We start from the raw sequence: 144,179 nt of genomic DNA, 5'->3' as shown, positions 1-144,179 counted from the left end.
GCCGCTCCGCTCAGAGCATTATTACACAGTGCGCGTGTGTACCACATAGAGTGTTTAACTTTTCCTAATATCCTTAAATATTAAAACAGTAGCAGCAAGTGTTTGTAAGCACGAGCTGAAAATCAAGCTCGGTGGCTCGGGGCTTTCGTGGAGAGGGGAGAGCGAGGAGGCTGTCACCCTCTCTTAACCCAGGCCCGCCAGCAGTGGAGGAAGTGAGGCGCTTTTCAGAACAGTGGTGCAAAGGACGTGAAGTCACACCACTAGACTCATTTTTCAGGTCGACTTGACTGAGCCGAGGTTTCCAGTCACCTGATTAAGCGTTATTTGCCTGTATCGTGGTTCCCAGGAGAGGGGGAGCTGTGGATTCGGGGTCTGCTGTCCACCCGGTCTCTGGCACAAATGAGGAAGAAGAGACGTCACCAGGTCTTTTCACCTCAAGAGGCACATGGCATTTTACTGCTCCTCTCGACCGACGTGGATTATTACCTGTGGAAGTTGTTGGTAACATGCCAGATTCCCAGGGTCTTCTTCTTTTACTTAAAAAAATCTGATTTTTGACATAGTCAGATTTATAGTATGTCCAGAATATGATTTTTTTTTAAAAATGAAGCATTGCTTCCGTCAGATAAAGAGAAGAAAGAAAAAAATGTATCATCTACAATTTATCTCCTTCCTTACATTTATGTAAGTTAATGCCCAGGAGAATAATTCAGTGTTTCTGGGTAAAGCCATTTATTATAAATGTATTTTTGGAGTCACTTATTCAACTTTCTGCACAATGACAGAGTCTAAACTGAAGCGTTGGGGCACATGATTCTGAGTGACGTGAGCTGCTGGAGCTTGGCTGTGGAGGGGTGTGTGAGGAGGGGCGCTGTGGAGGCAGGGGTGTGGCGCTGGACCTCAATCTCGAATTGTTAGCTGACGAAAGAGGCGCTGATGGAGAACGTTCTAGTTTTGCGCATGAGATGGGCACATGCGCCAGACGTGATTGTTATTCCAGGAGCTGCTCAAGTCACGCCATGGAAAACGTTCTTCTCTCCGAAATGATGTACAAAATACCTCGAGGTACACTCACTGACAGTGGCAATGAGTGCCTTCCTTTCTGGGCAATCTCATCCTCTTCCTCACCCTCTCCCAGTTTGCCCTCCCATCCCCACCCACATGTTGTACAGCTCATTTTCCTCGTAGAGTCTGGTGAGGACTCGTTCACCCTCTGCCCCTCCACCCCAGTGCCTCCCTTTCCCTCCCAAAGACATAAATGAACACACAAGATGAAAAGAAAAGAAAGGAGCAAGGAAGACGAGAAACCCTCGTGTTTGCCTTTCCTGGAGCTCGTTTTGATGTTTCCTTAATATTTTTGTGTCTTTCTCAACAAAGTATTTCTCCACATCAAATGGCATTAATTATAGTTCTTAAAATCCCATTATTTAGTTCTCCTTTTAAAAATCAATACCAACCAAAACTTCCTTTCTGAATATCGGCTCTTTTGCTGTCAGTTGTGGGGGTACTTTTTCTTAGCACTTAGTAGTGCTATTTTAGCACTAAGTAGTATGCCATTTTTATGTCATGCAGCTATGCTTTTGAAATGAGACTAAGAACACTTCAATTTTTTTCAATTTTTATTATTTTTAAATATTTTTTTAAAGAATCTCCATACTGCTTTCCAGGGTGGTTAGACAGTTTTGCATTCCCACCAACAGTGAAGCGGCGTTCCCATTTGGACACAGCCTTGTCAGCATGTATTATTGTTGGTTTTCTCGACCATGGCCATTCTAACCCGGATGAGGTGGAATCTCAGTGTTGTTCTGATTTACATTCCTTTTATGGCCAGAGATGGTGAACATCTCTTCTGTGTCTTTTGGCCATCCTTACTTCTTCTTAGAAGTCTCTCTTTAGGTTTTTAGCTCATTTATTAGTTGGATTGTTGGTTCTTTCACTCTTGAGTTGGCAGGTTCTGTACTTAAAGAACCATGTAAACTTCCTCCCGCCAACTAGTAGAGATAATCCAAAACTTTGGTAAAGCTGCAAGGTATAAAATTAACCCACAAAATTCAAATATGGAATTACTGTGCTTGAACACCATACCTTAGTATGCTAATGGATGCTAATAAAATCTTTACAAATACACGAACTCTTTTAGGATAACGTTTTGTCTTAATTTGGGATGTCGACTGACTGTTTGGAATTAATTTGTGATAATTTCTATGTAAACTGTGTGCCAATATAGATTCTTTAAATAAATCTTTAAAGAATTTGAAAATAATAATCAAAATAATTTAATGTGTTCATCTGCTTTAGATTTTCATCCACCCAAATAAGTAGGAAAAATACAGTAGAGCAATTGAGGTGGAAATGGTTTTCTGAAAATGGAACTGTGGCAAACTCTACAGTTTTATGAGATTATTTTACATAGTTTTATAAAATCTGACAAAGCACATACAATCTAAATGTAAGCATGTGTTTGCAAGGAAGTGGGTGAAATCGCGCATTGCCTTGCTTATGTGACATAAATCTCCAACACTACACATAGTAATGTCTCTGTTCAACATTTTTGAAAGCTCAAATGGTTGACCAGATAGTCTTCCTATGTGATAGAACAAAATATTTGACAAAACACTATTTGAACTCATCAAAGTAAGACTAATCTAGAAGCAATCATGAAGAAAATCTTCCTTCCTTTCATGTAAGACATATATAGAATATCAACTAGTTTACACATTTAGAGAAAACTATCAATATTTTATATAAAATACTTTACCTAATTTATTCAGATTATATCTGAGTACTTATTAGTAGCCCAGCACGCATGAGTGTTTTATTCTTAGCTCAACTCTTTTTATCCTGAAAGGAAATCACATGGCATAAGATGTTGCTAAGAAAAATTAAATTGACATGCCTCTAATACACAACCTACATTAAAAGGTTCAATAAAGAGGAGGATTCATTGTTATAATTATTGTATATGACTATAAGTTATATTAGGAAAAACCCTGTTGCTTATAAAATTATTTCTTCATATTAGCTGCTGTTATATTTGTTATATAGCTAAGAGGTGGTGAGAAATGTTTATAATAGCCATTCATGATGGTAAAATCGGGACAGTATGGTGTAATAACTTTATTTATTTTTTTTGAAATGTACTTAATGGAAAGGATGAGTAATTGTCTTGCTTTAAGATTAAATTCTATTGCCTTGAATGTGAGAGTTGAGCATTAGCATAGCGTTCTATGTATGTGAGTTATGCAGTAGTTGTGGCATTTTTTTATATCACAGAGCGAGGACTGGTACTGATTTATTGTTGCATTTTTAAAGGGCAAAGCAAGACTGAAACCAGAAACTGAAGGAAGTGAAAAATCATATTTGTCAAAATCACAGTCTTGACATAGTTTATGGTCACTGACTATTTGCTCTATTTATAGGGCTGTATTTAAAAGTAAGCTAATCTAGGAAGATCAAAGTGATGGATGTTTTCCTATTTATTATTTTCCAGTGTTCCATTTTTTGGTTTTAAGATGGTTGTAAGATAAAAGACATGTGTAGTTATGGGAAACTTGAAGAATGAATAAGCTTTCCTTTGTCATTATACTCTTAAAAGAGAATTATTTTCTGACTATTTAGCTTTTGCCTATCAGCCTCCACTCTGATGGGATTAATTTTAAAAATACCAGATGAATTATGAATTACCCTCTTCAGCTATGTGGGGGAGTTAGATGGATGGGTGAAGATCTGAATTCTGCCATCTTGTATATAAGGTAATTATCACCAAACTCGAAAGCATTCCTGCTTATAAATTATTGGGACTTAAGGATTTAAAACTTTTACAAATAAGATGGATTGTCGAGTTGAACTACAGGAACAAACCTAATCATAATATAACCAAATATCTGGGACCATGGTGAATACAGTTGTTTGCTGTTAGTCAAAAGGTTAGGATAATGAGAATATTTGCATTCTGGTTGGAAACCAATTCTTCAGTCCTGTCCCTTTGACTCTCTGAGGTTTGGTTGTAGAATGTCTCCAGAAGCTCCAGTGTGGAAGGCTCAGGCCCGTGGCTGTGAAGTGAGCAGATGTGTGGAACAGAAAGCCTGGTGGCAGGAAGTAGGTCGTTGTAAGGGAAGGGGAGCCTGGAGGAAGGGAGTTAGGAAGCCTGGAGGAAGGGAGTTAGGAAGCCTGGAGGAAGGGGGTTAGGAAGCCTGGAGGAAGGGAGTTAGGAAGCCTGGAGGAAGGGAGTTAGGTCCTCGGAAGGGAAGGGAAGCCTGGAGGAAGGGAGTTAGGGCGTCATAAGGGAAGGGAAGCCTGGAGGAAGGGAGTTAGGTCCTCGGAAGGGAAGGGAAGCCTGGAGGAAGAGGGTTAGGTCATAGATCTCAGTCTCCTGAATAGCGAGGATTACAGATGTGAACCACCAGGGCCCAGGGTAATAACAAACGCCTTACATACTTCAAAAATATGTCTTTGATATGCTGAAGCATGCACTGTAAGTATCCGAAGTACAGGCAGAGTGAGCGAGGAGACACAGTGTACAGCTCCCACGCTCAGCCGTGAGGCGACGACGACGAAGAGGGGCCAGCCACTGCAGGAAACACAGCCCCCACATTATAACACAGGATTGGCCTGGATTGAAGGCCTGATTCCCCACAGCCACCGAGGCTGAACTTGTAGTAATTTGTAGAGCTGGAGCGGTCTCTTCATGGAAGCATTCTGCTACCCTTCACACCGAGGATGATAATTTCTGATTTTGTAGGCACTCTCGAAGTATCAGGACCCCAGAATCAAATGATTCTGTGTTTACTGTGTGAAAATTCAAGAGGCTGTTGTTTCTAGGCTTCAAAAGACAACAGGGCTAAGAATGAAAAGCATGGAATTAGTAAAGCTCAGTCTGTAATTACTACTTATATCAAGCAAGGAAAATATTTTATTGTGACTGACCTGAATAATAGAGTATGCTGGAAGGAATGGAGCTGATTTATTTGAGACACCATGTAAAAACTATGAAGCCCAAAGGGGAAAGGCAGTTTCATTGAGGATAAAATATTCATGTTTATAACTTGCATAAAACAAAAGATGGAGTGTTTCTGCAGGGAAATTACTTTCTTTGATGAGCTCCATTTATGCATGATGGAGTTTTAAATTTTTGAAAACCCCCTTGGTTATTTTTTTTCTCCCTTTCAATTCGGGTGGTTTTAATTTCAGGCATAAACAGATGTAAAGTTTTCATGCTAAAAGCTCCTTGCTCTGCTTAAAGTTGAATTTATGACATAGGGGAGGAACAGAACCACTCCTTGCAGCAGCAAGTCAATAGTTAAGACCCTGGTCTCACGGATTTCACGGGGAGCGGTGGCTCCATTAGTTTTGAAACTGATCTATGATAAAATATATCTTCACTTAGTTTGCTGCTCTTAACTTTGTTTTGATTGAAGCATATTCTTGAGGGATGCCGGATGTTACACCTGCTACCAAGCAGCTTGGCTGTGGGAAGCAAGTTCATCAGCATGGAAGCTTCTGTGGAAGGACTCTTCTGAAATGATTGGCGAGCTGTGTGCTCCCATCTGAGCGTTCGGTTCCTGACGATAGAGAATGACTGTTTTCACCTGGTGGCTAAATGTGGGAGATATTTTAGTAGTTGGGTTTCCTGTCAATGGAATCTCAAAAAAAGGGAAGGGAAATGGAGAGGCCTCGTCTCCAGAGGCCTGGACTCCACGGGGGAACGTAAGAGAACATTCAGGCGTTGATTTCAGTCTGTGACCCTTTCTGGTAGAGGACCACAGAGTTGCTCTCTCCCTGGCACGGCTGTGACTGCCAGGCCAGCCACCAGGAGAGCCAGGGACGGGGGCAGGAAGTGTGTTCACATGTTGGCCCACAGTGCCAACGCTTTCTCAGCGCCTGCTGGCATAGCACTGCCACACACACCAGCAGTGAGCCTGCGGGAAAATCGATTTTGCAAAACATCCATTATGAGGACTGGGAGTCTGGCCTAGTGGTAGAGTGCTGGCCTAGCATGCATGAAGACCCGGGTTCAAGACCTCAGTACCACATACATAGAAAAAACCCGAAGTGGTGCTGAGGCTCAAGTGGTGGAGCTCTAGCCTTGAGAAAGTCCAAGGACAGTGCTCAGGCCCTGAGTTCAAGTCCAGGCAAAAAAAAACCCTCCAAAATACCAAAAGAAAACATCCAGTACAAGCTCTGAGGAAGCACTGTGGCGGGGGTTCACACCCCAGCGGGCACAGGCTGGCCTTGTGACACTGGACGGAGAGTCTAGAAGTGTGCCATCTTCAGGGGAGTCAACAGGGCTGCGGGTGGTGTCTCGGCTCGGGCGCCTGTGTCTGGGGAAGGCCTGGCACACCCCAGAATGGAACGGGGAAGAGTTATGACTGAATTCTGCGCTTGTTTGGCTAACAGATATGAGCCTCTGTTTTCTCCCCTTGTGATTCTGTAGTGGTTTGGGGGCGTAGACAACTCAAGCAAGCAGGTACACGGAAACTCCAAATCGTGCGCACGTTAGGACACACGCGTGGATATCCAGTGCTCAGAAGAATGATGGTTAAGAAATGAGTGTTGGGAGGTCTTCTTCTGCGTTTGAAACAGTGGTTCTCGCCGGGCTGGTGTGTCCTTGGCAGACATCGACCGGTTCTTCCTCTCTAGATCCCAAAGAAGCCCCTAGTGGGCCGTCATGAACAAAGCAGCATTGTCTTTCCTGGATTTGTGCAGTCTTGAGTGGACCACACCCGTCCGAGTGGGGGGAGGGCGGGAGGGGAAGCTGGGAGTGTGGATGGAGGGGAGGAGACAGGAAAAGAAGTAGGTCAGATGACGGCCGAGGGTTGTTAAATATTTTCTAGACAGAGTGATGAATGGCATTTAATCTTGAAACGATTGACTCTCCCCTCCCCCCTGCAATATCACATACAAGCCCTGGTGATTTTCCATCTTAATTCCCAGGAAAGAAATTGTATGGCAGAATGATGCTTGCTAATACTGAACATGCACGATGAAGAGAAGGGAGTTCCTTTAGATAAAGACTCCCAAGGTCTAGTCTTTTATTTTCTGGAAGATTGTGTGACCATACAAATAAAATATAAAACATTTTACTTTGGGAACTGATATCTGGAAACAACAGAAAAAAAGTTATTTCACACCAGCACTGCTTTTCCTGTGAAAACACTTTAAGCTAATTGGAAAATAATTAACTGCATTGATTTTCCCCCAATGACAGCTGTTCAGGACTGCAGGAATATTTCCCCAGGAAGTCTATAATTGTTGATTTTTTCCTACCTACAATCATTGGTCTTATTTCATGTTGCTGTGTGTTGGGGGGGCAATGCGTGACCTTGCGTGCTATTCAGTTAGGACTGCCAGTAAAGGCCCCCGCTCAGGTGTGCCTTCCCACGGGCACTGGTGGCTTGCATCTGGTTTTTGTTGCTCTTCCCGAGCTACCAAGACTTGCAAACTTGTGTGTGCGTGTTGCATGTGTGTCCACAGCTGGCCTCTGCGGCATGACATTTTCTCAGCTATTCACGTGGACGTGGCTTTCTTTGTTGGAGGTACCAACTATTTTCATGTAAACAAGCCCGCAGGTCACATTTCAGTCTGCTCCTTGTTTGGCTTCTCACCAACATTTGCTGCAGTCCACAGTTATTCTCTTCTGGGCCATTTACCAGGAGAGACAGCTGGGACCGCGTCTGTGGCTGAGCGCAGGGCAGTGGTTACATGGAAGCAGGCTGGTGTATGTGCCCGGCCGGCTGTGGGCAGCGGGCTGCAGGAGCCCGGGGTGAGGACACACCGCCTGGGGCTCTGTGCCTGGCACAGCGCTTGAAGGGGCCCAGCTTCAAGCGAGGGCCCCCTGGTGCTGCCTGTTCAACTGTGCTTAGCAGGTGGACAGAAGAGAGAGGCCAAGGCTGGAGCTGAGAACCAGCATTCACTGTGTGAGACGTCTGAGGTCCTCACAGCTTCACGCCGCTCCGGCTTAGTGTCTTCTGCTTCACTCCTTCCTGGTGGAGGGGTGATCTTGGTTCAAGCTGAGGCCTAGGAATGGCTCCCTGGGCCTGAGAGAAATGCCTGGCTTGCCCTGGCTCCAGCTGGCCCTGCTCTGGCAGCTCTGTTCTCTCTGCAGTGCCCTCCACTCCCTGGCCCTGCCCCTAGGAAGCCCTTTTCCTGCCTAGTATTTGACTCCATCTCTCAAGCTCATGTCCTACATTTTTTCTACTATCACTACCTATACAACTCTGTTCAATTTAATTACTTCAATCACTACTTGGTTTCTTTATACTGGAGCATTCTACATTCTTAACAACAGGACCAAACTCCACAAAGCACCGTGAGCAAAGACGAGGCCCCACGCACATCTGTGAGTGTCCCGCCATCTGGGGACTCTGGAGCAGTGTGCTGTGCCACGGCAGTGGACATTGTATGGCAGCGTGGGACGGGGCGAGAGCCCGGGAGAAGAGCCTGACTACGGGGACTACAGGTAAATTACATGGCAGGGAAGAGAGAGCAGCAAGGAAAGACAGATGTACAGCCAACGAAGAAGAGCGGAGAAGGGAGAGCAGGGGAGAAGGGAGAGGAGGGGAGAGGGAGGAGGGAGAGGAGGGAGAGGAGGGGAGGAGGGGAGGAGGGGAGAGAGGAGGGAGAGGAGGGGAGGAGAGGAGGAGGGAGAGGAGGGAGAGGAGGGGAGGAGGGGAGGAGGGAGGAGGGAGAGGAGGGAGAGGAGGGGAGGAGGGAGAGGAGGGGAGAGGGAGGAGGGAGAGGAGGGAGAGGAGGGAGAGGAGGAGAGGAGGGAGAGGAGGGAGAGGAGGGAGAGGAGAGAGAGGAGGGAGAGGAGGAGAGGAGGAGGGAGAGGAGGGAGAGGAGGGGAGGCGGAGAGGAGGGAGGAGGGAGAGGAGGGGAGAGGAGGGGAGGAGGGAGAGGAGGGGAGGAGGGGAGGAGGGAGAGGAGGGAGAGGAGGGAGAGGAGGGAGAGAGGGGAGGAGGGGAGGAGGGGGAGGAGGGGAGGAGGGGAGGAGGAGAGGAGGGAGAGGAGGGAGAGGAGGGGAGGAGGAGAGGAGGGAGGAGGGAGAGGAGGGGAGGAGGGAGAGGAGGGGAGGAGGAGAGGAGGGGAGGAGGGAGAGGAGGGGAGCTCTCCACTTCTCGTGTCTGCTCAAGTGGAGAACTTTAGTGTAGCCGACGCCGTGGGAAGTGTGAGCCCCACACCACGCGGGAAGGTGCTCCCAGTCTTGATGATGACAGTCTGGACTTTGGCTAACATGGTGCCAGTCCTGCAACCCCCATAAACAGCAGAGCTGGAGGGTGAGGCCAGCAGGATGGGGGGCCAAGGGGACAGAGACCGGCCAGCCGCTGTGGCTGGAGAGCGCTGGGCCATCTCAAAGTGGACAGGACAGGACTCCTTTTTTGCTGGTCAGACCACTCTGCGCTTCCCATGGTCGGGGCCAGGCTGTCCCGTGTCCACACCACAAGCTCGGGTGTGGGGTCTGCCTGCCTTCCCCAGCTCCAGGGCGTCCTGCGGCCTGGCTGAGGGGCTCTGCGGTGGCTGGGTCTGTGTCAGTCAGTGCAGGAGTCTGCTCACAACCTTGTATTCAATGTGCATTTTATTACAAAGATGGCTATTTTGAAGCACTGCTTTCTTGTGGATTCCCTGTGGTGAGGGTGCGAGTGGACCTACAAAACCATCAGCAGCGCTGGCCGTCGGCTCTTTTAACTCGAGCTGATTGAACACCGGCATAGCACAGTGGTGGCGTTCCTGGATGGGATTTCGCTGTGCATTCTGGCTTCTAATCTTTCGTCAGGAGTCGCCAGAACACGAGGAAAAGGTTTTCTTCTGCCTTAGAAAGTCATATCTTCAGGACTTGCATCAGGGCGCAGGTACAGGATTCATGTGCCTGGAGTCCTGACCTTCTTAGATTTCCACCATTTTTCAGTTTAGCCTGAGATGGAGAGCGGCGGGGCTGTCTGCAGAGCAGCAGGGATGCGTTAGCCCTCGTGCGGGCAGCACACCGACCCTTGGATTTTTTAAATATTAATTTACATGGCCACATGTGGCTAGTAGCAGCTGCACAGCCAGCCTGCAGGAGGATTCCCGCAGCACTCCTGAGATGCGCCTGACGGGAACCGGATTCTTCTTCCATCTTGCGGCCTGCGTGGAACCGGAAGTGATGTTTTCTTGGTACAGAGAAAATGGAGTTGTGAATAAAAGCTCATTTTTTCCAGCTCACTAGGGGAATGAAACCTGAACAGGTTTGTATATTTATATAAAGAAGTCTACCAAAATGTGCAAATAGAATTGCATAGAAAGTAATTTTTTTTTTCAGGAACTCAAAAGAAGCCAGCAACTTTGTTCAAACTTACCATCTGAAGAATAGCTACTCACAGGAAGACAGAAACAGTAAAAACACAGGGAATATAATTACTTTTACAGTAACTTTCAGGAAAATCTAGTAGTTGCTTACAAAAGCCAGGTGGGAAATTAGTTGGTGGTCAACCCACTAATGTCTCACCATTGTACCCAGTGTGGCGGCCCCTGCCAGACATTCTTTGTCTGTGAAACACTTAGCTTTGGCAAGAATGCGAAGAAGTGAATGCTCCCTCTCAAGGCATCTGGAGAGAGTGGCAGATGCCTGGGATCTCTGTTCGGCAGCAATTACCACTAGTGCTACTTGTTTATTTTTATAAAATCTCAGCATGTTTGTGAGTCTCTGTTCTATGCTAGGCAATATTCATAAAATGTGAATTTGGTGCCTAGGGATTAACAAAAGAAAACATAATTTTAAAAGAAATGTCAGTGCCAGGGAGGGAAAGAGACAGTAAATGTAGCGGCTGCAACCCACCTCATGTTAAGTAATGATAATGGGGGGTGGTTCATGTTAACGCGTGAGGGGAGCTTCAGGCCTGAGGAAGAGCAGGGGGCAGGCTGGCTTGCAGGCTGGCTTGCAGGCTGGCTTGCCTGTGGAAGGGGTTCTAAAGACCGATCCACAGACTGGGCCTTGAGTCTTGATCACTAATGCCTGCAGACAATCGCCATGCTGGCATTCCGTGCAGCGAGTTTTATTTTTTATTAGCTAGCTCGTTGGGTGTGAAGTGTCATTGCACAGCTGGAGACTGAAGTGTTCTCATTGCTCGTGGGTTTCAGGTCTGAACTGTCCAGGGGGCAACAGTGGCTATCCTAGCCGCAGAGCTTCTTTCCCGGCCGCGTGGATGGACGCCACGTGCACTTTCTCTAGGGTAGCTCTCCGGGAGGGCGGATCCTCCTCTGCATGCATGCCTGTGTGCGGCTGTCTTCAGGGAGCGGAAGGGCCCCGCTCCCTTTGAAACGTCCGCATCTTCCACAGACAGTGGCGTGGAGGTCCGGGAGCGCGCGGCTGGCCTGCACCACTGTGCCGCTGGGCACAGAGGCCGTAGCTCAGAGCCGTGTGCTGGGAGGACAGAGGCTCCTCCACACTCCGTTCCTCCCCCTGGGCTACGCCCTAGACACAATCAGCATTTGGAAGACATTGTCTCTCACGACGACGCGCTTTCCTTCTCAGTATGCTGTCTGTTCAGGGGTTTGTGTCAGGAGTGGGTCTGTGGGGAGTTGTGTTTTCTATTTCTTTGCTGGAGTAGGGATTGGAACTCAGAACTCTGCACTTGATAGACAGGCACTTTACTGCTTCAGCAATAAAACCACCCCATCTTTCCCTTTTGTCCTTTTCAGAGTCTTTTCTATTGGTATGTATTAGTTGCACAGAGGAACTCACTGTGACATTATGACAGGTGTATCCAGTGTATCTGATGACCCCTGGCCTGACCTCACCCTCCCTTATCACCACCTCACCCCTCCCCATGCCATCCACCACTGCCACGTCCTAAAACAGGGTCAAGAGGCTTCATGGTTCTACTTCTATTCATGTGTGAACTCCTTGTTCACGTCCACCTCGGTTATCCTCTCCCTTGGTTTCTGCTTTCCTGCCTGCCTTACTTTCTTATAATTCTTGCTTTTTTCTATCAGCACCCAATACACAAAGGCGTTTCACCACCTAAATTCCCATATGCCTCTGTCATCATTGACCTGGATTGTCATTCACACAGGGTCTTCTTCTTTCTCTGGATAGGCCTGGCCCTCGATCCTCTTATTTTGGCTGTGGGTATGAGCAGGGCTGAGGGGCACAAGCTGTCAGGCCTGGGTTTTATTGGTTGAGATGGCATCTCATGATTTTGTCTGCCTGCCATGGTTTGGTGTCCACACTCGTCCTGAGCCTCCACCCTGGGCTGGGGGTGGGTTTGTAGGTTAGAAATTCACGGGCTTTACTTTTGCATTTTAGTCATATCGGTTTGGCTTCGTAACCCCAACGAACATCTATTTCTGCCCAGAGGGCATGGGACCAGGGCAGTGGATGGCTGTTGCTTTCACCCCACTTCCGCATTAAACAACCAATGCTTTTCTAGAGCTGCCGAGAGCTCCTGCAGGAGAGAAGAAGGTAGGAGACGCCGCGGGTCCGCCTGTCTCCTAGGGATCCAGCTTGGCGCCCGCTGCTCTAGCCCAAGGCTGCTGCCTCCAGTGCAGTGGAAATGAACTCCCCCACTTGAGCGGTGCTACAGGCTTCACTCAGGCGGCAGCAGACTCCTTCTCATATGCAGGAAGGGCAGAGCCTGAGATCACTCAGTGTCTTTTAAATGCATCCACTTTTCATAAGGAAAATACTTATGAACGGATGGGATTTAGACCCTCCTTTAATTAGGCAGATAAATGACGAATCTCAGTCAACAGTGCTCTAAGAAGGGGAGGCCTCAACATCAGCCGACATCACTAATCTTTCCGAGTTCCGCGGTTGCTGTTAGAGACATGGGAGAATATTGCCTGCACTCTTTACGACTTGAAAGCTCTGCTGAGTCTCGAGGTGCTGGTGGGACTGCGACACCCAGGACACCACACGAAGCGCCGACCCGAGCGAGATGAAGCAATTATGTCCATGTGAGAGACAGTTGGTCAGCACCTGCCCGAAAGCTCTTTGCTGCCAATAATTAATGAGGAGGAGGAGGGGGAGCCAGAGGGAGAAGTTCTTCTTTAGCTGCTTCTGCAGAAGCTAAGATTGCATGGATATGTCAGGTCATACATTCCCGTATGCCAAAATGGCAGGGAAAGTAAACGAAACCCAACTTGCAATCAGAGAAGAGGCATGGAGAGACTTAAATAACCCACTGCAGCCACAAGGCACGGCATGGCAGGAGGCTGCATCTTTGCCTTATCCCTTCCTACCGCCCTTGCTGATGACGACGAGGAACCAGTTGGGCTGAGTGTCTGGCAGATGGGAAGCTCCTCACACTGGGAGTGTGGGCCTGCCGGCCCGTGGCTCCTCCTGTGGCCGGCAGAGCTGTGAGGCCAGGGGCTCAGGCCACCGGGACTCACAGGAGCAAACTGCCAGGCGGCTGCTCCCATCCCGACTCCTCCCGCCCGCAGCTCCTGCCCTCAGAGGGCCCTCACCCTCGCGTGCTGACCTCTGGGGAAATAACAGGTCCCCCCACACACGCCCCTGTGTCTGTCTCACTCGCTCCAGAGCTGGCCTGCGAATGGTCTGAAATAAAGTCAAAGATAAGACAAGTGGAGGATGATGGCATAAACTTTGCAGAGCCACCTCGCTTGACAGCAGACGCTGAGCTAAATGTCCGAATGGTATCTTAGCCCATCCGCAATACATTCCTGAAATACTGTCTATGCACGTTAGGTAGTAGATCACAGATATCCAGAAATGTTGGGCTCTTCATTTCCTATTACTTAACCACTCACTGACATCAACTGTGTTGTAATCAAGACAGGCCAAGCAGACATGGTCTACAGGCAACACTCGCCCAAACGTAATACATCTATTTGAATGGAGAAACTTCTCAGTAGACTTTTTCAGAGTTTAAACATTATGACTAAAAGTATTTTGCATATACAGATTTATATGAAAAAATAATGGAAACTCACTTTGATCTACATGGAAATATTTTAAATGTAGTTTGAATGTGGATTATTTCACCTTCTGCTCTGGTACTGATTTTTCTCATTCACTCCTAAATAATGTCGGAGTGCGTGCAATAATGAGGAAATGGTGTTAAAAACTACATAATTCTTGGCATCCATTTGCAAGAAAGCGCTGTTCCAATGCTATGCACTAGCCTCGCGGTGAAAGTAAATGAAGAATTATTTGACACACACCTTTACAATGCCACCACCAAGTAAATACGAAATAAGTACTTGCCAACAGCCAACTATTATATACAAGCAATTGAGATAAAGATTGTTTACTGAGTTCGTACCTACAGAACTCTAGAAATCAATGGATTTTCTTTACCTTTCACAACCATACTACATCTTATACCATTGTTAGGTTTTGAATTGTTGATTGCGGCCATGATTAGGGCTCAAAGCTATGGACTGGCAAAACATAACGCAGAGATGTGTGCAACCTAATGAAGCAGCTTGGAGCGTGTGTGTGTGTGTGTGTGTGTGTGTGTGTGTGTGTGTGTGTGTACTATACTACAGGGAGAAGCACGGAAATTTCATGAGAGACAGTGTTCTCCCAGTGTGTTTTTGAAGACTGTAGGAATCTGACAAAATGTCTCCTGTGGATGGGCTGTGGAAAGCTATGGAGACTGGCTTTCAGTGCTTGAGCTTCTGTGAACAAATACCAAGTCATCTGTCTCCATCCGACAGGACTAAGAAAGCTTAGAAGGTGTGGCGTGTGTGCTTGGTTCATCCCAGGGGCATAGATAGAAAAATAAATAGATATACACATATGCACGCATATATATATATATACACATATATGGAGAGAGAGAGAGAGAGGCGAGAGAGAGAGAAAGAGCGTGCTTGAAATAATGATAAATATTTGCATGAAACCAAAGAGAATCGTAAACTCATACATTGCTACTTCTTGTTTAATAGATAAAGACCTGTGCATTTTGGTTCTTTTAAATGCTACAGAAGCAAGTGTAGCATTCACATGTAACGTTACTTTCAGTGGATCCTGATCGTGAGCTAAGGATAGGCTTTGGTAGTGGCCATAAGTCATTGTAGCTGAGCTCTGATAAAATGTTAAATCAGTTTTAATTAACCTGCCCCAAGGGTGGAGAAGTGGGATCCGTGTCTGGCCCTGTGGATGGACTTGGGTCTTGCTTCTTCTGTTTTGGATGGAGGCGCTCTGGTCAGCGATGGCCGCCCAGCGTCCTCCCCCTCCTCCCTCGCCCTGGCCTGGGCGCATGGACTTTTTGCTGAGCTTCCCTGAGGGCTCGATCCACACTCAAATAGTTAACTGCATACTAAGCTATCCAAGTACATGATTTATTTGTTTAGAGTCGTTCATTGATGGAACCTCAAGAGTGGGTGATGAGCAGGCATCCATGAAAGTTAATTGGAAACATCCTTCCTTCCCAGCCGGGCCTGCGGAGCCAGCCCGCCTCTGTGGCCGCTCTTTGTTTCTGTGGTTCTGAGCGTCCATGAGGATCAGCGCCTCCAGGCTCCACACCAGCCAGGTTCCTTCCAGGCCCGGGTTGTCACCACCTAGGCCTGGAAGATCCCATGAACACCTTTAGGTGGGCACACAGGAGTTGACTGAGCGCACGGCAGAGGACAGAGCCCATGGGAAAGGACTGAGTGCACGGGAGATGACTGAGCACACAGGAAGGAGATGACTGAGCACACTGGAGATGACTGAGTACATGGGAAGGAGATGACTGAGCACACAGGAAGGAGATGACTGAGCACACAGGAAGGAGATGACTGAGCACATGAGAAAGAGATGACTGAGCACAGGGGAAGGAGATGACTGAGCACACAGGAAAGAGATGACTGAGCACAGAGGAAGGAGATGACTGAGCACACAGGAAGGAGATGACTGAGCACACGGGAAGGAGATGACTGAGCACACAGGAAGGAGATGACAGAGCACACAGGAAGGAGATGACTGAGCACACGTGAAGGAGATGACTGAGCACAGAGGAAGGAGATGACTGAGCACAGAGGAAGGAGATGACTGAGCACACGTGAAGGAGATGACTGAGCACAGAGGAAGGAGATGACTGAGCACACAGGAAAGAGATGACTGAGCACACAGGAAGGAGATGACTGAGCACACGTGAAGGAGATGACTGAGCACAGAGGAAGGAGATGACTGAGCACAGGGGAAGGAGATGACTGAGCACACAGGAAGGAGATGACTGAGCACACGGGAAGGAGATGACTGAGCACATGAGAAAGAGATGACTGAGCACAGGGGAAGGAGATGACTGAGCACACAGGAAAGAGATGACTGAGCACAGAGGAAGGAGATGACTGAGCACACAGGAAGGAGATGACTGAGCACACAGGAAGGAGATGACTGAGCACACGGGAAGGAGATGACTGAGCACAGGGGAAGGAGAGGACTGAGCACACGGGAAGGAGATGACTGAGCACAGAGGAAGGAGATGACTGAGCACACAGGAAGGAGATGACTGAGCACAGAGGAAGGAGATGACTGAGCACACAGGAAGATGACTGAGCACACAGGAAGGAGATGACTGAACACACGGGAAGGAGATGACTGAGCACACTGGAAGGAGATGACTGAGCACACAGGAAGGAGATGACTGAGCACAGAGGAAGGAGATGACTTAACACACTGGAGATGACTGAGCACATGAGAAGGAGATGACTGAGCACAGGGGAAGGAGATGACTGAGCACACGGGAAGGAGATGACTGAGCACACGGGAAGGAGATGACTGAGCACAGGGGAAGGAGATGACTGAGCACATGGGAAGGAGATGGCTGAGTACACAGGAAGGAGATGACTGAGCACACAGGAAGGAGATGACTGAGCACACAGGAAGGAGATGACTGAGTACACGTGAAGGAGATGACTGAGCACACAGGAAGGAGATGACTGAGCACACAGGAAGGAGATGACTGAGCACAGAGGAAGGAGATGACTTAACACACTGGAGATGACTGAGCACATGAGAAGGAGATGGCTGAGTACACAGGAAAGAGATGACTGAGCACACAGGAAGGAGATGACTGAGCACACAGGAAGGAGATGACTGAGCACAGGGGAAGGAGATGGCTGAGTACACAGGAAAGAGATGACTGAGCACACGTGAAGGAGATGGCTGAGTACACAGGAAGGAGATGACTGAGCACACAGGAAGGAGATGACTGAGCACTCAGGAAGGAGATGACTGAGCACACAGGAAGGAGATGACTGAGCACACAGGAAGGAGATGACTGAGCACATGGGAAGGAGTTGACTGACATCACACTCCCAATCTCTGGTTCCTGTGGCACAATTCTTTTGGGCATCTTGTCGGGCACTTCTCGTCTAACTTCAATCCTGCCCCACAAGGGGCTCCTTCCTTATGATGGTGGTGACACTGAACAATAGCAATAATGTCACCCAGAGAAAGAATTAGGAAAATACAGAAGGACATTAGCTTGGATGTAAAATTACAAGAATTCAGATTTAAAATCTTCACACATTCACCTTGCTGGGTGTTAGGTTTGTGACCCTTTGGTTTTAATTGTGAAACTGTTATGGATCCGATGAAGAGTTTCACTGAAAGCGCAGGTTCATTTACTTTTGGGCGAGACTTTCCTTTTCTCGAGCCTTCCCCTCGCCCACATGAAGCCCGTCCTTGATTTCTTATGACTCTTTACAAAAGTCCTACTCTTAGGCTGAATTTTATGTGGCTAAAGAAAAAAATCATAATGGAAAAGAAAAATCTTTATGTCTTGGCCTGAAACCACATAGCACTGTTTTTCAGATGGGAGAAGAGGGAGAGAGAAAAATGGGATGAACTCCTAATACCATAAGCTCTCTACTGAGATGTGGTGGTAATTGCTTTTTTTTTGTAGCATCTCCTGGAAATGGTAATGCTTTCAAGTGAGGATCAAAGAGAATGACCTACATAAGAAATAGATTGCAACATGTAGTTACATTTTTCATCCTTTGTAATATGCTTTTTGCATCTATACTTCTAATAAGAAACACTGCATAATGCTCCTCATCTTTTAAAATGAGCTGTCACTAAGGTTAGATGGGATACTTGGAAACTAGGGGAAAAACGATGCAGACTCGGGTGTTAATGCCAGCAGATGAGGGCATCTTCATAACGCCGCCCTTGCCCTGGAAGGGCTGGGACCAAAGATTTGGAGATTCGTGTATATCAGGAGAGAGATGCAGGGCTCTTTCTCATGCCCTCTGTCTGCTGTCTGTCTATCTGTCTGTCTGTCTGTATTTCTCTGTGTGTGCCTAGTCTGTCTGTCTATCTATCTATAAAACCATTTCCATTTTTATCCTAATTATTCAGGAAAACCAAGCAATTTATACAGAAGTGTGCCATTTAAAGGCTTATTGAAATCTTTTGTTCATATTTTTAAAAATTGTTTCCCCAGCACTATATCAAGAGGTGTGCCTCAACAAGTATCAAGCCAGCCTTTGTTGGGGGTTTTCACTGGAATTGCTTCTCTTATAAACATGTAATAAAACTAGAGATGTGTCTTTTTGTTCTGGTCTGAAATAGTGCACACACTCTCCTCATGAGCAGCGTATTTTTACTGTTAACTAACTTAATTTTTCTGGCACTTTCAGTGATTAAAAAGTGCCGGAGGCCAGGAGTTTGGCCTAGTGGTAGAGTGCTTGCCTAGCATGCACGAAGACCCGGGTTCAATTCCTCAGTACCACATACATAGAAAAAAGCCAGAAGTGGTGCTGAGGCTCAAGTGGTAGAGCTCTAACCTTGAGAAAAGTCCAAGGACAGTACTCAGGCCCTGAGCTCAAGCCCACGACTGGCAAAAAAACAAAAACAAAAACAAAACAAAACAAAAAAACGGCCTGAAAATACTAGTTATATGGAAAGTTTCAGAGATGAGGACTTGGCTAAGAAAGAATTCAGTGGCATCCAGGGAAAGCAATGATCACCAAGTCTTCAAGCACCGACCTCTTCTAACCCTCACTCCGACAGGGGTAAAATAATCTGACACGATGAGAATGCTACTTAATGGATGATATTTGTGAGGCTCTGATGTCATTTGCGAGTTTCCTTAGTAGCAGAAGAGGCAAGAAAGAAAATCTATTTAGAAAGGAGTTGTGCGGGGTTAAAATACAAGCTGCCACACTGGTTTTGCTGGACATTGATTTCTATCCCATAGAAATATCAAAATGGCATTGCATGGTCAGAGCTCACCCTTCTTTTTAAAGATAAAATTAGCTTCTGCATCCCATCAATGCAGAGCCTTCCAGAAGCCTGTCAGAGAGACCCAAGGGAGCCGATGGCTGCCCCATTGTAAACTCAGCCAGCTGGGGACATGGGGAAAGGCTTGCAAGGACCGCCAGCAACAGAAATGACACAGTCAATTCTTATTGCAATACGAGAGAGCACTTCTAACAGGAGGTCACTACTCTGTACACCAGATTCTTATGGTGCGTTATACGAATGCATTTCTTGTGTTTATTTTATTAAGTTCTATTTTCCTATAGCCTAATTAATATCTATTCTTAGCACATTGTCCCCAAGACAGAAACAGCACACCATTTAAACTGTAACAAAATGCTTAGCAGGTAAGAAAATCAACTTTGAATATAAGATAGAGAGACAAAAAGCACTTCCATCTGGAGCTAGGCTTACAATTTTTCATAAGCTTGCCAAATAGAGCATCCTGAATTAAGTTCCACCATCGTCAGTTAAAACCCAGTTCAAAAGAGGGACCTGCAGAGATGAGTGGATGGGTCCAGGCTCAACTCAGGAGATGTGAAGGCCCACCATTTTCCAAAACTGAAAAAGCCCAAACAAATGGACCTGAAACAAAAGGACCTGAAAATTTTGCCTTTAGATAACACTTAGAGCAAAAGTTCTGAGATTTCAATCTAAAGGAAGAAGAAGAAAAAGATAATGGGGGAAATGGCCTTAGAAACAGTGAAATAATGTTCAATAATCTTGAGTTTACTAAACTGGCTTGTAAGGACTTCCATGTTTGTGAATTTTATGCCATGACTGGTGTAAGATGGGTCAGATGGGATACTTGGAGACTAGAGAAACACTCACTCCGATTGTAACATAGTGAGCATGTTTCCTTTGTAAAAAGTTATTATTAAATATAAGTGAATGGCAGGATTTCCATACTTGACTTTGTGTTTGGGGTAGGACTTTTATTTTGGAGTTATTTTTCTTTCTTTCCTTTGTATCTAAAGCAAAGTGAATCTTTTGGTTTGAAGTTAATGTTCGCGTTTTCTGTTTGATACGTTTGTTTCTTGTTTTCACTTATCAGACGGTGAGGACTTCTTTCTTTCATTCTTTTTTTTCTTGCATGTACCATGTGTGCCAGGAAAAGCACAATATTCTTCAAACAGATACTAAAATATTGGCTTATGAGATAGAAATCTGTAGCTTCTGTGAGAAATTATGGAACAAGAAATACCCTTCCAGTCAAACAATCCTACTCAGCATGGAAAATAGTGATAAAATTACTTTTGAGAAATACCATATTTCTAGTGATTCTATTCTCTTTCATAAAGACTACCTTTTCTTTCCCCCTTAAAATCATAGGCAATTTCCAACCCTTACATTATTGAAGGTTACAATCTCTTATGAGGAGTGCAGAAAGCCCTTTTGCTCTCTGGATGGTATACGAATCCGAGTCCTGGGAGAGACGGTCAGAGCTAGACATGTGAAATTTAAGGCCCTCATGATACAGAGAGAGAGAGCTGAACTCCAGAGAGATAAACTGCATCCAAGACAAACCTGCCATCCATCCTGCAACCCACACGCAACGGGCACACCACACCTGGGTCTGTTCACGGCCGTTCTCCTCTGGGGCCTCCTACAGGAGCCATGCATGCAGAGCATGGGCTTGTTCAGAGGGTCTGTCCACCTCCTAAATAGTCAGGACAAGAGGTCACTGAATTGTAACAACTCATCCCAAATGGTGGGTGTCTAATTGTAGAAACTGCTAGTATAAAGGTTTCTGGACCCAACAGAGTTCTGGCATATATTACAGTGTCATAATTCCAAGTGCATCTTTGATTATTTGATGCAATGCAGGAGTTGAAGACGACCCCTGCTTGTCATTTATATACCATGGTGCCAGGCTGATAATTCCCTACCAGTAGAAATGTGCATGGCACAGAGCTGCCCAATCCCTGTGCTTTGCTAGACACTGGGAAGAGTCAAGTTCACGCTTTTAGCACATGCACTGGCTGTCTATCAAGTGCTGTGCCTAGACTTAAGTTTACTAGACGCAAATGTGAGAACTTTGTTCTGCGGCCAAACATGGGATCTGAGAGGAACGTTTAAGAGTCACATACTAGAGCTTTTGAAAGCTTTATTCCATTTCTATTTGGTCTTCCCTAACTCACATGTCACACTGTGTAAATTGCTGGTCACTCAGCATGAACATGTTTCTAATGAAATTGGTAAAGTAGTTCGTGTGCCACGTATTTAGCTTTGTGTCCTGTGATCATGCAGAAGGTCTTTAGTTCGTATTAATTTGACAGGGGCCTCGTCTCTATGAACTCTCACTCCTACTCCATTACACACATAGCAGAAGGCCAGAGTAAAAATACAGTGAGCACTTACTTTGCTTTTGTTCTCACTTTTGATTTCAAATCTAAAGAACTGTAATAAAGGAAATAAAGACACTTTATGCCATAGTCACTCATTTTTCTGGATTCTTTGTGCACACACGTACATGTATATCCAGATACATGTATGACATATGTATGTAAGTATGTATGAATAGATATTTGTGACACTCATTTATCATCTGCTTCTACTAAGTATCAGTGACATCGACAGGATATTTTGAGTGTCGGAGCCATTAACTTCCATGTAAAACAGCTAGCAAGTTTCCTTTATTTTAGCTTTGACCATTTGTTCAGATTATTTTTTGCACAGTCAATCCCAGTGTATCATTTGTTAACTTAAAAAATAGGCGTGAATGCAGCCCAAGCATTGCTGTTTGACTGTGCTGAATATCGTGCAGCCAGGTGTGTGGGGCCAGAGGTCCTCATCCTTAGAGGAAGAGAAGGCAGAGCTGGGGTCAGCGCTCCTTCTCACCCAGCGTCTGAGAACAGAGACCTCAGAGGACCGAGGGTGGGGCTCAGACCCTCTCCAGTCGGAGTGGAACCCCACTTCCAATGACGCCCTCCTAGAAAGAAACCACAGAGCTCCCACATGTTCCTAATGAAAATCCCGCCAGCAGAGCTAGAAAGTGATGGCACTTCTGTTTATTTTTATTTCCTGTATTTCTTGTTGGGATGATGTATAGTGGGGCTATGGTTACATTCACCAGGTAGTGGGCACATCACTTCCTGAACATTAATGCCACTTCCCATGTTTTTGTGCCACATTCTGGCACTTCTTATGCCCCATAGAAATACTCTGGTACATTTTTAGGTTGGGTATCATTAAATAATGACATGAAGACCTTTCAACAAAAACAAGGGGCTTCATCAATACGACAGAACACCGCAGCTTGTGACAGCACGCACCTCTGAGTTCCAGCACTCTGTATGGGGGGCTGTCGGCGTTTTCTCAGCACTGCTCAGGAGAGCCCCCGCCCAGAGGTGAGACCAGCCACAGGTGAGCTGAGGGAGGCTTCCTCCATCAGAATCTCTCGTGTGGATAACAGAAGGTCCTCGGGGAGGCTCCATGGACTAGCCACTGGCTGGCACTGACTGACATTTCATTCTGACCTGGAATGGACTCTACTTCTTCAGTCGAACCTCTGAATCACGTTTGCCCTGGCGATCTAGAAACAGTTACAACTGGATGAACAGCTGGCGTACGAGGGTGGTTTTGAGTGGCAGTGAGTGGACTTGGAGTAACATTCGTGGAAAGGCAGCTGGAGATGGAGGGGCTGGGAGACGTGCTCCGATTTTTCACTTTAACCACCTGTGTCAAGGGTATCTGTCACTCACAGTGATGAACTGCTTTCCAAACTGGAGACACGAGAGCTACTACTGACGTTGATCAGCTGAAAATATGGGCCTGGTCTCCTTCCAGGTAGAGGGTTTTCAGTGGACAGCACAGCAAGCCTTGCGACTGCAAAAATCAGCATATATGAAGAAAATTCCAAGATTTTTGACAAATTAAAAATATGGCCATGTCTCAGCTTATTATGAAATACATGCATGTACATTTTAGAGTGCAGAAAAGAAAAATATCAAAGTATTTTGCAATAACCGGCCTTATGTTAGCATATAGGTGATTTTTGTATGCATATTATATATAATGCTAATTGGTATGAATAAAATTGTTTTCAAAGGACCCAACGACAACACTTTTAGCAAGTTTTTCTTTTAGCCCAAAGTTGGTAAGAGCACATATATCCTGGGATAGGAAGAAAAAATATCGTTAGTAGAGTTAGAATATGCCTCAAGGCTTCGGCTGAAGAAGCCATGGTTTCTTTGTCCACGGAATACATGTATTGCTATTAGGTATAATTATTGTGTGTCAATGAAACTGTCCCTTGCAATGTACCAGTGATTGTTGGAAAAGTTTTCTGTAGGATGAATTAAAATGATACCTCATTTAAGAATAGAGCAAATTATTTTATTATATGGACCATTTTGGTAATTAATACATTTCTACTCTCATAGTTACTGATTTTTCAAGTAAAAGTAATGAGGGGGTCTGAACTTTGCAGACACTTGGAAAACAGTGTGTAACAGATCAGTGGGTAATTTGGAATGCTGCAGTTATAATCCTGTAGGAAGTCATAGGACCTTAATTTTTGAGTGGGAGACAATTACTGCATAAAATTGCCACACTATTACTATCTGACGGTATACTTTTACCTAATTTATTTAAAAGTCTCCCTTCTCATATCTGTAAAACAGAGTTTATCATTATTCCTTGCGGATATGTTAGGAAATCAAATGAAATACTGCAAATTTATACCAGAGAATTGTTGAAAACATAATGCAAGTGAACAGTGCTGGCTGGGAATGGAGCACAGGGACTTATGTAGTGCTTTCCAGGTATGTAAAATCCTGGCTGTGTATCCTTAGCCCTTGAAGATAAAAATAAATAAATTCAAGCAGCCAACTCAAAAAATTCTGCAAAAATATCCGTGGATATACTTATAGGTAAAATTCCATGAAAAATAACAAATTTATTGTCAGATAATTCTACTTTTCTTGAGATTAGATATCTTCTAATTAGACTCTTCATGAAGTACCTTGAAGTTGTTTCTATTGTGCCTGACAGGTAATACCTGATGGGTAAAATTTTCATTTGTTTAAAGGAAGCTGTTTATGTAAATAGCTCTGTTTTTAAAATGGCCCAGGACTGTGCCCTGTCACCCAGCAGATCAGGAGGCAAAGATCTGGAGGATCATGGCGTGAGTCCAGACCAGGTCTAAAAAGCTGCAAGACTCCATCTCCAGCCAACCAGGACAGTTACGGTTACACCTCAAAAGACATTTCCTTAGTCCATGTGAACCCAGGAACATTACTGAGAAAAATATGTTTTCATGAAACAGCTCCTTCATAATGACAGATTTCTGAGGCTATATGACCTAGAATCTAAAAGTGTGAGAACCTAGTTTTTACTCCCTTAAAAAAATAAAAGTGAGTGCATATAATGGCCAATATTAGACCTATGTCTCTCAAACATGAAAAAAATGAACTTTGATGTTAAAAGTATAGCTGTAGAATATAAGTATGAGGTTGTGTTTTTCTACACCTTCAATAATCCCACAAATAAACATAATTTCAGTTATTAGAAATAGGAGGTGGAGTTTGAGTAAGACGAGGCAAGGCAGGGTGATGCACTTACTTCCCCGGTGGGTGGAGGGGCCGGATGAGACTGGCTCAGGGTCCCCTGGGACTCCTGCTGTCCCTGCCGAGGGGGAGGGGCTCCCGTGAGTCTAGGGAGGGGAATCGGAGCTCTTCCATGCGATGATGGGTGTGGGGATTCTTGCCTCTTCTCATCTTTCTGGAGTTCCAGCATCTCCGATGTCCACATTCCCTCCTCTCCCCACGACTTAGAACATTCCCTCTATCAGTTCATCGCAAGGGTCTTCAATGAATCTTCCTCAGGCATTTGCTCTTTTAATGGAATAGTGGATTTATGCGAGTTTGGATTTACATTTCTTTGTACTATGTTTTTGCAAATATTTGAATGCAGGCACCCGTCAGGTCCTAATAGCCTGCACTAAAGTCGACCCAGTCTACTGAAGAGCCTTTTACGTAACTTTGCAGTTCACTCACTGATCTTTTAATTTCTGCAGTTTTAATTTGATATTTTTGTCTCTGTATTATTGTTATATCTTTTTTTTCTGACCGGTACCAAATTATTTTATTCAATTCTTTAAGTTTCCTTGGAATTCACTGATGCATTTGTTTCCTCATTAATTTTATTGTTGTTAATTTTGTTTTGGTTGCTTATTGTTCTAATTATTAGAGGTTTCACCCACTTGCTGTCATTGAGGGTTGTGTGTGTGTGTGTGTGTGTCTGTGTGTGTCAGCATGCAAGTGAGTGTGTGTGCGCATTTGGGTAAGACAAAGTAAGAAAAAGAAAAAGCAGTACAAATCGGAAGTCAGCTTATTGCTATTTGTACATGATATAATATTCTTACAAGGTCCTAATACTCCTGACCCATCTTAAATTCGATGAAGTCTTCAAGCAAAAGAAGATAAAATCATATACATCAAAAATGTGTGTCTGTACCCATTAAAAATAGGAAAAGGAAGAAACCAAGAAAAATGTCTGCTTCACAGTAATATCAAATGCAACTTAGGATTATTACTAACCACTGCTGTGAAAATCCCCTACAATGAAAACTACAAAAACTGCCGAAGAGCTTTACACAAGGTCACAGGTAGAAAGTCCGTGGTTGTGCAATTAATATGGAAATTGCTGGACTAGTGTATGCAGTGGAAAAGTCTGATGCCACGCCCCTCAAAACCCTACTGCTACAATTCATAAAATAGAAAAAACAATTGCAAAACTCATATGGAGAAATCAGAGTCCCTGGCTGGAGTGCCATGGCGCCGTCACACACAGACATACCCACCGAGGGAGGGAAAGACCGCGCCACAAACCCACACAGCCCGGCCTTCCGAGGTGTGCAAGCAAAGCAGCGTCTTCCACGAGTCGTGTTGGGAAAACTGAATGTCTGCATGGAAAAGATGGAAGTGAGATCTCCATCTCTCGCCCTCAGCAGAAGTCAGCTCAAAATTCAGCAGAGATCGCTGTGCAGTCCCTGAGGCGCTGCACCGCTAGGAAAGCGGGCCTGGCATGAAGGATCAACCAGGATGGCCCAGCAGGGAACCAAGGATGTGGATGGCTGGATTCCGCCCGGCCGGCCTTTCCACCGCCATCGGAATGGTGTCCACACTGAGATGGGACCCACAGGACGGGGCAGAGGGGCCTCACGCCGCCCGCCAAGGCACGGACAGCCAGAACACACCAAGCCCTCCAGCTCCACTCTCCACGAGCCGCTTCCTCCAGTCCACGCACCGTGGCTCCAGCACCATGACCAGGTGTGCGGCGCTGTGACTGTGTGCGAATCACAGGGCTCCATCTGTGACGCGAGCCCTGAAGGCTCTCAAATTAGACCGACGTCGGTGTTAAAAACGTGCGTCCTTCTGTCATGGATTCCTGGTTTTCACTCTTTTGATCTGTGGTGGATATGCTTTGGTACTTGCACAAACAACCTACCAAGATGCCATAAAGGTGACTTTAAGCAAAAACCTTTCAATGGCGGCAGATGCGGAGGGAAATCTACCCGAGCTTCCTCACCTGAGTGGAACAGAATCTCCTGAAAAGCCGGTCCTGAGCCTCTGTGGAGCGTTCTCGCCGCAGCCCGGCAGCTCTGGGAAGCCCAGGGCCAGGCCCTGCTCTCTCCTGAGGCCTCAGAGCCCATGGCCAGCTACAGAGGAAGTTTAAACTCTTCTCCTGGGATGCCATGGCCAGCCGCTCCGCACGCCCAGGGCCCAGTTCTGACTGATGTAGCAGATGTACTGTTTTCCTCCTAAGAGCTACTGCAGGTTTGGAATATTACTTGCTTGAATATTACTTCTGTTCTTTTTGAATATTCTTTAGATTTTCTCTAGTGACACCTCATAATGGTCACTTTCATTTCTAGGTTAAGAGCTATTTCTTTTTTATTTGCTTGATCATGTACCTGTCACATTGCCACGTGTCAAGCATAAAACCCTTTTTCTTCGCTTCCTGAAGAAATGTTTTAAGAAGTGTGCAGATGCCTGGTTATCATCTGGCTGCTGCTCTGAGCACCTCCTCTCTGTGTGTCCTGGGGAACACCAGCTAGCCCCACCTGCTTCCTGTCTGAACTTCCGCATGACCCCGGAGACACCGGGACGCTAAGGCACTGACGTCGGCACGTTGCTGACTGCACCCACTGAAACCACTGGAAGACAAGACTTACCACAGTGAGAAAGAGCAAGATAATAACCATAGATCTAATACAAATCTGTATAAATTGTGCAAATAAAAAAGCCATTTCTGGGGCTGGGAGTTTAGCCTAGTGGTAGAGTGCTTGCCTAGCATGCACGAAGACCCAGGTTTGATTCCTCGGTACCACATACATAGAAGAAGCCAGAAGTGGTGCTGAGGCTCAAGTGGTAGAGCTCTAGCCTTGAGAAAGTCCAAGGACAGTGCTCAGGCCCTGAGCTCAAGCCCAGGACTGGCAAAAAAAATCCATTTCTTTTAGAAAGTGACCATAGCCATCGTTATTTGGAAAGCACCGGCGATTGCACTTCAGCAGTGTATAATAACATCCCGGGATCCTGTTGGAGACTGGAGACAGTGATATAGAGTAGGCCGGCGTCTTTCACGGGAAGCCGCTGCAGTGGGGAGGCTCCCGAGCCTGGGTGCGGCCCTAAGCCTCCCAGCCTCCTCTTACCCCATCTCACCCCACCCCCGGGCCTTGCCGGCCTCCTCAGTGTGCAGCATCCTGGCAGGAGAGGCGGCTTCCAGGCTGCCTGGATGGCCAGTGTCCAGTCTGCACCGTGGAAATGCCAGGAAGGCCTGCGGGTAAATAGATTTCACATGAACAATATCTAGACACCTCGCTTGAGGTATCCACGGCACTTGCAGAACATGAGAACCCGTGGACAGTACCTTACGATCGACAGTGTGCGCACTGGAGTTTTACAAGTCTCATCTACTGCCTTTGCTATTCCAGACCTGCATTCTATCTTTGAGTACTGCAAGCACAAGCCAGACAGAAGTCTTCTTATAATAAAAACAGATTGTTTGACATGTGGGTTTTCTGAATTTCAATAAAAGTGGTACATAGAAAGAAAGTTTTGCTTTTGGAAAAAAAAATTGGCAAATGACTTCAGCCCTGAAGTTTATTTTCATTCGACACTTAGGCTAAGTGTCTGTACGAAACAAAAAAGCAGGTGTTGATAATGGAAGTGGCAAGAGGTTACTTTTTTCATTTCACCAGTACTCATAAAAGAGCGGCTTTCACACCAATTCCTGCTGGACAAAAATTAATACTTTCACAGCCTCTGTTTACCATAGGCAGAAGCCACGGGAGTCCAGTGTTGCTGAAAGCTGGATTCTAACAGCTCTGTGATATTTAATAATGAGATAGCAAATAGATTTTGGTGCAGGTTCAACTTTTGGGCACGCCAAAGACACTGGAGTTAAGAACTAAATAAATAAATCATGTTCAATACCTTGGGTGAGCATAACAAAATTTATTCAGCTGGTGGAGAAGATTGCCGGGAATGTTGTAGCTGAGGTTTCCAAAATGTAATTGCAAATGTCAAAACGAATCATAACAAAATGTACAACAGTGCAGATTTATGCTTCACACCAGATTCTCCTAATGCATGGAAGAGCTAGATGGAAAACGAGCTGAGAATTGGTTATGGAACCATAGTACAGACGAAAATTCAGTTTCTTTTGGCTCAGATGATAGGAAAACATGTTTAATGCACAACTGCCCATGAAGTTGGTATGAAGCTCACATCTGACACGATAAGATGAAAGCCGGTGCCCAGATGCCACCCCCAGCATGTCGTAGGGGACGAGGGAGTGCTCTGTGGCCTGACTCACTCACACTGATGATCCATAATTGTGGGTTTGCTAAAAGCAAACCAGTAAATGCACGCCCACGAAACTCCACAGGCTGAGCAGTCAGTCTCGATGCAAGGAAAAACCTTGTCACCTTGCTGAAACACGGCTCCCAAGTTAAACTTTCCCAAAAGTTATTCTGATTCGTAAGCAGTGATTAGGACTCAAAATCTTCCAAAGTTCCCGGTCAGTTCATATCTGCGTGTTCGTTTTGTCACCGCGGGGCAGACGTCTCCTTTCTTCACCACTCTGTGGAGAGGTACAAGTCTCAAGTATTGAAGTAATGAGCCTTAACTAAGAGAGAACGTAATCATTCCATTATCTCAGGTTCATGAATCACACACACTTGCAGTTAAGACTGCAACACACAGGTCAAGAACTCACGACCTCATTTTGAAAGTGATAATTACTCTTGTCTGTTATCTGTTGCCAAAGCAGAGGGGAGGACAGCTTGTTTCAGCCCTGAAAAAATAGGTCTGATGACTTGAGGCAGATAATGACGTGCCAAGAGGGAGACGGACGCATGCTGCACTGCCGTGAAATGTGCACGGAGGGAATATAAGCCATGCATTCTCTAGCACCGGTGACATGGAAAGATAAGAATGTGTGCCGAAGATCTTTTTATTATGGCCCAACACTACGTATTGGTCCCACAGATTTCATAGGACGTTACTTATGAACAGATCTCATACTGTGTAACTCCTGTGTAGAAAACAGCTCAGCTGCTGGTTCTCAGAAGGCGTTCATAAAATGCACACGGGTGAAAGGCCGACGAATGAATCCATCACCAACCTGAGAGACTCCGTGCTCAGCTCCCGAGCGTTAGGGAGGAGGTGTGGGGTGTATCCGGACGGGGACGCGTGGCCTTGTGGCTGGGTGCCAGGCCCCTTTTCACGGCTCCTCTTGCCATCTCTGGTCTCGGATCAGATGGGACTTGCAGCACGCCCCGGCACTGACAGAAAGCAAGGCCCCCAAGAGATACGGCCGCTGTCTGATGCAAACGCCATTCCTATGGATAGAGGACTTTATTTTCCCCAACAATGTGCTTGAGTTAACTTGCTTTTCCTTAGAGAAACCCACACCTTTCCGTTGAGAGATTTCCTCCAAGAAAAAATGTGACAACTCTCCAGCTCCAGAAAAGAAAGGCAGTGAACTGGCTTCACCCATCCTGTCACCCAGTGACTAAGCAGGCAGGGCGGGGGCGGGGGTGGTGGGAGCAATGGGTGGGACTGCTGTCCACACTGCCGAGGGAAAGGAAAGCCCACCCCGTGCCTGCGGCCGGGACAGGACGCAGCTGAGTGCCTGGGGTCCTAGACGCATTGCTGAGCCGCTTCCCGCTGTGTCCTGAGGCTCGAGCACGCTAGGAATAATTGTCAAAGTGGTGCCGATTCTGTCCTGGGTAGCCTGGAGTGTAGATTTTAGGGGTGCTAGAAGGATTGCTCATTTGAAAGCATTACCCGCATCTCTGTCCTGTGCACGTCCGCTTGCTCAAACATGCCTCCAATTTCCAGGGTAAATCACATAAATTAGCACCTCTGGTGACGTGGGACTTGAGCTGTGTGCTGTGAGTGCAGAGATGGTCGTCAGTGCATCCACGGTAGACACAAGTCCTGCGTGGTGGGCTGGGCTGGACTCTGGGAGCTCAGGCAGCTCACGCCTGTCATCCTAGCTACTCAGGACGCTGAGGTCTGAGGGCTGCAGTTCAAAGCCAGCTCGGGCAGGAAAGTCTGTGAGGCTCGAATGTCCAGTCAACTGCAAAACCCCAGAAGTGGAGCTGTGGCACAGGCAGGGAGGGCGCTAGCCTGGAGTGAAAAAGCAGAGGAGCTGCGCCGAACCCCGAGTTCAAGCCCAGGAATGGCCAAGAAACAAAGGAGTGCAGAGCTCTGCATTCCGAAGACGGAGCAGGACCTGGACGAGGGCGCACAAGCCCTGCTGGTTGTCAAGGCTCATGGTGGTCAAGACTGGAGCCCACGGCTGGGGCAGATGTGCAACTTTAGGCCTTGGTGGATACAAATAGCAATAAAAATGAACTACCCTCATCACGGTTCACGAAAAAGAAATGGAGGGAGGGAGGGAGGGAGGGAGGAGAGGAGGAGGAAGAAGAAGTAGAGGAGAAGGGGGAGGAGGAGGAGGAGAGTGTGGGGGGAGACAATAAAAAGGAAGACCCAGGCCCCACTCGTCCTCCAGGGTGGTCTCCAGGCATAGGTCTCAGCCCCAGTCTGAAGACCCCACCGGCTTGTCACACATCCCCTGGCGTTCAGGCTTACCCTGAGCTCGGAGGATGCTGACGTCTGCCCTGCGCGAGGGTGCAGAGTGTGGAAACTGTCAGCTCCCGCACCTGTCTGCAGTCCAAGAGAAGGGGGAAGTGGTCCTAGAGGGGTGTGTGTGTGTGTGTGTGTGTGTGTGCGCACTGAATGGACATGAGTGCATGTGTGGGCACCCTGTGCATGTGTTTTCACGTCTGTGCATGCCTGTGCATGTGCTCTGGCATTTGCATGCACGCCTGTGTGCCCCTTCCATTCCCTCCAGGTTCTGTCCCCAGGAGTGTGTGTCTGGAAGCGGCTCCACCCGTCATGCACACAGTGGGACGGGCTTTAAGTTGCCTTTTACAACTATCTTGCTGACGGTGCATTTCTGAAAGGTCGTCCGATGCTAACTGGCATGGTTCTATGTAAAACACTTGGGCTTTGGTGTTGCTGTGTTCTTTCCTCGGTGGCGGGAGCGCTGCGACTCTCCTGGAGGCCGGCGCCCTGAGGCCTGCTGCCCGCAGCAGGCGGGGCTGTGTGAAGCAGGTGGCCCCAGGTGCTGTCCTGCACACGGAGTCCCCGGGCGGTGGCACGCTGGCAGCTCTGGCAGAGAAAACATGAGGCCGGGCGGCCTACCGGGTCAGGCCTCCCTGCTGGGGAGCAGGTTTTCCAGGCCAGGCCTCCCTGCTGGGGAGCAGGTTTTCCAGGGATGTGACATAGGCATGGAAGCGCTGTCGGCAATTAAGGAGGAGAAACACTGGGTGCCCACTGTACTGAGAATAGTTGCGAGGTCCATCTTGCCACCCTCTCCCAGGGAAAGGAAAGCCTGAGACTCCATGGTAAAGAAGTCAAAGCCACCCGTGACTCTACCCAGGATGTTAGCAGGTTTGCTGTGTGGTAGGAAGAAATGGCCTCCTTGAGGCCTGCTGTTTCTGGACTTGTCAGGCTTTTCCTTGGCCTTCCCCACCCTGGGCTCCTTCCCCCACCCTGGGCTCCTTCCCCCTCGCTCAGTCTTCAGAGACTGGCCCCGAGCGTCCAGTCCTGCCGTCTCCTGACTGCAGACAGGTACCTTCCCAGGAATCCCCCCCGAAGGCCCTGGAGCCTGGAACTGAGGAGGGGGAAGGCAGAGGAGGTGTGGTCCACGGGGCTGGGCTGAAGGGTGTGCCTTGCTCACCGGAAGCACTCCGCCTCTATGCCACTCCACCTGCAGGCAGCGTCCCTGCTGAACACAGTCAGGGGTTTGGTTCGTTGGTTTAACTTCTAGGACAATCAAAGAAAACTGTTGTTTATACTAGCACGTCCTGTTGCTTCAATTGCGGCTAAGTAACCTGTATGCAGTCAAGTTTCCATTCAGTGGGAGCGACCAGTTCTGCTGCCATTCGTTGAAGCATTTTAGGGTGGTTTATATGGACGCTGTTTCCTCGGCTCTTTCCCTGCAGCCTGACTTGTGAAATGCTATTGTGCTAGGGCTATGGATCCTTATTTCCAGGAATTATTTAGATTTCTGAAGAATGACTGGGCTATTTCCTCACATATACAAGTGAATTTTTTGTGATTTAGGTAACAAATTGTAAGTACCATCACGGTTGCTTAAGTAATAAAGTAAAAAATAATGCCCATCAAATATGTCATATTTATCATGGAGTCTTCCATATATATGTGTATATGTGTTTATATAGTGTATATGTGTATATGTTTGTGTAGCTTACAATTTGAGACCTTAACATTTAAGTCTTTCTAGAATCTTTTCTTTTGTTTAATGTAGTAGCTTCTGATACACTGTAATCAGAGAGATTTCTAATAATTTACTGATACCAGATTCTTACCTCTTCCACCTCTGGGCCAGGCCAAGGCAGCTCCCCAGGCCTCCGGCCCGCCGGCTGGGAGGAGCCAGCAGAGCCACGTCACCTTGCAGTGGCTGTGTCCCCAAGACCCGCTCCAGAAAGCCTTCCAGTCCAGATCCAGATCCAGATCCCTATGTCCTGCCTTCCCCACTGTCCCCGCAGAGACTAACACTGGAGGGGACATTGTAAAAACATCCATGCAAGCTCTGCAGAAATGTGTGTGCTAATCAGTTATTCACTGTCATGGAGCGCAGGTCCAGCTGGCACAGAACCGGCCTGGCCGCCTGCGTCCTCTTACAAGGCAGCCCGCCCTCTCCCTCGTGGAGCCTTCCATCTTCCACGTGGAGCCAGCCCTGCATTCTCCACACCTTCCACGTGAGCCCGCCCTGCATTCTCCCACAACTTCCACACGAGCCCGCCCTGCATTCTCCCACAACTTCCACTCGAGCCCGTCCTGCATTCTCCACACCTGCTCACATGTCAGACTCCATTCTTGCCACAATCCTGTTTCTATTCAAGATGGAAATTAACAATGACGAGCCAACTGCCTTGAGTCCAAAAAGGTACTGAGCCAAACAGAGCGGGCCACCCTCCCAGCCCTCACCTGAGCCCAGGCCTCCCTCCCAGTCCTCACCTGAGCCCAGGCCTCCCTCCCAGTCCTCACCTGAGCCCAGGCCTCCCTCCCAGCCCTCACCTGAGCCACAACAGAGCGGGCCACCCTCCCAGCCCTCACCTGAGCCCAGGCCGCCCTCCCAGCCCTCACCTGATCCCAGGCCCCCTCCCAGCCCTCACCTGAGCCCTCGTGGCAAGCCTGCCCCGGGAGGCAGTGGGCATGGCCTGTGAGCTGCAGGAGGGCAGCAGGCTGAGGAGTAAAAGCTTGCTCCCGGGGTGCTTTCCACATATTGCGTGATCCTCGAAGGACAGGGAAAAGGGATGGTCACCTCCTGAAACAACCCACTCACACACGCTTTATTCTCAGGAGCAAATGTCGTCATCTCACCTCCTCTCCCAGTTCTAGTCTATCACACAGGGTGACGCAAAAAGATGCCCAGCTACAGCCTTGTCTCTGACACAGTCTCAGGAGATTGTTGGTCTTAAGCTTTTATGTTATAGTACACATAACTATTCCTAAAATAATATATAATAAAATGGTAGGTGATATGTAACTATAATACTATTTTAATTAACTTTTGGCAGCACTGTTTCTTTTTGGCTGTTTTTTGTGTGTGTGTGTGTGCCAGCCTCAGGGCTTCATTTGAAACGTGGGTACCATCTCTAAGCTTTCTGCTCTGTCACTTTAGCCACAGCTCTACTTCTGGTTGTTTTTTAGTTACTGACTCATTAGTGATGAGAGTGTCACAGACACAGTGCTGGTTTTGAACTAAAAACCTTGCATTGCTAGGAAGTTACTTTACCACGTGAGCCATGCCTCTGAGCCTTCACTATTGTAATTAATATACGAAGATGTCATTAATATACTAGCGTCTGGTCACGTGTCACTTAGCAGCCGTAGTGTGTTCTAAGAAAGGCGACCTTAGCCAATTTCTTCTTGGTAATCACATAACATAAAGTTTTACAGAAATCAAGAAGGTTACCTTGCCACTAGGAGAAATGAAATGTTCACCAGGACACTGGCATGTGACGAAGGCGACCACGTGGTCATGTGTATTTTACATACTGATCTACACGTATAGATGAATTAAATCGTGGGAACAAAGAGGGAAACAGAAGTTCAGGAGCCCAAGCAGCATTAGGAAAACATAATGGTCAAATGCTGACGCTTGCCAGTGACAGTAATTCTGCATTCGCTTTCTCAGGACCTGCCAATATTGATTACATTGCACAAACAATGCTCCTGATAAGCAGAACTTGCATGCTATCATATTAATTTTTAAACTTCCCGGAGTGCTTTGCGACGCATTGAAATCGAGCCCCCTCGGCCCTCGGACTTGGTCCTGTGATACCGTTCTGTGTGGAAACTGTACCCTAAGCGTCATGAGGAGGTTGCCAAGGCAATGCACAAAGAGGATTAGGGGAAAACATGCCCGAGTCGAAATGTATTCTGCAGAATAGTATTTCAGGGCAGAGGATTAAAATGGCAATAAGTGCATATAATTAACCGAGCTGGAATTTGCTCAGAAAAATCAAGGCCAAGCGCCCCTTTAATTATTTAGCTAATGGACCCGTCTGTGCACTGAGGCTGGCGGCCTCTTTTCAGAGGGACGCTCTCCTTTTTGTACTCTGAAACCACACAGAAGATAATTGCGTATCTAATGCCTCCATTTCAGTTACTCATGGAGTTAGTACTTGGGAGGTTATTCTGGGGGTTTGGGGAGTCAGCAGAACAGCAGACGAGCAAGTTCTGCTTAAATGAAGTGGGGCGTCGGTGCAGACCCAGGTGACAGACTCTTCCCTGGGAGTCGGAAGCATGGAACTGAAACGCTGAAACTGAAACACGGTTGGGGCCTGCCATGAGCAGCAACCAGGGTGGTATTGCCTGGCACGTCCTCTCCTGCTCAGCATGTTGAGCAGTTCTGCAGATTTTTATTAGCTATTTGTGTTTCTCCTTTTGGGAGCCATGTTTAGCCATTTGTTGATTTATTAATCGAATTACTTGTTCTCTCGGCATTTCATTTTGGGGATCTTTGTGCAGTGGCTACCTAACTCGGGAATATTTTCTGCCTGCCCTTGAGTTTCCTTGTGAGATTCTGATGGCAGTTTCCTGTGAGGTGCAGAAGCGTTCTGCTTTGCTGTAACACCATCTCTCAATTTTTGCTCTTGTTTCCTGGGCAGCTGGAGTTTTGTTTATAAGGTAGCCACACATAGTGTGTCTTCAAGTATTTTTCCCGTAGTAGCTTTAACTCTGTGGTCCATTCTGAGTTGAGTTTTGCACGGGGTGAGAGACAGGAGCCCTGTTTTGTTCTGGATATCCAGGTTTCTCACCATCATTTGTCCAGGAGGGTGTATTCTCCTCAGTGTAGGTTTCTGTCAAAAAATCAAGTAGCTGTAGCATTTATGTCTGCACCATCCATTCTGGCTCATGGTTCTCATCACCTCAGAAAGGCTAGCATCAAGAGGACAATAAATGGTGATGAAGACGACTGAGGAGAGTCCAGCCCCGTCAGTCTGGGGCCATGCGTGGAGGTAGAAGGGCTGTGACTCTTCCTGCCACCCCCGCCTCGGCCCTGAGTCCAAAGGAATCCTGCTCAGTGTCCATTGAGACCGAAGCACCCACCACCGTCTCAGCACCTGTCACAGTGGCCCTGCATCTGGGGACCATGTGGAGTGCGGGTGTATGTGTGTGCGTGTGTGCACGCGTGTGTGTGTGCACGCGTGTTCAGTAGGCCTGTGGGGTGGTGGCAGGCTCTAGCCAGGTGAGGTGGGGAGTGAATGGGATGCGATACGAGCAGAAAGAAAACAAGGGAACTAGTTTGCGCCCTGGTTTTGGACACTGCTTTCATTTCATTTTGCTTTCTTTGAATCATCTCCTACCCCTGGCAACCCTCTGACCCTGCTGCCGCTCACAAAGGGGATTTGAAAGGCGACCCTCTCCAGCGTCTGGGTGTCATTCCCCGAGGTGGATGAGGAGAGGCGGTGGGCTGTGGTGGAGAGCCAGGGCAGGAGCTCTGAGCTCAGCACTCTGCCTTGTCTGCTGGCCGCCGGGCTCGTGATTAATTCAGCCCCAGAGTGAGGACGGCGGAGGGCCTGTGAGGGTATTCCTTTATACTGTTTAAATTGCTGGTTAAGTTTGAATTAAACTCTACTCGTGACGGCTTGAAACCCACGAGATTGAATTCATCGAACGCCTTCCCACACCTGTCTATGTGAACAGGTTCTCGGAATGTCTGCACTAAGCCGTCTGCACGTCCACGCCCGTCTTCTGGGTTAATGAACAGCGATCCATGCCTTCTTCACGCTCCCCTCCCTTTCTCTTGTTCTGACTCTATGATGGTTCCCTGCACCGCTGAGATTGTGTGGATGAGAGCCGGGTGAGCAGTGGGCCTCGCTGGCCTGCCTGAGTCATCCCGCAGGACGGCCGCTAGCGAGGCCAGAGGCCTGCAGAGCCTCGCAAGAGGGAGTCCTGCCCCCGCTCCTCCCCACCACCAGAGGCTGGGAGACATCAGGAAAACGGAAGACAGTCTGACCTCCACTTACAGCAGAGCACGTCATCTATCAGGGCTAATGTGCGATGCTAAGGGAAGGCGACAGACCTCTCTCCCATGAATGTTAGTTGGCCAGCTATCCCTCATGTTGTGGTGGAGTGACAATGTCAGGAGCCTGTAAATGCTATCATATGTAAATCGTAACTTCATTGAGATACGTTGTCAGAGTTCCATGAGAGTCTATGATTAATCCTAATATATATATTTTTTGTCAGTCAGTTGTGGGACTTGAACTCTGGGGCCTGGGCGCTGTCCCTGAGCTCTTCAGCTCAAGGCTACAGCCCTACCCCTTGCGCCACAGTGCCACTTCCTGTTTTCTGGTAATTAATTAGAGATAAGAATCTCACGACTCATGACTGGCTTTGAACCTTGATCCTCCGATCTCAGCCTTCTGAGGAGGTAGGATTACAGGTGTGAGCCAACCGGGTTGGCTAATCTGAATACTTTCAAAGGCCATTTCTTACTTTTCTTAAAAAAAATCCAGTAACTAAGAATACTGAGAAGGATTTTTTTCTTTCCCTAAGTAAATGAAGGTTATGTTATTTGAATTCATTTACGTCGGTATTGAACACTCTGAAAGAGTGCTATGCCCTCAGCTACTTCCAAGATCAAATGAATATTTTCTTTAATGAAATAAATGATATGTCACATTATTATATCTAGGTTGTTGACTCAAGCAAAGATTAGCCTCATTGGTGTGATCGATTCAAGGAAATAAACTCTATATGCTATTTCAGTTAAAAAGGTTAAGTGAAATGTCAATCTGTTATTGGGAGATTTGGGTTTGTGTTTGACTTTAAATGCTCCAGTACTGGTATCACTGGTACGGTATCACTGGTGATACTGTTCCCAAGTCCATGAGAGTGGTGGGGGTTGTAGCCAGGAGATAATTTCAATTTTAGTTAATGTATGTTTTTCATACATCAGTGAAAGAGAATTTAAAATCAAATATTGAATAGGTCATTGTGGCTTAGATTGCATTTGAGATTCTGAGATTTAACACATACACATAATAATTCTTTGAAACATTTTTATGATACCTGTCTTAGAAGTAAATATCAATAAAGATACTTTATACCTAAGACTAGAGAAAATTAATTTGATTGATAAAAGGAAGATAATAATAAGTACAATATGCACTCACCTAAATCTCCAATTCTTATTTCCTTCCGCCATATGAATGAATGATTTTAGGGATCATGTTATACATTTCCAAAAATAAGTTGGGCTCTATTGATTTGAAGAAAATATATTCACTGTGAAAGCTTCCTTTACTCCGTAATATTTAGTTTTAGTATTTCTTTTGGTAGTATTATATCTGCAAGTAAATTCACACTCAACCAAGTTACACATAGGAAACATAGAAGCAGAGGCACTGCTGCGAGGTCATTCCGGGTTTCCATTTCTCCGGTGCTTGAGAACACTAATCTAGTATTTTCCTAGGATAATGCAAGTATAGTTTTTGGTCTGTTTTCTCCTTCCTTCCCTTTCTATTCACCCTTCCTTTTTCCTTTCCTTTCCTTCCTTCTCATAAATTTTTACCAAATAACTTACCTTGTCATCAAGGACAGCACTCTACCACTTTGAGCCACAGCGCCACTTCCCAAAGAAATCATTTTAGAACAAGTTTCTGCGCATCTGTGCAGTACTACGGGAGGAGTCACAGGTCAAAGATGCATGGAATGTGAACTTTGTCTCCACAGTGAGGAATATTACTTGCTGCTTTCTTAGTGTGAAGAGATATTCACACCTCTTTGAATATACGGTTTTATTGTTAGAAACTGAATTGTTGCTAGCGATGGAATTTGTAAGGCAGGAGGGGATAACTACTGGACGTGATATAAATATATTTTTATTGTGCTTTTAAAGCATATGAAGAGGAGAATTGCACTTTAGTTTGTATAAAACTGTTTTTCAGACTTTGTAATTAATTGGAGGAAAAGCAGGAGAGACTTTGTGATGGAGTATTTCCATAATGCTCAGCTTAGCCCGTTATTTCACCGATGCGCTCGCATTCTAAAGTGCTGTGTGTCATTTCAGAATGAGCTCTGGGTAACAGATTAATTGGGTGTGTTGTTAGAAGCGCGCCTGTGTCTCCACAAGGAGATGGAAGGCGCCACAGCAAGCAACCATTATGAACCTCTGATTTACACATCCTGCTTAGCTCAGGATCAGTGTGGACTGATGGCTGGCTTTCAAATGAAATGGAAGGCAGCCGATTTCCAGGTGGCATCAGATCTGTTTAGATATGCTTTTCTCCGCTCTGAGATATGCATTCAGGTTGGAAATCCAAGGTGGGTTTGTCGAGTTATAAATTCAAATGCGTGTGTGGCTCTAGTGTGAAAGGAGAAGCAGGATGGAGAGCTGCTTCGAACCTGCACACAGAATCACACATGCACACAACACGAGATGTCCCCTCCCCATAAGTTTGGTCATTAAGTCAGGTTCCCTGTTATGAAATCTATTTTGACAGCCAGTGAGAGGGATTAAAACTTATTATAAAGGAGTAGGAAGGTAGACTGGACAATCAAATTATCCCAAATTCAACAAACTATCAGGATACGGAAGCCGGCCCCAGATGCTCTTGGTTTCTACCTCTCCCTTATCCATCTCTGGTGTGGCACATGCTCATTCTGCTTGTACAGTATCATCATTATAATTCTGGGGATTAAGTAATTAGGGTTTACTTTGATTCTGAGAGACATGGTCTTTAATCTAGTTAGTTTAGTGGTTGCTTTGCTCAAATATCACACTTGTGTTTTTGGTAACTGAAAGTATAGTGCTGTTTTCTGTAACTGAAGGTATAGTGTTGTTTTTTGTAACTGAAGGTGTAGTGGTGTTTTCTGTAAATGAAGGTGTAGTGGTGTTTTCTGTAACTGAAGGTGTAGTGGTGATTTCTGATTAAGTGAAGGTGTCGTGGTGTTTTCTGGTAACTGAAGGTGTGGTGTTTTCTGGTAACTGAAGGTGTCGTGGTGTTTTCTGGTAACTGAAGGTGTTGTGGTGTTTTCTGTAACTGAAGGTGTCGTGGTGTTTTCTGGTAACTGAAGGTGTCGTGGTGTTTTCTGCAACTGAAGGGCCCTGCGTGGTCGCCTGGCTCTCCCGGGGATCCCCCCCCCCACCTCTTCCTTTGATTTCTCCTCCTGCTGCTGCTGCTGCTCCTGCTAGAGCACACTTTTGTTGTGGAGATACTTCTGGGAAACATTGCTGATGTCCTCCTCAGTCTCCCCACGAGGTGTGGATTCCCCAGGTCCTGCACCATCGTGACTGCTTAGGCCACAGGTAATGGAATATTTGCTGAGTAACTGACAGGAGAGGAATTTCTTGCTGTTTTGGAAACAGTGGAGCAAGCTCTGGACATTGATCTGCCCTCCTAGGAGACTGCCCCCAGGCCTCCGCTCTCAGCTCTGGCCTTCCTGAGCCTACAGAGCTCAGCCTGGACAGAGGGGATGACTGCAGGAAGAAGAGACAGACCATACTGCCCAGCAAGGCCGGCTCCTGCTGTGAGAACCTGAGTGGGGCTCGCTCCGCCCAAGCCAGCATGCTGGGCTCAGGTTGACTCCAGCTCTGGCTGACTGGCCGCGGGTGCCTTCCCCGTGTGTGCCAGAGGCAGACCTGCCTGCAACAGAGACACTGAGTGGGAAATTGCCTTACTCTTTCTTTTGGTATTGCTTTACCTTGGGCTTCAATATCTACCTTTAATTTGAAGAACAAGGACCAAGCCCCTCTCATTTCTGCCACTTTTCCTGTATTTAAATAATATTTATAAGGGAGGCCTTTTAAAGACATAGTGAAAGTATTATGTAGAATAATTCTCAGTGCTTCACATCACATTGCTTTGTTGAAAAATGGAAGCTTCTTGGATCTGGGGCAGGTGTCTTTTAGTTTCCGTTGGCTTGCAGCCTCCAGTCCGGCGATCTCAAGGAAGATGTATCCTTCATGTTAGCCCTGCGTGCACCAATGAGCGGCCCTGGGGTGTGCAAGCCAGGGCCCAGACCTGAGTGAGGGTCCCCGGCTCTCCTCTTGCTTCCCACATTCTCCAATCCTGAACAAAGTCTGTGCAAAATAGACATGTGACATTGGCTTTACCCCCTCTCCAAATCTAGTGCCTGAAATGTGTCCAGTATTCTAGTGAACTCTCTGTTGAATTGGAAATGTGATAGACCTTATTACACTAGTTCCAGGAGAAGCACCAGTACCGGGGCTAAAAAGTATACTTTGGCTGTCACAAAACGTGGAATGTATGTGGAGATGCAGAAAATGGAGCTCTCTTCCTCTGCTTTGTTTGTTTGCATTTCCCTTCAAGCTGGTGACTTTAGGAGCTTTACTTTTCCAGATGCACTCCTTAGGTATTAGTCTGCACTTTGAATTTTCAGGGTTGACACAAACCCATAAACAACTTCAGAGTTCTTCTGTCAAGTGTCTGAAATCAGTTTGAAAACTCAAGGATAGAATGAAGCAAGGACACAAAGGATTCCATGAAAGGAGAGAAGACAAAGTGTAAACAAAAAGCCAGTTAAGTGCTGTGAACAGGCTAGAGTCACTTCAGACAACTCAGAAAATCAGAAGTGTTGTTCAGTGAAGACCAGACAGAAAGGGTGCAGCTGAGACTAGCAGTGATTTCTTTTTTTTACAAGAATTGGCATGGGTTCATTTTGCACCAACATAATATCACATTCATAACATTAGTCACATGTTATTGAGCCATTTATGGATAAAAGATAGAGAAATTATTCTAATGTATGTAGACATTTATAGCTAAAGACAAAAAAGGGCTCAGTTACTAAAAAAGCACAATATGGAGCCGTGTAACTGAAATTTGCATTATGATTTTCGGTAAACATGGAGATTTGCAAGAGAATAGACATTGAGGCATTTGGGTTTTATGGTCTCTTATTTGCCTGAGAAATAGCATAATAAACTAAGATCTTAAAAGTTCTGTGAATAGTAACTCAGGTTTGTGTGCTAAGCAGAACAGTGGAAGTCATGTTGGTGGCTGAATCAGCAAAACACCTTTTGGATCTGGCAACGGGCTTTAGATGGTTGTCTACTGCCCTAGAAAATACCAACACTCAGGACTCAGCTGCTTTCCAACACTAAGTACTTAAGGGGGAAGAAAAGAAGTATACCATGCGCCTGACCTCACGCCAGCCTGCAGACCTCGTCAGCCTGCAGACTTGAAACCATGAGCATTTTTAACATATGGGTTCAAAGAGTGGATTTTTAGGTGAGGATACCTACTGTAGACTTTTGTCTCTGCATAGCTTTTCCTTTTGTTTTTCTATGACAATAGAAAGTTTGGCAGGCTTATTATTGACATTGCAGGCCCATTTGTATCTGATGGCTGTGAATGACAATTCACATATGCATACTACTTGTTTAAGATACAGAACAGACCCTAGAAATTCTTGAGGTATCCCCACACAGCCAGTGGAGCCCTTTTCAACCAGGTAGGAGTTTTCCCTTTGTGGATTAATGCTCTCCTCATTAGCTGGTTTCTCTCCTGGCACTCAGTTTCCTGTGGGTCGTATAGATCTCTCGTGTCTTTCTCTGAAGTGGGCTTTGGGATTTGGGTGTCATCATGATGTTTTTACTCGTCATTTAACACAATCTTTATTTTTGTAACTCCATCCACACAGGCTTTCATTTGATCTTGGTGGAAGCAGTGAAAACAGCGGCAAAAGTGTTGGCTTAAAAATAGTAAACTTTCACTAACCATGGACTTGTCACTCACATCCATAACCATAGCCAACCCCCTGCTCCTTCCTGTGTGACTGAACATCTTGACCAATGTGGGGAGCCGGAGCGGCCGCCACTAAACAACCTCTTAGTCCTCCTTATCTGGTATGTGTGTGCAGAGTGTTTGCTCTTTCCTCTGAGTCTGCGCGTATGACGTCAGAGGCCTGACCAATTCCGAGCTTTAAAACGGCCCTGGCAATGGAGCGACCAATGGCAAAAAACCCCGGGTTCCTTGATTGTATGTAAGCAGCTGCATTTCGCTGCCCAGGCCCTTTTCGCTTCCTTCTCCCGCTTCAATCAAAAGGCTCTCCAATAAAGTATGATTTGAGAAGAATCCTCGAGTGGTGGTCGTTCTTCCTCGCTGGTCGAGGAGCTCGCCGCAGACCAACCTCAGGATTGCAAGAAAAAGAGAATGTCAACTCAAGTGGAGACTCAGGCTTCTGTGAGGAAGTTACATGAGCATAGTTAGCAGCAGAGGGCACACCAGGCCCGGGACCAGGTGTATCTGCAGTTCAAGTGCCCCACAATACCCTACCCAAGGCATCGTGGTGAGGAGCAAGCAAGCATATCTCCAGCCATGGAGCCCGAGCGACGGGAACCCTGGGGTTACAGGAGCTGGCTGCCACCATGCCCTTTCGTGGGCTGGAGCTCTGAGCTCAAGGATGTCACTGATGGCTGAAGTCGGCATGGGGACTGCCTGCCGTGAGGGAGCAGGAAGACTCACAGCGGACAGAGGATGGTGAAGGAAGGAGGAGGAAGCCAGGCAGAGTGGAGAGCCAGGGGCAGCAGAGCGGGCGCTGTGATGGGGATGATGGCATGGAGGTTGATAGTCAACGAGAGCTGGGGCCGGCCTTCCCTGGGCTGTGGCCTGCAGCTGCTCCCCCAGCCAGCGCAGCCCAGGGGTGAATCTGCTCACAGGCGTAGCTCTTAGCTTGATCAGTGGAGGCAGAGCTGCGTGGCCACCGAGGCGCCAAGAGGAAGCATTCCTGAGGACGTGGAGATGCTCCCCTCCCCTCTGTGTCCTGGAGACTGCTCCCCAGGACAGCAGGGAACTTACACACAAGAAAGAAAGCAAAGACAAAGAAGTAGAGGAGCCTCCCCTGTGATAAGAAGACACACAAAACTCCCTTTTCTGATTTCACGGCGTAGACTTAGTTTCTGGCCTCGACCGTGGCGCTGGCCCCAGGCTTTCCTCACTCCAGCTTTCCACGACCCGGGGATCCCAGCCGCGACCCCGTCCCACTGCAGGACTCCTCAGAAAGCCTGGGTTCTCGCCGGTACAACTCTCTTTCAAGGCCATTGGTACCTGGTACCTTTCAAAGGCCATGAATGCTTTGCTTTCAGAAGGCCAGTGGTGTAACTGTTCAGTGGGACCAGCAGATGCTGGGTGGCTTTGACTGGGCGGCTGTGTGCTGAGTACTGAGTGCTGTGTGCTTCATGCTGGGTGCTCTCTCCCCACAGTGCTCTCTCCCAGGGTGCTCTCTCCCCAGGGTGCTCTCTCCCCAGAGTGCTGCCAGAACTCCAGGATCCACAGAGACAGGTCACTAGCAGTTTGTGTTCATGCTAACAAGGCTTTACTCTGGAAAAAAAATGTTTTAATGGAGTCCTGGCACTTGACTCTGAAAATAACACGACGTGATAAACCTTCCACGCTGAAGATACACTGGGAAAATTAAAAGCTCCCTGAGGCAGGTTGTACTCCTTTCTTTCTTTTCTAAAAGAAAAATGGATTTCGAAGCTATTCTCATTTCTGCACTGAAGCAGTGATTTCCTCCTCTTTTTTTTTCTACAATGGAGAGCACTGCCATCTGTTGTATGGGCCTGTCTGTTCCAATGTCAGAAATGAGTTCTGCACAAAATGGTGAACTGATATCAAACAGGTCACAGATGATAAAGGCCTGGGGAAAGAGTCTAAGTCCAGGGAAAGGGGATGTGAACAATTACAGAAGCCAGGATGCTGCGTTAGCATCACCCAGTCTAAATATTCCCTGAAAAATGTGAGTTTTCCAAGGACCGGGGGTGCATATGTGGTGAATGTGTGTGTGTGCGTGTGCGTGTGTGTGTGTGTGTGTGTGTGTTTTCTGAAGTCAGTGGGTCTACGTCTATGTCAATAGGATATTCACTTGTAAGAGTAGAGTTATTTAACTTGTCTGGATTTAGTATTTACTTGCCAGCAGAAAAGAGGCAGAAGCATATGCATAGACCATTTAATAATTTCCAGCATATGTTTGGATAAGAGAACAATCACAAGTGCCTGTATATGCCTTTATGGAGTCACAATAAGTTCTTCTCTGGAGACATCGATTCCCCCATTCCATGTGCTGGTTCTCAAAATGTGTGAAAAGGAATGATAATATTACTGGATCCTCCAGAGATGTCCGGGCCCCTGGAGCTGGAGATGGAAAACGGCTCTCTATAGGAACCGGGTATATTTCCCAGCTGGAGAAACACAACTCAGAGTTTCACATGATAGGTACCACACTGTTCCACTGAAGTCTTTCTGCCTATAATGTCCTTTTTTTTTAACCTTAGGCAAGTTATGTTTAAAATAAACATAAAATGCTGTTTTTCTTGTCTGTCAGTTGGATTTCTGAATTCACCATAAATAAGGAGCCAGAAATAAGTCTTAAGAGGACAATAAAAATCTTAGATAACCCATCAAGAGCCATCATGCTAAAGACTCCCTCGCTCACATTTGCCAAGAATACTAATGTAACTCTTTTGGTCTCATTTGCTCAAACAAGAAGAGATAGTTTACTTTTTAGCCAGATGTTGATAATGGAGCCACAATTCTTGCCACGTCAAAACCATGTCCAAGGTCCGCAAGACTCCAATTCTCTAAACCAATAATGTCTCAGCTCTCGTGGTGTTCTTCCAGCATTCATCTTGGCACAAGAGTCCCTCGGTGTTCAACATGTGGAAGGGATTAAGGCTGCGGCGGGCTGCTCATCTCGCCAATTATTCTCTGATTTTAATTTCGTCTCATTTGACACTAGTTTAGGCTGTGTCCTTGACCCTGTTTTCCACAAGGACTACCTGGGTTTTCTATATTTTTGGTTCAGTTTTCACAGCATGATGACATTATCAGGCCAGTGATGCACCGGGCACAGGGTAGTTTGAAATGGGTTCATTCATTTCACTTCTTCCCAATGTATTCTTGGAGTGACATGTCAGTTGGAGATGGTCACAGGGAAATAACAAAATACCAACAAATGACGGCCTGAAATGAATTTTATGATTAATCTCATTGTCATTATTGTTAAATAATACCAGCCATTGCAGCTCTGATGGGGAACTAGAATGTTTTCTGGAGCACTCAAACAAGCAAGAATGTCACTCATCTATAGAGTGTTAATTGTTTACTAATGACATACTTAGACAGTACGCATAATAAAACAATGGGAAGGCGTAGGAGGGGAGGGGAGGGTGAGGAAGGGAAGGGGTGGGCACAGGCAGGGAGGGGAGGGGAGGTAATAGGAGGGGAGAGGAAGGGATCGGAGGGGAGGGGAGGGCTGGGTCTCCCACAGCTCTCCTTTGCAAAGCATTTCTTCAGGGAGGTGAGTGGCTTCCCAGGGGATGTTTTTCAGTATCCGTCCTGTAAATGGCATCTCCATCACCACCGGGGGGTGGGGTGGGGAGGGGAGCACCTTCCCCTGCACTTGACCCTAGTGGCCCAGCCTGACCTCGGGGCTTACCCAGCATCTTACTTGGCTGGGTTTGATTAACATTCAGACAAGCCCCCAGGCCCTGCAGGTGAGATGTCATTTTTATTTCGTTTAATTTTACTCAAGCGTTCTTTGACTGTCAGTGACAGTTGAGTCGGAGATGCTTCTAGACTTTGCCATCTTGTAGGAACCAAACGCATTTGTTTCCGATTTTGGTGACAACATTGTTTAGTAATTATCTAAAAAGTTTAAGTCTGCAAAGAAATCCTTAAAATTCAAAGGCAAATCAATGTTGCTTATTGAAATAATGAGAAAGCTTTCATTAAGTTGCGACCTTGAGGTCTATTTTTTAGACAAATCGGTATCAGAAGATGGCATTAGACTTACTGGACTGCTTTCAAACAGTGGTGTAATGTTGACATCACCTTCACAGAAAATGATTTATCCTAGTGCCTGCAGCAATAATCTATAAATTATGTCCTTTATCTTTGAATGATAATGCAGACTTTTTAAATCTTGCCAGTTATAGATGAAATGTAAAATGTCCATATGACAAAGTCAAAAGCTCAACTTGATTTGGCAGAAAGAATAAATAGAAACCCATAATTCTCTTCACTGCAAAGATTAAATTCAAAGCACAAGTTACTCCAGTGGATTTCATATCTGGAGGCCTTCAGGAGTCAGGTACAGTATGGAGAGAATAAAGAGTTGACTTGAGATTTGAGGCTGTATTGACTTTGGAGGTGTGTGTGTGTGTGTGTGTGTGTGTGTGTGTGTGTGTGTGTGTGTGCGTGCGTGCACTTCAAACACCTTAGAAAAATTTAAATATTTGAGAAATATCATTTTATCCTAGAAATAATAGGTATTATTAGATACAATTCTGACAACCTGAACATTTCTTTGTCCTTAAGCATGCCACCTAAAGGGAAGACAGGAGATGGTCTCACTTCAAACAGCGGCCACACAGCCCGCGTCACGGCTGCAGGAAACCTTTCCTCCTACTCTCTACTCTTCTTTTGTTTAACCATTTTTATCATTATAGGAGTAATAAGGTACACATAGTTACAAAAAGTTAATGGTCCTTTCTGATTTACAGAAGAGACAAACCATAGAGTTAAATAAATGTAACACTCCAACTAGTCAAATCAACACAAAAACAGAGACAGCTATTTGAATACAGCCGTGGTGAATTTCTGTTTGTTCTTGCATGTCTAATATGTGTATTTATACAGAGACCTCTCTGTGTGCTCGCTGGTTCAGGAGGCACACGGATGCCTGGAGAATCTGCAAGCTTTGTCAATAAATTCTCTAATGCGCTCATAACATCAAAATACAGAGTGTTGCAAATTCAGACTTAGCCTTGGGGGAAGAGCTCCATGAATTATAAAACCTGGATGAACTAAGGCTTGGCAAAATGGACAGAAAAAAAAAAAACAAAAAGCACGTGAATGTGTGGCCTTGCCACACCTCCCAGCTACGTTCTGTCTAACGTGTCGTCTCCTGTGCTATCTAATGAATGATCTGATCTCTGCAGAGGGGAGACCTGAGCAAACCGACTCATTTCACTCACTAATTCCCCGGAGGGCAGAGCTCCGCATTTTCAGGCAACTCAGAAGTGGCCTGGCCAGGGATTCGTAATGGGCGTTGCACAGGAGGCCGGCCACGTGCTCTCTTTTCCCGATTCCGAGTGTGCGGCCATCTTGCTGCCACCTTGAGCTTCGAGTTCCGTCGCACCCGGCCACCGTCACTGGCAGAGTTTTAGCCAGTTTCGTTGCTTTCCATTCAGTGCTCGTTTGATGAGTGTTTGCGATGCTTATTAAAAATCCTGTGCACGAAAGCCATATTTATGGCACAGATATTTCAGGCGAAGCACTCAGTAGATTCTTGTGAATGCTCATATAGATAAGACAATAGACCTTGTATTTCAGAGGAGCTATCTGAAATTAAAGCAGAGAGTCACGGGGGATGAAACGCAGCATGCCGTGTATCACAATTTAAACGTTTGCTTTTCTACCTTCCTTGTGGCTTGGATGAACTTGAGGTTGAACTCCTAATGGATGATGGACGTTGAAAATGAGTTTGTGACATACTTTAAAAATTACATTTAAACTTTTGGCACAAAGTATCTGTATCTTGAGACCTATACTTAAAAATACATAATTCCGCAATCATCTTATTTATACTTCCAACATTTTAATTCCTAATCCTTTGATTATTCTTTCTTTGTTACTCTCGTGCCTCAGTCTTCCTCGCTTCTTTCTCCTGAGCAATGCTGTCAGGTGTGTTCTATCTTGGACACACAGTAGTGTTCGGGGCCCAAGGTCTCTGCCTCTTCTTGCACTTCAGTCACTCTGTATAGTTAGGTTGATTTGTATATGGGAAACTAACACACATGCACCTGCCTCCCAAATCCTACCTTCACTAGAGGACTGGCTTTCTGATGAAGTCCAAATCCCAGACAGGAACTTGCTATTCAAATACACCTCACATATCTTAAATTAGGATTTTGCACTCTCAGGGTCTGTGCCACCGAATTCCAGCTCTCTGTTAAAGTCCTGCAGCATCATCCGCAGCCGAGTCTGGAAAACACCATCACCTCCCACTGCCACCGCCGCGGCCGAACTGGAAGTCAGTTCTCTGTCCAGAGACGCATTGCTTAGGTCCTCTTGTCTCCGGATGGAAGGCTGGAGTGGTGTGGCCATCCGTGCTGCCCCTCTGTCTTCCTTCTACCAGTGATCTCCCCGTGGCTGTCCACCCTCAGCCTGAGTCTCTCATCAGGCCGTGCCTCCTCCTGGACTTGGGTGCAGGCGTGACCCCAGGCCTCGCTCTGACTTCCATCCTCTCATACCTGTGCAGAGAAGGCCTGGTGGAGTCCACGTGCTCTATTGCGATGGTGTGTGGGAGGACATCTCCTGCCGGACACAGGGACGGTGCAGGAAACTCAGGAGAGCCGGCCCCAGGGGCCGTCTGCTGCCACTCATGCCGTGGAGAGAGAGACCCACCCGGGCTGGTGTGCAGCACACAGTCATCCATTGTCAGCAGCAGAGTCATGAGCATTTCTTAGTTAAAGAAGCTAGCCTTTTGAGAGGCACTCATGGCTGCCTCTTTGGGAAGAAGCTAAAGAAAGGAAAGGATGCAGCCAAGGCAAGGGATTCAGCAAAACAGGGATAGTCGTTAGGCCGAGCTCAGGCAGCAGAGGAGATGAGGAGAAGCCTGGACACTGCATCTGCCACAGGAGCCTTGTCTGACAACTTCCAAACAACATCTTACATGACCTGTCTGTGACAAGGAAAGGAGGGGAAAGCGATCCTCGCAATTCACACGCGTGTAAATACGCGCTGCACACACGTGGACGCACAAGGGGACGGGCATATTGGTCTTTTCATACTTTACAATGCATTAAATTACATAAGAACTCTATGTCTACTCCAATTTATGTCCGCTGCTTCCAGCCACTAGAGACAATAGACCTCTAAACAAGGGCCTCTGGAGAGGGCGGAGCTGACAACCTCCCTGAGAGGTTCAGTGCAGAGCCATTATTCAGAGCAACTCTTGAAGAGACTTGCCAATTAGCCTGGCTGAAACACATGCAGGAGGGGGAGAGCAGGGACAAATTTAGCCAGGAGGCAGGAGAGGAGTGGGCACTGGTGGAGACTTAATGAAGCAGATGTCCCATTGTCCTACAGGAGAGTTACTACAATCAAGTCTGTTTTTAATCCATTTCCAAAAGACTTGTATGTATCGATGCCTGGAAACGTAGACTCTAAGTAGAATCTATCCAGCAAAATAGTATTTTTGTCGTGAACAGCTGAGCGATCATCTTGAACTGAATGTTGCTTAGGAGGCGGAAATTGTAAGGAGTTTTGCACTTTTTTTTTTTTAAAGATTTGGAATACTAATTTCCATCTTGGATAAATTTCCTGTGGAGAGAATGTAGGAGAAAGTAGAGTAAAAAAAGAGAGTGTTAATGACTGGTCAGCAACTTCCACATTGCTCAACTGAAATAACCGCCCACTGTGTCATTGTCGATCGCTGATTAGAAGAACATTTGACGACACATGGTCTGTAGCTCGTTCATCTCACGCAAGCTTGCCCCGGTTCTGTGGACAGGAAGGTCTGCCCATTGACCTCTTTACTGAGACCCTAGACGTGGCCCATATTATCTTCACTATACCCCTAAACATTGCCATTGTCTCTCTGTTTGATATCTGACTATTTGTGGCCATTTTGTTAAGGGGTGTGGGTCTGATGATTGAAGAGCTCAGTGAGCGACTGAGATGGGCCTCACCTAAAAGGGGAGAAAAACCAACCTTATCAGGTTCATCCTAATTCTGTTATTGCCTATTGCTCAGTTGGCATTAATTATGTCCTCCACTTACCCACTTTTTTCATTCAGGTGATTTTTTTCCACTGAAGTGTGCAGCAGAAAACCCAGGACCCTTCCGTTCCCATGAACAACCGTACCATTTTATTCCTTCCATCAACAGAATAACACAAAAGAGGTCAGGCCCAGCCAGGCCCGGTGTGGCTGCCACCTTGTCACCCTCGGCCCAGGCCCAGCATGGCTGCCTGCAATTTCCATTTCCATCCCCACCCCAGGCAGGTATGGTGACCCCTGTGATTTTTAAACCAAATAGCATATTCCCACAATAGGGAAATTAGGGAAATGGTTTTTTTCTCAACAGTATTATTTTCTTGCATTCACCCTGGGTGAATTTCCTCAACCTAACAACTCATGGTAGATAAAAAAAAAAAAAAAGAAACCTTAAAAGTTCTCCCTCCTTTTCCTCTTCCCTGAAGGTATTCCTCACTTCTAATTCAGAGTTAGGGAGAAATCCTGCCATGGTCGACACGTGTCTCCTCTACTGGAACACAACTGTCCTCTCATGTGAAATTAAGAAAAAATGCACACAGAAAACAAAGCACGCAAGTTCACCGCAAGGTGCTACATACAAAGATTATTTTTAAAGGGGAAAAAATCCCTCACATAAAAAGTAAACTAAACTCAATTTAAGAAAAGTTCTATTTGAAATTGCACATCATTATGCTGAAAACAATAGCAATTAGTATCTTTCTTCTGGAAACTTTCAGACCCCCTGGCTGCCACCCCGGGCCTTGCCTGGGGCTCTTTCTCTTTGCAGTTCTAAGTCAGCCTTGGTCAACCTTGGGTCAGGAGACAGACTGCAGCCGGACAGGGTGGCAGAAGCCAGCTGGGCATTGTGTTGTCCAGTGCAGTTCTGAGGGGCTGGGGTTCAGCCCCTTGAAGAGCAGGCTCTAGAGCCCACAAGTGAAGGGCCGGCCTGCCCCGCCTGCCCCGCCAGCGTCTGCCCTTGCCCAGTGGTCAGCCAGCTGAAGGCTGAGATAGTGTCGCAGGCAGGACAGGAGAAAGTTTAGGTCTGTGTATAAAGCTGCACATTCACTGTATTCCATCATCTAATAAGTTGTGAAAGCCAACGCTCCTGAGACACGTAGAAAAAGAGTTATGTTTAAATTAACTGGAAAATTCCACTGAAATTGCTAAAGAAATACGTTTGTTTCGGATGCATTGCTGTTTTCTTAAACCTAAGCTTTGGTGAAACCAAATAAATAAATTCATGAAAGAGAAATATCCATAGAAAGAAACATCTTCCTTGGGCAAGATACAATCTTCGTGAAAATGAAAAGAATCACATTAGAAATTATAATGTGTTACTTTCATTCTGATATTAAATATGTTTGAAACAACAACCAAATTTCCAATTTCTACAAAATGGTCTCCAGGCTATTATTTGCATACAATTGCAATGTATCTATGGTATGTATAGAAAATAAATGTTTCCTTGTCAGGATGGAAAATGGAAATTCTAAATATATCCTTGCTTCTACATCAGTCACATTACCAATTAGATGAATGAAATGTCATTATATATTTAAGGGTTTTAGATAAGCAGACTACAGGATCAAATTCTGTTAGCCTGGTGTGGCTGAGTCTGAAATTACTTCTCTTGCAGGAAGAAATGCTAGTCTTGTGGCAGGCTGGGAGAGTAGGAGTTTGCATGTTTACTTTGTTCAATTTAATATAAAACAACGTCTAAATGTATTTATCGAGTGTATTTTAATTTTGCTGCATGCATGTGTTTTAAGGGGAATGGGTGGCTATCACGTTAATTGCGAGATGCCTGGTTTCATTTATGTGGCGTGAAGTTGTGTTTCTGCGTTAAGTGCACAGTGCACTGTAGCCATCGGATGCCAGCCTCTGCCCAGTGTGCCCGCCTCTGCCCCTCCACGTCCTTGTCATCAAGGCAGGGGCCATCCTTGCCTCCGACCTTCCCTCTCCTCTCCATTGTTCTTTAACAAGAGAGTGAGGGACGGCCACTCTTCACTGCAGCCACCCACGCTCAGACCTTTCACTTGCCCAGGACTTCTGTGCTTCTCCATCGTGAGAGTGAGTCTAGCCTCCGTGCTGTGGGTCTGTCTGTGCCTTCCTTTCATCCGCCCTGCCTCCCTCTCGACTTCCTGTCACAGCCAGAGAGACTTCCCTAACACGGAAAGCTGCCTGCATCCGTGTCTTCCTCGCCTTCTCCTCCCCGAGAGGGTTTATGAGCCAACAGCTGGGAAAGGGTGGCTTTACTGAGAAAACCTGTCCCCACTGCCGCACCGGAGAAGAAGGACATCTGTATGCGCAAAGAGTCTGACGAATGTCCACTGGCTTCAGGTCGAACAGCTTCGAGAGGTCGTCGGCCAGGTCGACAGCTAAACGACACACGCCTTTAAATGGCTGCAGATGTTTGATGAAATGTTGCCCACGACTGTGAAGCCTTTTTCATGTACCTGTTCATCTCACGCGGATGGAAAGGTGCAATGGCGTTGGTGGTGGCGCGCAGCACATTTGATTGACAACGGGTCGTGACAGGTGAGTCTGGCCCAGGCGTTTGCACCTGTGAAGACAGGAGGCTGCTAGTGAGAGAAGGCCAGGCCTGACGCCACCGAGGGCTCGCAGGGGCGGGGTGCTCGCTGTGGGCTCGCCGTGGGGAGGGGAGGGAAGGAGGTCTGGGGTCTGAGGAGGGCCCTTCTCACACCTGCAAGAGGCTCTGCAAATAACTCCAACATACCTGGTGCACAGTGTGCGATGCGGGATGGGCGGCTCATAGTGCAGGGTGTGTGAGGTGTGTTGTATGGTGTGAGGTGTGTGGTGTGTGGTGTGAGGTGTTGTGTGGTGTGAGGTGTGAGGTGTGCTGTGTGTGGTGTGTGCTGTGAGGTGTGAGGGTAGTGTGTGATGCATGGCTTACATGGTAGAGACTCTGCATAACAAGGACAATGTCCTGAGTTGAACCCCAGCACTGCAATGCACGAGAGAATAGTAAATCCAGATAGCTTTCAAGACGAGGAGCGGTGGACTGTCTTCCCGGTATTCCTGAGCCCCTTGGCAGACACGTGCCTGTTGTCTAGACGCATGCCTGTCTAGATGCGTGCCTGTCTAGATGCGTGCATGTCGTCTAGACGCGTGCCTGTCTAGACGCGTGCCTGTTGTCTAGATGTGTGCCTGTCTAGACGCGTGCCTGTTGTCTAGATGTGTGCCTGTCTAGACGCCATGTCAGGACGGTGGTACACATGGTTGGGTGGGATTGTACTCCCAGGGCCTCTGGAGGGAACCCACCCTGCCTTTACTTGGTTTGGTGCTGGGAAGGTACTCAGGCCGTGCACCTGCGCGTTGACCTGCTCTTCTCGTGGCTACCCCTCTGTGGGTGCCGTGGAGCCCAGTGAGTCTCAGCTCAGCCCACAGCCAGCTGGTCCTGGAACTTCTCGGGGGTGAACGTGCAGGGCCTCGCGCGACCTGATGGCTGGGAGTCCAGGGCGCTCTGCCCCTTCCCGTGCTGCGACAGCCCTCTCCTTCCAAAGCACCCTCCTCCAGGCTGCGGCACGGCAGGGCAGGGTTGAGAAGCTCAGTGGTGTTCTCTTGGTCTCCAGTGTGATCTGCTCGTCCTGGCCTCTCGTGACTCGTGCTCACACTCACAGGCGTGCCCTACGAACACGCACAGTGAATACTCGTCAGTCCTCGGTTGGCTTCATCTTTGGTTCTCAGTGGCCGTGAGGTGTACGCGTCCTTCACATACTGGTGGTGTGAGGAGCCCGGTGGGCTAGTCCCACTAATTACAAATCTCCAGGATAATTGACTGCAGTCAACTGAACGACTGAATTGACTCAAGGGGGGATTTCATTCAGATCCATTCACCCAGGGCCTGGGGATTCTGATACAATCGTAGTGAATAGATTTCCTTTACTTCAGTGAGATTGGATCAACGAGAAAGAAGGCGTATATCTATTATGACCAAGCAAAGGCTTCAAGAGGCGGCAGCTCTGCGGGGCCTTGCCAGGCTCCTGCAGGCTGTGTCCATGCTGCCGGAAGGAGAAGCAGTGGCTGGGCCGAAGCTGCAATGAATTGGTATGAATACGGATATTTAAGAGAGAAATGCTGCTGCAAAGGTCTTAAGTGCCATCTTAAAGACACACAGAGCCTGCAAAATCACACATGTCGTATAATGTGTTAGCACCCCCCCACCCCCAGAGCTCGCCGCCTCTCCAGTCTCAGCCCTAGGATCTCAGCCCTGGCCCGCAGTGTGGCTCCCTGGGGACACTTGCTAACGTCTCGTCTCCTAAGGAGCACAACAGTGCGTTCCTTGAAAAGGAAGCGTTCCAGTGCCAGCGCATGTGCGTTCTGAGCCCCGGTGCCCAGCGGTCTCTGGGCGAGCTCCAGGGCTGACCTGTGCTGTGGTGAGCGCAGTCACAGGACACGGCTTCTTCTCCTGAATCCTCCGTGGTTGGGTGTGTAAATGCCAGTTTCGATAGAGTATGTTGGAGTTCTCCATTTGTTTGTCCTATTTCAAACTCAAAAACTCTTCCAGCTCAACACTTAAATACTTTTTGATTGCTTTCTAATGATTTTTTTGTTCTGTGTGCGTGTGCATGCGCACGCCAGCCCTGGGGCTTCACCTCAGAGTCTGCGCTCTGTCCCTACGATCTTCCTGCTCAAGGCGAGTGCTCGATCGCTTGATCTACTTCTGGCTTTCTTGATGGTTAATTTGATGTGAGAGTCTTGCGGGCTTCCCTGCCTGGGCTGACTTTGAACCATGAATTTGAAATCTCTACCTCCCAACTAGCCCTGGGTCATACAATTTAGCATGTAACACGCGTAGTTTTAGACTACATGATGGTGAGGAGCAACTTTTAAATCCAAATTTTAATTTTGGTAAATGTATAATTTCTTTTAGCTGTGCCTACTGCAATTTCTTCATCCAAGATATTTATTTTGAGAAATTTGGAGAAACTTCACTGTAAGGACATGTGTTCTTAAGAATCAAAGTAAGTGTGGCCGGGTGTGGTGGCTCACGCCTGTAATCCCAGCTACTCAGGAGGCTGAGATCTGAGGATCAAGGTTTAAAGCCAGCCTGGGCATAAAAGGACTTGAGACTCTTATCTCCAATTAACCTCTAGAAAATGGGAAGTGGGGCTTGGCTCAAGGGCAGAGCAGTAGCCTTGAACTAAAAGAACTCAGGGACAGCACCCAGGCCGAGTTCAAACCCTATCACACACACACACACACACACACACACACACACACACACACGCACAAAGAATGAAAGAAAGTGTGCATAAATTGTCCTGCAGAAAACACTCCATTAACTGCCGACAGCTGACCTTCATCAAGTACCGAGTGATTCATAATGTAAGCAGTTTTTGCACATAAATTTTGGGAGAGGTAACTGCTATCTAGATTTTGGCAGTGGTAAGGAGTCATTTTGTAATTGGCATTAAATTTATGAAGTCAATAACATCAACAATATATTCTGATTTTATCCTAATTGGGTGCAATTAAACCTAGGTGTGCTTTACATAAAATTAAAGATGTGACTGAGTGATACCAAAGACAAGACACTGAGGCACTTTGATGGATGAAATAAATTGAGTTTTTATAAACTCTTGGATTTTCCACATGTTTATGCAGTTAAGTGAAAAGAAGCTAAGTGCTTCATGATGTCCTGGCCTTCCATTGCAAAGACTGAAAAACTGTTGCTTGGAAGATCAGTTCTCATTGATCTGGCCATTTAACACACACACACACACACACACACACATTTTCACACACTTACACATCCACACACACTCACACACCTTCACACACACTTTCTCACACACCTATAAATTGCTTATGTGGTTATTATAGATGTGTTAGTTCTCTCTCTCTCTCTCTCTCTCTCTCTCTCTCTCTCTCTATATATATATATATATATATATATATGTACATAGGCTGTATATATACATCTCTCTATATATAACATACACCCCCAATGAGTATGTAAGCCGTTTAGGTCTGGCTTTCACGTATAATCCAGGAGTATAGCTCTATGAAAACTGGGCACATACCTGCAGGAGTGTGAGCCTGAACAGCTAGCGCTGAACCTGTGCACAGTCAACTCCAGGTAGATCAAGAAACCCCAAGTAATAGCCACGTCTAGCTCAGGATGCATAGGAGAAACCCTGGGAGAGTGAAGCACAGGGAGAATTGTCCTGACTGGGACTCCAGCTATGGGGTGGGGAGGGGCTTCACGACGCTGCTGTGTTACAGAGAAAGGGCTGATAGACTGAAGTCTTCCTGTCCTGAAGGCACAGAGAACTCACGTCAGCAGCTGCACAAGCATTCCTGTGGGGAATGGGCCTACGAATAGCCCTGGTAGTTCTCCCGAGAAGAATTCCCAATTAGGAATAATACAATAAGACCTGCTTCACGGAGTCAGGAATCCAAAGGTCAGGAGCAGGCCAGGAGCTGAGACGATAGGTGAACACAGGACCGAGGACGGGCTACTGTGGACCTGCTTGATGTCTGAGGGAAAACTAAGCATACTTAGTACACTATGCAGAATTACATTCTCCATACCATACCTCTCCGTGCATGTGCAAATGCAGGTTCCTTGGTACATGTAAGCATGGTATCCACATTCCGCTTCAGTTCCACTCCTGTGGGTTGCTTCAGGCTTGCCTATGGGGGAGAAATTCAGAATTTACTGCAGAAGGTGCTCCTGGAAACAGTTCAGTGAACGTGCCATGGAATGATGGTGCTTCGGAAGACGCGCCTGAGATGGAGGTCTTTGTCTGTCAGGGAAGGCTTCCCACACCGGGAGGGGAGGCTGAGCCCTGCGGGGGCTTCCAGGTCCAGTCCAGCTTTGACGGAGGTGACTTCAGGCTCCAGGTAGACTCCAGCTTCTCGACTCTGGTCGGTTGACAGTGCGCTCACAGGGGGTTGGCCGGGGACAGGGTGTGGACTGTGATTCCCGGATGATGATCTGCTCCTCCCATGGCCTCAGGCCCCGGGAGCCCCGTGTGGGGTTTGGGGAAGGCCTGCCCACACCCTGGGACGGCCACCCAGCTTTCTCTGCTTGGAGGACACAGGAGAGCGTGTTGTCCACCGTGTGGGATGAGAGTGCCGTGGCCAGCAGTCACCTCCACCACTGCCCCTCACCCCTGCTAACGAGGAGCACGGGACAGGAAGGCCGGGGGCCGGCCAGCCTCCCTCTCTGTCTCCTGTGTGTTCACGGCGCCATGCAGGCCGCCTCTCCAGTTCCCTGGCCTTCGCCTTCCACCTCCCCGAGGTCTCCCGGAGCCGTGGCTCCCTCGGGCTGTGAGCCTTGGGACGGGGAGATGAGCCCTGTGGTGCTGAGTTTGCGCTTCAGCAGCGGAAGAGCCCAGACAGCTCTCCAGGCCTGCTATGCTCCAGGCCTGTGCTCCCACCCGGCTGTGCTCCAGGCCTGTGCTCCAGCCCGGCTGTGCTCCAGGCCTATGCTCCAGCCCGACTGTGCTCCAGACCTATGCTCCAGCCCGACTGTGCTCCAGGCCTGTGCTCTAGCCTGACTGTGCTCCAGGCCTGTGCTCTAGCCTGACTGTGCTCCAGGCCTGTGCTCTAGCCTGACTGTGCTCCAGGCCTGTGCTCTAGCCTGACTGTGCTCCAGGCCTGTGCTCTAGCCTGACTGTGCTCCAGGCCTGTGCTCTAGCCTGGCAGTGCTCCCGCCCGGCTGTGCTCCAGGCCTATGCTCCAGCCTGACTGTGCTCCAGACCTATGCTCCAGCCCGACTGTGCTCCAGGCCTGTGCTCTAGCCTGACTGTGCTCCAGGCCTGTGCTCTAGCCTGGCAGTGCTCCCGCCCGGCTGTGCTCCAGGCCTATGCTCCAGCCTGACTGTGCTCCAGGCCTGCTGTGCTCCTGCCTGGCTGTGCTCCAGGCCTGTGCTCCCTCCCGCTGTGCTCCAGGCCTGTGCTCTAGCCTGGCTGTGCTCCAGGCCTGTGCTCCAGCCTGGCTGTGCTCCAGGCCTGTGCTCCAGCCCGGCTGTGCTCCAGGCCTGTGCTCTAGCCTGGCTGTGCTCCAGGCCTGTGCTCCAGCCCGGCTGTGCTCCAGGCCTGTGCTCCCTCCCGCTGTGCTCCAGGCCTGTGCTCTAGCCTGGCTGTGCTCCAGGCCTGTGCTCCAGCCCGGCTGTGCTCCAGGCCTGTGCTCCAGCCCGGCTGTGCTCCAGGCCTGTGCTCTAGCCTGGCTGTGCTCCTGCCGGCTGTGCTCCAGGCCTGTGCTCGTGGGCCGCCCTGATGTGCTGGAGGGCTTCTATAGGCTGTGATTTGTGAGAATTTCACATTTTCCTCTTTCTGGCTGAAAACAAGCATTACTCTTTAATGGAAAAATAGTTTTCAAGAGCAAGGATGTATGTTTTAACATGTTTTAAGTTGCAAATTTCTATTCCAGCAGTACAGTATAAAATAGAGAAAATGCTTAAATACATCAAGCATATTCTTAGTAGTGCTATGTAGTAGACGATGGAAGAAAGTGTCTCATCTCTTATTTTAGTGGAAAATTTAAAATAAATTTTTTGTAAAGAATCAGTTTTTCAATAAAATTTTTCAACTTGTAGTCTATTTTTATTTTAACATAATTTACCAATGGCTTTGTGTAAGATTTTTTTTAAAAAAATGATGCATCTAACTGAATCTTAAAAACACAAACACAAGAACTGCGCCGGGCCACGAGCGTGGTCTAGTGGGAGAGCTCTGGCCCAGCCTGCGCAAAGCTCTGGGCGTCACTCCTCAGTACCCCATGCACAGGGAAACCCAGAAGTGGTGCTGTGGCTCAAGTGATAGAGCTCTAGCCTTACACAAAAAGTGTTCAAGGACAGTGCCCAGGCCCGGAGTTCAAAGCCCAGGATTGGCAACAACACAACAACACTGACCAGAGGTGTTAGATTTGTCTGAAGTTTCTTGCATTCCTTTGTCTATTCCAAGTGGAAACTAAGAAGACTCTTCCCCCACGCCACCTTCCCTGGCAGTTACAGGGATGCCAGTCTCCCAATCCCACTTCTCAACCTCCAGTGCAAGCCTCCACACACCCTCCAAACCACCACCCAGGGCCAGCTGTGCTCGGTCCTCAGGCCCCCTCGCGCCCACCCAGCCATTAACACCCGCGAGCCCCTCTCCGTCACTCATCACTCATCAGCAATCAGGCGGCACTTGATAATTAGTCTAGAGTGGGGAGAGCACTTCAAAGAACTGAAAATCTTTCCTGGTGGCTCTGTTTCACTCCCCGCCTGGGAGCCAGGCCCAGCCAGGCTCCCACGTGCCCCCTCCTGCCCGCCCATTCCCGCTCTTCCTGGGGAATTGTGGTACTGTGTTTAGTGCTGGGAAATCCTCTCACTGATCACCTTTTGTGGTAAGATTCAGATCTCGGGGTGTGTGTGTGTGGGGGGGGGGTGGAGATGCGCAGAATGCAGCTAAGAGTCATTTTCTCCTCAGCGTACAGCGGGAGGCACTGATTGGTCAGCATGGTTGTGTGTGTGTGTGTGTGTGTGTGTGAAATCTGTGACATGGTTGTAATTCACAGGCGTATGGAATGTGTGTAACGGGGGTGTGGGCATTTGGCAGTCCTGGGCTTTGAGCTCAGGCTTCCCGCTCTCAGGGAGGCACCACACGCCCTCAGCTCTTCGTCTTCCTTATCTGTTCATTGTGTCTTGGTTTGTGTCCAGGCCAGGTGGAATGTCATGTGCCCACCTCCTCCTCCACACATCCTTCACAGGTGTGCCCCGCACGCAGCTGTGTGCCCCCACGGGGTCCTGAGATCCACTGTCCTCGCTGGGCTGGGCCTGCCTCTCGCTGTGCCCCCGGCCTGCTCCCCAGGGCCGGGGGTCCCCCCAGAGCCGCGTCAGCGTTTCTGACCAGGAGCCCCCGGGGACTGGCACTGCAGTTGGGACCACTGCACTGCGTGCACTTTCTCATTTACAGGAACCACAAGTTGCTCAGAAGGAGGTGGAATGTTTTCAGCACGGCAACTTAAAATAGTATTTTGCAATCTGTCCCTTTTTCCTCCAGTGTTGATTTTTCAAACTTGTGTCTGGCCTTCTTCCCCTACTAAAAGCCAAGGCTCCGTTGGTTTCCAGGACGGAGACTCTCCGCGTGTCACACGGCCTCTCATGCTCTGCGCAGACAAATGTATCAGGTCTGCATCTGGATGCTGTGGAATCTGTCGCATCTACAATGTCTGTCGTGTCTATGAAGTCTACCGTGTCAGCAGGAAGCCTGCAAGCCTGTGTGGAGTGCGGGGAGGGGAGGTGTGGGGGAAGAGCTCCCCGCCCGCTCGTGGGGTAGCTTGTCTTTTAAGTAGAGGACGTGCGGCTTTCGCTCCTTGCCTGTCCGGCAATGATGCCGGCTTTCGCTGCCACTTGCAGAGAAAGACACGTGAAGACAAGGCGTCTGTGAAAACGGGACACACCCTCTGCAGCGCCCTTCATGAGTTTTCTACTTCCCTCTAGCAGTAACTTCACTGGGTAATTATTCTCTTTTTTGTAAATGAACACAATTTTTGTCATACTCTGTGCAACCAGTCATTGTTTACTTATTGATAAGCAAAAGCAAGCATGTTAGGGCAATAAAATAAAATATTGGGCTAGAGGAATGAAATGGCAAGGGGTAGATGTGCCAGCTAATGCCAACCCTTTCAGTGGAAAACAGTAAAAGTCCCGTTTCGACTTTGTTCACTTTTGTCTCCTGAAATAGGAATCATCACTCATCTTACCTTTCGTGTGCATCTATCACCACACAGATGCCTTGGCGAATTCTCCTCCCTGACCAGTGCGCACTGCCCAGGAGGCAAGGCGAGACATGGACAAGGCAGGAAGGAGCGTCAGGCAGATACTCACATATGCTGAATTCCTCTCTCTGAGTCTGGTTGCAGTAGAAACAATAGAAGAGGAAGGAGGCCTCCGTGCGCTAACCACGCTGAGGGGTAGAAGTTACCACAATCTGTACTGGAGTCCTTTCCACCCGACGGACTATAGAGCTGATGTGGACAGATCCAGAAAAGTCTGTAATTGGACAATAAAACCTGACTCAGGAGACAGACAAAGAAACGCACGGAAAGTCTGGGGAAGGAGAGGCAGAGAATGGCTGGCCGAGCAGACCGTGAAGCCCCTGGCGTGACCAGCGGCAGCGATGGGGCCTTGGGAAGAAGACTCAGCGCTGGAGGCAGCCCACATGGGAGCTGGCCGTGCCATCTTTGTTGGGTGCCAAGTGAGAATCCTGTGGGGCCAGTGGGCGAGGGCCGTGACATGGCAGCTCTTGCAATTATGTAGGATAAACTTAATCAGACTATTGACATCTCTGTTTAGAGGAAAGAGGGTGGGCTGAGAAAAAAATGAGGAAAACTTAAAGATCAGTTAGACATACAGTGAAAGCTATCCAAAGGGGTAGAATTAACGTCAAGCCAAGGGGCAGTCCCTGACATGGCAGACAGCCGCCTCCTGCTTTGTGGATGCTACCTCAGCCAGAACAAAGCCACGCCACTGGATTTCGGGAGCGTGCAATCTTAATGTTTCTCAGAGCATGAAAACACCAAGATCAAAGTCATTTCCATTTCCATTTCCTCTCGTTAAAGAGGACAGAGTCCTTGGAATGAAAGTAAAAACCAGCCCTGAAAGAATTGATTAGTGAAAGCGCCCGATTTGATGAGTAGTTAGAAAGCATATCTTTTCCCTCTCATCAATAGAAAACTGATAACATTCTCTGATCTGAAAGAGAGAAAGTGGGATCTGTGCTTTCTCGGGAAATGAAACAGATTTTCAAAGCAGGGCCTTCACACTTTCTGCCAAAGGCTCCTCAAGTCACTTCCATTCACGCAATTATATATTGAGCTCTCATATTTTAAATTTTGTCTTGAGAGGCAACACAAAGTTAGCATGAAAACTGAATAGCATTCATCTCTCCCCTTCGATGTTCAAAGTCTGAAGCTTTCGTCTTTATTGAGGGATTGAAATTGTAGAATTGATCATGAGTTGAAATACACTTCCAGATTCCAGGTAAGAGGCATGCAAAGAAATGCATTTCTTGGACAGTGATAAGTAGATTTGCTTCAAGGTCATCTGCTTGCATTTCAGGGAAGGTGACTGAAAAGTCTGGGAAACAGGCAACGAGGAGACCGTAGGGTAGAGAGGTGAGTCTGGCCATCAAATGCACGTCTGCAGTCAGACAGCCAGAGTACTATTCGCCAAGTTCAGTGCAATCTCAGAACGCAGCCATTGTCTAATCTAAGCTAGTACCAGTTACATGGAAGGAAGGTTGTTCTTGAGAACTAACAGAGGGCATTCATCAGAAGTCATCCAGTCAGGCACTTTTAATATTACTGTTATAATGGTACATAAAAGCCTGACAATTTAATCACTATTCTCTCCTATGGGGGTGGAAGAAGGAAATTAAAAGCAAATTTTTAAAATATTTACATTTAAATACCTATTATTGTTGAATTCCTTGCTTATTAGTTGATATTGCCTACTCTAAATCCCTTGATAATACTTTAAGAGTTCCTTGAGAAGATACAGGGTAAAAAAAACAAACAAACCCAAACCAGAACAATGTTAAAGTACAGAAATGAGATTATTTTGGATTTTTTTTCCTCACTCTGGAAAATTCTTTGGAGATTTTTCTGCACAATGTCGGTCAGATCCCTGCTTCATTTGCATTCGCGGGCCATGTGCCTCTCCACTTTAAATTGAGGTCTGCACTACGGTATCTGCTCAGAGGCCTTCCACGCGCTCTCCTTCCTCACCCTGTCAGGTAAATGTTCTCATTGTGAAATGCTAATGTTCGGCTTTATAGAGAGTCTTAGTGGAGAACCTGAGACAAATGATTCATGTTTTAGTTCATTTTAAAGAGCCTCTGCCTTAAAAAAAAAACTCTGATACAGAAGCATACAGCAATTTGACACCATTTTCCTAGCCCCCTTTATTTCTTATTGAATATATTACTTTGCTATTCAGAGACTGTTTCTCCCTAAATCCCAACTGGTATATAAATAATCACAATGATATCCTCAGGTAAAAGCTAATTCAGTAACTCAATAAATACATACATTCATAGTTAGCATTTTACCAAGGAAATTTTAAATTCATGAAATGTGGTCCTCTACACTTAGAAGTTTGTTTTCAAGGAGAGGTTAGAAAATTTAGGGCACATTTAAGACTTCGCTGTACCACAAGAGTGTTTTGAACATGTTGAGGGAAACACACTTTCATTCTCTCAAAAGTGACTTCTTCTGCCTGCTCAGACCTTCTGTGCATTCTAGTTGTAACAGAAACTGGCTGAGTAAATGTTTTTTTTAAAAAAAGTGTATGTGTGTACAGATACATATATATATATACATGTACACCCATGCACATACATGCATACACACTCATGCACACACAGAAACACACAAAAGAAGCAATCAGACACATGCTTCTCCACTCAGCGAAGGAAAAGATGGCTTTCCTTACAATTCAAAGATCATGCCGGGCGCAGTGGCTCACATCTGTAATCCAAGCTATTCAGGAAGCTGAGATCTGAGGATCAAGGTTCAAAGCCAGCAGGCACTGAAGAACATGAGACTCTTATCTCCAATTAAGCACTAGAAAACCTAAATGGCGCTGTGTCTCAAGTGGTAGAGCACCAGATTTGAGCTGAAGAGCTCAAGGACAGGGCCCAGGCCCAGAGTTCAAGCCCTACCACTGTCAACAACAACAACAAGAAGGAAGACCATTTACATTCTGGTGTGTGGGGAGCTGGCTGGGATATCTCAGTGTGTCTCCATTACCACTGGATGAAATTGTGTGGCATGTTCCAGAAGCCTTGGCGAATTCTGGGGGGATAACCTGTGAATACAACCGCATGTCAACAAAGCAGTGCTTTAACGGTGACTTTGAAGGGAGGCATCTCAGACGTGCATCTCTCCATCCCGAGGCCACGGCGGAGGCACCACAAATTCACAGCCACCCTCAGCTAACTAGAGAGACCCCATCTTTAAAAGAACAAACCAAAACTGTGCTTGAAATCTCCCGCTAGGTGCTATTCATAAGAGGTGGTAGAACGCTGCATTGGCTTATACAACATACAAAAGGATGCTCAAATGCCTTTTCATTTATCTTGTCAAAATAAATCCGCAGCAAGTGGTTGATTACAATCCCTAATTGTTTCATACATTTCATAATTTTTGATAGGGATTACTTCAATCTAGTTGTATAATTTTATTTTCCTAATTTTTATATCACATGTGTACAAATTACGTATTTATAAAAATGTGAAGTTGGGCTTTTATACACACCGGGGAGTAAGAGAGATAGAGACACAGAGAGAGAGAAAGAGAGAGAGAGACAGAGAGACAGAGAGAGAGAGAGAGAGAGAGAGAGAGAGAGAGAGAGAGAGAGAGAGAGACAGAGAGAGAGAGAGAGAGAGAGAGACAGAGAGAGAGACAGAGAGAGAGAGAGAGAGAGAGAGAGACAGAGAGACAGACAGAGGGCAGAGAAAGAGATCGTTGAATGTGTTACAAAGCTAAGCTTGATTTTCCTTAATTTTTCTTTCTGCAAAATGAGGCTCAGGAAAATTCTTTGTATTATTTAACTAATATGTCTTCAAATCTTTAATGCTGAAGCAATTAAGTTACTACTCATGACTGATAACCATTGAAGAATGTAATGAAACACGACCCTCAAAGGTAATATTCTTTTAAACCAGTAATTGAATTTGCTCTTTATATACTGCCCTAATACGAGCATCCAATACAATTCATGCTTATTCACATATGTGCATATAGACTCACGTGTCTTTATTGATGTGCATGTGCACATAGGTTCCTGTTTCTTTGGAAATTTCTTTGATTCACACCTCTAATCTTTTCTCCTCTCAGCTCCCTGACTCCGAGTTTCCAAGTAGAAGCTGTGCTAGCTCCTGCAGGCACTGAATTTACATCTTCATTTCCCCATGTTTAACCTTTGCACTTGAGCCTTTCTGTGTTTCTGCATTCATGAGTGATCATTTTTCCTTTACATTCTTTTTAAGTTCTCAGTTGCATTCACATAGCACACAGCTGAGGGATCAGAGTATACTGGAACAGAAAAAAAATCAGTTGTTGCAAAATGCTGTGATAACGTGAGCCTTTGTTCTGCTACCAAGAGCCGAAGGCCCAGCCGACGCCAGCCAGCGCTGCTGGTTCATTTCCTCCTGGGTCTGACAGGGCGGCAGTGCACGGGCCAGAGGGGCAGGGGTGTGGTGTGTGTGTGTCCCTGGTGTGTGTGTGTGTGTCTGTGTCTGTGTGTGTGGTATGTGTGGTGTGTGTGTGTGTGTGTGTGTGTGGTGTGTGTGGTGTGTGTGTGTGTCTCCCTGTGTGTGTGGTGTGTGTGTGTCCCTGTGTGTGTGTGTCTGTGTGTATGTGTGTCCGTGTGTGTGTGTGTGTAGTTTGTGTGTGTGTCTCCCTGTGTGTGGTGTGTGGTGTGTGTGTGTGTCCCTGTGTGTGTGTGGTGTGTGTGTGTGTCTCCCTGTGTGTGGGTGTGCGGTGTGTGTGTGTCTCCCTGTGTGTGTGTGTGGTGTGTGTGTGTCTCCCTGTGTGTGTGTGGTGTGTGTGTGTCTCCCTGTGTGTGTGTGTGTGGTGTGTGTGTGTGTCTCCCTGTGTGTGTGTGGTGTGTGTGTGTCTCCCTGTGTGTGTGTGTGTGGTGTGTGTGTCTCCCTGTGTGTGGGTGTGTGGTGTGTGTGTGTCTCCCTGTGTGTGTGTGTGTGTGTGTCCCTGTGTGTGTGTGTGGTGTGTGTGTCCCTGTGTGTGTGTGTGTGGTGTGTGTGTTCCTGTGTGTGTGTGTGTGTGTGGTTTGTGTGTGTGTCCCTGTGTGTATGTGTGTGTGTGTATGTGTGGTGTGTGTGTGTGTGTCCCTGTGTGTGTGTGGTCTTTGGGGGTGTGGTGAGGCCCGGGGCCAGGTGTGTGGCCCCTCTCCTTGTGTCCACTCTTCCGTTCTGGGTTCCTTCAAGGTTGACCCTGGGCTCCCGGGAGGACGGAGGCCGTGTGGTCGTCGCTCACTCTGAGAGTGTGTGCCATCCTTGGCGCCTGGCTTGCTTCCTCCAGCTCGGCGAGCACACGTGCGGCCTCCGGGACTGCGAGCCACAGCACCAGGGCTCCGGGCCCAGGCCTCTGTGGGGTCCCACGGCCTCGTTAGTGTGTGTTGGGAGTGTCGTGTGGTTTTGATGTGCATTCTCTCAGGGCTGGTGAACCCGAGAAATTTTGTGTGTCTGTTGGTTATGTGTCTATGTTTGTTCTTCATGGGTAAGATGCTTGAAATCAGATGCAGATGGATTAATCTTTCTCTAGACTACCATGCAAAGAAGAAAAAATTACGACTGTCTAGTTCTTCAGATTATTTTTAATATGTTGTATGTGTACCACTTTTAAAATTCCATATATATATACATATATGCATGTATATATGTATGTATATATATACATATAGCCTGTCCTGGGGCTTAAACTCAGGGCATGGGCACTGTTCTTGGGCTTTCTCAAGGCTAGAGCTCTACCACTTGAGCCTCAGCACCACTTCCAGCTTTTTTCTATGTATGTGGTACCAAGGAATCTAACCTGGGTCTTCATGCATGCTAGGCAAGCACCCTACCACTAGGCCAAACTCCCGGCCTCATTATATATTTTGATGTCAATATATGGTTACAGATGAATTCTACAAACTGTTTAAAGACAAAATTCATTCCAATTTTTCTAAAGCCATGTCAAAATGAAACAAGAGAAAATGTTGCTAAACTCAGTCCAAGAAAGCAGTTCCCTTACAACAAAACTAGACAGTGACAGAAAGGAAAGCTACAGACCTGCAACTCTGGTGGAGACTAATGCAAATATTCTCAGTGAAATGATGGAACATTGAACTTAACAGTATGTAAAAAAAGACCTGCAAAAGGTCAGCAAATTGTTGTTTCACCAGTAGTTTATATATATATATATATATATATATATATATATATATATTGTTCTTTAATTGCTTATTCTGACTCTGTTGTTTACTCGCATAACTGAATATACCCCTTACTTGTGACCATTTTTACTTTGACAAAAATTTTACAGAAAAGTGTATTCTTTGTTTTCAAGCAAAAATACTTGCAGTATTTCTAACTTACATCAAAAATCATGGTGAATGACTCTCTCTTTCCTTAGTAAAGCAATCCTGTACTGTTCACTGCTCAGCGTGTAGACCCTGAATTTGACTTTGAGGAGATTTTCAGTGAATTGTTGGAACCTGATGGGTCCTCTTCTCTCCTTTTTGGATAAAATATTTAAATACAGATCTAGACTGAGTAAATCTTCACAGATTACTGTGTTCCTGCGGGGGGGGGGGATGGAAGCTTCAAATGGGAAATCTTTAAAAACAAATCATTTGATTTGCACATCATGGATTTATCATCACACATCTCTGCTTCCTTATAATGTCCTTCCCCAGCGACCAGATGCAGCATTGCATAAGGAAAACCTCTGTCCTTCTGGAGGAGGAGCGTCTTCTCATCAGCGTTGCACGTCCTGAGTGTCCCTCTTGATGCAGAGCAGAGGCAGGGAGCTTGCAGCCCATGGGTGGCACTCGAGCCTCACAGGATCAGCACTCAGCCCCCACTCTGGTTTTGCACAGCTGGTGTGCGAGGGATTCCTTCCTCCCCACAATGAGAAGGTCCACAGTGGATTCCAGGACTGGCCGTGTTGGGGGACCCACCACAGGTTCCAATCCCATGAAAACCAGCAATCAAAACCCAAAAGAGCAGAGGGGCGCTTCAAGTCGCCCTTCCAGATGAGCCTGCAGAGGTAAGTCAACGGGGCCGTCTCCACGGCAGGGAGTCCCGTGGGGTCCCGAGGACTCGGGTTGGCTGTGACGTGGGGTGTCCCTCCTCGGATCTGTGTCCAGGTCTTGCAGGTCCACCCGGTCATGGTTCTCGCGGGGCCGTGAAGGACACTGGCCGGGTGTGGACACATGGCCCCGGAAGAGCGTCTGTCTCTGAGAAGCAGGACGTCTGCCTCCCAGCTCCCTGTCTGCTGTCCCCCACGGCAGATCGCGGCTCACCACGTCCCACTGGAACCTCCAGTTCGTGTATGAAGTGATAATGTCCTCAGTGTTCTCACACAGCCTCCATACGTGCTTGCGTCTCCAAGTTAGCAGAAACACCAACTTTTACTTCACTCTGCACAACAGCAGCCAACGTGCTTGCTCAGAGACAACATACGCGGAGCATTCATTACTCCACCGAAATAGAGCTGGTATTTTCGTACCCACATTCTCCATCTGCATGCCAGATGCTCGCAGCCTCGTGGCACCGCTCATCTTTTCAACAGATCAATGTGTGCTGCACGGGCTGGTGAAAGGGCAGGCCTCCCCTTCCACTGCACCAGTCCCCTCTGGTATCTGAAACATCCCTTGGAAAACAACACTGCCGTTCTGAGGAGCAGACACATGGGGAAGAGCCAACTCGGACATCCGCTGGCTATTAGACACGTGCGAACTAATGCTGCAAGATTTTGCAAGGCAAGGAGCAGATACTTGTTGGCAGGAAGCACAGGATGCTTTATATTGAGAGGTAACTTGAGATTGCTCTGAGTATCAACTTGTGTACTTTCTCCTTCCATTTCCTGCTGGGCTGTTGACACTGGGGATGCATGACAATGAGCCCAGCCCTCCCTACAGGTTTCGAGCCTTTGATTTCCACTTGGCTCAGCTCACACTCAGTCAGCTGGGTGCCAGGCCTCTTTCCTAAGGTTCCATTGTGCACGTGGCTTCCCCAAGCCTGGGCATCCTCTGATCCTCCCCCTTAGAACCCGCCCAAGGCCAAGCTTCCTTAAAACAGTAGCCACTGCAGATACAGTCACAAAAACAAAACACCAAACCGGCGGGGATGTAGCTGGATGGCCAAGCTCTTGCCCAGCAAATGCAGTGTTCTGGGTTCCATGCCCAGTGTCAAAATGGAGAAGGCACAAAAATACACTTAAAAAAGAGGAAGCAATCACGGCACGCTCTTCCTTCCTATTCCATCGGCCTTCCACGCTTCCTCGACTGCGAGAGGGGAACCTCTGTCGTTTTGTGGGGCAGCCACGCCATGGCAGGTTTTGTACAGCGCGCTGTCCTACTTGGTGTCTCGCCATGTCCTGGAGGCGCAGGTCCTGTGAGGGACAGAGCTCCCTGTCACCTCCTCACGCTCTGCATCCAGAGCGTGGCAGACGCTCCCCACCCTCCACCTTCTCAAACAGCGTCAGCGTGAGTTGATAAGCTCCACATTCACGCATGAACTGGTGAGTCCAGAAACAAAGATGTAGTTGTCATTCCCTGTGCTCTATGGGAATGCCCCACAGTGACAGACAGAAGGTGAGTGTGCAAACACACACGCACACACACAGCAGAGAAACCACACGATCTGCACATCTCCGGCGTGCATGGTGAGCGATAAACGCGCACTGCCTCTTAAGTGGCACGGGCTTTCTTTCGTAATAGTATACTACAAGCAGCTAAAAGGTAATAAAGTAGAGAACCTCATGAAAAATTGTATCAACATTTCCTAAAACTTTATCATTGCCATTAACTCAGTAATTACATGTTTTGTTTGGGGAAATGCTGCAGTAGTTTAACTGCTATCTACATCCTGGTTTGTTCGTTTGTAATGCGCATTTCTCGTCTTGGAAAGGTAAGCTTCCCTTGACTTACGATGAACAGTTAATGACCCGGCCATCACTAAACATGGAAGACACATACAATAAACGTTTACTATTTAATGGACTTTGACAGATTAATTTGAACGATGTTGTCCTTTAGCATCTCTTTGAATCTCTGAATTCCCCCCGACCATCATTCTCCTCCTGAGCCTCTAGTCATTTCTGAATTTCAGCACCTTCTGTGGAAATGGTGCGGCAGGCATGTGATCCTGGGAGGCAGCCCGTGTCTGCGCACGGAAATGTGCCCCTGGGATCCAGGCCTGCATTTTTATTTTATTTGTTGTAATGTGTCGAATTACAGAAGAGTTTTGAGAGTCTTTCAGTCCATTCTGCCCCAGCTGGCATCAAACCGCAACCCTCGGATCTCAGCCTCCTGAGTAGCTGGGATTACAGATGAGAGCCGCCAGCACCCAGCTAGAATAGTGTTTTCAACTAATACCAACAGGGAACTGAAATGGAGACTCAAACTGGAAAGCTAGAAAGTAGTCAGCCTAGTGAAAATGATAAAGACTTTCCTTCAAAAATTATCACTCTGCACCGAAAGTGTATATTTTCTAACTTTTTGCCTATTCCCCAAACTAATTAACACTAGAAGGAAATTTTTGCTGTTATCTGTGGAATGATTTTTAAAATGAATACTATTTTGTTGTTGTTACTGAGTCTGTACTTGTTATAAATATGACAAACTCTTATTATTCTACCAAAAAAGTCATAATTTAAATTACTCTTCACACATTTTAATGATGTTCTGCATTTTTCTTAATGAAGGTCGGGCCTGTGGAATGATACGCTATTATCGGATGAATTCTAGCTATTTCATATGCGTTATACATTTGACAAGAATACAATTTCAGAAAAAAAGCCATTCATTTACATAGAAAATGTTTTGCTGCGAGCAAACCAAAGCATGCCTGAATCCAACTATGGAAACATGTTGGTGGATTGATAGTTTTATTTTGTGGATAATTTTATAAGTGTGTATGTGTTATAATGAAACGTGTGTGTGTGTGTGTGTGTGTGTGTGTGTGTGTGTCTATACGTGCATACATAATTTCTAGGGATTGGGTGATGAGGGTAAAGTACCCTGTGGAATGGAGTTTATTCTGCTGTTGTTCTCATGTGATCTTTTGCTCATTTACTTACTTTGTGCGTGTTCTGTAGCTAGCCATGTACAGCTAGGTGACCTCTCACCTAGCAGCCCCCCTACTCTGGGCATTCCATGAGTGTTTTCTTCTTTAAACCCACAATGATTAAAGACAGCAGTGGGAACAGTCAGGTTTGGGGATATGAATGTGTTTTTTAGTGGAAAAACCCATCCTTGTTGGGTGCCAGATAGAGAATGGGAGACTGAGACGGATGTGCCATTTTCCCATCTTCATACTACAGTGACTCGATCTTGTATACCTCCATCCCAGGCTACCACTTCATTCACGCTTTCCATCGGTGTGGGGGAAGACAAGCTAGCATACTTTAAATCACATGCCACTTTTATGGCAGTCTGTGAGCTAGGAAGCATTGTTCCTACACTTTCAGATACTTTACAGATGTCAAGTGATACCACAGTTGAATAATTTCCTTTTAAGTGTAATCAATGCATAAAGAGAATATGGAAGGAAACGCTAAAGTCCTTCAAAGTTAGAATTGATAGGAATGATTGATTCAATTTTTCATTTTAACCCTGGAAAGCAGACTAAATCCGTGTGGAATTTTTCAATTGAATTCCCTCTGAGTGAGTGCAGGCCCTGGAGGCTAGTTCTTACGTCCTGTTCAATATTAATGGATCTTTCTCACAGCTGCTTCAATTTCTTATTTCACTTCATACATTTTGATTCTCAAAACGGAACCTGATTCAATTCAATGTGTTTGTTCTCAAAGATCACGAGGGGAGGAATGGATTTAGCTTTAATTCATTATAACCAATTAAAACCAAATAATCAATTGCTATGTAATCCACACCCCCAATGTAGTTTGGCTTATATCTTTAGAAACAAACAAACAAACCAAGACTTACAAGGAAACTCGGTAAGTCTTAGGACTAGCTTAGGAAATGAACTGGAAATAGAACTAAACCTCACCACCAGCCCAGACATCTCTAGGCTTCTAGAAGCACTCCTGTTTTCCTAGATAGCATGCACGGTGTGTGGGGAAGCACTCTCTCTCGATTCTCCAGGGCTGTGTAATGCTGGAGGCTTGATCTGTGATGCTGGAGGCCTCCTGCTGGCTTTCCCTCCCCTAACAGACCCAGGAGCCAAGCCACAGGCCCCAGGTGTGGGCAAAACCACCATCTGCCAACTCTGTCCGCTCCTCTGGTGACTTGTTCGGCTTGGAAAATATCCACACTGGTTATAAAAAGATGAAATTGCTCAGAAAATATAGACCATGTGTTTCTTCATTTGTGGAACACTTCAAAGGAAAGAATTTTATTTCCAGATAGCGCTGACATTTACGTCCTCATCACAGTGTGTTGACTATGCAAACCAAAGCATATTAAGTGTCATATGAGTTTGTTACAGAAGGTTTTTAAAATCTACATTCTAACCCAATTGGCATGGTGGGACATCTATGTAGATTGATATTCATTCCCTTCTGCCACATGCCTGCAATTTATACTGATACTACTTCAGTTAACATTTGAGTATCACTCAATATTAAACAGTTTTTAAAGTTCTAAGTAGGCCACAGATATAGACTTCTTGTCCTAAGGTTCCATTGTTAGTTAATTTAAAGTCCTTCCTTCGTCATTGCTAAGTGTTCTATGGTGACATCCACTCTCCAAATGAAATCTGACTTTGATGGATAAACTCAATTAAAGCTCAGGCATTAGATAAGTTAAACAGAGAACCTGGCCGATCTCTTCCAATCTGCCTTTAAAATACAATAAGTATCTCAAAACGAAGCAGCCATAAATTATATGGAAAATATATGTGAGCAAAATTGGATTGAAATCAAAATCAATTACCCTATGTAAATTTCTGTTGCTTAGAAATCAACATTGGTTTGTCCCCTGAGCATTGTATTTTATTAATACTTCAGCAACTAAAATCAGAGACATACTCGCTGTCTGCTGCTGTTATAAGTATTTCTGCACTTCCAAAGTATGGCCACCATCTAGTTTTTAGGTCAACACAATGAGATTAGCCAAAATCTGAAAAAATATTACAAGCAATGTTATTTAACTGTCTTTAGATGGTAAACATGATTTGTTCAGGACTTTGCTTCTGCGACTTTTACTCATTGATGCTCCACTTGTTCATTTACTTAATCATTGAACTAATTTTTTATGACCCAGAGAAGGATTTTCTCTGGGTTTTAAAGGTGACAGTATCCACCAAAGAGAGACACGTAAATAAAAACTGAGTCTGGGCCGGGAGTTTGGCTTAGTGGTAGAGTGTTTGCCTAGCATGCAGCCCGACCTGAGTTCAATTCCTTGATACCACATGTGTAGAAAAGCTGGAGGTGGCACTGTGGCTCAAGGGTAGGGTGGTAGCCTTGAGCCAGAGAGCTCAGGGACAGTGCCCCAGCCCAGAGTTCAAGTCCCACAACTGGCAAACGAACAAAAAGAACAACAAAACTGAGTCTGTATGATCACCCTTTATGCGCGAATGAATGGGATGCTGAAGAAATACAGACACAAGGGCATCTCAAGATGTTAGATAAAGTGGGAAATCATGGCATTTACCATTTAAAAGAACCTTTAGACATTAACATTAAATTCAATTATTTGGATGGAGAAGTAACAAAGGGAATCTGATTTGCTTTTCTGAGCACAAACACAGCCCAGAAGACAATCTTTAGTATATAAGGATTTGTGCCTGGGAATCTAATAAATCTGAATTTAAATTACAGGCCTCAAATTTCTATTCGTCTATGTCTGGTGTTCAGGGTCTTCTGAATGGTGACGATAATAACTGACAACTTCATGGCTCTTCCACCTGCAGTCAAGTGAGACACACAGCGCAGCAGGTCAGGGTATCACACTCTAAGACTGTAATGCAATAGAGAAATGAGATGGAAAGATTTCTGACTTAAAATATGTGGATCTTCAGTTCCTTGGAGAAATAGCAGAGTCTGGGGGGTTTTGAAGTGGGGAATATTTCAGAATACAGGACAGGAATGTTGCTTTTCGGGCTCAAAAGTGAGATAGTTGCGGGGCGGGGAGTTTGGCCTAGTGGTAGAGTGCTTGCCTAGCATGCTTGAAGACCGGAGTTCAGTTCCTCAGTACCGCATACGTAGAAAAAAGCCAGGAGTGGTGCTGTGGCTCTAGCTTTGACTAAGCCCAAGGACAGTGCCCAGGCCCTGAGTTCAAGCCCCAGGACTGGCAAAAAAAAAAGAGAGATAGATCATTAAATCCTCAAACCCAACCAAGCCCCAACAATCCAAAGGAAAGGAAAGGAACCTGAAGGTAGAAAGCCCATCTGAGGCCTGGATCCGGAGGGCAGAGCTCAGGCTGGCAGGGAAAAGACTCATGACTCAGCTTTCAGTGGGGGTGGAAGCACGAGCGTCACCCCCTTGAATAATGAAACGCCGGTGCACTTGAATAATCGAGGGGCTAAACGAGTGAGCGTGAGGGAGGCCGCCTGCCCGAGGAGGCCGATGCCAGCCCCTGGCTTCTCCTCGTCTCTGGCCTCCTCACTTCCACCCCTGCCCTCTTCTGAGCCGTTCTTCCGTCCATTGCCTGCTGTTCTGAGTCCCCTGGCTTTCAGACCCATCCACCTTTTGTGTGAGATCACTGTCACTCGTGTATCTGTCCCGGAGATGGCCCTCGGGCTCTGGTCTCCTACGGAAGATGGGTCCACTGCAGGTCCTTGACTGAAATAATGATGCAGGGCCTTATGACGAGTGGTGTCACTGTTGGGCACTTACGCACAGGGAGCCCATGATCTAACATCTGATAATACACTTCGGTTACACTTCTACTCGTATACGTCCGGTGTACAAGTACAGATGCACCGTATACTTACCACACCCTGCAGTCTCCCTTCCTGACGCTCGGCTGGCTGCACCCCCAGTTCTTCTGTGTCCATGTGCAGAGCTGAGTTCTCACCTTACGCCAGTCTTTGCTCCACGCCTTGGAAGTTGACTGAGTGCCCCGGCCCCACTCCTCTTCCGGCATCTTCAAAACAAACAGCAGCCTGCACGGCACTGGTGTGCTGTCCCCCCCGCAGCCCCACTCCCCTCGTGCAGTTAACTCTGCACCCACTGCTTCCCGGGTGAGAGCCGAGGTAAATGGCTCCGGTCGCTCCGACCACCCCGCGCCACGTCTCCTGCACGCTCCACTCATGGTGGACTGCTCTGGCTTCCCTCCCGTCAAGCCCCCTCACCAAACACATCCATCAGAAGGCTAGCCCGTGTCCTGGGTGCTGGGCACAAGTTAGAATGGCTTTCTATTTCTGGGAAAATGCCATTAGAGTCTTGAAAGGATTCAGATAAAACCTGTGTAACTCATCCATGAACATGGGCTGTCTTCCTATTTATGTGTGTCACCTCCCATTGATTTCATTAATATCTGACCCTTTTCAGTGTATAATTTTTCCATCTTTTTTGTTTATAAGGAATTTATTGTTTTAGATAACATAACGCACAGGATTTTTAAAGATTTTTTTTCAGAACCTTATGAATGGCTGCAAGTGTCATTCCTAGCGATTATAAATGCAATTGATTTGTTTTGTACTGAACTAGATTACTGAGACTTAGGGGATTCTTTTCGTAATTTCTAACAGCTTTTGATAGCTCTTTAGATTTTTGTATATACAATACCGTGCCAGCTGCAAAGATGGTTCAATGTCTGTCTTTCTGCTTCTGCTGCTCTTCCTTTCTTCATTTCCTTTTCTATTTTTTTTTCTGGTCTAATTGCCACTGAGAGATTGTGGAGAGTAGCTTTGAATAGCAGCCACATGTGTGCACACCTCTATTGTCTGGTTGGTGACGTTAGAGGAAAGTTCAGAAGAATGCCAGCTGTGAGACAGCCACATCTGGATTTCACCGCCCTGTGGTTAATTCCCTGTGTATCTCATTGTTGAGAACGTTTAGCATGAAAGCATATTAAAGCCTGGGTTAATTCCCTGTGTATCTCATTGTTGAGAACATTTAGCATGAAAGCATATTTAAGCCTGTCAAAAGTTTTTCCTGCAATGTGATTTTTATTATATATTTTCTCTACACTAGCTATGGATTTACACAGAGGACACATGTTTTCAGCCCGAGGCAAACCCCACTGGATGGGACGTGTGATCCGTTACTTGCCCTGACTTTGATAAGCTCACATTTCATGGGGGTTCATGGCTTGTAGTTTTACTTTAGTATTTGCCTCTGGTTTTGTTATCTGGATAATTCTGGGCTTGTAACCTGTGATTGTAAGAGGCCTACTTCACAAATTCTTTTAAATGTGAATCTGGAAAGAGGATCAGTTATTCTTCTCTGATAGATTGGTACAATGCAGCTTGGATGTTTTCTTTTTTGTTTTGCTTTGTGACTGTGCCACACTATAATTTCTTGTTTCTTACTGATATGTTCTTATTTTCTATTCCATTGTGATTCCACTTTGGTAGCTGATACATTTGCTGAAATTTATCTGTTTCTTTGTAGTTACCAAGTTCATTAATATAGAGCTGTATTGTAGGTTGTATGTTGTAACTCCACTTCTGTTTTTTTCCCCTTTAGGGGTGTCTTTTCTAATTGTACTGTGTTAGTCTCACTAAGAGCTACTTCAATATATTTACATTCCCAGAAAGCAGTGGCTAGTTTTATTGACATTTCTCATATTGCCTCTTCCTTATTTATCTCTGCTCTGAGTTTTGTTCTCTTCCCTTCTTCACTGGAGCAAGTGAGTTAAATTACTCCATATCCTTGATACTCACGGCAAGCTAATGTTTGTGAGGATTTATGAAAATAAATATATTAGCAAATGTGCTTGTGAGAAAGTTGAACCTTCAAAGGGCCTTAGATGTAGGGGAAGAAATCATACAATTGCAGAGTATTTCACCTTACCTATGGCTATCTGACAGAATATAGTTGTCAAGGAAAGTGGTGGTAGGGGAGGGAGAAAAGCCCGATTCATGAAATCTTCTACAATAACAGAATAAGCAAATCGTAGAGTTGATGGTAATCGAGATGACAATGGCAGCACGGGGATTAGGCTGACGGTGAGTGAAAAATTAACTTTATAAAATAACCTTAAGTTCGTTACTGAAAATTGTGAAATCTCCCACACAATTAAAAAATCAAGTCTAAATTCAGGACGTAAATTGATTATATTCATAAATGTGTACACAAACACCAAATACATTCTCTTCTTATTTTAATGATTCCAGATATTTAGAGTTTCTACAAGTCAGTGAAATTACTCAAATCATTTGTTAATCACATTAAAAGAATTTTTTGTACTCCTACCAGTAGTGATGTATAATTTATTTCTGTCACTATCAAAGCAAAAGACATATATTACAATGTGTTCAATTGCCTCTTCAGTTATTCCCCTTGAAAGGAAGTTTGCGTTTGCAATTACAAACCTAGAAACAATAAATTACCTTCTAACAAACTACGCAATAAAACGTAGCAGATTTGATAGATGAAATTGATAAAAAAAATTGAAACATTTCTCCATCTTCCAAGCACCATCAGTCACCATCAGGACTGTCCACTGTGTGTGTGTGTGTGTGTGTGTGTGTGTGTGTGTGTGTGTGTGTGTATGTGCTGTGTAATTGAGGCTGTTCTGTGTGTGTGTGTGTGTGTGTGTGTGTGTGTGTGTGTGTGTGCTGTGTAATTGAGGCTGTTCTGGATTGTTTGTTTGTTATTGATATTGTTGGTATTTTATTTGTTTGGTTTTATGGATAATGGAGTATTCTCCTGATTAAAAATGATCATTAGTTGACCAGTGCTGGCTAGTTGGCCATTTTAAGTGTGAATTGTGATTTGATGTCAGCCTTGTCTCTCATCCACACCTCATTTCGAGACCTTGTTCTTTCCCATATCAATTCTTTTTTTTTTTTTTTTTTTTTGCCAGTCCTGGGCTTGAGCTCAGGGCCTGAGCACTGTCCTTTGACTTTCTCAAGGCTAGAGCTCTACCACTTGAGCCTCAGCACCACTTCCGGCTTTTTTTTTTTTATGTATGCGGTACCGAGGAATCGAACCCGGTTCTTCATGCATGCTAGGCAAGCACTTTAACCACTAGGCCAAACTCCCGCCCCCCCCCATATCAATTCTTTTCTCTACATCTGTGTTTCTGGCAATTGTCCAGTTGTCTATCTTACCAAATTCTGACAAGATGTGCAGCAAAATAGTAAGTAGCAAAAGAACACCATGTTTGTCTAAGTGAAAATTTATAAGACCAAAATTTTGCAACCATGATGAGTGGGCTCAAAAATGATAGAGAAATAGGCAATACCAATTTTCATTTAACTAGTTTTACGTCAAGGATATTTTCAGTTTAATAAACTATTCACATATCAAGGCCATGGTAAATCCTTTGGGGCTATATCACTTTGAAGGATGACCCTTTCTTTTATTCATTTCCCAAATGTCACATTGTAGCTACATCTGCAATGAATTAAATGTAAGGTTCTTAAGATATAAATAAATTCAGATATTTTCTACTCTCTTAATTACTTGTTCGAGATGTTTTATGTTAGATACTTAAAAGGAGTGAAGAAAGAAATGTTGAGATGAAGATATTAAAAAGTACATATAAATTTACAACAAACTAAAATGGATTAACACTAACACATTACAGATATAATTTCATAAAAGATTATAAAGGAATGTCAATACACAATAGTGAGTCAAAGCATTACATCTAAAATGTGAAACACCCCCTATTTGAAAGGCAGTTACCCTGTCTCCAAACTTTCCTACTCAAATCATCAGGTCTTAAAAATACATGAAAACACTCAAAAACACATCTGTAATGTAAATTAACATAACCATAATCTAAATTGGCAAATACTCAATTTTGTTTTTAAGAAATGTTAATTACTTATGTTAATTAACTTTACCAGAGTACCAAAACTACGGAATACTTTTCTGTTTGGCAAGAAAAAAATCATGAATTCAGTTTCCAGTTATCTTAATAGTAAAGTAAATGATAAAGTCTTTTCTTATCTCCATGAGACATTGCATGCGGCAGATGAATAGGAATGTTAACAGAAAGGCTAAGAAACTGAATGGGAAAAAACCAGTCCTTCATTTTGATGTTGCTATAGCTTGAACAGTAACCTGAGTTAGGCTGGCCTCTGAGGCTCCGTTTTCTTGTTTGGAAAATGGAGGATTTGGTCTAGTGATTCTGAAACTTTCCATTTTCTTAGAAATAAGTAAATTCTATTACCAGCTCAATTACTTCACTATCTTTGATAGTGCAAAGAAAGTGTGATTAGAAATACATTGAAGGTGGAGCTGACGTTGGAGTAAGTGTTTGATTCGTCGCTCGGCTTGGCCTGGAATGGTGGAGACGCAGAATAGAGAATGGTGTCGGCAGCAGGCAGGAGAGCCGGAGCGCGTCAGGTCTGCACTGGGGGCACTGCAGATGGCGCCGAGGGGACGTGGACGGCTCTGCGTGGGGCTGCCTCCCCTTCGCCTGTCCCCTCCCCTGCTGGCTTCCTCATCCTGAATGTCACCCAGGACCCAGGGTCCTGACGGCACCAGGCCGGAAGGACGTCGTAAACACAAGTCTGAAGACATGCTCTGGACCCAGGATGGCTGTGGTCAGTGTGTGGGGGCCGTGGCCAGTGTGTGGTGACCATGGTCAGTGTGTGGTGGTCGTGGTCAGTGTGGTGACCGTGGTCAGTGTGTGGTGGTCGTGGTCAGTGTGGTGACCGTGGTCAGTGTGTGGGGGCCGGGGTCAGTGTGTGATGCCCGTGGTCAGTGTGTGATGACCGTGGTCAGTGTGTGGTGGCCCTGGTCAGTGTGTGGTGACCGTGGTCAGTGTGTGATGACCGTGGTCAGTGTGTGGTGGCCCTGGTCAGTGTGTGGTGACCGTGGTCAGTGTGTGGTGACTGTGGTCAGTGTGTGGTGGCCCTGGTCAGTGTGTGATGACCGTGGTCAGTGTGTGGTGACCGTGGTCAGTGTGTCGTGGCCGTGGTCAGTGTGTCGTGGCCGTGGTCAGTGTGTGGTGACCGTGGTCAGTGTGTGGTGACCGTGGTCAGTGTGTGGTGGCCCTGGTCAGTGTGTGGTGACAGTGGTCAGTGTGTGGTGGCCCTGGTCAGTGTATGGTGGCCCTGGTCAGTGTGTGGTGGCCGTGGTCAGTGTGTGGTGACCGTGACGTCAACCTTGCCCATCACTGGAGCTCCTGCCTTGCTTCCCGTTCCTGGAAGGTTTTGTTTGTTTGTTTGCTTGTTTGTTTTTCCCGAATGTAAGGTGTGGATTGTGAAGTGAGGGTTTTCTCCCCGGGAGGGAAGCGGTTCTATAAATCAGGTATGGCAGATCATCCGCCTGCTGGAGTGCCTGCCTCTCAGCCTCATCTCAGTTCTTTATGTGTTCTTTTCTATTTATCCAGAAAAGTCAAATGCTGCCATGGTCTGTTGAACTGACTGGCTTTAAATCTCGGGGTCTCCGGGGCCCTGGACGCCTGGTCCCTGCTTCGGGGCCCTGGACGCCTGGTCCCTGCTCGGGGTCCCTGGACGCCTGGCCCCTGCTCGGGGCCCTGGACGCCTGGCTCCTTCCTTGAGCCCCGGAGCAGGAAAACATCTTCTGCCCAAACTCAAAACACCTTAAATCTTTGTTTTTCTTCACACGAATATTTGACAATGTGGGGTTCACCTTTTCAGTTCGACGGCTAAGGAGGAGGTGATGGGGCTGCAGCTAGACGTTGTGCCTTGGGGACAGTGCCACCACCCTGGCTCTCTCCCACCTGTCCCCAAGCTCGAATTGTGTCGTTCACCTTCAGCGTAGCGTCTGTGGCACCAGAGTTGCATCTGTTCACTCTTTTCCATGTCTGTGCCACACTGGGAGCAAAGACAGATACATGGGACAACAAGACGAGAAGAAACCAGAGACCAGCCACCACGAGGGCAGCGCCTGGTCCTTGTCCAGAGCACACTGCACTGCGTGTGATCTCCTAGGGCCGGTGTCCCCACCATGGCCAACTCTTCACGCCGTGCCAGAGGCCACCGGAGGCTACCAGAGGCCACCAGAGGAGCCAGGCCCGGTGTCCCCACCATGGCCACCTCTTCACACCTCACCAGAGGCCACCAGAGGAGCCAGGCCCGGTGTCCCCGCCATGGCCACCTCTCCATGCCTCACCAGAGGCCACCAGAGAAGCCAGGCCCGGTGTCCCCGCCATGGCCACCTCTTCACGCCTCACCAGAGGCCACCAGAGGAGCCAGGCCCGGTGTCCCCGCCATGGCCACCTCTCCATGCCTCACCAGAGGTCACCAGAGAAGCCAGTCCCGGTGTCCCCGCCATGGCCACCTCTCCACGCCTCACCAGAGGCCACCAGAGAAGCCAGGCCCGGTGTCCCCTCCATGGCCACCTCCCCGTGGTGTCCCCTCCATGGCCACCTCTCCGTGGTGGTGTTTAAGACATCCTGGAACCCTCTGCCTTGTAGGGAACCGTATGTGGAGATCTGATTTAAGTCTTTGCGAGAAGGGTGAAATATAAATCGCCCCCTTTGGATAACGCTATGGGACTGCCTCAGTCTAAAGTCGGGAGTTTTGCAGTGTCTGTGTCTGCATCTGTAGCTGAAGGAGCTGGGTCTGTCCTAGCGATTTCTCAGCCAAGTACAAACTTGGCAAGTCAAAAATGTGCACCCATTCCTTTTTTTAATACCAACCATAATTAAATGTTCAAATCATGAATATTAAAGCCATCTTTAAAAAGAAATGACTTTTCTAAAATAGAATGCCACTGGAATCATACTGATGACCAAAAATAGTCTACCTTTTTTTTAAAATATAAGCAAAGTTTGATTGATTTTCACTGACAAATAAAAATTGCCACATGCTGATCTGAATGGGTAATGAGCACAGATTTTCTTCTGAGAAGAACCAACTGCCCATTTTTGCCTAAGGTTTCTTTGAGTGCGTGTGTCGTCAGAGAAAATGTTCAAAGCCACATTGCCTTTCTCGTCTCTCTCCTCATTGCCTCTCTCACCTCTCTCTCCTGTCACGGTCTCTCTTTTCTCTCTTTCTTGCTCTCTCTTTTTCACACTGAACATTTTGAGAAATTACAGAGAATATTTTAATTTTTCTCTTGTTGCTGGATGAACATAAGTAAGACACCCTGAGGACCCGCTCCTATTTAGGTATTAGGGCTTAAAGAGAAAGGAATAAAAAATGAACACGTCATGGGGGAAAGATTTACCAGGAGGAATTGCTCTTCAGTATGGAAAAATCTGGAGAACTGCAGACAAGCTGGAGTGCAGGGCCTGCAAACACTGAGCACACCCTCATACTCATTATCTCTTAGCACTGGTCGTCTGTGAACTAGCCAGGGTCCTTAATCTGTACTCTGAAAAATAATAACTTACAACTGCAGGTGAAATTAACACATAGGGTCTATTAACAAATAAATCAGGCCATTATTCTCTAGTGTGTGTGTGTGTGTGTGTGTGTGTGTGTGTGTGTGTGCGCATGCGCGCGCTCGCACATTTGTGTTCAGGATCACCAATGTTTCAAATATATTGTGAATTTTGCCAGTATTTCAGAAAATAATAGTGGTTGGGAATATTTTAAATTCTAACTAAGTATGGCACTTATAATTAAATCAGTCAGATTGAATTAAAACAGCCAAATTAACATGAAATTCTTTCTGCTATCCTTGTAAGTCTGAGACTTTTAATTAATGTTTAAAATGCAATATGGCTGTAGTTGATGTTTAATTTATAGCTATAAACAAAATATGTAGGCTTATGGTAATTTGAATATTTTCCCCGTGAAAGATTCTTTTGGCTTGAAAATGATAGAAAATGAATACAAATAAAATTTTGCTCTTTTGTAATTAAAATAATGTTTAATTTTATTGTTTTACTTTTAAGTATATCAAAGCTTAATATACCATAACGCCTAATAATCTTTTAAATCTATTTCACAAATTACGACATTTGAGCTAAGTGGTTACCAAATTCTGGATATTGCATTTGAAATTCTAGAATGATTTGCTGTCATAGTCATATAAACTGTGAGTGCCCTGATCAGCCTTCTGGGAGGTATAGATTCATCTGCATTTATACAGAACACAATCTCCACTTATTTCCTTAGGACAAAGACGTATGGCTGATTTAGACACACTGCAAGCAAAACACCAGGCCGACATAAGGTCACATGTAGACTGCTTCACCTCAAGTAATGTGAACTTATATCACCATTGACTAGGACTGCACTGAATTTCTTACGTGTGTGGATATAAAGAATGGATTTTGAGGAAGACAAGCATATCTAGAATTGTAAAACTTTAGAAACTTTTTAAAATTCACTTTATTGTTGTTTTAGAGGTAGCATACAGTGGGGTTACACTTACATGCGTCAGGTAATGAGTACATTTCCTTTTGCACGGTGTCAACTATTTCATCCTTCTCTCCCATTCCCTCCCTCCCCTCTCCACCCACGAGCTGCAGAGATCACTTTCACCATCGTCCAGTGTGCTGTACTTTTTCCTAAGATTCTGTGCCCTCCCCTTCCCATCCCACAGATATGCAGGTGGACACACCACATGTAAGGTCAAGAATACAGAGCAAGCAGGAAAAGACCAAAAACGAATTAAGAAAAAAGTCCTTTGTTTGCATATCTTTAGAGTTCATTTCGGTATGTGTATTAATTTTTGTCTATCTGAAGTGGCACTAGGGTATTGCACCTTTGCGATTTTCTCCCAAGACGACGCTCTTTTGATCTCACCGTATGTCAGGATGTAGAATTCTGTCTAATTGGTCATGCCCCGGTGCAGGTTAGATCTGACTTCCGCGGGTCTGGGGGAACGTGAGCCATCTGTCTCCTGATCCTGGCTCACCTCACCAAACATGATTTGTTCTAGCTCCTCCCAGGTCCCTGCGACGGACTCCGTAGCACTGTTTTCAGTGGTGGTGTACATTTCCAGTGTGTATGCGTTCCCCAGCTCTCCCATTTTTGTTTCTAGGATCCACTCATCTCGTGGGGCATCTGGGTTGTCTCCAGTGCTTGGCTCTGGTGGATAGTGCCGCCATGAATGTGGCCGTGCAGGTGTCCTTGTCATATCCTGGGCTAGGACGCTGGGGCGGATGTCCAGGACTGGTACGGGCGGGTCGTGGGGAAGGTCTGTGTTTAGTTCTTGAGTGACCACCAGACTGATTTCCAGAGTGGCTGTATTCGTTTGCCTTCCTACCAGCAGCGCGGGGGGGGGGGGGGGTCCTTTCCTCTCCCATCCCCCAAAGCATTTGTTGTTAGAATTCAAAGTGTTGGTTAATCTAACTTCAGTAAGAGTTCGGTTAGACAAAGGACTCAGACAACTCAGGATTGCTTTGATTTGCATTTCCCATATGGGCAGGGTTAACCAGCAAGCATTTCCTCAGATCTTTCTTAGCCATTCCTACCTCTTCCCCTGAGAAATCTCTCCTTAGTTCCCCTGCCCATTCAGTAACTGATTTATCTGACAACTAAGAGCAGGCTTTGTATTTACGTTTGAGGGGATTCAAGAGTTGAAAATGTCTGTGTCATACAGGAAATATAATCATTCACAACATTTGGGGCTGGATAAACTTTAAGGAAACCCAAAGAGAATAATGGGAAGTTAAAGGTTTATAAAACTTAAATATTTGCAGGGATCCTCGTGTTACTGATACAAATGTCTCTTCACACGTATATGTGTGCACAAATGCATTACGAAAGCTGCAAGAACCAGTGCCCTTGCTTATTCTCATTATCTGTTCAGTCTTATTCTATAAGATGAGGCAATTCATGTTTTGTCAAAGTTTATTTGATCCTTCATGTGTAGACATAAAATATTCTACATCAGAATGAAGTCTGCACTTGTGGTTAAATATAGTGCCATAAGTTAAATAGAAGCAAATGCGTGTGTATCTCATGTAGGTCACTTTAAAATCTAACTACATTATTTTAGGAAATAGTATTATGTGTATAGCTCTAGAAACTCACCTGAAAATATTTCAGCACTTACAAATTATTACTCACAACATAGCAAGATGATCATATGTAGTCCTTGAACGGTGGCAATCTACTCTCCTTGCTGTGCTTTCTGGATATTTTTAGACTTTCTGCATTAAAGCAGATTTGTGATGAAGCACTATTTAGTCCATTCTGTCTGGCAGCTCAATTTGCAGGTAGAGCCCTGAGATTGGCACATTTCTCTTTCCTTCCCCTGCTCCTATTAGCAGGGCGCCTTAATCTCCTCTTGCTCTGCTGTTTGGAACAATCACACCATGTCACTCTCCCAGTGGGGTCTAAACAAAGATTGAGAAGAAAATTAGGATCACAGCCAAGGAAGCTGAAGTGTCAGGTGGCAGGGGTGAGGAATCCACATCGCACCGGAAGACGCGTTCCCAAGTCAGCCCGATGCTTTTTTGTGTGTGGCTCTCGTATTGTGGGTGTTTTGAGTTCACTACGTTTTAGTTGAGATCTGTGACATAGAATCCATTTTTCTCACCCAAAACATGCTGCTCTGAGGTCTGTAGAGGCCTCCCAGATTGATTTCCTTCCTCCTGAACCCAGTCAGGGCTCTTCCCAGGAGCTCACGGCGCCCCACTGTGTCTACAAATGAAGCTATTTGTGCACAGAGCTGAGCTGGCTCTTCTGTTGTGTAATTGCTCTCAGCTCTCCTTGCATTTATTCCCAGAGACGTGGGTGCAATGCTCATGGGGGGAGGCTTTCCTCACCAGTCAGCTGGGGACAGGGGAAAGAGATGCCGGCAGAGCTGGGGTAGCAGTGTGCTTCAGGACACTTGCTGGGTGCGGAGCGCAGGAGGTGGTGACTGGTGTGAGCAGTACAGCATGGCTGGAACAGGCTCTGTTACGTGAGCTGCGGCTGGCAGATCTTCCCCATGAAAGCAAACCCTACGGCTTTACTTGTTACAGTTATGGGGGGCATAACACATAATATTATGAAGACAAGGCAAACCACAGCAAAAGCCCCAAGATACGATGCATGAAATAAAAATAATGCCGCCTGCCGAACATGAGTGTGGGCCAGGCTCCCGGGCCTGGAATCCCACTTGACCACGGTCAAATGTTGACAGAACTGACTGACGGTTTGTCCTGTTTAGGATGGACAGGAAAGTAGAAGTAGAAGGCTCATTAAACAGTTAGTAATAAATACTGCTGAGATGCCGAGCAGCGGCCATTGTACTTACGGTCTAGTTGGATATTCAAACAATTCTATGATAGATAAGAGACTCTCAGCCTCAAAAAATGGACAGCTGTCCAAAGTAAAGAGGCTTTATTAGTTACTTGAATCATGAACTTTTTCTCCACCGTTAGGTAACAGTATGTAGAAATGTAGGAGAACAAGCCTTAAATTTTTCTCTCCAAACCATGAAAATGATTTGGACAGCAAAGAAAATGTAGTTCTTATTGCGATTCAGGATGTATGTGCACATAATATATTATATAGTATGTGCAATGTATATGAAATATACATGTGTGTGCATGTGTCACATTCGTGTGTGCACGTGTATCGTGTATGTCCATATTCCATGCAGTTTGTCGCCGGTTAGCTTTGTTCTGCCTAGAAATGAGAGCTAAGCCTCTGCGGCCTGAATGTGGAGAGGGAAGGGGCCCCCTCTGAAGTTCATTCTCTTTCTCTGAAATACAGGGGTGCGTAAGAGTGTCATTCAACTTACCATGGCTCTTGTAGATAGTTTTGATTTAATAAAAGTTAGCCTCATCTTACTCAATAGCAAACCTCATTAGGACACAAACAATTTCCGCAAGTTGAAAGCCAAAGTTCTTCAAGACCACCTCTTCATGGGCAGTGTGACACGCTCTGCAAATGGCATGTGCAGCCACCGCAGAGCTTGGCCCATGGCTGAACAGCTGAGGAGCTGTGTTCATGTCAGTCGCCGAGCGCTGTTTTGGATGAGGTCGGCGCCTTCTCCTGTTGTGCTCTCCACGGATGGAGGGGCTTCTCTGACATAATTATTAGCAAAATTTTAAAGGTCTATTGAAGAGATGAAATTTACCTAAAGATAGTGTTGCTCCTTAGTAAACCAAAGTCAGTCTTTAAAAACATGCCTATTAAGACAAGTTCCAAAAACTCAAAGTTTAATATTCTCAAAACTCTTTCATATTTCTATTCTAGTTAGCACATCTCTATAATTAACTGTAATGTCTCCAAAATATACAATGAGATTGACACTAATAGTATGACTTATTTGTGCTGATTAAATTGTCTCATAATTATAAAAGCCTATAAATAGAGCAAAGTCCCATTTTGCATAAGTATGTTTTAAATAACAAAACTGATTTCTAGTCCAATTTAAAATGATTAGTTTCCCTTCGGTTGCACAAGCACATCAGAGCCTTGAAATTTGTTTATATTAATATGTATTTGCACTAAACTCTTACAAAAAGAGAGCCTCGTGATTTCTATGAAATATCCAGGGCCTATTCTGTCATCAATAGATATCTATGGCTCTTACTTAAAGCACAAGTGGCCAGCATAAATACTTCATAAGTATTTTTACTGTCAACAATGGCATGAATGTTTAAAACCTAATTTAGCCCAATTTGTAGATGAAGAAATGATGGAGATCTAGAAGTGTATGGATACCCAGAAGGGACATGGCGTTGTAGCTCTGTTTTCTTTTGGGAAGTTGAAGAAGCTAACTCTAGTTGCACTGGGATTCAGAGTTCTTCAGAATGTAATCATAGTTTCCACTGTTGCAGCCATCATTTCTCTTTTAATGAATCAAACGAGCAAACAAATCTTATGCCATACAAGAATGAAATGAGAAGTCTCCAAGGCAGTTCCTGAAACAAGCTCTTCACGCCGCGCGCACACACACAACCCCTGCCGCAGGATCTAGTTCTCGTCCACCACGTGGAGCAGAGGCCCAGGCTGGGCGCAGAGGTGGGAAGGAGCCCTCCGGGGGAGATGGCCTGGGAGAAAGTCAGCGACGTGAAGAGTCCCCTGAGAACCTTCCTGGTAGCTCTTAAGTGGATTCCCACTGGTGTGGCACGTCTCAGGTCCTGAGACCCACATGTGTACACCCCAAACGAATGCCCGTGCGAAAGAACGGGTGAATGTGTAAATAATAAAATGTGGTGCCTCACTGACATGGTCCCGGCATTTCAATGCATCTTGTCAGCCTGTTCCCACATCCTGGCTCTCATGGAAGGCAGTGGCTGTGACTGGCTTCGCTCCTCCTGGACCTTCCTGTAGACCCTGCTCAAGGACCAAGCTGAGCCAGGTTGAAGCTGCCATCTCCCCTGCATGGAGAGTGACCATTAAAACACAGGTGGCCTTAGAAAACACCACAGGGAAATGGCTTGGTGGCATACTGGACAAACATTTTACAGTCCCGTAGAGGTACAGATTGTCTTTGTGGGGTCTCTCATGGGAAGTGCGACTCGAGGAGGCTGCTGCCTCTCTGGCTCTCTCCACACGTGACACCCAGAGGTGTCCCCAGCTTCTCAGCATGCGTTGAGGTCAGGAGCCACGCACAGGGACACGTGCTTGTCCTGTGCTGGGATTTCTGCAGTGGGACAGCGCTGGTGACGCCCAGGCTCCCGGTCACTCAAGCTCTGCACGTCACCCCCCTCAACCTGAACACCTAGAAAATATTTGAGGCAATTCTGCCAAACCCCTCCTAGCAATGCTTATGAGAAAACACTTTCCAGAAGCCATTAAAAGAGCTCTCTTTAAAGTTTCATTGCCCAGAGTTAGGACATACTCCCACTTCTGAGCCGGCTGCTGGGGAAGAAGAATGATTTTCCTATGACTGGCCCTGCTCACTCACCCTATGTCATATGGCAAATGAATAAATTACCAAAAATAAAAAACATGCTTAATTTAAAAAATTAGCAAACTGAAGGCTTTTCTAACATCTTGTGCCACACCAAGTAGCTTACAAATCTAGGAAGTATCGGAGAGGCCATTAGGCATCCATTATTAATCAATGCAATGTCTTTATTTGCATCTGGGTTTCTAAGTTTTGAAATAATGGCTACATTCCTACTGCTTAGTGAATGCCATGGGGTTAATATTTGCAGGTTTATCATTAAAATATGAATGTGATAGAAAACAAATAATTTAAGACCTTTTCATATTTTAAAAATGTCCTTTTTTCATTTAAATACCAACAAACCAATTTCTATTTGATAGGCTTTCCACTCTTATGTTGCAGAATCATTTAAAAGAGTTTCATTGCACTGCCATAATTAATTTTGGGGATGGTGATGTTTATTTGGGAGGGTGAGGTCATCATACTGAGGAGGATGAGGTCATGGTGATAAGGAGGATGAGGTCATGATGGTGAGATGAGGTCATCGTGATGAAGAGATGAGGTCATCGTGATGAGGAGATGAGGTCATTGTGATGAGGAGATGAGGTCATGGTGATGAGGAGGTGTCATCGTGATGAGGAGATGAGGTCATGGTGATAAGGAGATGAGGTCATGGCGATGAGGAGATGAGGTCTTCATGATGAGGAGAGGAGGTCATGGTGATGAGGAGATGTCATTGTGATGAGGAGGATAGGTCATGGTGATGAGGAGATGAGGTCTTCATGAGGTGGATGAGGTCATGGTGATAAGGAGGATGAGGTCATGGTGATGAGAAGGATGAAGTCATGATGATGAGATGAGGTCATTGTGATGAGGAGATGAAGTCATCGTGATGAGGAGATGAGGTCATTGTGATGAGGAGATGAGGTCATGGTGATGAGGAGATGAGGTCATCCTGATGAGGTGGATGAGGTCATGGTGATAAGGAGGATGAGGTCATGGTGATGAGGAGGATGAGGTCATGATGGTGAGATGAGGTCATCGTCATGAAGAGATGAGGTCATCGTGATGAGGAGATGAGGTCATTGTGATGAGGAGGATGAGGTCATGGTGGTGAGGAGGATGAGGTCATGGTGGTGAGGAGATGAGGTCTTCATGATGAGGAGAGGAGGTCATGGTGATGAGGAGATGAGGTCATTGTGATGAGGAGGATGAGGTCATGGTGGTGAGGAGATGAGGTCTTCAATATGAGGAGATGAGGTCATGGTGGTGAGGAGGATGAGGTCATGGTGGTGAGGAGATGAGGTCTTCATGATGAGGAGAGGAGGTCATGGTGATGAGGAGATGAGGTCTTCATGATGAGGAGAGGAGGTCATGGTGATGAGGAGATGTCATTGTGATGAGGAGGATGAGGTCATGGTGGTGAGGAGATGAGGTCTTCATGATGAGGAGAGGAGGTCATGGTGATGAGGAGATGTCATTGTGATGAGGAGGATGAGGTCATGGTGATGAGGAGATGAGGTCTTCATGATGAGGAGAGGAGGCCATGGTGATGAGGAGATGTCATTGTGATGAGGAGGATGAGGTCATGGTGGTGAGGAGATGAGGTCATGGTGGTGAGGAGAGGAGGTCATGGTGATGAGGAGGATGAGGTCATGATGGTGAGATGAGGTCATGATGGTGAGATGAGGTCATGATGGTGAGATGAGGTCATCATGATGAGGAGAGGAGGTCATGGTGATGAGGAGATGTCATTGTGATGAGAAGGATGAGGTCATGGTGATGAGGAGATGAGGTCTTCATGATGAGGAGAGAAGGTCATGGTGATGAGGAGATGTCATTGTGATGAGGAACATGACGTCATGGTGATGAGGAGATGAGGTCTTCATGATGAGGAGAGGAGGTCATGGTGATGAGGAGATGTCATTGTGATGAGGAGGATGAGGTCATGGTGATGAGGAGATGAGGTCTTCATGATGAGGAGAGGAGGTCATGGTGATGAGGAGATGTCATTGTGATGAGGAGGATGAGGTCATGGTGGTGAGGAGATGAGGTCAAGGTGGTGAGGAGGATGAGGTCATGGTGATGAGGAGATGAGGTCTTCATGATGAGGAGACGAGGTCATGGTGATGAGGAGATGAGGTCTTCATGATGAGGAGAGGAGGTCATGGTGATGAGGAGATGTCATTGTGATGAGGAGGATGAGGTCATGGTGATGAGGAGATGAGGTCTTCATGATGAGGAGGATGAGGTCATGGTGATGAGGAGATGTCATTGTGATGAGGAGGATGAGGTCATGGTGGTGAGGAGATGAGGTCTTCATGATGAGGTGGATGAGGTCATGGTGATAAGGAGATGAGGTCATTGTGATGAGGAGGACCAGGTCATGGTGATGAGGAGGATGAGGTCATGGTGATGAGGAGGATGAGGTCATGGTGGTGAGATGAGGTCATGGTGGTGAGGAGATGAGGTCTTCATGATAGGAGAGGAGGTCATGGTGATGAGGAGATGTCATTATGATGAGGAGGATGAGGTCATGGTGGTGAGGAGATGAGGTCTTCATGATGAGGAGAGGAGGTCATCATGATGAGGAGGATGAGGTCATGGTGATGAGGAGATGTCATTGTGATGAGGAAGATGAGGTCATGGTGGTGAGGAGATGAGGTCTTCATGATGAGGAGAGGAGGTCATGGTGATGAGCAGGATGAGGTCATGATGGTGAGATGAGGTCATGGTGGTGAGGAGATGAGGTCTTCATGATAGGAGAGGAGGTCATGGTGATGAGGAGATGTCATGGTGATGAGGAGATGTCATTGTGTTGAGGAGGATGAGGTCATGTTGGTGAGGAGATGAGGTCTTCATGATGAGGAGATGAGGTCTTCATGATGAGGTGGATGAGGTCATGGTGATGAGGAGATGTCATTGTGCTGAGGAAGATGAGGTCATGGTGGTGAGGAGATGAGGTCATGGTGGTGAGGAGGATGAGGTCATGGTGGTGAGGAGGATGAGGTCATGGTGGTGAAGAGATGAGGTCTTCATGATGAGGAGAGGAGGTCATGGTGATGAGGAGATGTCATTGTGATGAGGAAGATGAGGTCATGGTGATGAGGAGATGAGGTCTTCATGATGAGGAGAGGAGGCCATGGTGATGAGTAGATGTCATTGTGATGAGGAGGATGAGGTCATGGTGGTGAGGAGATGAGGTCATTGTGATGAGGAGGATGAGGTCATGGTGGTGAGGAGATGAGGTCATGGTGGTGAGGAGAGGAGGTCATGGTGATGAGGAGGATGAGGTCATGATGGTGAGATGAGGTCATGATGGTGAGATGAGGTCATGCTGATGAGGAGATGAGGTCTTCATGATGAGGAGAGGAGGTCATGGTGATGAGGAGATGTCATTGTGATGAGGAGGATGAGGTCATGGTGGTGAGGAGATGAGGTCATGGTGGTGAAGAGGATGAGGTCATGGTGGTGAGGAGATGAGGTCTTCATGATGAGGTGGATGAGGTCATAGTGGTGAGGAGATGAGGTCATCATGATGAGGAGAGGAGGTCATGGTGAGGAGGAGATGAGGTCTTCATGATGAGGAGAGGAGGTCATGGTGATGAGGAGATGTCATTGTGATGAGGAGGATGAGGTCATGTTGGTGAGGAGATGAGGTCTTCATGATGAGGATGATGAGGTCATGGTGGTTAGGAGATGTCATTGTGATGAGGAGGATGAGGTCATGGTGGTGAGGAGATGAGGTCTTCATGATGAGGATGATGAGGTCATGGTGGTGAGGAGATGAGGTCTTCATGATGAGGATGATGAGGTCATGGTGATGAGGAGATGTCATTGTGATGAGGAAGATGAGGTCATGATGGTGAGGAGATGAGGTCATTGTGATGAGGAGGATGAGGTCATGTTGGTGAGGAGATGACGTCTTCATGATGAGGAGAGGAGGTTATGGTGATGAGGAGGTGTCATTGTGATGAGGAAGATGAGGTCATAGTGGTGAGTAGATGAGGTCTTCATGATGAGGAGAGGAGGTCATGGTGATGAGGAGATGTCATTGTGATGAGGAGGATGAGGGCATGGTGGTGAGGAGATGAGGTCATTGTGATGAGGAGGATGAGGTCATGGTGAGGAGGAGATGAGTTCTTCATGATGAGGAGAGGAGGTCATGGTGGTGAGGAGATGTCATTGTGATGAGGAGGATGAGGTCATAGTGGTGAGGAGATGAGGTCATGGTGGTGAGGAGGATGAGGTCATGTTGGTGAGGAGATGAGGTCTTCATGATGAGGAGAGGAGGCCATGGTGATGAGGAGATGAGGTCATGGTGGTGAGGAGATGAGATCATTGTGATGAGGAAGATGAGGTCATGACGGTGAGATGAGGTCATGATGGTGAGATGAGGTCATGATGATGAGGAGATGAGGTCATCATGATGAGGAGAGGAGGTCATGGTGAGGAGGAGATGAGGATGAGGTCATGGTGGTGAGGAGATGAGGTCTTCATGATGAGGAGAGGAGGTCATTGTGGTGAGGAGATGAGGTCATGGTGATGAGGAGGATGAGGTCATGATGGTGAGATGAGGTCATGATGAGGTCATGGTGAGGAGGAGATGAGGTCATCATGATGAGGAGAGGAGGTCCTGGTGAGGAGGAGATGAGGTCATCCTGATGAGGAGCATGAGGTCATTGTGATGAGGAGGATGAGGTCAAGGTGGTGAGGAGATGAGGTCTTCATGATGAGGAGAGGAGGTCATGGTGATGAGGAGATGTCATTGTGATGAGGAGGATGAGGTCATGGTGGTGAGGAGATGAGGTCATTGTGATGAGGAGGATGAGGTCATGTTGGTGAGGAGATGAGGTCTTCATGATGAGGAGAGGAGGTCATGGTGATGAGGAGATGAGGTCATTGTGATGAGGAGGATGAGGTTATGGTGGTGAGGAGATGAGGTCATGGTGAGGAGGAGATGAGGTGTTCATGATGAGGTGGATGAGGTCATGATGATGAGGAGATGTCATTGTGATGAGGAGGATGAGGTCATGGTGGTGAGGAGATGAGGTCTTCGTGATGAGGAGATGAGGTCATGGTGGTGAGGAGATGAGGTTTTCATGATGAGGAAAGGAGGTCATGGTGATGAGGAGATGTCATTGTGATGAGGAGGATGAGGTCATGGTGGTGAGGAGATGAGGTCTTCATGATGAGGAGAGGAGGTCATGGTGATGAGGAGATGAGGTCATTGTGATGTGGATAGGAGGTCATGGTGATGAGGAGATGAGGTCATTGTGATGAGGAGGATGAGGTCATGGTGGTGAGGAGAGGAGGTCATGGTGATGAGGATGATGAGGTTATGGAGAGGAGGAGGATGAGGTCATGATGGTGAGATGAGGTCACAGCTTGTCACAGAAACACCACCTAACACTTAGAAACAGGAGCACCCAGGAATGAGGATCACGTACGATGCCGCACACAAATGTTCAGCAGCACTGGACTCACGGTGATTATACCTTTACGAGGCCTACGCTTTCCCTATGCTAACGTCCATTATATTACTTAAAATGTCCCATCCATCCTCACGAAACAAAAAGCTAAAGCCAAACGTACAACTATTTTCTTCCCAATAAATGATGTGGTTGTACTGAACATTTTCTTGGGGATATATCCATCGAACCTGGCAGCTCGGTTATTCATGATTTCCTTTCTCCTCGTCTGTCACCAGAGCCAGGGCCCTCAACTGCAGGCAGCCTCTGTGTTACTCGGCTGCTGATTCATCTTCCACCATCTTTCAGGCATTAGTATAGAACAAGCTACACATTATTAGACGCACATTACAATTCAGCCCATTCCACATTTTTTATTTTCTCCAAATGGAAAAGAGATATTTCAAGAAACGCTCTATAAAATTATGCATTGGGTTGTTAATTTTTATGGCTTATTTTTTGATGAAATTGAGATAATTTGTATAATTTCTGCACATTTCTCTTTAAAGCTACTCAAACCTGAAGTTTAAAGAAAGCATTTGAAAATGTGACCAGAGCAAAATGACTATGTTTTCTACAGCATAATACATGTGCATTTTTCAAAACCACCTCTTAGAAAAGGCAGACTTGTGGGACGTTAGTTTAATGTGAATCAAGTTTGCTCCCCCACCTTCTCAGAGTCTGCAGAGTGGCTATGCCCTCCTCTGCAGAAAACCCAGACCCACCCCTGCTCACACAGTGCTAAGCTTTCCTCTGCATGAGCCTTCCTGGGCTCACGTAGTAATTTATCAAGGTCTTGCTGTATACCAGGCATGCTCAGAATATTGAGCTTTTCCAGATTACACTCAACCTTTGGAACAAATTTCTATCCTTAGTGTTCAGTAGTTGAACTTAGACTGTTTGTTTCTCAAAGCTCAGCATTTAACATACATTCATTCCCTGCGAGTATAGACACCTTCAGCAGGAAGAGAATACATTCTTAGCTTCTTTTGTTAGCTATTCAAACTCCTACTTCACCAATAAATGAGCACACACAAAGTGATGACATCAAAGGAATTTAAAACAAGAACATTGTGCTCTGAAATCATTTATACTTTCTCTGGATTTGCAGAAGAGCTCCCATGAGATTTATTTTCTTTATGAAGTCTGTGGACATAAAATCATATAGGAGATATCTGGCTGATGATAGTGACACAAATTCCACGAATGTATTTTGATCGCCTTTAGGAAGGAGCTAAACCAATCCTAGTCTTCCTCATTGCCTTCAGAGCGTGTCTGTCATACAGGATGAATGCATAAAAGGTGCCACCACATGAAAATCCCCAGGGATTTGGTCAAAAACTTTCCTACCAGGGCAGCGAAGACATTAGACACTGCAGTTCCATGGAATGTAGGACGTCGAATTATGCATGAGCCATGAAAACTTAGTACTTCATGTCGTTTCCCGTTGATTGACACATCACTGATTAGGAATATCTTTAAGATTGTGTTCCAATATGTACACTCCAGACGGCAGAGTTAATTAATATTATATCTTAGACACATGTATTAACTCAAGAAACATTCAGTATTCACTTAGTGTAGGGAGCACACTGGTTTAGCAGAGTTTCTAAGCCTTGGCACGCTGGCTCTCTCGCTGCTCCGGGGAGGGTAAGCAGCCTGGTGGATGAGGAGCCGTGTACGTGCTGAGACGTGCTCGTGTTGGGACGCGTGCCTGTTACGATGTGTGCATGCTGAGATGTTTGGCGGCTTTTCTGGCCTCTGTGTTTACGCAGTGGCAGCAACCCCACTGGGCACTGGGAGTGTGCCCTGCCAGGAGAGACGGGTGGACGGCGGGGAGGAGGCGCCATCCCTCTCCAGGGGAGATCCACTGCTTTGTTGCACGGTGAAGGCAAATGCAGGGATTCCATGCATGAGGTCCGGTGAGCACAGGAGGAGCAGGGGCCGAGAGGCAGTGCTGCGGCTCCCTTCCTGTGAAAACACGTCAGCACCTTCACGTGAAGATGCACAAGAGAACTCCAGAACACCCTGAAAGTGCCACGCGCCTTTCGCCTGGTAGAATGGTGGCCTGATAGTCCTGTCTGGAAGAACATGATGGGGACTACATACCATTTTCCTCCAAGATTGCTTCCCCCCTGAAATCCTCTAGTGGAAACGAATGCACAAAAGAGGAAATTCGGAGCCAGTGTGCGCCATTTCATGAAGGGGTTTCTGACGGTAGGGCAGGGTGCTCAGAACCAGCACAGCACCCCTCAGCCAAGCCGGCTGTGAATGGAATGCTTCATAAACGGCCTAGCTACAAGAATGCTTGAGACTGCCACCGAGGTCTGTGGAGCCACCTTTTTTACATTTTAGCTATAATTATGTGACTATCAAAGGACCTTTGGAAGCCAGAGGAGAGCGAGTCGGCGTAACCTTGGCTTGCGGAGTTCTGAGGCATGGTGAAGTGCCAGCCTGGGCCCCGTGTGACACTGGGGGAAGGAAGGGTGCACGGCCTCTGATCGTCCAGGCCTGCGTGCGTCCTGTCAGGTTCGGGGCGAGGCTGTTTACGTTTCTGGAGAATATTTAGAGAAGCAGATGTTGATGCAGGAGTGGCTTCTGATAGACGGGCATAGACCATAGACCACAGACCATAGAGCATTGGCCGCGGGGCTGTGTCGAGGAATCAGAAGCACTGGTGACGCTCGCTCATTCGGGCAGTAATTTGGGAGACAGAGGCGTCCCAGCCACTGCTAGGTCTGGCCAAGAAGACTTGGAATGAGACCAGGAAGCACCATTTGGCTTGCTTTAAACATGAAGATGTTGGAAAAGATAAAGGCATTCGAGAAAGAGTGGGCATGCTTCCTAGCAGGACTGTGAGGGAATACTGGGCACACAGGGGAGCCTCAGCCCGCAGAGCCATCTCGGAGCAGGACGGCGTCTCTGTACAGAAATCCTTCGTTACAGTGAGCAAAGCTGATTGCCACACGTGTGTCACACTTGATCCACTAGAGCTGTTGAGATCCCGTGTATCTGACAGACAGTTTGATTTGAAAATCCGTCACAGAATGGACATCTGTGATTGCTGTGATTGTAAATTTTTATAAACACATAGCATGTAAGTAATAGCTACATGGGCCGCCTATGAAATGGAAGGAAAGCACTAAAAATGGATTTGAAAATTAACAGAAAAAAATATTAACAGCTTTGTGAAGAGGAATCAGTTCCTAAGAGTTCTTGGAAGAATGTCCTGGCATGTAGGGAGTAAAGGGTTGATAGCTGAGGTCTGCACGTGCTTAGCAGGCTTGAGACCCTGAGGGTCTGTCCACAGCATGGAATTAAAAACAAAATGATGTGTGGTACTGGTGGCTCACGTCTAAAATCCTAGCCACTTAGGAGTCTGAGATCTGAAATCATGGTTCAAAGCCAGCCTGGGCAGGAAAGTTTGTGAGACTCTTATCTCCAATTAACTACTCAGGCAAAGCTGCAAGCTGCACTGTGACTCAAGTGGTAGAGCACTAGCCTTGGGCAAGAGAAGCTCAGGGACTGTGCTCAGGCCCTGGGTTCAAAGAACAGAATCACTATTCATTTAGCATTAAAAATGGCTGTTTCTAGAACTTTCAAGTTTTCAGAAAATGTGTATGTGTGTATGCAGAGATTGAGAGAGATGGGGGGAGGGAGAGAAAGAGAGAGAGAAGAGAGAAAGATATAAGCAAAAAACCTTAAAATGGTTTCCAAAATTAAAAATAGATAAGATGTATTTTTATCATTAATCTAAGTTCATACAAAGTCTCTGTTAGAATGCGTCTGGAAATGCAGGGGAGGTGGTTTGGTGCCTGGACATCAGCCTTGCCCCCATCCAGGGGTCCACCCCTGCCCGGCAGCTCTGGAAGCCTTCCAGGATAAAGCGGAGCAGTCCTCATGAGAACTCGATGATAAACTCTTCTTTAACACATCACACAGCAGAAACGCCAGCATGTTTCCCCAGGGAACGCCTACCTCTGCGTTAACGTGGTCCTGTGACGAGTTCTAATTCACCCTCACAACAGTGGTCCCAGCAAAGCGCAATATTGTAAGCGTCATACTGTGTTGAAACACGAATGCTAATGTATACACATATTTATGAAATATGTGAAAGGTAAGAAAATGATCAAGTTGGTAACTAGCCTTGCATGAGCAGTTGTATAGAGTTCCATGTCGTATGTCGAGGTTCACTATTTCCCTCCCCAGGTGCAATGCACAGTTTTTTTTTATTTATTTTTGATGCTCTCAGTAGTGAACCTGTGATTAGTATTTCAAGGTGGAATTGTAGATTGCAGAGAGGGTTTGAAGATGATCTGACTCCTGGCTCCTCTTAGCAGGCTGTGCCCAAGGCTTGCATTTGAGAAGCAACTTTTTCTTTCGAAGTATTTTTCCATACAATCAGAACATAAGATAAATAAGTGAAAGTTTCATGAGCTTTTTGGAAAAATAATAGGCTGTAATATTTAAGTTAAATTTTCAAATGTACAAGTCAGTGTTTACATATCTATCTATCTATCTATCTATCTATCTATCTATCTATCTAGTTTTTCTTTCTCTATAGAGAGAAATAATTTGAAGAGCTATATAAAAAAAGAGAACCATCCATCTTTTTGGCATAGTTAAAATTGATGCTAGCCCTTGAGGTTTTAGATATGATCTTATCATTAAATTTTTATTTCAAGGCATCTTTGAGATGTGCCCCAACAGCATAATTTATTCTATGTAATAAATTACATAGAATAGTGAATTAATGTTTAATTGTTATACTAATTAGTACACGTCAAATAATGAAACTTTTACATATTTTTATCTAATGTCTGCATTCGGTACCAAGGATTGAACTATCTCGACAGTTAAACAAAATAAACATATTTTTGTATTTCTTAAACCAAAATAGAGGTCTGGAATCAGAAAATGATTTTCCAATGTCTGTCTTTCAGAAAGTAAGCCAGGTTTGCAAGCCCCATTTCTTGATTAAAAATAATGTATAATTCATTAATATTCATTTTGTGATATTAACAGTCTCAGTGGATATCAGTAGGATATCTGATGTTCTCCACAATGTGTGTGTAAAATCAACTCAGGTCGATGTCAGAGCATCAGAAAGCTGTAGCTAAGTCTAGCTGAAGTATATGTCAGTCAATTGAGCTTTTTGTGGGTTAGAATCCTGTGACAGATAGCATGCATCAAACATGTGACTAATAGGTTTGATGACGTATTTGATCAAATGAAGATCTCTTTGGTAAAATTCATATATTAGGCCTATAATTCACTTTAGGCTGCCATTTTTTTTTGTCTTTTAAATAATACATTGCTGGATCCTCAGTTTCAGAACTTCTCTTGATGTAAAGTTCAAACTACTAAGACGTGTGGGGCATTATCTTAAATCCAGAAATACATGACTTTCATTTGGGTTTTCTATAGTCCTTTCCTTCTCTTTCCTTGTTCTTTTGTAACATTAGATCCACAAAGACATTATGAAAGGACAGATTATAAAAGGAGTATTTCTATTGTCATGCATCTCCTTTATTGCTCTTTCTGAACAATGCCTCTTCCTCTTCTCCTTTGCCTTTCCTCTCCTTTTACCAATTAGATCTCGGTCAATTCAATAGGCTGTCTTCAAGCCAGGTAGGTCAGGGAAAAGAAATAAAGAAAACATAGTCTCTCCTGTGAGCTGTGCGAGTCCTCATGGTTTGTGTTTTCTCCATCATTTCTCAAAGGGAATCCTCTGTGATGGCTGTCGTGACTGTTATTGCACACAGGTACAGGGCAAGGGAGAGAGGGGCTCCACATTAACGAGGCGGGGAAACACGCGGCTCCCGTCAGCTTCCCAGGACGGCAGGCCCAGGGTCAGAGCCGTCCACGGCGAGGGCTCACGACCCGAGTGGCCCTGGGGGAAAGCAGTGGAGAAGGGCAGACTGGCTGAAGGCTGGCTCCTGCGGGTAATGCTCACGAATGCAGCACTCACGGTGCCCGGCTGGGGACAGTGCTCCATGACAGGACGAGAGGCTTGTCACCCTCCCCGTCCTGCGGCCTTGGCTGAGGCTGGCTCACTCTAGACGTGGGCATGGTGCCGTGGCCTGGGTGAGTGCTGAGGGAGGCCTGGCAGGCCCAGGGCGACCGCCAGGTTCGGCCGGCATTCCCCGGCAGCCATGGCAGCCTCGGGGCTCCAGGTGAGGACAAAAGCCCCCGACCATCTTCAAGGCACCAGTTACTGCCAAAGAGGCACATGGATGATTGAGCTTGTGCTAGACAGGAGGAGCACATGGAAGCAACGCCAGCACGGACCTTTGGAGGAGGAAATTTGTTGAAAAGCAGAGTTAGTTTGGGTTGTGCAGAATGTATTAGAAATGATCTGGAGCGCTTCATTGTAAGACCCAGGGAAGGTGGAAATGGGTTTCTCCAAGCAGTGGGCCGAGCGAGGCCGTGGCTTCCCCGGGGCTCGTGACTCGAGCCTGAAGCCACGAGCTTTTCCCAGCCACCGCTCTCTACGCTGCTCCGGTCACATCACTAGTTCAGGACATTTTTCGCAGGCTGACCCTTCATGTGTCGAATTTCCTTGGAGGCCTTCCCCCCCACAAAGCCTTTGCATTAATTAAAGAGCGGTTCTTACTGCTTTGCATCTATGAAAGTTTCAGGGGAGCCATTCTGTTCAGGACGGTGTTCTCGTTGACTGCGGAATGCACTTTAAATGAGACATGTGCTCACAACAGTAATCATTTGCAGGAAATAATTTCCTTATGCATACTGTTTGAGGGCCACACACAATGCCAATATCAGATCTGATTTTCTGCAGTATTTGTGTCTCTCCCCTCGTTTTAAAGCATATAAGAATGAAACCATCTTTGAAGCTCCATAAAGCTAAACTTTATTTAACAAATTTTTTTTTATCAAGAAAGAAGTGGATAAGCCTCCACTTGAATTCTCAGTGCTGAACAAATACAACCAGTAACACATAAGTACAGCAATAATAAATCCATTCAGCAATCCACAGTTTTTTCATTTTGGATTCCTTACATCTGTCTTCACCTAACGCTGTTCTTGATAGAAAATATACTTGGACACTTATTGCACTGTAGCTGCTTTTCCTATTTATGTTCACACACGAGCTTAAGACAATAGATGCAGTTTGACATCACAGGCACCAGTTTAACCTTGAAACCTTGGCGTGCGCCCCTTCACGTTGCTTTCCTCATGAAGACGCCAGCCTGCACCTCTACTTTTCTTTCTTTCCTCACACACACAATTTATTTTCCTCTTTGAAGCCCTTTTGTCCAGCGGAGCCTGACCTTTGCGGTGACGTGATTTATGACCTCGCTCCCTCCACAGTGTCCTGCCCGTTCTCCCTGTGAGTTGATGTTCTCATGGCCTTCATTATTCCTCTTCTAATCGCAGGTTGTGATGTTGTTTTCCAGAGCTTTGATCTGGACGTGTTCCTGCAAGTCACCTGGGGACAGAAGGGCTTGCCACGCTCGGGCCTGCAGCCTTCCTGGATTGCAGGTTCCATGGGGAAGTGGAGAAAAGCCTGTCGGGGGAGGTTCCAGCTCGGATGTCTGCACCGGGTCTGAAGAGCAGCTCCTCAGGCCCAGCGGTCCTGCCATCCAGCTCTGCAGTGATGGCGTTGGTTCCGGAGAGTCCACAGCTCCCAATCTCTCCCTGTCCGTGAATGCCCCCGCGAGGCCTGCCTCTCTGTACTCAAGCTCCCAGGCTTGTTGGCTTTTTAAAAATCCTTCACAACCCAATCGAGACTTTTTCTGTTCAGTGACTGATGGACACATCTGGGCTTGAGTGTTTAAATGTTCTTGAACAATGATATTGTCATATGTAAAATGCAAGTTATTCTGTCTGGCTTCATTGCCAAAATAAGACAACACAAATATTTCACTCAGTGCTATAGTTTAGTAAGCTGTTAGCTAATGTCTAAGGTTGGTTTTGTTATTTTTTTCCATGTTTTGTAGACTAGTAGAAGTCTCCAGCTTTTAGCAAAGTTCAGGGCGTGGATCAGGTGAGGGTGTGGGGTGTCCTAACTCAGTGCCTTCTGTGCATGAAGCACCAGAGTCCTGAGAGCAGGAAGAAAATGACTGGCTTCTTCCTGTGGGTGTTCCAGTGCCTTTTGCATTTCTGTCTCAAAATACCAGACTCCATTGTTGGTTAAGAGAGTGGTTTGCTTGTGTGGTCCTGATGGCAGGCTTGGGCCCTTCTCCTGGCCCCCTTCTCCTGGCCTCCTTCTCCTGGCCCCCTTCTCCTGGCCCCCTTCTCCTGGCCCCCTTCTCCTGGTCCCCTTGTCCTGCCCCCTTCTCCTGGCCCCCTTCTCCTGGCCTCCTTCTCCTGGCCCCCTTCTCCTGGCCTCCTTCTCCTGGCCCCCTTCTCTTGGCCTCCTTCTCTGGCCTCCTTTGCCCAGCCTCCTTTGCCTGGCCGCCTCATCCAGCTGATAGCCAAAGGGAAAAATTGGAGACAAATATTGCATTCTCAGAAGATAGAAGAATAATAGAGACAGAACCCCAACTGGGCATCTACCCTGCTCTGAAGCCAGTCTGCCTCGACCTCCCCACTCTTTCCTCCACGGCTGGCTCCTTGGGGACTAAGTTCCCAGAACAGAAATTATTTTGCAGATACATATTCAAACCAAGGAGTGAATTTTCACCACAATAAACCAATTGACAACAAGGAAAGAAAGCATTCCATTTTCTCTCCTGAGACAAAGGACACAGAGCTATCTGTGGTTGATGGTGGTGGCCCCAGTGTCCCCTCCCTCGACTCTCCTTGGTATTTACGAGCTCAATGTTGGCCTCCCATTGCAGAGTTAGTCACCTTTCTCCTTTGGTGTGACTGCACTCACTATCTTTCTGTAGTAACTTTAGAAAAGACTGCAGTGTCTCGGTTATTAGGTAACAATGGTGTCTTTCTATGCACATGAGGGAGGAGGGTGGTGTGTGGTTTCTGTCAGCTGTCCATTCTCCTCCTTCCCTCTCCACTGTCTGTCCACATCAGTGCAAAGTGGCATGCAGTTGGCTGAGCAGTCTGAAGCTAGCCTGACGCCGGTCTCCACCATGGAATGGCAGGGAGATCACAGCAGGCTCGCCAGCTTTTCAATGTTTCTTTTTATACAGTAACTCCTCCAGGTTCTAAATTTTGTTTCCTGCCAAGAGTAGCTCACAGATCATAACGTGTGCCCTGGCGCCGGAGGGCCGCGCAGACGGCGTGTGTGGCTCTCCCACTGAGTTCATTATCTAAAAACTCCGACCATGTTTTAGAATGGGCTCGGAGGGGTGGCAGGCGGAGAGCACGGAGGACTGGCCGCCCGCGGAGGGCAGCGGGAGGAGGTGTGGAAGATGATGAGGGGATGTGAGGATCTCGGTGTCACAGGAGCTTCCTGGGCTCCCGGACCGAATGCCCTCTCTGCTCTGCCCCTCCCGCCCTGCCGTGCCCACAACCCCCAGGCTGCACTGGTTTGGGCTGCCGATTCCTGGCTGAGATGAACTTTGAACTTTGAAATAGGCTACATCATTTCCCCCACCCTGCTTCTTCCTGCCCCAAATCCTGTGCTCCCTTACCTGGGGTCGGGAAGTTCAGCGCTGACTTCAGCCTTCAGGTACCCTTGAACGATTTCCACAAATGCCGCATCTCCATCTGTTTTTAAATGTCTGCTCACGTGGAGCTAAGTCCCGATGTAAAGAGCTGGCTGTATGTCACTGGGCACTGAGCTGGGCCAGTGGACCACTGCTGCCGTGAACTCTTTCTCACGAACGGAGATGCTCGCTGTGTTTACCATAAAGACGCTCCCCCAACAGCTTCACAACTACCAAGCTGTCAGGAAACACAGCATGCAGCGTGCTGGGCGCTCTTCTAGGGGAATGTGCCCATAGAAGAATGACCGGACCTGGCCCGGAGGGTGGCCTCGTGGCAGAGTGCTTGCCTAGCATGCGTGAAGACCTGGGTTCTATTCCTCAGTATCACATACATGGAAAAAGCCGGAAGTGGTGCTGTGGCTTAAGTGGTAGAGCTCTAGCCTAGAGAAAACCCAAGGACAGTGCTCAGGCCCTGAGTTCAAGGTGTAGGACTGAAAAAAAAAAAGAAATCTGACCAATAACTTGTCAACAGTTACCCAACACCCATCAATTACTATAGAAACTTCAGTCACTAATCATGACCATCAATCGCTATTAGCACTGCAGGGTCTTTTGCCGCCCCTGGAAGGGGTTGTCAGGGACAAGCTATTTCTTCTTCAGGGCGAGACTTCCATCACACTCTTAACATTCTGGGAACGATAAAGCCGTCCGTCACAGTCAGCATCCACAGGATTGAGCATTAGCCTAAAACAACTGCTTTTCTACCCCTGTGCCTGACACCGCGCGCCTTTGTAGCGGGTGCCATCACTGTGTGACAGCGAGGAAACACGGGGGTTGCTTTTGCAGAGCTTCAGAACTCTGCTCCCGTGTGTCGCCGGTTGGAAGCAGATCACTGATTGAGATTGATCTGTGCCGGCAAACAAACCACCGCTGCATTCTGCATTCTCTCTTGCTCCTGCGAACATGCTCTCACACGCCACACCGGTGAATTGCTGATTGATTTCAGACGCGCAAGAACTCGAGGGAAGTCTTCGTCGTCACAGTCATTCCAGAAGTTTCTAAACATCTTATTCTGTGGTTAGATTCCTGCTCCATGAAAAAAAGATGGCTACCAATCTCAAACATGTCAACTCTTTAAACCAAGGTGGAGCTGATATACATACGTAGTTCTTAGCTGCTGTTCCTGGAGGAGTGGCGCCGCATGGCTCAGCTACCGGTGCAGAGACCGGCACCCACCTGAGGCTGGAGGACACCTCGGGCACACGCCCATGTGTGCACGTTATCGCAGGCACACACGCGCACGCATGCACACACATGCACACACATGCACATGCACCTGCACACATGTGCACACACATGCACATACACACACGCACACATGCAGGCATGAACATACACTCATGCACACATACGCACAGGCACACAGGCACACACACTGGGAGGGCAGCACAGGGGCCCTCTGTCCTGGAGGCAGTGGGTGGAGCTCCATGCTGAGTCTGTCAGCAGTGGCACTTCTTGGGCTGGACTCTTCCCGGGGTGGACTCTTCCCGGGGTGGACCCTTCTGGACATTTTCAGTTCCACTTTTTACTGTGATCTTTTCTATTTTCAAAGAAGTTTTGCGTCCATGGTTCTGTACCCTTCGTCACTGCGCTGCAGCCATCCGGGAACACGGGCTCAGGCCAGCCATCATGTCCGCACTCACTCTGGAACGTCCTGTACGTGGGCCCAAAGTAGGCGATGTGCTCATTAGAATTCGGATGACAGGGTGTGCTTGCCTTTATGAACCCTTGACGTTATTGAGAAAATAAAACAGGTTTCAGCACTTACGACTTACACTGAACTCTGGCCCCTCAGGGGCCTTGGGCCTGTGGTCATGGTTCAAAGCCAGGCTGGCCAGTTCAGATCATGAACATTACCTGTAACAAGCCATCCAAAAGCTGGATGTGGAGCATGGCTCAAGTGGCAGAGCATCCCATGAGAGCGGGAGGCCCTGAAGTCAAGACAGATTCATGAAGAATACTACTGCAGGGTATCACATAACTGCTGAGCCAGGCGATGTCAGCGTGGACCAGTGGCTCTGGATGCTCTGCTCGTGTGGTTCTGTTTGCCAGCCTGAATTATCTTCTCCTCTCCGATGGTAATGGCACATACTCCTGGTGAGAAGTCATCCTGCCTTGTGATGCAAGGAGCTTCTGCACTTTAGTAAGGAATTAGTGACAACAAAGAGGCCTTGAGAAACACAAGGAAAATGAGACTAATGCTTCCAGAAGTCCTTGTAAGTTCATTTACAGTAAAACACAATTCCTGTTGTGATTAGGTGCCCAATCCCCCCCCCCCACTTGGTAGGACTTCAAAGTCAATTTTATGTCAGTCTCTTTAAACCAGTGACCTAGGTCAAGTATCAGAAACATTTTCTTCCCCAAATCATTTTATTAAAGTTTCATTCAGGCCAAAGTTTTCCTGCTAAGTCACGCATTTGTAGACATGAGAACTAGTATGGTGTAAGTCCTGTTTTCATCTCCCGTCACTCAAGCTGAGTCTATCTCACTGTCTGGATGCTGAAGTGCCAACTCTTATCTTCTCCAAAACATTCAAGTATGGAATAATCCAGAGAGGAATCCCTTCCATCTGCTCTGTCCAGTCTGAAAACAACGCGCTTTCATGTAGAACATGACAAACTGCACAGAAAAACTGCAACGTGACAGAGGGAGACACAGGATCCTAGGGAAGATTCCAGAAGAGAGGCCTGGGCTGGGAAGGAAGAATGGCTGGCACAGCCTCACTGAAGAGCATTCTTGACTATGGAAGGTGCAGTGGAAGACATACCTTGTTAGATTTTGTTTTCTTTATTTAATCATTTAAAACATCGGAATGTGCTTAAAGGAGAATATGCTTAAAATCCAGCTGACAAACCAGCAGTGACTCCCTGCATGCAGTTCTCAGACAGTCTGCAGCCCAGTGTCCTTCCTTTGCGAGCTGTATTTTCTCATTCCCACAGAGCCTTATTACTAAGAGCAATCTAAGGCTCGGCTGCTTACAGATGTTCAAATAACTGAATTATTTACATATTAAGAAAGGCCAAATTTCCCTTGGAACTAAACAGAACCACGAAGAAACTGTACCTGGACAGTGAGGTTGGTTATACCTGAGATTACCACATAAAAGAACCTGTGAGCTGTGCTTGTGTGTGTGCAAGACGTTCCTGCCATGCAAATAGGTGAAATTTGTCATACAGTCATGTTAACCTATAAACAAGTATGTGCATATACCACTAAATCTGGTCAAAGGATAAAAAAGAACATTACCAGATACTTTCTATGAGCCAGGAGGAAAATTTATTTTTAATATAAAGCTATGGTGGTTTACACTTGTAATCCTAGCTACTCAGGAGATTGAGACCTGAGGACCCTGGTTGAAGCCAACCCGGTGATACAGTCTGTGAGACTCTTATCTCTAATGGATTACCAAAGAAGCCAGACATGAAGCTGTGGCTCAAGTGGTAGAGTGCCAGCCTTGAGCAAAATGCTAAAGGACAGAGTAAAGGACAGAGACCTGGTCCTGAGCTCAATAATAATTAATAATAATAATAATTATTATTATTGTTAATCATAGAAATAGTAATTCTTCTGTGATATTGTATGATTCTGTGGTCACTAGTTAAATCTAACATTTTAAAATACAGTGCAAAATGCATTAGCAATCCAAATGGAAGAAGTAAGTTACTTAGATTAATAGTAAGATGATTTAATGTTCTATTCAAGGTTTCTTAAACTTCTCTTATTAAGCAGATGAGCTTCTTGTCTGATAACGCAAAGTGACAACAGTCAGGAAGTGCCATCCTTCTTGCTAGGGACCTTTATAAATGAATCTCTTTGCGATGAATTTCTTTCCATCACCACCTGCGTTTTCCTAGGGATTTATGCTTCACAAGCCTCATATCTAATGGCATTAGCCGATGTGGCAGCAAGGTGTCCTGCATCCCAGGACGTCGGTGGCTGTACTTCAGGGCCTGCGATAAGCACCCTCCGATTCCTCCCCGTGGCGCTCTCCTCCCGGCTTCACACTCACTGCCCCCGTGCCAGTGTCCACACGTTATTTCGTTCACGAATTTGTAGAGTGGCCAGAGTCCATGTCCCGTCCCCTGTCCACACCAGGCTGAGGAGGAGAAGTGGGAGCTGTGGTTGCTGGGCGGGCAGGGTGGCCCCCCTTGCACCGAGCGCGAGGTCTTCGTAGCGTCTGGAGTCAGGCCACAACTTCCCTCCTTCTCTGCAGCCTGAGACGTCTTGGCTAAGTAAGCCGCCGTCCCCTGGACACGGTGAACCCCGGTGGAAGGGGGGACCACAGACGTCCACTGGCGGCAGTAGCCCCAGGTGCCTGGGTGTCTGGCCCTCAGCCCAGGGGTGGCTGTTGACCCGCGGGTGCTGGCTCGGGGCTGGGCTCCCCGTCCAGGGGGAGGTCGGATGGGAAGGCACAGGCAGGCCACCGCCAGCTGCCCATGATGCTTGCGCCTCGCACTTGCTCACCGCCCCTGTGTCTTGCACGCGCCTCCTCGCGCAGGCAGGAAATGGTGAAGGAAAGCCTGGCATACTCTGTCACACCGCGGAAGCATGACCTGGACTAAGGCTTAGAGACAATGCTAGGGTGCACTCCCTCCTCCCAGCCTGAAATACTCCCTGTCAGAAGGTGGCAGTGCCGCTCTTTCTTGGCTGAGTGTAATCACAATCTTAAACAGGACAAAGCCAGAGCCCTTTGCCTGGGGAGGCTGGGGGCTGCAGTCTGTCCAGGACTGACCTCACCCATCGTCCACCCCAGCTGCTGGCGAATGAGGACACGAATGCCTACGACGCAATGCTGCAGCAAAAGGGGGAAGTAGAGTCCTGTGTGTGCTACATGAATGCAGGCCCTGTATCTAGAATTTCTGTTTTCCCCGTATGATATGTAGCATTGAACTAATAGAGACAATATTCCTATCTGTGGAAAGTAAATTACTTATATGTAAATTACTTACAATAATGTCTTGTAATATACGTGTGAAATACTACATTAAGCATATATCTTTCATGTAAGCAAAATGAACAATCTTAGCCAATTACTATGAAGTAAAAGGTTTGGTAGATATTAAATTGGAATTGATTATGGAAACAGAGTGGAGAAATCAAATTTGGTTCCAAAATAAAGAGAGAGATTGGGTGATATCCTTTATCAGAAATTAAAGTACTATGTCTCTTTTACGTAGGAATAAATATTGCACCGGAAGCAAAGGAAATAAGAAGAAAAACAAAAATCTTCCCTTTGAAATACAACTTTTCAATGACATTGATCTTATTTTCTAAAGGACTTGTTTTAGTGTTAGGAAATGACGTCGTCACATAATTTTAAATTTCATGAGATTTCTTTTTTAATGCTGACTTTGATTAAAGTATTTCTGAGACACTTTTATAAACACAGAGCATTTTAACTCAAATGAAAAATTATGGGATAATACGGTTTTAGTTGTGTGTGTGTGAAGTTTAAGTCCTGCACAATACCCACTCTGGTGTGAAGGGGAGTCATGTGTTTCCCGGGAAGGCTTAGCAACCCCCGTGGTGGGCTAAATAATGACATTTCACCAACTCCACATCCTAATCCCGGGCGCCTGTGAATACATAATAAACCCTGATGCTGGGGCTTTAAAGATGGAATTAAGTTACAGATCTCAAGTTGGGAGATTATCTTGTGTTATTTAGGCACCTGAAAAGAGGAGAAAGGAGAAGATAAAATGTTGCTCTTTCCATGTGGAATTTAATTGTATACTCTGAGTAAATATTATAAAAATAGCTGCCATTTGGCACGAGTTCCTCCTCCACCCTTCCGTATCTCAGAGAACCACTTCTGATCGCTGAAGGCTCCAGTCATGGCACCCTGGCCTCTCACCTCCTCCCACGGTGCTCACCCCCCGCCCCCCCCACGCCGTCCTCCCGGCTGGACCTGGAATGAGAATGCCACGAGGAAAATACTTTTTTATTATGGAATCATAACTTACTCTGAACAAAGGCGTGGATACATCATTCAGGATATTTCATATGTGAACCGGTGAAAGGAAGAGTCTGGAACTGAGAAAACTCTTTCTGGGCCTACATGGTTCAGCTTAAATATCGAATTGCTTTCCTAAGGTTAGAAACATGGAGTGGGAAAAAGGTTATTTTCGTGGAGGGCCTCTATGTATTTCAGGTTTTAATGCTAGTAAGCTTCTGTGTTGCTATAAACAAAATAACCTGCGACTAGCTCCAAGCCACAATACCACAGAAGGCGTAAGTAGGAAAATACCTATTTTAATCACATACACAAAGGTCAGTTGGCTCAGTCTCCAGTTTGGAAACTTGTGATTACAAAAAATGGATTTGAGGACACATTGCAATTTGTTTTTCTTGATTTGCTTTTTGGCTTAGCTCTAATTTGATTGAACTTCAAGTTATTAAACTTTTACATCGATACGTTTAGTCGCTTCATGAAAATAACATGCGCAATTGATCCCTCATATCAATAATTCTTAAATATTCCCAGTTAAAATATTTAGATTCAGGCCCTGCCCTCATGGGTAGTAACAAATCAACTCCATAAAAGTAAATTTTACATTGAAATTTTTATGAGCAGGGCTGGGAGTTTGGCCTGGTGGTAGAGTGCTTGACCAGCATGCACAAAGACCAGGGTTCCATTCCTCAGTACCACACACATAGAAAAAGCTGGAAATGGTGCTGTGGCTCAGGTGTTGAAGCGTTAGCCTTGAGAAAACTCAAGGACAATGCTTAGGCCCCGAGTTCAAGCCCTGAGACTGGCAAAAAATTTTTTTCATGACCACTGAAAATCATCTTGTTGCATGTAACTCATTGATTTCTAAAATGTACTGTCGTGTATTTATTAGAAACATTCTTGTGGCCTATTAGGTATAGGGTTAACGCTAACCAAGCATGCTTTTTATTCATAGTTCATAGGATAGCTTTATAGCTTTTTATAAAAGAAGGATCCCCCCTAAATTCAATGGAGAGTAGATATTCATTTTGTGGGGCAACTTTTTCCCTTAATCTTTATTTTTTATTATCTTCAAGTAGCTGTACAGAGGAGATGACATTTAACAAAGCAGTTTACAATGTGCTCTTACTATTACACACTCTCGTCTTGTCAGTTGTCTGTCTTAGGCTAGCACCCCCAGTCCATCATGTCTTATGGCATCTGGGTGGGCATGTGAACACAGCAGCCACTGCTTTCCATAATATTACAAGAAACATGTGATTTCTGGGGTCAATACTTTATATCCTGAACCCCAATTTTTCTAAAGCTTGGCTAAGGAAGTGCTCAGTTTTCATGAACTTGTTTGCAAGAATACTGATTGCTTTCCAACGTGGCAGGGGCGGCTTTCTGTATGTGCTCCACTAGGTTTGCACACCGCCCCGCACGTGCGCATGCAGAAATAATGAAGCATGTACCGAAAGCTCAAGGAATATACACAGGAAAAAACCTTGATATTGTTGTCAGCAAGACGACGAGATCCAATATAAACTTGATGAAAATTTAGTTAAGTATAATGTATATCTATAGTGATATCTGATTACATACACACTGACATGTCATTCATTGTTATGACATACAGATGTTATATCTATTTAAGCATATGTATGTGATATACCTATGTGTTATAATGATGAACAGATTTATATCTATTGATCTATTTCCTTTCACTCTCTGTCCACACACACACACACACACACTCTACCCTATGTGGTCCACAGCACAGCTTTGCCTGTTTTAGTTCACTTTGGCATTATATGTTATGTTCTTGAGTCCTTAGCGTCTTGGACAGGGCCCTTCCCAACTTCTAGGTCAGTTCTTCCAGGTTGCTTCGGATCCTTTTTCATCCACTCACTGAAGGCACGTTACGTGTTCTGGAGTATTCTACCTCGAGATGGGAGCCTGTGTCCCTGTGCAGGCCCCTGGTTTCTATTAACTCAGCCGCTCCATCCGCTCATCAGTCAATCTCACTCAGCTCCTCCGCATTATTTTGTATCACGTGAAGTTAATCACACTTGAACAACTTTTAGAAACTATGCCTCAAGAGGTAGCAAACTATTCAATATTTTTCTGTTCTAAGGACTGAGAATTTTTCACTGCAGAGAACAAAGTACCACTTTTGCATATATTACACAAACATTTTATGCTTTATGAAACCACAATAAATGTTCTTTCTGATTACTGAGAGTCTCCTGCTGTTTTATGGAGAGTCTTATTAATTTCATTCAAGTAGTGAAATTAGCACCTGTAGAGAACTCTTTACAATCTCCTAACTTTTATCATTTTAGCCATCGCCGACCTCATTTACCATGAGCAGTTGTGTTTCTCTCTCTCCCTACCTATTCAACCTGGGTGTTCTTGCAGGAAAACTTTTTGAAACATAAATAGCATTGATACTGAAAATGATAGCGAGGAAGCCTAGCATTCAACTTGATTAAGTGTAAGTAACCAGTCTTTCGAGCAGCTGAGCATTTAGATTCTACCAGAGGCATGATCCCTTTCCTTGGTGTGCTAAACAGTGTACTACAGCGTGCACGAGTTCAACTTTCCATGCCTCACATGCAAGAAGCCGAGGTGAGGTAAGTGGGTTTGTGTCGCTGGGAGGTAACCGGCATTCGCTGTGTGTGCAGGGTATAACAGAACATTTTAAAGGAGTCGCAATCCTGGGACGCAGGGCTCATCCCTGAGCTGCAGCCTGGGGCGGGGGCAGCGGGAGCTGGCGGTGGAGCTGGCACTGGATGTCATTTTCCTCCATGCAGGGGCGGCTCAGGCAGAGCCGAGTTGGCTCTGGAGGGAGTGTTTCCAGGCAGAGAAGAAAGCGCTCCTGGACTGCCAACGTGAGACATCAGGGCGGGCGCCTTCTGCTCTCCTCATCCAGATCATCACCCAGACCAGAGCCCAGAGAAGCAGGCCCATGCAAGACGAAGCGCATTGGGCCCCGAGAGGGGAGAAGAGACTTCAGGGAATGCTAATAGGATTAAAATCTTACCCAGACAAAGTGCGTCTAGTCTTCTTCTCTTCACCCTTCCTTCTCCTGCTCATCCCTTTACGCTCATGTTCATTCGCCTTGTCTCCGGCTCGGAGAGAAGCAGCGTGGATGTAGAGGGAGAGGTCACAAAAGCCCACTGAGGAGAAAGCAGTGGCACAGCCGTCCCGTCGAGGAAGCGGGGTGGGTGGAAGGATGCTTCCAGGGGAGGGAGGAAGGAATCCAGCCACTGAAGACAGCCTGCTGGAGACAGGCTGGGACCAGGTGACCGGTGGATGCGGAGGAGGGGTGAGGGAGGACGCTCTGGGATCCTGGCTGCCAGCTGGGCAGCGCAAGTCCAGCGAGGGCGGGGAGCCTCAGGTCCTCAGGGCCTGCTCAGCGAGGCGTGCTGGCATACAACATGCCCACCTGTCCTCACTCCATGTCCTCAGGGTCACACCGCTTCCTCCACACCCAGCCCTGGGTGGTGATCAGGGAGGGCTCTGAACTGATGCCACGCTGTGACGGGGACGGCAGCAGGGGACGGCTCGGGAGCGAGGCTCGGCCTACGGGTAAGAAGACAGGCGTCCTCCGGGGTTTTTACCGTGTCGTAGTCATTTCAGCTTCACCTGTGATAAATTACAGGTGGGAGTCAAAGCTGTGCACTTCACAAAGCCTCACTGATCTCTCCAGCATGTAGATGCCATCTATTTTTAATTGCATTAGGCGGTTCTTCTGTGTCTCTTTCTATAGCAGATGTTATTTGAAAGCACGCTGGAGCTCTGTAAACACCACAGGGTTATACAACGTGAAACTTAAATTATTCAGATTATCAACCAAAAAGACCACATTTATTGAGAAGTCATACATTTCATTAGAAATCAACAATAACTTTGAATTCAAACCTTATTTTCCAGTTTAGATTGGTCTTCAACTCACAGTCGCGGTGTGTTCACCTCCTGAGGGCTGGATTGCTTCCATGCACAGCAGGGTGTTTATTGAGGACGTCACATTCTGTGTATCTGTTTGTTTGTATGTCTCATATCCATTTTGATTATTGTGGATATTTTCACATCCACAAAGTATTGTACTTTTATTTGGGGGAGGAGAGGGTGTTTAATTCCACTCTTTGTGCCCTGACCAACCACCATTTGCTTACTTTACAAACTTGAATCTTCAGATGAGAAAATTGACAGTACTATTTCAAAGATGTGCATGGACGGACGTGGTGAATTGGAACTCCCTTTGTACACCATGTAAGAATAATTAAAGTTTTTAATGAATTAGGCTACTGTTCATCTAGGATTAAAGTCATATTAAAGCTGTATTGAAGTTCTCCCATATGAATCATTCACTTTGTTGCTGGTCCCTGTCTTAGCTGGGTGGAAATGCTTAATTAGAAAGGTAGAATAATGGGTTCAAGTTTTCAATGTGGCCAGGTACTGGTGGCTAGAAGGCTGGCTGTTCAGGACGCTGAGGTCCACGGGTCTTGGTTCCACCTTAACTTTTCCAGGAAGTCCATGAGACTCTTATCTCCAATTAGTCCCCAAGAAAGCTACTTTAAGTGGAGGGGAGGTTCAAGGGCTAGAGTACCAGCCTTGAGCAAAGAAGCCCAGGGACACTGTGCAGGCTGTGAGTTCAAGGCCCAGAACTACCCTCTGCCGCCAAAGAGATTTAAATATCTTGTTTATTTCAATGTCATGAGAATTTATGTTGTGAGTATGTTTTATGGACTTTACAAAAGCCAGTGTCGGCCCCGGGCGTCTCCTGGGTAGAGCCCTTCCCCGCCCCTCAGAGCACGGCCTGCCCCCGGGCCCCCAGGCCGAGGGCCAGCAGAGGTGCACAGCCGCCCGCCATTGTAAGAAATGCCAACAGCCTAGCGTGCAAAGGAAATCATCCCAGTTACTTATTCTTCAATAACTTCCGAGTCCGAAGCAATTCATACATAGAAGCCCATACATAGATTCTCTCCCTGGTTATCCTGGAATCCCGAATGGAGCACACAGAGATAGAGAAGGGGTTCGTGTGCGGGTGGACGCACAGCTGTGTGGGGAGGAAAGCTGGATCACATGTGCTGCATGTAAGGAAGATGAGCGAGGGTGTGTGCTGGATTACCTGCGATGTATGTGGGTCAGGCATGCATGTGTGTGTGTGTGTGTGTGTGTGTGTGTGTGCAGTAGATGATGCTTTCTTCACACTGTTAGTACAGCAGACAATAGCTATTATGATGAAAATATAAATTAAAATGCTTTAAAATATATTGAAGTCCTATCTTCAAAGACATGTAATTTTATAAACACGAGCATAGTACAATGTATTCAAGTATATGCAAATTTACATTATTGTAAGATATAATTTAATATATATTGAAATTGGTTAGCTAGGTGAATTAAAAGAAAGGTGTGAATAGTGAAACCAGAAAAATGGTCTTTTAAATGATAAACATGGTTTGTTAAGGAGTTGTACAGCTTCAGAATTTCAGACATTGTAATTCATTTCTGCTAGGAATCATTTTCTAAAATTAATTTATTAATTAGAGCAGTTAAGCATAATTATTCTACCTTTTCAAGGCTTGTTATTATTACTTTTCAATAGCAAGCGTGCTTCAGTGGAGGACAATTACTGAGTCGCGGACTCAGCGCACGTTTTCTGGGTGCATGGAAGCCCTGTGCTCTGCTGAGCCTGGTCCACCCCAATCCTTTATCCACGCCCCCCCTGCCCAGCCAGCCCTTCAAGAGCCAATTTTTTTTCTATAGAGGAATCGGCTGTAGAGCACTCCTTGTCCTGATTAGTCCACTGGGTTTTAATAAGGCCATTACGTAAGTTAAAGAAGAAAATAGAGAAACATGAAGAGAAAGCTTATGGTACTGTCCTTGTTATTAAACACCGAAGCTGTGAGCTGGTGAAGGCGCCTGAGGGAGCCTTCCTCTCCTCTCCCCTCCCCTCCCCTCCCTCCAGTCCCCTTCCCTTCCCTTCCCCTCCCCTCCCCTCCTCTCTTCTCCTCTCCTCTCCCCTCCTCTCTTCTCCCCTCCCCTCCCCTCCCCTTCCCTTCCCTTCCCCTCCCCTCCCCTCCTCTCTGCTCCTCTCCCCTCCCCTCCTCTCCTCTCCCCTCCCCTCCCCTTCCCTTCCCTTCCCCTCCCCTCCCCTCCTCTCTTCTCCTCTCCCCTCCCCTCCCCTTCCCTTCCCTTCCCCTCCCCTCCCCTCCTCTCTTCTCCTCTCCTCTCCCCTCCTCTCCTCTCCCCTCCCCTCCCCTTCCCTTCCCTTCCCCTCCCCTCCCCTCCTCTCTGCTCCTCTCCCCTCCCCTCCTCTCCTCTCCCCTCCCTCCAGTCCCCTTCCCTTCCCTTCCCCTCCCCTCCCCTCCTCTCTTCTCCTCTCCTCTCCCCTCCTCTCTTCTCCCCTCCCCTCCCCTCCCCTTCCCTTCCCTTCCCCTCCCCTCCCCTCCTCTCTGCTCCTCTCCCCTCCCCTCCTCTCCTCTCCCCTCCCCTCCTCTCCTCTCCCCTCCCCTCCCCTCCCCTCCCCTCCCCTCCCATCCCTTCCCTTCCCCTCCCCTCCCCTCTTCTCCCCTTCCCTCCTCTCCTTCCCCTCCCCTCCCCTTCCCCTCCCCTTCCCCTGCCCTCCCTTTCCCTTCCCCTCCCCTTCCCTCCCCCTCCCTTCCCTTCCCCTCCCTTCCCCTCTTCTCCCCTTCCCTCCTCTCTTCTCCTCTCCTTCCCCTCCCCTCCCCTTCCCCTCCCCTTCCCTCCCCCTCCCTTCCCTTCCCCTCCCTTCCCTTCCCCTCCCTTCCCTTCCCCTCCCCTCCCCTCCTCTCTTCTCCCCTCCCCTCCCCTCCTCTCTTCTCCCCTCCCCACCCCTCCTCCCCTCCCCTCTCCTCCCCTCTCCTCTCCTGCCCTCCCCTCCCCTGCCCTCCCCTCTCCTCTCCTCTCCTCCCCTCCCCTCCCCTTCCCCTCCCCTCCCCTTCCCTCCCGTCCCTTCCCTTCCCCTCCCCTCTTCTCCCCTCTCCTCCTCTCTTCTCCTCTCCCCTCTCCCCCTCTCTTCTCCCCTCCTCTCCCCTCCTCTCTTCTCCCCTCCCCTCCCCATCCCTCCTTTTTCTTCCCCTCCTCCCCTTCCCTCCCCTCTCCTCCCCTCCCCTCCCCTCCCCTCTCCTCTCCTTTCCTATTATTTGGCAAGTCACATCTTAAGAAATGTGGGGAGATTTATCTATCTATTACTTGTTCCGATGTTTTACACGATACCTCTGCGGAATGTTTTGAAAAAGTTGGTGATTGGGGGACAAGTGAGCTTTATGAGTTCAAACAGAGGCGCCAGACCTCTGAGACTCAGACCCGGAAGGGAGCCTGCAGTTTGTTCTAAGATCAACTAAAGAAGGAATTTGAATCCCTGTTACTCCCTCCCTCCATTCCTAACCCTCTCTCTACATCACTCTTCAAGCTGCTCTGAACCAGTCCAGATGTGGTCCTTAAAGTTAACCACAATTTATGAGAACGAGCACTATGCTGACCACAGGATATTTGAGCAGATGACTGCTTTATGGAAATAAATATCTCTGTTCTGTGCCATCAGGAAATGAAAGATAGGTCTAATCTGAGGAAATTTGAGCATGCTTTGGTGCCTCTCAGTAGAAATGAGAAGGCAGTGAACTCGGACACATTCGAGGGTCTGTTTGAGTTGTCGTCGTTTTGTCCGGTGTCTGCCTTCTCTTTCTGTCTCTCTTCTTCACCCACTCAAACCCTGTACACTGTGTAGCCTGAAGCAATGTATGCAGAGTCTGTTTCCAGGGAGTTTACACTTGGAGAAAAGTTGAGGTTTTTGGAAAGAAACAGCAAACTTCTTGAGTTTACTCTGACAGGTCTATTATGTTCCAAATGTAGAAAAGAAGGAGATTTGTAACTTTCCTGGGGTGCCCTGCCTGCCCAGAGGAAGAGCCAGGCCCTCCGGGGTGATTTCCAGGCGGAGGCCTCTCAGCTCAGGAGCTGTGCTGTGGGGGAGCTTGAGGTGTGGAGACAGTGGGGCAGTCCTTCCCCTTCCCCCGGCCCTGGTGACCCACGGGAAGCAAGCTCATGCCCAGAAAATGGCAGAGACGCTGGGCCTGCTATCAAACCAAGTCTTGTCATTTCCAGCCTGGGGACAGAGAGAGTTATGGGGGCGCAGACACCCTGCTCTGCCGGCGTGGACGCGCTGCGGTGACTCTCCGAGTGGATGTCCTTTACACGTGGAGAGAGGACACTTGGACCAGTGGCAAGGGACAAAGAGAAGGAGAAGGATAAGATCGAGTCTTCTACACCATCGTGGATGTCTGCAGCACCTCCTCTGCCCTGGCCGGGAGGAGGGCATGTCTGCAGGCCGCGGCCAGGGCTGTCCACAGGGGACAGTCCCCCTGGGGGCAGGCTCCAAGCAGTCACAAGTGGGAAGAGACTGCGTGTGCGAGCAATCCGAGGAGACCGTGTGTCCACACGGGTGGAACGGCCCGGCAGGGCATCTGAGCCCAGTGAGGACAAACCTCAGCCCGGAGGTGTCCAGGGGCCAGAAGGAGGAGAGGACCGGGGAGGGGCGCTGGCCTGGCCGCGCCAGGCTGGGCTGACCACCACAGCCCGGCCGCCGTGGGGCCTGGCCGCTGGCTCGGAGCATCTGGAGCATCTGTTCCAGTTAGGATCAGGAGCTTGCAGGGATTCTTCTGCTCTGGGATTGTGTGAGATTCTGGTGAATAATTACAGTATGCAATCTAGAGTTCTTCTAAATAATGCACAATCATCAGATGGTATTTCTGCATTTTCCATATCACATATAAAATATTAGCCCCTTTAATGTGTTATTTATTAATGCATGAGATATAAAAGAAATCCAGGGACTTTAGATAAGGGCTTTCTTTAGTTGCATGGCTAGGCTTTTCAGTATAGGTCACATTTTCATATTGCACCTATCGCTGTCATTCTTTTCTGTGTGAGTAAAACATCTATTCCTGTATTTATTATGGACATATATTGCAGAGGCAGAATGTGTTTATTCTTGTGATACGATTACATAATCGCTCTTGCTATTGTTATCTCAGACATGAGTTCATATTATATCTTTTAGTGACTAATATATTAGATGAGGAAAAGCTGAGTTTTATGGGAGGGAAGAAAGTTTAGAAGAAAACAGCAAAGAAGGGGATTTGTTGTCGTCAGCATGCTGGAGCTTTAGAAATGTAAATCTAGATGGCATTGTCGGCCTTTGTACTCAGATAAAGAGATGAGGAGAATATTAATTTTAATATAGGAAATCAAATCCTGTCTTATGAAAAGTAACACAATGCTGTAGTCTTATAAATCACTCCACCAATATGTACTCAGAGTCTCCTTTGTGTCCTGGGCTGAAGTAGGAACTGAGGAACAAAGGCGGGGAAACAAAGATCTTTGTAAGGTTTGTAAGGCAGGGCAAACGCAGAAACAAATAAGCAGCTAAAGTTAAGAAACGGCTTGAGTAGAATGCATGGTATAAATTGCAGTTTTAAAATTTCACTCAAAGTCATGCTAAGCAAAATGAACCTAGATAAGGAATTTATTTTTCCATAAGCCTCACTACCTTATTAAATTCTTTAAGGCCAAGAAAATCCCAGCATGCCCCAAAGTGTGGAATTAAAGCCATGTCAAAAGTTTTCAGAGAAATTCTTAGCATAGTCTACTGAGCTTGTCATATCCTATTTATAATGCAGAAAGATTAAATTGTATATCACCATCTAATGGGAAGAAAGAAGGAAAAGAAGTTTAAAATAGAATGCTCTCTCATTATTCTTGTGTCTTTGACTATTGTTCCTTCAGGACATCAGAAGATACTCAGTTTCTTTGTTCTCAGAGCAGCTCATGAATGCTTCAGCTGCAAACGGCCCAGTGTTCTTGGTAATTAGATCCATTCTACTTGCGGCACAGATGTGTTTTTTACCTGTGTCCCCCAGATCATGGTACATTAGAGATCTAAGCATGTTGGTTTTCTTCACACTGAAGCAGTGCCTTGCAGAGACCTGGAGAGTACCCGTCTTTACTGAAGACGGCGCCATGGAACTGACCTCACCCTCTTCCTTTAGTGAGGAAACCCACGCGTAGGTTTCTCAATACCCAGGAAATACTTCTCAACATTCAAAGCGTCCGTGTAGATAAAGGGTTCTGGGTCAGGCCGTCCTTCCTTCTGTAACAGATTTCCTTGTGCAGTTTCTGCAAGTCGTTTGAAGGGTTTCTAGAGTGTTCCCTCATAAGAGCGCAGGCAGATGGATGGGCTTCTGTAGGTGGCCTCCGAGCAGGCCCTGTGGATGTGATAATGCATGATCTGACCAACCTTACTCCAGGATGAATCCCGAGGGCACGTCCCACCCTCCATACAGACTCCACACCTGCAAGGCTGTCGGGGGAAACTGGAGGGCACGGGTGATACGGTGCCATGTTCCTGTGTCTGGAACTCATGGAGCCACAGCACGTTCTCCTCTGCCTGTCACTGGAGAGCACCACTGGCTGGGGATATTAATTTATTTATTTGCTGGTCCTGGGGCTTGAACTCTGGGCCTGGCTCTGTCCCTGAACATTTTCTCAAGGCTTGTACTCTATCACTTGAGCCACTTCTAAATTTATCTGACTAGTTTACTGGAAATAAGAGTCTCATGGACTTTCCTGAGAACTGAAACTTATTTTTAAAGAGGATATTGTAAATAGAAGAAAGGGAAAATGAAATGCTGACCAAAATCTCCTCCAAGTTTTGAGAATCAATAAGTAACCAGGAGAGCACAGGAAGCAGGATAAACTACGTGTGACAGTAAGTGTGCATGGAGTGTGTGCCGTGAGAGTGTGGACTGTGGTGTTCGTGCCATGTGTGTCATGTGGCTGAGTGTCCTGCATTTCTTTTATCTGTGTCTGTTATGTGTGAGGTTTTAAGTACATAGAGGAGATGAATTTAGCATTCACAGGTGTCTCTGAACCTTAATAGACTTATGTGACTCCACCACGAAATCACGAAACACTTGCAACACAACTGAATGCAGGTGTGGAGAGGCCATGCCGCTGTGATGCAGGCGCGGAGAGGCCATGCCGCTGTGAGGCACGTGTGGAGAGGCCATGCCGCTGTGATGCAGGTGTGGAGAGGCCATGCCGCTGTAATGCACGTGTTGAGAGGCCATGCCGCTATAATGCACGTGTGGAGAGGCCACGCTGGTGTAATGCAGGTGTGGAGAGGCCACGCCGCTGTGATGCAGGTGTGGAGAGGCCACGCCGCTGTGATGCAGGTGTGGAGAGGCCACGCCGCTGTAATGCACGCACAGGAAGTCAGACCCTACCTGCAAGTTTTTTCAAGGTCCAAGGCTTAAGCCGTAGATGTGTAACAGAGTACCATGAAAGGCTGTCACCAACAGTTCCTCCCACGTGCCTGAAGTGTGGGTGTGCCTGCACAGAGGAGTAGCTCTGCTCCGTCCGCCCCAGAGAGCGTCCCCAGCTGTCTGCTGATGTGCAGATAACTGGATCGCACGATGAAGGAAAGCGGCTTTTGAAATACATGGACTAGAATTAGGTGCCAGGAAAGTCTGAAGAGGCCACACTCTGCCAGGGCACTGCCAGCTGAAATGAACTACACTGGCCAGTGGTGGACCGGCAGGGCTGGAGGCCTGCAGACGTGGGGTTCTGCGGAGACTCCCCGGAGCCAGGAGTCCTGTGGGCGTTGCTCTGGGCTCTGCTGGGGTGTGGTCATCTGCCTATCTCATCAGGCTACTGCATTTTTAAAAATAAATATAACACCTATCTAACACTGTCTTTACAAATGCTTGCATTGAATAAATCACACTTCATTTTTAACATAACATCCAAAGATACTATTTTCATCTCACCTGCCAAACAGAAGGAGTAGAGTGAGGGAGGACCTGAGCTCCCTCGGAGCTAAAGTATTGCCAGGCTGCCCCTAGGTCAGCCTTGACTGTGATTTTTAGAATAATTTTATTTATTAATGTTCCAGAGTAAGATACTTAAAAATCCTTGCAGTGTGGCTGCTCACACCTGTAATCCCATCTACTCAGGAGGCTGAGATGTGAGGATCAAGTTCAAGGACAGCCTGGGCAGGAAAGTCCAAAGGCTATCATCTCCAATTAATTAGCAAACCACTGGCAGTGGCTCTGTGGCTCAAGTGGTGGAGTCCTAGCTTTGAGCCAAAGAAACTCAGGGTCAGTGCCAGGCCCTCCCCCATCTCCCCAAGAACATGCTTGTAGTGTATGTATAAACAGAATTATCAAAGCCAAAACTTAATAGCGACTATTTTAAAGAAATAATACTAATCATCGAGCATTAAATATTACAGAGAATCAAAATTCCTCATGACGGGAAGTGGACAAGATGTGGAAGGATGGCTTACAGGTTGTACAGTGGAGGGAGGGGGTTATCACAGCCAGGACTTTCTAGAAAGTTATTGTCACAATCAGTCAGCAGGATTGTAGGACTCGGAGCACTCTGTGAAGCACTGGCTAGTAGAAAGGATATTCCATGGAAAGAAGCCCTGGTGCCCCGTTTCTGTGCAGTGATTCCAGACTGTGCTTTGCACATTGTCCGTGGCTGACATCCAGCGTTCTCGACAACCAGCGCTGCAAAAGCACAGCCACATCTGAGTGAAGCCAGCAGTCCAGAAGTCCAGCCGGGTCTCTCCTGAGCGCTCCGCTTCACTGGCTGAGTGGAGGCGCTGTCCGGAGAACGGCTTCGAATCCACAGGCGTGGCTGGTTCTGTCATTCTTTTTCATCTAATTTCTGACTTAAATTACTTCCATCTTCTCTTTATGTGTCTTGATATATATATATATATGCCAAACATTTTATTGTTATTCTTTTTTGTGGGGGTCATGGGGCTTGAACTCTGGGCCCGAGTATCACCCTGAGCTCTTCAGCTTGGCTTGAGCCAAGCCCCACTTGCCATTTTCTAGAGGTTAATTGGAAATAAGTCTCTGGTCCTTTTGTGCCCCGGCTGGCTGTGAATCTTGATCCTCAGATCTCAGCCTCCTGAGCAGGTAGGATGACAGGTGTATAATCATCACCATCACCACCACCATCAAAATCATCATCATCATCATCATCATCATCATCATCATCATCATCATCAACACCATCACCATCAAAATCATCATCATCAAAATCATCATCATCTCATCATTATCTCATCATCATCATCATCATCATCATCATCACCATCATCATCAAAATCATCATCATCATCATCATCATCATCAAAATCATCATCATCATCATCATCATCTCATCATCATCGTCATTGTCATCTCCTCTCTTCCTGTCCTCAGCTGTGGTCATCGCCCCCGCCCCCCCGCCCCCCTCCTCTCAGCGCCTCGCACTCTGCAGTCTAGTTCTCATCCCCAGTGCCTCTTCCCCTTCTCCAGGCCCTGACCACCCCACAATCTTAACCTCAAAGCCTTGGAAACACTTCCAAAATTCTTTAGGCCTGAGAAATTGTAAAGTTTCCACATCAAAATAAAAGGAGGCAAATAAGTGCTGGTGAAATATTGCTGAGCTTGCAGTTTCTGCGGGGTTTATAGACTCTTGTTTATGTGCGACATTAAGGTGTAAACTGTTGAGACAAAGAATGACATAAAGGTTATATTGGCAGTATATTTCAGTCTCAAAATGAATGTAACTAAGGTCATAAATTATTTAAAATACTGCTGAGGAAACAAAAATGAAAGCAGTTTCTTAAACCGCATATGTAAACTTACTTTCAGGCAGAGAATCGCTTATGAAAACAATGACGCCTACATGCAAAGCTGCACCATGTGTTGGAATCCCCACAGAGCATCAGCTGTGAGGAAATCACTTCTTTCTAATCATTCTTGAAGTAGTATTGGACACTTCCAGATAGGTTATGGATTTTATTCTTTCTTGATTTCAACACTGAGGCACCCACTTCCCCGGCATCGATGGTGGGTGCTGTGGGCAGAAGGCGGCACTGACTCTGCAGGGAGCTACAGAAATCTCAGTGGCCGCGCCCAGCCTCCGTGAGGCCTTCTGAGGTCCGCGTCAGTGGGTTGTGCGTTCTGTTTGGCTTTTAATTGAATTGAATTTTTCTGTGATTCCATGAAGGTCACACCACCAACATGCTCACAAATGCAGGGAAGAGGGGACGGAGTGGAATCCCACGCCCTCTCTCTGCGTATCTCTGTCACACTCTCTCTCTCCTTTCCTTGCAAATATCTGTACTCACAGGCCACAGAGGACGCAGGGTCGTGGGTGGCCAGGGTCCCGGCCTGGGCTGGGCTCTGGTTTCTGGTGGGAGTTCGAGCTCTTCAGGGCGCACCGTTCTGGGGAACCCGGGAGGCAGCGCTGACCTCGGTCACAGCCGTGGGAGATGGGGTAGACAGGGCCCCGTGGGTGTCGGGGAGGCTGGCGGAGGCCGTCGTGGAGGAGGTGGTGTGGAGAGGTGGAAAGGCTGAGCACGGTGGATGGAGCAGGGGTGGCCACCCGCCCGGGTCTCGCTGGCCTTAACTCCTTGTTCAGAAATGCACCCTGCATCCACACTGCAAGCTGCTTCCTCATAATTGAAAAATAAATCCAAATAGGTCCAAATTATTCCTTTGTAGGAAATAAGTGTACGTTTGGTTTCAAAGAAGTTGGAAAAGTAATTACCAGAACATAAATTATGTATAGGCTTTTTATCCACACCAGGTCTATTTGTAAAGTGTTATATTCGCTTTAAATACACACTAGGATAAGTGTATTTACATAGGTAGATATGACCATGTTTTTGTTTGCTAGCTTAAAATATCGAAATTGATTTTCCTACATTTCTGTGGGACATTAGTCAAATGTTTTTACTTTTAACTCAGAATGGACAGAAAATGCATTTTCCCCCTCAGCTTCAGTTGTTTTCTGGGAGTAATTTGTGTGTGTTTCTAGAGAGAAGTAATTCTGTAGACAATTCCGTCTGTGAACAGAGTGATTGAGATGTGTGGAAACGCCCCTTTCTTTGGAATTTAGTCATCTTGCCTCCCTCCCTTACACTTAAACTGGATAAAATGAGAGTCACAGCTTTCACTTTCTATTTTCTTATGGGGGCTGGAGTTTGAACTGAGAGCCTCACGCTTGCTCAGCAACCTCGCCACGAGTCCAGCTCAGCGTTCTGCTAGTTATTTTGGAGAGGGAGATGCGTAGAGGAGGTTGTGTCTTCAAACTCTTCCTCTGGATCTCAATCTCCTGCCTAGCTGGGATTAGAGACATGAGCCACGAGTACCTTATCACACCTATTTGCACATCTCTCCTCTTCTGCACAAATGATGGATAATCTTCCTTGCCTATATTTATAATGATGCAATTTACCTCCTAATGGTATTATAGTCAAAGAAGAATAAGTTGATTTAATTGGGGCTGGAGTGTGGCCTAGTGCTTGCCTAGCGTGCACGAAGACCTGGGTTCAATTCCCCGGTTACCACATACATAGAAAAGCCAGAAGTGGTGCTGTGGCTCAAGTGGTAGAGCTCTAGCCTTGAGAAATCCCAAGGACAGTGCTCAGGCCCAGAATTCAAGTCCCAGGATTGGCAAAAAAAAGAAGTTGATTTAAAATCTTCCAATTAAGTTTCATACAGAAAAGAGGATGTGTACATAGAAGAGCTGGATTTTCATACTGATGAAACAGGATCATTTTAAAGCATTGCTACTGAAGCTAAATCCCATAGATGTGGAGCTAACATGCATGAAACCTGGCGATGCAGAGTCCATTGCACCAGCACCCAGATGCTGAGAGCCTGGCACTGCTGGGACGAGGTAGCCCCCAGCCACACAGGAGCCTGCCAGGCAAAGGATCAGGACTTGGTGACAGCCGGGCCCAGCGTCTTCACCTCCAGCTGACCAGCCAACAGGAGGTGAGGCTCTGCAGTGACGTTGAGGATTCTGACCCCATATGTCCAGCATGGATTTTACTTCTTATTTTGTGACACATCACTGGGCTCGGCTGAACTACTGATGGCAGAATTTGGTTTTTAGAACACAGCCAGTTAGGCTGAGAGAAGGTGATTCTCCCTCAGGGGTGGTTGGATGCTCTAAGAAACCACAGTCATACTTTAAAAATGCATTCATCTCTTCCCAACCACTCAACCAAACATTAGCTCCAGGCCAGCTGAGCAGAGATTTTAGGGCTGTGATTAAAGTTCTGGATCAGGTTGAATTTGCAGTCTCAACAAGTCCTCCATGTAAAAACCAACCTAAAACAGGATTTAAAACTTCAGTGTGGACTCACTTGGCTTAATGAAGCTCTTTTGCAGGGGACTTCCTGACTAATGAGACAAATGGAGATGGAATTCAAATATTAAATATACTTAGAGTTCTGCCTCCTTCAGAAAGCTACTGTGTAAAAATATATAAAGGAAAACTGTGATGTTACCATTTCACCTCTATGTTTTCTGACTTTATTACTTTGGGTCCACAGTGTAAATGAGAGCCCCATCTATAATCTTATTTCACTGTAATACCTATTCCTTTAATTGCGGAAAGTTGAATGCAATTTAGGTTTAAAAATTTATTTCAGATGTTAAAATGACATATTCACCCAGCGACATCTGTGCAATAAAATAAGCTACCAAAGTGCAAAGTCAATGTAACTTCTTCATAAATGAGGCCAAAAGGATGCAGGGACGAGTTTCTAAATCAGGCCTTTCACTGTGTAGTCATGATTGAACACAGGGAAGCCCTGAGATGATCTCAGAGATGAACACAGTCTGTAATGTTCCCTAGGTGCTTCTTAGTCAAAGGCAGAACATGGTTGGAGGCAGGAAGGCGCACATGGACCCGAGGAACCTTGTTCCCTGCAGGCCCTGCAGCCCCTCTGTCTCCTCCATCTGTGAGCATCACGGCAGGACTGTGAAGCAGTGACAACCGCCACCTTCCCTCCCTTCAAGCTCGTGGTGGCTTCCCACTGTGCCGGGAGGCCTCCAGGCTCTGTCCACTTCCGGCCCAGCCTCTTCCTGTCCTTCCTTCTCTAACTTGCGCTCAGGCTCAGAAAAGGGCCTGATCCCCCCTCGGACTGGCTCAGTGATTTTCTGAAACGATTTCCTTCCCCTCCCCAAGTGAGCTCCTGTGGGTCATCCTTCCTTTTCCAGGCAGGCCTCCCTTGAACTTCTAGGTTAGACATAAATGTCTGTTGTGCACATTCTCTCGGCCTCCTGCGGCTTGGCAGTCGCCACTTACTTTATGTCTTTGGTGATGGATGGAGTCTCTCTTGCCCATTCTACTGAGTTATAAATCGAAGAACCCATTTCATCTTTCCGTTGTTAGTAAGAATTACAAACTCTAGCTACTCCGGAGGCTGAGGGCTGAGGATTCTACGCCAGCCTAGGCAGGAAAGTCCACGAGACACTTATCTGCTATTATCCACCCAAAAGCTGGAAGTGGAGTTTGTGGCACAAATTCAGGGACAGCACCCAGGATTCCCACAGATAAATAAGTACATAAATAAACACATAAACGGACAAAGCAACACATGGAAATCCAGTGGCCTGCATGGGTCTGTCGATAGCTGGCATTTATTTCAAACTTTTCATATTAAGAAACGAATCTCACCATCAATAACAAATGGATGCTTTTTATTTTCAGTAATTGATTGGCTTTCGCTAACTACCTGGTAGACACGGGAGAGGCTGTCACTGCAGCTGGTGTCTGTGCAAACCTGTCCTCTTTCGGGTTCTTCTCCAATCTTTATAGACAGAAAGGCTCAGCCCCAAATCACTGTTCATTTCCGGGCAGGAAGTCAGGATCAAGAAGGATCCCTTCTTCTCTCCATCACTGGGGAGTGTGCAGTCAGAAGTTCAGTGCACAATCTCACAAACTTAAGAGAGTTGGGGGAAGGAGTGGGTTGGAGGGATGGGTGAGGGTGTTGAACTGATTAAGATTCCCTGTATTCATCGACTGCTTTGCTGAGTGGTGATTCCTTTGTGCAACTACTTAATGACAATAAAAAAAGACTATGCACATGTGAACCATCCCCTAACGTTGTTTAGTTAGTGACCATCTTTTGTGGGGTGAATCTGAAAGAAACGCAATGATGGAGAATGATACTGTAGAAAAGAAGGAAGGAGAGAGAATTAGTTGTTTTTGTAGTGCAATAGCAGTCATGATTTCTTTTAAGTCAGCTTGCTAATAGATGCATTGTTCTCTTTGCATGGAGGGTGCAGTGGAAAAGCGAAGCGCTATCAGGGGGATACCATATTGCGTTTGGCTGAATTGGATACGGGAGTCCCAGTGTAGAAAGAGAACTTCAATGATGATACTCAGATGTTCATAAAGACATAGACCCAGAGGAGGCAGATATGGAATGCACTCTGTGAGCACATGTTTAAGAAAATACATTTGCAGAAAGAAACAAAGCTGTGGCTGCCACAAAGATCAGGGCAGAGTTTGTTGGAAGGAGAATGGCGTCCGAGGGTGGGAGGTGAGGGAGGTCGGGAGCGGCCGTGGAGAAGCGGCGAGCGTTGGCACAGAGGCCTTCTTCCGACCTAGGAGGATTAAGAGCCAATGAAGACTATCATACTTAAAAGTATAGGTATATACACACAATACACACACACATGTACATATATACCCCCCCCCCACACACACCTACATACACACAGTGGTGTGCATGCTTCCTCTCCTGTGATAACTCAGCTCTGAGAGCTGTGGACCCTGGAAGGTAGAGAACAGGAGTGAGGACGTCTCCTCTGGCCTGGGCATGGCGCCGGGGAGGGGAGCAGGGCCAGCTTCCCCCTCTCTGCTCCCTTCCATGGCCATTCACCCTTTGCTGCACTTGGGTAACTGAATGAGAACGGGTTTGGGAGGGAGGAGGATTTGCTCGAGAAGGTCTTGGAGACTGATTCAGTTTTTCAATCTAGTGAATGTTTAAATTCTGACGAAGCTAGGATGAACGGTACAAATGTTGTTTTCCTTCCCACATGACGAGATGTCTTCAAGGGTGTCGCTTTGCCAGAAATGAGAGTTATTTTACAAAAATCCATTGGTAAGAGCAATGATTATTTATATAAACATCTTGAAATGTTTCTTTAGTTAATATATATAGCATATAATTTTGACTAATTATCTTACTTCATACATTTCTGACTGCCTTGAATTTCTTAAATAAGGAAATGATGAGTTAACTTAATTTTCATGATTAAGCACTATGAGTATTTCTTTTTATTAATGCATTTAGCAATATTCAACACGAGTTATTTATTCAAGATTTGGATTTATAACCATACTTAAGATTTGTTGATTAAAGCCCACTTGCTAAAAAAGAAAAAAAAAGTCACCCTAAATTAATTTGTGTCTTATAAAACTTGGCTTTGTGCAAAAGCCAAGAAAAACCAATTGTTTAAGAAAGATAGGGCATTACTCTGTTACAAAACAGAGGCAGAGAGGAATGTGATGTAGTGTGCAGAAGTGATGTGAGCGTTTGTTTTCTGTTTTTGACTGCTTTTACAACTCCATTCTATTTGCCAGTTTATCTACCAAAACATCTCACCAGTTCCCCATACCTAACAAAGAGGAAACATTTACACTTGAGCAGATATCTTGCTGGAATTTTGTTTTCTGGCACTAGAAGTTGAACTCAAGAGCCCTCACTTGCTAATGAAGCACTATCTCACTTATATTGTGCCTCCAGGCCTTTGGTTTTAATTTGCTCTTGAGATAAGGTTTCACACTTGCTTTGGACTGGCCTTGAACCCTGAACTTGCTGCCTCTGTTTTCTACGTAGTTAAGATTTAGGTGTGCTCCTACTGTGCCTGGCCCAAAGCTGGAATCAGAAAAACTCAAGTATTTTTTTAGGCTGTTTTTTTTAATGGAGCTTTCAGACTTGGCCTTACTATTTGATTGAGGCAGAAAAGATATCACTGTAAACTTTTAAATTGTCTTTGGCCTCCTCATCTTAGTTAGCTTGTAATTTTATTGATCCAGTTGAAATAAAATTTTCTTATGGAGAGATTTGTTCCACTTAATTTACAGGACCATACATTAACGTGGCCTGCCATATATTCACTCCCAGAACATGGTCCCGAAATAATTCCTCAACCGTGATTTCCACGAGGCTGTGGGCGGATTGTCCCCATATAACGAGAGATCCCCCGGCCGCTGGAGTGAGAGGCTGGGGCTGTGTTGTAAGTCTTGTTCTGAGGATTTGACACCTGGAGACACAGAGGCCGATTCTCCGTGGCTCACACCCTCTTGGTGGTGGGCCCTCACCTAACACCGTGTTTGCTGGCTGCTCTTCACACCTGTCCGTCTCCCTGGCCTCTGCAGTCCTGAGCCTTCCACGCAGAAGCCGAAGCTTCTTCCCTCCCGGCTGGGGGCACAGGGTGAGATCGTCAGACCCGGGTGGGCTGTAAACAGCTATCTTCTGACGCATTGCCCAATTTTTATCATGCACAGAGAATATTCATCTTAGATTTCAACTTTCCTAAGCATTGCTCGTTTGTGAAATTACACAACTGCATTTAATTTTCTAATTTATTAATATTTTGATTAGAATCATCTAAATGTTCTCAGTAGAATGAATGAATACAAATTAGGCAAATTGATCATTTGGGAGAAAATGCTTGTTTAATCACTCCCATTTCACACAAATTCTGTGAAGGGTCTGAAAAATCAGTACAGATTTAATTATTACCTCTAATCCCAATTATTTATCATTTTTACTCTTTCCTGAAGATACACGGGGCCTTTTCACATAAGAATGTAATAGAAATGAGACAATACTAACACTTTTATTTTGTCTTTTAAAACATTATTAATATAAATGAATTCTACAAAAAATTTCACTGTGGCATTACATTTATATTGCTTAACCCATCTAGATTTTCTGTCTTTAAAGCAGTTTTTGGTGGATTACTTTATGGTATTCCTAATATACATATATTTTATATAATATATAATGTGTATATATACATATATATTATACATATTTGTGTGTGTGTGTGTGTACACCTATAATAGTCATGTCAGCTCCCTTTTCTCTCTTGAGGAGAGATGGCTTTAAGTTAGAGAAATAATAATCTAAAATAGTACTTGGGGAGCAAAGATGACGGACATTGTTTTAGAGACTACGGATTGGGTAGTTTTTCTTTCATTGTCAAGCATGATTTCTTTATGGTAAATCAAAGTAATTTCTGAGTTGCTTTAATTGGTAGAGACATTTGTTATCAAAAGTTTCTTTTCCAAGGGCGTTCTATAATGTGATTGAAAAATGACCAAGAGTACTGTGTGAATGCTTCACGAGGCTACTTCTGCCATGCCTGTGACTCTTCAGGGACAAATTCCAGTGAAAGAATTTTAATGAAGAGAATCATGTTTTTCTTAGAGGACCATGGTTCATTCCTCCTCCAATAACTTCCTATGGCTGTTTTTCACCCCTGTAGTTAATTAGAGGTATTTCAAATTTAATTGCCTTTCAAAAATTCTGCAGCTCCTCTCTCTGCGTGGTTCGGTCCCGGGCCCCAACTCCCGGGCGTGTGGCTGTGGATGCTCTCTGACCTTGTCCTGTAGCAAGCCGGCCGGCGATCCTCTGCTTGTGTCAGCACCTTTTGACCCCTTGTGGGACCTTGCCCTTCGCTCAGGAAAGATTTAGAAGTGGTTGTGAGCCCGTGCGGTCCCTGGGTCTCCATTAGCCTGGATCTTTTTCGGGATGGCATGCCTTGGCATGTCTATGGTGCTAATTATGAAAGGAAAGATCCTCGTACAGGAGCAGTGCTATAGAATCCGCTCTGTTTCAAGTGCCCACGTCAGTGCTCCTGGGACAGAGGGGTCAGGGCAGGCTTGGCCTTGTTATTAATTTTCCGTCGGTTGAGATGTATTTCCCACGGATGTGTGCTTGCTGGCCAGAGCAAGGCTCAGCAGGGAGCTCATGTCAGCACCTGAGCGGCAGATCTGTGCCCAAGGTCAGCTGCAGGAAGAGCTCCACCCATCCATGCATCCATCCATAAATCCATGCATCCATCTGTGCATCCATGCATCCATCTGTGCATTTGTGCATGCATGGAAGATTCATGCACCCATCCATTCATCCTCACATGCATCTGTGCATCCATCTGTGCATGCATGCATTCACCCATCCATCCATCAATCCATAAATCTATGCATCCATCCATGCACCCATGACATATAATGCATGGTGCAGCCATCGATGCATGCATGCATGCATCCATCTCTCCATCTCTCCATCTCTCCATCCATCCATCTATCCAGGAGGGTTGGGAGACACCTGAGCATTCTGTGGGCAAGGTTCGTGGGGAAGCCATCAGGGGCCAGGCTGGCTTGGTGTTGCTCGGCTGCCATTGCAGAAGCTTAGGGTGGCTGCATGGGTGGCTCCCTGCCCTGGAGAGGCTCCTTGGGCAGCCAGGAGCCCTAGAAAGGTCAGCCTTCAGTTGGTGTCTGGCTCTTCTGCAAACCTGAAACATTGGTTAAGAGTCCCACTCAGCCCTGCCTGGAGAGTCCTTTGGGCAGTCATGAAGATGGAATCTTTTAGCTCCTTGGAAAGCTGGTCACCATCCCCTCCTCGCTGACGGCGTCAGGCATGGATCCCGAGTGCCTATCCACACAGCATGGCATACACAGCAGTGGTGCACACACAGCAGAAACACCCCAAAGTCTTCACTTTTAAAAAGAAAGCGCAGGCTGGGAGTTTGGCTCAGTGGTAGAGTGCTTGCCTCGCATGTACAAAGACCTGGGTTTGATTCCTCGGTACCACATACATAGAAAAAGCCAGAAGTGGTGCTGAGGCTCAAGTGGTAGAGCTCCAACCTTGAGACAGTCCAAGGGCAGTGCTCAGGCCCTGAGTTACAGCCCCACGACTGGCAAAAAAAGAAAAAAAAGAAAATACATCTTTCACTTTTAAATTAGAAAAACAAGAGTCTGCACACTTCCAGTCCAGACCCTGAGGAGGCTGCCTCCGGGCGGAGGCTCAGGTGTGGCCCAGGGCTCCAGGTCCTTCTCTCCAAACCAGGACATACAAAAGCCTGGTTAATCTTGGCCATGCACTTGCAGGACGAAGTGAGACCATGCTGGGTTCCTGAGAGCTGACCTCAGGACTGACCCAAATGGCTGACCCCAGGGCTGACCCCAGACCTGACCCAAATGGCTGACTACAGAGCTGACATCAGGGACTGACCCCAGAGAGCTGACCCCAGAGCTGACCCCAGGGCTGACCCCAGGGCTGACCCCAGAGTTGACCCCATGGCTTGACTCCAGAGCTGACCCCAGACGCCATCACCAGGCAAGGTGAAGACTGGACCAGGTCTGAGTCTGACTTAGAGAACCTTCTGTGAGTGAGGACCCAGGTGAAACCCAGCGCAGTCGTGGTGGGTGGAGCAGCCAGGTGTGCTCAGCAATCCCCACAGGAGACACGTGCTCGCCACCCTCGCCCGTGCCGGCAGGGCTCCAGTCCACGGCCCAGGTCTTCATGGGGAACCTGGGAAATGAGGGAGATCGGGAGCAATCGGACATTTCTCCTGTCTGCAGCTGGACCTTCCCTCCAACAGGGGAGCCCGTGTGTGCCTGCGCAGTCATGTGTGCGCCCTTGTGTGCGTGCACGTCTGCACGTGTCCTAACTCAAGCCGCGGGGCTCAGCTGCTTTCCTTGTCTTGGATGGTGTAGGTGGTTGTGTGAACTCTTCTGTTGTGATCATTTCCCTTCCCCGGACGTCACGTGGGCAGATCCCTAGGGGAGGAGGAGGGGAGGCTGTCAGGGGCACGGGTGGAGCAGAAGCATGGGTGGTGCCAGCTCTGCTCTACGCGGGGTGGACATGGACAATTGGGAGGATTTGGTTGAAGAACCCGTGTGCCCACATCCAGGCACTCCCACAACAGAACCAGCTGTCATGGGTTCCAGTCCCTGACAGCACCTGACCCCAGCTCCACAATCCGGTTGCCCTTGAGATAACCTTGTTCCCAGCTCAGGTCATGTTTCCTTGAGATAACCTTGATGGACCTCAGGAATCATGCTGTCCTTGAGTTAACATTGATTCCAACACAGGAATCACGCGGTCCTTGAGATAACCTTGACTCCAACGCAGGAGTCACGCTGTCCTTGAGATAACCTTGACTCCAACGCTGGAATCACGCTGTCCTTGAGATAACCTTGACTCCCGTTCCTGATCACATTGTCTTGGAGAACACGTTGCCACATGCTCTGAATTGTAATGTCCTTGAGATAACCTTGACTCCAATGCAGGAATCACACTGTCCTTGAGATAACCTTGACTCCCGTTCCTGGTCACATTGTCTTAGAGAACACCTTGAATTGTAATGTCCTTGAGATAACCTTGACTGCAGTTTACAGCCAGACAAAGCTTGGAGATATTTTTATTCATCTCTATTAGATATGCAGAGTGAGTAATGTGACATAAACCCAAGATGCTTCCACATGAATCCAAAAAGTAGGAGAGCCATAGGAGAGGAACCTTTCAGTGACACTCTACCCTCCCATACACACCCAACAGACAAAAGACGCTGCTCAAAAACGTGAGTTACAACGATGCTTAAATTTCTATCAGCCACAGTCTCAATAAACTCAGGAATACTTGAGATTAATTTTACAATTAGATTTCACTTAATGTTTATGAAATGGGGCTTTCCACTTGTCACCTCTATGTCTAGTGTGTGTGTGTGTGTGCACATGTGTGTGAGCTATCCCCCACCCAGGCTAGGTTCTTTACCACTGTGTGTATGTGTGCCTGTGGCATGTGAAATATCTGTGACTGCGCTTCATGAGCTGATGTGCATTTTGCCCTGAGCACATTGGACTTCAGTTGTGTTTCAAACACTTTTAAGGTGCTGGGTGATACGGCTCAGCATAAAGACAAAGTCAGCACTAAGGCTTTTGGGGAAAAATACTACAGTCATGAATCTGAGACATAAGAAACGCTTTACTATCGAGGTATTGAACTTGAACAAAAGAGGTCTACCATGAAGGCTTCTTGTATGGTTCTTTCTCATCCCCACCCCCTGCCTGCTTCCCCTTCCTGTACCCTTAGCTGTACCCTTTACTCCCTTATACTTTCCCTAGATTCCACATTTGAGAGGAAAACCTGTGAGGGTTGTCTTTGGGTTTGCCTTGTTTGTGTAATATGATGACCACTGACTTTTCCTTCAAGAGACTTAAAATTTCTTCTGTAGAACTGGAAACCATGGTGTAGATATACTCACCGTCTCACTGTCCTGTGCTAGCGAGGTGTGCCTGTCTCCTGGCTCCGAGGACTCCTACTGCAACAGGCTCAGGGTGTCGTATCCCCCAGACGCTGACTGTGCACACCAGGAGTGATGAGGCTGAGTAGCATGAAATCCCTAACTTCCCTCCTTGAACAGCCGTCGTCCTTGCTTTACTGTGCACAGGCTAAGTTACACTCCTACCCCGCTAACTCTGGCTGCTCAGCTTCATGAAAATAGCCTGTCTGCCTGGCTTCAGACAGGAGCCCCGTGCAGCATTGCTTTGGGTTTTCCCTGCGGTTAAAGATATGGAACAGTTTTTCATGTATGTATTAGAATTTGCTCTTTATTTGGAAATTATCTGTTACTTCATCAGTCTATCTGTTTCCTTTTTTGGTGTTTGGTTCTTCATCTTCTTTATGTATCAAAAATATTAATTCCCTGTGAGGTGGATAATAAAGGCTTTCTTCCTTGCTGAAACCTCTCTCTGCCCATACAAGTTTATCAAGAGTGTCTGAGAATGAGTAAAATTCAAGATGCCATATGGCCAAATTTAAGCTTCATAGATCTATTTTTTCCCCTGATATTTACATCTCCTTTTTCAACAGCAGCCAGATTTTCCTCCACTGTTCGGCTCACATGGCTACGCAGAGTGGCCTGTGTCTGCAGCCTGAGTTCCAGGCACATGAAGGAATCTACCTTTGTGTGTGCACTGTGACGCCCTGCTCTGAAGCCTCAGAATACTGACCGCCGACCAGTCAGCTCAGGTGCACCTTCTTTTTTATACAACTCGAGGAACACCAGTAAGTACCCAATATGTAAAATACCATGCATCAGGATTTCTGAAAAAGTCATGTTGTCTGCAGAGGGGACGGTCAAAGGAGCCCCGTGTGCCCAGGTGAGATGTGCAGAGTGAGGATTGCTCCGGGACCTCCCTTACAGAGATTGCCATGCACCCGCTTTCACTGGAGCAGAATCTTCTGGAAGCTGTGCGGAGCTTCTCTTACAAGGCGACCTTTCAGGAACTGATCTCCATTCTGTTTAAAGAGGGTTTTTTATTCTTCTTAAAAGAACTTGAATTTCAGTATACAATAAATGACATTACTTCATAAGACTCCGTAACTGCTCAGAAATGTCATTTCTGAAAGAAAACTGACCTTATCAAATATTTAAGAGATAAAAACCTTAGAAAGGGCCAGACTTTCATAAAAAGAATAAATGCACAAATCATAATATTAATCAGAAAAGTAATTTTTAAAATCAATAATTACAGGAGTCATAATCAGATATGTCCTTTTACATAAGTACTACTTACATGAAAGCCAGTACAGTCCTTATTTTCCAACAGGACTGGATTTCAGGGGATGTAAGCTTGCTTTTGTGTTACAGAGATTAAATGCATGTGTACACCTATAAGAGCTTCATGTGTATAGACTATATACTAAAGGGACATATTTTGTCCTGACATTCATTTTCCTTAAAAGTGAACTGCGCATGTATTTTTTGTCACTCTGTGATGTGTTTGTGAGACTTTCACGTGAACTTCCTTGAATTTTACAGTTATGTCTTGTTTTGTATCCATTGAACCTACTTATGAGGACCACTCTTATCTTGGCTGTACTTTGTGACTGGGCTTATTTATTATACAGTATCTATGGGTTTAATGGAATATGTGGTTTTATGTTAGAAAACATAAATTTGATTGATTTTTAAGTCCCTTAAATTATCAAGAATTGAAGTCATTGCTACGTAACTTGCTCATGAAAAATTATGAACTTAGTAATTATTTGTATTAGGAATATATAATCAAAAAGGTAAGGAAACTACAATCAGCTTCGAAATTAAGAACAAAAATCGGAAAAGGCAACAATATTTTCCAAGGACAAGTATCTTCTCCATTATAAATTTACTGAGCAGCTCTTTGGCATAATGTACATAAAACGGGCTCCCATTTGTCGTGTATTTATAATATAGTTTTGCCAATTTACATGTCACTATTTTGTTCATATTTTCTAATTGTGGGTAATACAAATGTACTACTGAGAGGCCAAAATGGTGTTTAAAAAGTTAATGTCAGAGGTTGAAATTATTGGTGAAATCGGTGCTGCTTAAAAGGTTTTCTTTATTTCTTCATTTATTTTATTGTTGGGATAATGTTTAGAGGGGTTACAGTTAAACTCTCCAGATAGCAGGTGCATTACTTCTCACACACTGATACCCCTTCTCGTGTTTTGTCCCCATTTCCTTTCCTCCACCCCCTCCCAATCATCTTGTTTCCCCCTTCCATTTCCTACTTCAAATAATCAAATAAATATATATATACAACATACAAGGTAACAAGGTCAGATACAGTAATAATATGAGATTAACCAAAGAGCAATAAAAGAGAAAAGAAATAACATAGTACATTAAGAACAGCAATCACACAGCACACAGCCATGCGGCCCACAGGACACACAGCCACGGGCCTCGCAGCCCACAGGACATACGGCACAGAGCCTACACTTGGTGAGTCTCCGTGGGCGCCTGGCTGGGCCGCCCTCTCCTCCCTGACTTTGGTCTGATGGCTCCATTACCTGTCCTATGGACTCCGAAGCTTCACCCCCCTCCCTCCCGCCCTCCCTCCCTTTTGCCAACTGGCAAGTCTCCTCCTCAGTGCCTGGAGCCCGCTATGCGGGGCGGGGGCCTGGTGGAGGAGTGAGGGGCTGGCCTTGCAGAGCCCAGTGACATGCCGATGGGGATTTAGCCAGGCACAGGAATAAGCTTTGTATTTCAAAATGTCACTTTCCTTAGAGTTCAGTGGGAGTGAGGACTATAATAAGGTAATTTCTTGAAGGAACCATACTGTAGTTCATTGTATAAATAATTGATTTGATCAGCTGAAATTATTGTGCCCAGTCCTGAATGACCTTTCAGATGAATTGCCGGGTTTGCACTGAAAGGCGACTGGAGCTCAGAGGACCACGCCGAAGGAACCGTGTACAGTCGTTTTCTATAAAAAGAATGCGTAGTTACACGGCATTATTTCCTTCAGAGGGGCTCAAATGTGATTAGTTCCTTCTCTGTGTACCAGGAGGGCTTCTTAGCTCGGGTTTTTATTTGTATTTTCAAGGTCAAACAGTAGCCAAGGATTACTTCAACCTTGTTTTAAGTATGAATGCCTCAGAGAGATGTCAGCATGTAGAGAATGAACAGTGAGTGTGGGAACAATAGGGGGAGAAGTCCACGGGGAGGGAAGCCCATGTGGGGTGAGGACCACATGGGGAGAAGTCCACGGGAGAGAAGTCCACAGGGAGAGAAATCCACGGGGAGAGAAGTCCACGGGGAGAGATATCCAAGGGAAGAGAAGTCCACGGGGAGAGAAGTCCACGGGGAGAGAAGCCCCCGGGGAGAGAAGCCCACGGGGAGAGAAGTCCACGGGGAGAGAAGTCCACGGGGAGAGAAGCCCACGGGGAGAGAGGCCCATGGGGAGAGAAGTCCACAGGGAGAGACGTCCACGGGGAGAGAAGTCCACCGTGGGAAAAAACAAACAAGAAGCCTGCAGTGGCATTAGGTCTCATCTTCAGAGCTCCACTCCTCCACTGGTGTGGGGCAGAGAACCTGCCCTTGGCTGTGTGGGAAGGGAAGGTCCCCATGTGGACGAGAAGATGGCCCGTGGTGGCCACCTGACCTTCTGATGCCACCCACTGCTGGGCCTGCACTCACAAGCCCTGGGACAGAAAAAATGTGTCTACATTTAATTTTTCCTATCTCCACATTAACTGTTGAATTTTAAAGTGGTAAAGGTTAGATTTTCCTAATATCCACCTCATTCATTCTTGAATGAAGAGTAGTATTCTCTTTGAAAGAGAAATGACAGCATGTCCTCAAATCATGGCCTAATCCCTCAGGATTTAGGGCCAAGCAACGTTATTTACTCCTGTAAATGTTGTGCATTGTATCACAACAGCTTCGGGTTTGGTGCTGATAGATTTTTAACAATGACTATGAAAAACAGAATAGGTTTTAAACATGATATGAAAAATGTTAAACCGTCTCTCTCTGAAGTACTGGTTTTCCTTCCTATTTGATGCATTTCCTTGGTACCCTGTGTATGTGTCCAGCATACTTAATCATAACACATCGTTTGTAATGTAAAAAATTGTAATTTATTATTTCAAGATGTGCTTATGTACTTTAAAGTATCATTTAAGGGATCGTTATGTCGATCTTGACAAAATACCAATTTTATCTACAAAACGATTGAACAGTGCATTTTTTCACTAAAATAGCATTGTAAGCATATGTCTGGAAGAAGCAAGGAAGTTTTTTAGGAAAGAAAATTTGAGGAAGCTGTATTTTTGATGAGCAGTATACTAAGCAATGATCAGAACAGTTCCAAAAGAACCGTGTGTACTTACCACACGGTAATGAGTGTGCCAGTCTAACAAGAGGGTTTCCTGACCCAGCAGAATGCTCTCTGCTGCTCACATTGTTTTCATCGTAAAAGGAAAGTAAGGCCCAGATAATCAGATCCTTACTCACCAAGTGGCTTAGAATAAATTACCAGAGGATTTCTAATTAGAATACACTTTTAGTGTTTCATGATAAACAACAGATGTGTTTTTATGAAAATACATCATAGTAGAATCAGGTCAATAGAGTCTAAATGAAAAAGGCTTAATTTTTCTGTGCTCCCCTTTGAATTCAAGGGGACGGCCCATTTGTAAGAGCTGCCACTTAAGTTAACATGAGTTCAAAGAAGATTAATTCAAATGCTCCAATGAATATCATTTTCATTAATTATTTAAATAGAAAGAAAGAATTTCAACGTGTGTGTGTGTATGTGCATGTATGGGTATGTATAGACACGAGTGAAAATAACCATGGAAAATAATACATCAGAATGAACATTAACAGAGTATTCCTAAAATAATAGAGAAGTAAATCAAAACAAGGGATGCTAAAATGTAATATCAAATCTCTGAAATTGTTCCAGCAAGAATCGCGGTGATCAAACCCATGCTTTCAGAACCGCCCGAGGCTCCTGTTGGGAACATCAGGGAGATTTCCTGTCATCTCTGACAACGTCCCAGGAAACACCACACGCAGATGAAGACGACTAAGTGTACAGCAGAAAAGCAGAAAATTGGGACCTTCCTTCTCCATGGTTCCGAGCATCTGATAAAAATGTAAGTAGCATCTATATTTGCTATAAAATAGACTTTTATTAGGTACACAAGTACCTTAAACATTAGACCTTATGAGAGGGTAACATGATTCAAGTGGTGCACGTCGAAGGTTTACGACAGCTAGGATTATGTGATACATTTATTGTACTTTTTCAGCTTGATATTCTTACTCAATTGTATTTGTCTTGTCAAAATATTTCTAAACTTTATAGTGATATTTATATTTATAAATCAAATCTAACTGAGCAAAGAAAAATACCCATTATCCCTTAAATCACAGATCCACCCTGACCCTGATTTCAAATGCATCCCCGGAATTCCAAAATCAAACCAAACAAACATAAAACCTTTAGAATCCTGATGATCAATACCATTATATTTCTTTCAATTTACAGATTTTCTGCTTTAGGGTGTCCTCAAAAGTGATGTCAGCATAAAATCTAACTCGTGTTCCGTAAACCCACAGAACATGGGTGTGTTTCACATCGGCTCCTGTTGATCCAGCTCCGGGTCGTGTATGGAGTGTGTGTGAGACCTGAGTGGTTCCTCAGGTTGTATTAGCCTTTCATCTTTAATTTCTGTAACTAGATTCCATGTTGTAGGGAGAATGTCCGGGGGCACAGTGGGTGAGCTGTGTTCTCTTGAGCTTCCTACACACACACACACACACACACACACACACACACACACACACACACACACACGTGTGTGGGTGTATATGTATATATATATCATAGATAAGTGGATCTAAGGAATATCTGTTGATTAATCCAAAGAATTAAATTTAAAGTAACTACTTGTCTTGCTTTTAGTATTCAGAAGTGTAGACAGCTTTAAACTGGGGCAAACATTTCCCTTATAATCTTAATATTAAAATCCATGCCCTTAAAAATTATAAATATACTCCCTTTGGAGTAAATTTTTCTGGCTAATGAGAATATAACAAGGACAACTGTGCATCGCAAACAGGATTCCTGACTGGAACTTACAAAGAGAGAAGACACTGGGCCCCGGGCGCTTGCCTCTCCTGAGGAGTGGTGGACTTTCTCTGCAGCTGGAATGTCTTCGGCAATGAAAAGCTCGGGTGGTTCTTCCTCTCAGGTGCAGCGGCTTGTCGGGGACAGCGGGGGACAGTTCAGCCTGTGCAGCATGGCCTCTCCCTCCAGATGGGAGAACGCAGGGGCGCCTGCCCTCTCAGAGACCACCGGAGTCCAGGGTGGCGGCAGCTGCTTCTGGGAGGCCGTGGCCCTTGGCTGAGGCGTTAGGAAGGAAGGTGGGAGGCTGGGTGGAAGCTGGCTGAGGGCCTGGCCAAGGGCTGCCTCCGGGCAGACTCAGAGCTGGGTGGTTGGCAGAGAGCTTTCTCGGGCAGTTTTGTTGGATCAGAACTTGTTTTTGTGTAAGAGAGGAGCGTGGAGTTCGTAGCCCTTGGTGAACCCCCAGGCGGTTTAAAACTCACCTGGAATACACACATCAGATCTGCCATCGCCTGCTCACTGCCCAGCCGGTGTCTGTGAAAGCAATGGGGCATCAGCCATGAAGCCCGTGGACGTGGGGGCTGCAGAGGCGCCGACCACGTCAGCAGGGTGAGGCTGAGCTGAGTGGAGCCCAGCAGGAGCTTCGACCTGATCCTGCCCAGCTCAGAGGGCGGCCAGCGCCGTGGCACTGGAGCCAGGAATGGGTATTCCCAGGGGGTGAGGAGCTTGTCCTCCTTAGCACTGAGCAGGGGCCCCAGAACTGGGGTTCTGGTGAAAAAAATCACAATAGAAACAAAATATACTTTCCTGTATTTCCCTTAACACATAGCAAGAGTCAAGAAATAAACACAGAGAAACAAACACCCTCAAGAAACCACATGATTACCAATTAAGAGGTGCCTGAATATTCAGAAAGCTTCTGAATCACTCTACACACACACACACACACACACACACACACACACACACACACCCCACCAGGTTCAGTAAAATCAGTAGATATAAAATACACAGTGAGAAAAGAACTTTTTTCCTAGGATATTAATAGAAGAAAGGTTTGTAACTCAGTCTCAGAGTTTACAGTTTTCAAAATATTAAACCACGTATATCACAAGGAATGAAGATGAGAAAGTACACACATGAATATTCAGTGTGACGGGGCCTTGAAAATTCCCTATCAAATTAAAGAGATGGTTGAACAAAGCTGCTGACAATAGAAAATTAAGGAGAGAAATGTAATATGGTGAGGAATTATAACTCAATTGTTAGCTTGTTCTTTCTCAACTGGAAATTTCCCATTATGAAAGTGAGTTGTGTAATCTGGCGTCACGCATCTAGAGTGTCGTTCCTAGGCTGGTGGTGAGGGCAGGGCGGGGGGGAGGGCAGGGGCTCCAATCCCAGGGTATATCAGGAGGCAAAAAAGAGCTGGTTGAAGGCCAAGCTGGACAGTATGCATAGGTGCACATTATAGCTGCATCTACAGGATGTATCCACCTATCCGTCTATAGAGATCCACACACGTATCTCTGTGAGACTGCATCTCCATCCAGGGGTCTGGTGCCGTGGTTTCTCACTCTAATCTCAGTTACATGGAAGGCACAGGGCAGGCAGCTCCTGGGCCGAGAACACCCCGGCACAAGGCAGCGACCTCATCTCACCAAAAAGACCCTCTCAGATCGTGAGGGCTCCATGTGCGTCCATCGGTGGAGCGCTGGCTTGACTTGACGAGAGCAGCACAGCCACGCCACCGGCGACGCCCTTGCTTTCATGTGCATGGGCTGTCTGTGTGGAATGGCGTGGGCAAGGGTGGCCACGTCATCCAGCGGGGAGCGCCTGACTGCACCTCCACCACGAGGCTCCGTCCCTGGTGGGGACAGGCCACCAGGCAGCTAGTCAGGCAGAGTGGACCCTGCCCCGAGTCGCGCTGGACCTGTCCTGCACACCTGTCCCGGAGAAAGCTGGGTGGGGGCTCTTCTTGAGAACTGGAGGTGACAGCGAGATGGCCGTGAGGGCAAGGCAGGACACACTTGAGGCAGACGCTGGCTGTGGAAGTGTGGCTCCACAGAAACACTCTTGGTTCACCACGAAAACTGTTCCACGAAAAGGCAGAAAGATACCCCTCCCCAAGGAGTTCACCTGAATAAACTTTGCACATCTGATCCAGCCTCGAAGAATCAATACAAATACATGTTGCAGATAGATCCATTGTTATCAGATTACTTCACCGGCACTGGATCTGCTTTCTAGGC

Source organism: Megascapheus bottae, chromosome 23 (genome assembly GCF_031878675.1).
Source record: "Megascapheus bottae isolate mThoBot1 chromosome 23, mThoBot2.hap1, whole genome shotgun sequence".
Lineage (NCBI taxonomy): Eukaryota > Metazoa > Chordata > Mammalia > Rodentia > Geomyidae > Megascapheus > Megascapheus bottae.
The sequence above is the reverse complement of the archived record's forward strand: the minus strand, read 5'-3'. Positions refer to the sequence as shown.